This window comes from Drosophila elegans, unplaced genomic scaffold (genome assembly GCF_018152505.1).
Source record: "Drosophila elegans isolate 14027-0461.03 unplaced genomic scaffold, ASM1815250v1 contig_183, whole genome shotgun sequence".
NCBI lineage: Eukaryota > Metazoa > Arthropoda > Insecta > Diptera > Drosophilidae > Drosophila > Drosophila elegans.
The window spans coordinates 8,230,686-8,347,970 of record NW_024545550.1 but is presented as its reverse complement, the minus strand read 5'-3'; the positions used below and the strand labels follow the sequence as shown (position 1 = coordinate 8,347,970).

Below are 117,285 nucleotides of genomic sequence, written 5' to 3'. Positions count from 1 at the left end.
AGTAATAAAATCGTCTGATAGTTGGATTATAATCCTAATCTCAGTTAAAATGCCTTACTTCGGCCACTAGCATTGTTTTATAACTTTAAAAACATTTTATGGCAGCGCAGAAAAATATATAAAACTTAAAGTTCGTAACTAACGCTTTTGTGGTTTATGGTTCTAGTTGTGCAACTTCGATTGTGTTTTTCTGTGTGCACAGGCAAAGGCAGATGTAGAGGCAAACTTTTCAAGCGTCTAAGCCGATGGCATTGGGAAAACAGCATCGATGTCGCCCGGCACCACACAAACTATAAATTGGCTTAAGCCCCGGACCAGACAGTCGACCAGTTTGGAGCTTGGAGTTGGAGTTTGGAGTGTGTGCCCATTCTCGGTGCCCTCAAAAGTTCCCCAGGAAAAGTGGATGAGCGGGCTCCATGTTCAGGGGATGGCGGAGGAGTGGAGAAGGTGGCTACAACGTTTGACACTTTTGAACTTTGATGTACGGCACTCAATCTCTGGTGTTTCGATGCTGGCTGAAAAGTTTCTTTGCGGCCTGTCATGTCTTCCATTTGATTTGCAATGATTTTTGCTAATTTTCCATGGCATTCGCTTTGACAAGTTTTCAGCTTTAGGCTGGCCAAGATTCCCACGACATCTGCAGCTCGTTCGGCATCGGCATCGGCATCGGCATCATCATCGCAATCGACATTGGAAAATGTTTGCCCAATCCCAATGGAGAACCTGTTTTTCTTTTACCTTCTTTTTATTTTTGTTTGTGTCTGCATAGATTGCTTTTGGGGTTCGCTTTTTAAAGTGCCAGGCCAAACCCCATTATTATTATTGTGATTAGGATGAAAATTAGTTTTTTTGTCACGGCAACTTTATCGCTGAATCAGCTGCAGAAAAGTGAAAACTTTAACGACCAGTGAAAATCGTTGGCATTACTTCGCAAATTAAAGTTTTCAATGCACTGCGGAATAAGAGTTCTTAAAAAAAAATAAAAGAGGTTAAAAAAGTGCTTCAATTTTCATCAATTTCGCTTCGATTAAGGCATTAATCAAAACTCTACTCGAACGGAAAGTCAAAACGAAAATTTCCATTCATCATCGTCATCATTAGGGGCACAAAGTTGAATTCGTTCGCCAATTAAAAATTCACTCGCGGAATTTTCATTTTTATTTCCATTCCTGCACCCACTAACCTCTTTATGTTTGATATTCGTTTTAAATTAATATTAATTACGGTTCCGATTCCGTTTGCTTTGGCAGGCCATTGTGGTGGGCTTAACCCTCGCTGCCATTTTGCTTTATCCCGCCAACAAAACTGGCATCGGAATGGCTCGTTAGGGTTAAGGACTTCATCAAGATGAAATCCACTGCTTTCATTCAATTAATTGCAGCAGAAGCACTCCTTGTTTCAGCCTAAAAATCACTGAAAGAAATTTACCCCATTTCCCCCCAATATTCACACAATTAGATTCTAGTATATGAAAAATGTTTTTGTATTTTGGACAGTCATATTTATTTTTTATTTTTTTAACACAAAATCAGGGTCACGGAAAGCACCTAGAAATATCATTACTATTCCAGTAAAGGTTTTATCCGGTATAATTATTGATTTCTCAATTTTTATTTAATTTCTTTTATATTTTTGATTGAAAATAAAACTCGAACTCCATATTTTTGAGTTGTCTATTGACATAGACTAAGTGGAATACATTTAATTGTAACAACATTATGATCGTAACGTAACGTAATGGTTCCCTAATTTTGTAAATCTTTTTTTTTTCAATTTTAGTCATATCAGAATTTTGCAAGTGTACATAATGTGTTTTGTGCTTTTGTTTGTGCTGTGTAGTTGTTGGAGGCCAACATTTTGAAGTATTCCGGAAAACCAACAAGAACATGCACAACATGTACCCCCCTTTGCCTCCTTTGAATAATGAAAATTGAATTATATGCTTAATAAAGCCTTCTGCAGAAAGTTGCTCTACATCTCTACGTAAACTGGAGCCAAATGAGATGAGATTCGCACGATTTGCATTTCTACCGCCTTCTCATTTGGCAAACGTAATATTTCTGATTCATGGCTTTGTATTTACGAAGCCATGAATGTGTACTTTGCTTAAAGCAGCAATTAGCATTTTGTGGCTTGAAGGAAAAGGAGAGGTTCGTACAGAAAATTTGGTTTCCTGAGCAGCTGAATGCGTTCACTTAAGTTATTAAGTACAGCATAAATATATCTCTATTGACTAAGATTAATTGATTCATAAATAAATATATTAAGTAATTTTCACAACAAATCGATAACAACAGTTTGATCATTTCTGCGGAAGTCAATTTAATAAATAAATTAGAAAGCAATTGTAACTTACCCTAAGGCATCAAATCGAATAATGATAAAAATGTCTGTGGGGTCTCAATAAAAGTTAGCTGTTTGGTAATTATTCATTAAACAGCTTGAGTCTTTTCAGCACTGCCAAAAATTCACTAGTTTTCCATATATTTACATACACTCATTGAAGCTCTAATATACATACAATATATTGTTTACTTTTTAGTGTTAAAATTATTAAGCCGTCTGCAATTCATTGTGAATAAATTATGAATTTCGGGCATTGTAATATTAAACATTAAAATTTTCTGAATTTGCATTTAAGAAGTAATTTTTAATTGGAATTATTGTTTTTAGTTTATAATTTTTTCCTTTTATTCTGAAAGGAACTGAAAATTAAAATAAGTTCCATATTTTAATTGTTCTAGAGATTATTAAAATTTAGATTTTTTCTGATGACTGCCGCTGCTTTTGTTATTTGGACAACAAATATATTTTAAAAATTCGATAGATTTTTATTATATTGCTTTCATCAGATTATTTTCTTCATCAAGTGCTTCTCTAGCGTCCTTCTTCCAGTGCTTCTTCCAAGCCCGGGTGCTGTTTGAGAGCAGGTCGCAAAAAAGGCTCCACATCTCTACTCCACTCGATCGATTCCCCGGGAGGAGTATCCTTAGCCCGGTCTTCATTCGAAGTACCTTCCAATATATACGGAACTGCTTTTTCTAATGCAGTTCCAAGCATAGGCTGTATATCTCCCCACCAATCTGTCACGTATTGCCCCGAATAGTCCAGCGAAGCCGAGTCTTGATCATCATTGGTGCACTTTACCACCCTCTTGCAGCCTCCGTTGTTGCGTATGATTGAGCCCGCAACACATCCGCATCCCTTTAGGCAGAGATGCACACACCTGCCCATGGTTTCGGAGCAGCCCCTGCGGCAGTAGTCGTAGCAATCGTAGTAGACTTTACCTTCGCAGGTCCTGTAGGCGTGATCATGGTCAAAACCATTGGCTTCCAGCAGAATCTGACAGAAGAGAGCAGCCACTAAAATGCTAAACTTCATGCCGGCACTGCTGTAGAAAGTAAATGGATGGATGGGCGACACATTACCACATTAGTAAATTGGGTAATGCACCGAGTGGAACTAACTGATTGGCTTTTGGTCTTATTTCCAGACCATAAGAAAACGTATTGTATCATTTAGTCATTTTATAGCGCTGTGACAAAGAAGACAAGAGTGAGAAATTGATCTTCACAGCAATTTCATAGGTAAACAGTAAGGCCATATTTTTACAATTCCGCAAAACCAATCAATTCTTATACTTAAATTTAACATTAAAGTAACGTATTGATTTTTTGCTCACCCAGCTATATACAATTTATAACATACATGTTAACAAATTAAAGTCCCAAATCAGTGGTTATATATATTTATTTGATACTTTTTTAACATCTAGTAAACAGTTAACATTTCGACAGTATTCCTTGTAGAATAATCAGGAAATTCTTATCAGTTGTTGTATACTTTTTGTACGGTTGCATTTTGATCTCTTCAAAATCTCAGCTCATAGTTTAAGTTGGCACTTCAACTGTTTGCACAGATGCCTGCCATCTATGTTTTAGATACTCTCTAAGCAATGCATTCTTTTCTCCATAAATTGAGTAAATTGTTTGTTTCTGGGCAGGATTAAGACACTGTCCTTGTGAGAACAATCTTCAAAACCGTTTCACAGGTTTTTGTAAGGCACTTCTACTATACAGCAGTCTGCCTACTTTTGCATAATCCCTAAAGGTCCTCAATCCGGATGTACTGCAGCGGATAAGACGCTGCCTGCATCTGCTTGTGACTTTGCCAGTTTTATCTGCAACGGATCGCTTTCCTAATCCCTTGGCGGAGGTCCTCGTGGTCGGAGCACAGTCTCCAGAAGATTGGGACCCGGCTGATTCTTGGGCCTGGGCGTGGGCGTCAGGGAGCGGGTGTGTGGAGCCAGTTCCTCCTTTTTGTGAACAGCCGAGGTGGCGGCACGCCTGGCCCGAATCTTCTCCTCCATTTTGCTGGGCACCATGAAGCAGTTGGACTCCTTGTACACGGGCTTGCGACGATCGTTCCAGGGGAAGGTCCACTGAATGGGTGTGAAATCGCGACGCCAGGGCTTCCTGGGCTTGAACCAGCAATCGCAGGTCCAGTCCTCCTCGCCAGGCGCATCGTCATCGCTAAGGATTGGAAAAAGTTAAGACTCTAAGAGTAAAAACCTATTAAAACCAAAGCTTACCCCCTCACATAAACGCGAACGTAATGCGAGTTCTTGCGGAACATTTGCAGGGCTTCATTGAAGGTCATCTCCAAGGCAGGCACATCGTTGATCTGAGTGATCTCGTCGCCCACCCGCATTCCTCCCCTTTTGGCCAATCCGGTGGGGGAAACATTTAGTATAGTCAGCGGCTCGAACTGGTCAATGCCGCCGGACACCTCCATGCCCCACATCGCATCGTAGAAGCTCATGATCCGGCGATCCGTCTCCAAAGTGTACGTCATCTGCAGCTCGTACTCGACATTGTCGAACGCCTCCGAGTCGTACTTGGGCACCCTAATCTTTGAGTCGAACATTTTGGTTCTGGTTAACTCAACAGTGAGTGTGTATGGCCCTTCGGAAAGATGGATAGATGGCTAGATGAAACTGAATCCCAAGCCGGTAGAAGCAGACCGGAGGTACTTTATCGTCTGGCGTTGGCCGAGCTGCTCGCTAGCTTTTATAGCCGATAAATTGGCAGATAAATCGCATGCGGACAGGGACAATGTCAAGGGGTTTGACTAGTGGGTGTGCCAAGTACAGGGGGAACTACTTAAAACATCATTTAAGTTTGGGCAAACCCCCATGGAACTTGTGTGATTTCATCAAAAAAGTAAGGGCTCAACTAACCATTTTAACCTTCAGTTAAGGCTGGATATTTTTCCGCCAAACAATTAACCCTTTTGTTTTATATTAAAAAAAGAAAACAGTTTAAACTAAAATAAGATACTTTGTTGCAAGTTTTAACTAAGGCTTAGTTTATGCTGGAATAAGTCAGCTTAAACAATTGCCTAATAGTTAGATCTTCAATAATTAAGTTATTGATTTTACAGGACAATTTTAAATTTTTTTAATAAAGATTTTTAACCACTTTAGTCTATTTGTTTTCCTGTTGCTGACTCGCAAAATGAATCTATAATTCAATACACATTTACTTTCAACTTGATTGTCGTTCTTATTGAATTATTTATTTGTTTTGTCCCTTCAGAATCTCTTGTACCTATAAGTGTTACCCACTGTGTACTAAGGGGGAAATCAATGCAATTGATTTGCATTTAATTGTTGTCTATTTTTAGTGGCTGTGATTTTGGCTGACGGAAACAAAAGCGACCGACCGACCACGAGGAAGATCCCATGGCCGCTTTTGGCCATTGAAAGTGGAGCCGCCATGAGAGCCAAGGGAGCAGCCAAGCAGCTCCAAGTCCATTTCCAGTTCCTCCACACTCCGCTGGGCAAGTGCTAACCAGCTAACCACTTGGTCCGGGCGATTTGATTTCACTGACCTCAATTATGGCTACTGCCAACGAGATGGTCCGAGGTTGCAATGTCGGGAGACCTGCTGCTGGACTATTGAATTATTCATTTTCTACAACAGCAGCAGAAAAAAAAGCGAAGAGAAACCCGCCAACAACAGCCCATAAAATGGTATTGTCGGGGGAACAGTGGCCAAATAGCAAATGGCAAAAAGCAGCGACATCTTGCCTAATTACAGAAGGCATCCATACCTCCAAAGCTTATTTGTCTAGTCCAAAATCCATCCTCTCCAGAAGCATTTTGCAGCTTGTCGGAGCTTATGCAACGCCATTCTGCCCGGGGATTTGCATCACTGAGCGTGGCCAGCCTTTGTTGTCATGAAATTCCACAGCCACAATGGAAAGGATTTCGACCATGGAATTGAGGTAATTACTTAGCAGGTGCTGCTGGCAAGTTGAGCTTTTATTTTGGCCAGTCACTTAAACTTAGTCACGTTTTCAGGTAAGATTTTCCCCATACAATTGCTTTCACGTTCCTTGGCCTTATCAAAAAACTAAACAGTCACGAATATTTGCAAATTTTTCTATAAAAAGCAGCGAACATGTGCTGCGTTTCTAAAATAAGTAAAAATGCATATTTTTCTACGTTTGCGTAAGTTTCTGAAATTCTAAACAAATGATTATAATTTTACAGTACTATATTCTTTTAGTTATCTTTACTGCCATACTGGTTGTGTCGCTAGGTTCAAAAATTAATCGGATCTTATATATTAAAAAGCGGATCACAAGCTAATATGTATTTTGTTAAATAAAAACTTTTATTTTAAAAATTTGGTATTGTTTTTTTGATGTGTTGTTTGTATATCGTTAAAAAAAAAGAGTAGTAAATACAATTATTTTTTCGCTTTAAATTTCATTCATTGCGGTTATTACATATTTTAAATATGAAAATATTCAACATTTTAAGAATTATGTATTTGACTATTTTCGGAATATTTAATTTAGATTTTATAGTTAATATAAAATTAACATATAACATTATAAATTCAATAGTTAAGTTGTATTAATGTGCTGCAAATATTAATTTTTGTTTTGGGCTCAATTCACTGGCTTAAATTTAAATCGATGAAGTGCTGAAAAGATCAAACCTTGAGTTTCCGGTGCAGATGGATTGTTGAAGTAAATAACTTGTTAGATTCGTGAAAGTTCCATCCTCAAGATAAAGTAATAACATTTTTTTCTGTTTTCAGGAGTGTATTTTTTAGGAATTAATTTATTTTGTCGTTTGTTTTTATTATATTCTATACTATTTTTTTACGCTTTTTACCATAAAACCTCCTTTGGGTATACTCTTTTTGGGCACACCAATGCCGTTAATGAGGCGTGAGGATTTAACCCATATGATCCGTCATCAACGTATCTAAATATTAACCCATAAAACATATTTTAAGCCTAGACAGCAGACATATCTTAGGTTTTAAAAAAATTACCACTCAAAAGTGCTGTCACATGTCTCTTATATTTATCGATGAAAAAATTGGTTTTTACATTCACAAATGGAGTCTTAACGGTTAGCCTTTACCTTTTGAGCTTTTAAAATGGCAAACACTTCATTTGCATAATCTTGTTCAAATATGGCGTTACCATGTCGTACGATTCCTTTAAGCAGCTCAAGAGACATTTCTGGTTGGCAATACTCTTTTGCATGAATTGATAGCCCATCAGCGCCAGCTCAACAATATCGAGATCCTTTGTCTTTAAAGGAGTAAATTTAGCACAGATTGCGAGTTTTTTGAGACTTGGTATAGCCTTTGAGGCCAAGGATTTGCCAGCTTTGATTGCCACATCAGCGCAACTTTTAAGCTTTTCGAGATCGAATTTTTGTGCCACACTAAATGGCACCAGGGATGCCAGCAGCTTATAAAATTCGAAAAAATTACTAAGATGCAAATATCTTTTGGAACAATATTTCTTACAATCAAGCTGAAGGTGATGAATATGAGTTGACTGGACCTCATGGTTAGGAACTACGGCAAATATAAAAAAGAAATCTTTAAATAAATCGCCATTTATATAGTTTTCCACTAAATGGAATTAAATGGCTTAGCCACGTTTGTTTGTAATATGAAGAAAGTGTAACTGACTTAATTAGTATTTTAAAAACCATTACTTACAGTTGGGTACATATTTGTATGTACAGCTTAAGCAGTTCAACAGATTAACAACCTCCGAAATGTCTGTTTATCAATAAATCCGGAAGTCCAAAATTTTAAATTTTTAAGAATAAATATAGCACCTAGCTCTCAATATCGTATCACTTAAAATATTTAAGAGCTGTTAAAACAGAAACCATTGTGCATTCAGAAAAGTAAAAGCCATTTGATAATTTACAGATTTTATTTAAAGCCGTTTTATTTTATATTTCTTTAATAGTGATACGCCCTGGCATATATCAATTTGTTTTGGATTATACACACACATAGCATAGGTTTTCATTCCATTTCATTTCCATTAACTTGATCCGCATTGGTTCTGCTCTCTGGTCTTTAATCTGTAATTTGAAACGCTTGCCAGGCAATCATCTCGTACATACATTGATATATAGCCGATGTACATATTTAGATAGATTTTGAAATGTATTGTACCATATACGCATATATAAGTTGAGTTGTTTGCTCGTTAACTCGCATGGCTAATACATAGCTCTATATTTTTGTTGGTGTGCAATTCTTTGTTGGTAAATTCAAACTGGGCCAAAATAGGTTATTACATAGGTACCATATAATCATATAATCGTATGCTCGTATAATGATTATTGTTAATTACAATTCTCTAATATGTTACAATTCGAAATTAATTCAATAGTTTAACAAATGTTTACATTTTGCTACAATAAACTCAAACCCAAAACGCCGACTCAGAATGCGAATTATCTTTATCCAGCAACGATCTCTTAACGATCAGTGTCCATTTGCGGACACCGACGAAAGTGATCCCCTCAACAACTTTTGGGAGCTTCGGAACTTGTGATCCGGGCACAAGGGAAGCTCCAATTGATCCTTTAACCTGACCTAAGCTCGTGCGTCAACCGAAGGCAAAACGTAAGTTAAATTTTAAATATCTTTTGGCAAGCAAAGCAAAATTTCGGTTTAGTTTTCGTTTTGGGAAATGTACAGGTGGCCTTTGCGTACTAAGTTAAGACTCTTATTAAAACTACAATTGGTTGTTTCGTAACTTGTTGCTTGAAGCTTTAGCAGGTGGTTCCGAGTGGGAGCATTATAGAAGCGAAACTGTCCTTTTTTTGGGGGGTGTCTGTGGGGGAGAAGCCTTAAAAGCCGTCAACAGTTGACAATGTGGGGCAGCTGTTTTATAGCAGCGCCGATTTTCTGGTGTGTAAAATAGTTTCATTCGCATATATAGATCTAACAATAATCGTTACCTTCGTAGAGATTTCGCAATTTTGCTGAGCTTACACCTCACGACTCCTATATCCTATATACTGTACGGTCTTTCTTTAACACACACATATTTTTGGTATCATATTTATCTCTGGCGGTTGCCTGCTCTTCTTTTACTTTTAAGTTAAACAATACAAGATACAAGTACATGAAAATTTGTGTATAAACAGCAAATATATGGGGTTTTATACATAATTTGTTTATATATAGTTCCTCCTTTATATATATGTCTGTATTTTGCTTTAGTTTGCTCCTTTAAAATGCATATACGTGTGTGTTTGTTTGTTTGTTTGCATTACAAGCTTTACATAATTGTCGCATACTTGAGAAAATAATTCATACTCTAACTGATCAACATAATATCACGTGGGAACTCAAACTAAACGATCCATTAACTAATACCAAATATTTATACAATCGAATCAAACGAAAGCTATTTACAAAATTGTCCAAAAACTTAACCGAAAAGGGGTTCTACAAAAGTAGGCTATCGTATCTGACTGGAGCTGCTCTCTAGTGCCTACTCTTTTGGGCCGTGGCCAACTAATCACGAAATACATAATTTAATCCATAAACTGGTTGTTGAACTACTTAATAATTACGTACGCTTTGCATTTGGTTTCTCTCTGCCACATAATCAGTGGTCTTCTCATTCGATTTCGATTTGCTTCCTCAGCCTTGCCCTAGCAAAAATCTTCGATTTCCCACTTCTTCCGATGGAATCCTCCAGGCCATGTCACTCAGTTGCCAGCTGCTGCCCCTGCCCTGTTGGCCGTGATCTCCGCCTGACCAGTCGTCGCGCGATGTTCAGGCGCTGCAGCCAGCCATAGCCTGCGTCTCAGTAAACCAAAACGGACTCCATCGTGATCGTATCTCATTTGCTCGCACTGTTGGCACTCGCCGCACTGGTGGCCTGAATCTGCGAAGCTGTCTGGCTGGCCGGCTCCAAAGTTCGTCGCGCCAGGCGGGATCTATTGAGGGAAATGAATAGAATTCGTATTTGAGGCAGTCCATTCACAGTCTTCACTTACTTGATCTGCCCAGCCAGCAATGGATTGATGGCGTACAGCCAGTCGTGCACCTCCTTGTCGCCAAGGGTCTGCAGTAGATAGCCACGATGCTTGGTCACAACACTATTGGGAAATTAAAGTTGTTTAGGATTTAAAACATATTAAATTGCTTTTGTGTTTTTAAGGCTTTATAGTATTTTTTGCGGATTTTTCTCAAGAAAAACTACTTAACATTCTTAAACTATCAAATTTATTATCTAAAAGTACACTTTTAAAGTTAGATAGTCCCCTACGCAACGGATATTTTTCATTCAATGCTCACATAAGTATACTTCAATTTAGTTCGGCTTGAAAAATTTAGGACGTATTGTTTTATTTTAAAAATAATTTAATTTTAAAGTTACTAACACCTTAAAACATAGTTTTTCCACTTCAAAAAGCCTTCTCTTCTGGCATAAATAAATGTTTCCACTTGACAACGGTATTGAACCCACCTGAATGTGTTGGGTATCTTGACCATGGCCGCCTGGTCCTCGCTACACTCCACCTGAGCAGTGGCCAGATTGAGGACAGCCCGTTCAACGGGGTCCTTCTCCGATCGGTAGATAAACACATAGGGACGACGTACAATCTATTTTTGAAATATTTTAATAATAGAGCTATCTATATAGAAAACAACGGCAAGTGGAAACTTACCACCCAGCGCTTCTTCCAGCCGGAACCGCCATGCTCCAGGACATTCAATAGGCCCTTGCGGGCCACCACTGGACTCACGCGAATCTCCTCCAGCTCCGGCACATAGAGGCGCAGGGGCAGAGCCGGCTGAGTGGCCGGAGCAGGTGCCTCCCATCCATTGGGTGCATCAGCACGATCCGGCGAACATAATCTGGTGCAAGAAAAATAAAAGCAATTAGCCAAGGCCTCATTTCAGAGTTGGTTTAGGTTTAGGTTCTCTGGATAGAACATAAAATTACCTGCGTCGATTTACAAATTTGTTGTTTCTAATTGTGTAAAAGAAAACCAAAAGGAAAACAAATAAAATATTGGAAGTTTTGTTTTTGAGTATCTCGAGTTATTGGAAAAATGAGTGGTTGGGTTTTTTGTTAGTTATTGCACTGCAATGATCGAATGAACGGCAATTACTGGGAAACAGCTGGCAGCAGTAGCCATAAAAAGGTTTAAAACAAATGGGTATTATTTTTAAGAGCCTCAGTTGCATTTGGCTTTAAGAATGATTTGGTTTAAGCTTCTCTGTTTGCTGCTGTTGCCAGCGTTTTTAATAAGAACAGTGATGTCAACTGGCTTTGGAAATTACATTATCAACCATGAGGTGGACCCGGATCCGGATCGTGTCAAGTACATTTGGAATCCGTTTCCGGCCTTCTGCGGCGAGAATGCCACCATGATGAGGTGCGCTGGAGTCTGTCCCGAAACCTGTGCCTTCAAATCGCTCAAGTGCCATCGTTTCTGCGGTGTGAATTGCATATGCAAACCGGACTATGTCTTTGATGAAAAACTGCAGCTGTGTATCTTAAAATCTGACTGCGCCCAGGATATAAAACAGCAAGTTGTGCAAATTCATCGAGTTTTTCAATAGGGGCCATAATAAATTCATTCTTAATTTTGTAAAATTACTAATATTTGAATAAAACTTGAAGTTTTGATATTAACAACAGTTCTGAAACATTTTCTCCACAATGAGCTTTATTGAATTAAACTTCCAAAAGGATTTAAATGATTTAAAACAGGATGTTGTGTAAACTCATTGAGTGTTTTAATTCATATTTCCTTTACTTTAAGTTTTTTTTAAATTACTTATTGTTGAATAAGTAAGAACTAGTAGTTCTGATCATTTCAGAAGAGTGAAAGCAACTGGAATATCTTTATAAATGAGTTGACTGACCCAAGCAAATCGAAATTTCACAGCGATCTCAAAAGAAACCCTTTTGTGTTAAGGCATAACAATTTAAATTGCAGTCTCAATAAGATTGTCAACAATGTTATGCCTTAAGCTATTTGTTTCCTTACTAATCTTAGAAAGAAGTTTGGAAGGGGCAGCGGAAACCACCGAAGAGGAGGTGACCTGGCCCGAAGACGTTACAGAGGCCACCCTAGATATTGAGATTACCTGGCCGGATGAACTTCCAGTGACCGTAACAAATCCGCCCACATTTCGCACAGCTCGAACGATGGATCACTTGGATGCCTTGCGAGATGAAGACGAGTTCTTTGAAAAACCACATAAGAGGGATATTTTGGAGTTTGATAGCCTGGAGGTGGGACACCACATCATTCATCCGGTGGGCGAAATAATAGCACTAAAAAGGAAGCCACTTCCCGAGGAGAAGCTGATCAAGCAGCCCTTCTACTTCGGCTGCTGTCACAATTCCACCAATGTGGGATGTGCGGGCGTTTGTCCGGAGACCTGCGAGTACCGCTCCAAGTACTGTGTACCGCTCTGCGGACCGCCCTGCCGCTGCAAGCACGGATTTGTCTACAATATTGCCCGGCGGGCCTGCAACCTGCGCTCCGAATGCCCCAAAGGAATGGTGCAGAGCAAGAATGGGATCTACAGGGTGTTTTTGTGAGCTGTGTGTGGTGTAATGGGTGTGCTGAGGTGTCGTGCCAATTTTGTTTGTCTTAATAAACCAAGAAAGCCGGATGGATGCAAGCTAACTAAGATGCGGTGTAGATGTGCTCTGATGTCGTGCAAAATGAGAATTGGCTAGGCGACTACTCACTCCATGGAATTGCTGGAGATGCAGCTGACGGTCATGTCGGCACATCCCTCATCGCTGGGCGAGACATCCGATTGGGTCTGTGTGTCGTTGGTCTCGCTCTTGGTATAGCGTCCTTAAAAATGAAGTTAGAAATTAGCCACTAGTTGGCCCAAAATATTCAAACTTCAACCCACCCTGCACTAGCTTCAAGCACTTGAGCATGAGGTCCTGCTCCCGCTGGTTGTACTCCCGCTCTGGAATGATTTGCTGCGGATCCTTGACCGGCGTCTGCGGCGACTGTGGAATGACCATGTGCACGGGTGAGGTGGCTGCCCGGGCAGCCAGATTGCACACATCCTTCTCGGTTTTGGTGGTCGGATTCGGGTTGGTGTCCATGCCCAGACGTTCGCGCAGCAGCAGCAGATGCCGCATGCGACCCACCTCCTCCAGTCGCGTGAGTTTCTCCAGCTCCCACTGGTGGTCGAAGATCAGGGAGTCGCCCCTTGGCCGCCAGCCATGCAAGTTCTCCTCACCGCGCACATAAGTGGAGCTGGTGTCCAGCACTCTACGCTGACGCCTCTGAACACCTGTACCAAAAAAAAAAAAAACAAAAAAAGTAATGGCAATGGGGATTAGTGGGGGTCAGCTCCACGATTTTCGACAAGCAAGTGCAAGCGGACTGAGTACGAGTATACAACTACAATGAGAATTGCTACCTGGACTACCTGCTTCGGATGCTCTGCGCAGTGCCAGCTCGTAAACGCCGGTCAAACGATTGGCCTCCGGATTGCGGTACTGACCGGAGAACAGGTGCTTCAGGGAGCGCGGTCCGGTGCGAGCGTCACGTCCATAGATCACCATGCTTAGATCCTTGGTGATGATGGCCGGGCGAGCGCAGTTCTCCAGCTGCAAGAGTCGAAAAATATGATGTTTACAACGTAGAGATCTTGGAAACTACACAAACAAGAGGTGTAGGATTTGCAGGTTCTAGTTATGCCTACGCAGCGCAAGTTTATTTCAAAATTGAACTCCGCTCTAAGATATAGTCGATAACCGTTATTAGGCGGTATATGTTTAACCAGTCAATATCTATCGACACATCAAATTTTTCTTTTTAAGATATATTATGACGTCACGGCGTTCATATTTTCGAGAGAGAATAAGAACGCGGAAGCGAGCAAAAGATCTCTTAGTAGGTGTCTTTTCTCTGCAGGTGGCGCCACATAAGGTCTGATATTTTTCTGGATTAACTGAGTACCTAATAGTCGGGGAACTCGACCAGAGCCCTTCTTGATTTTAGGCAAACCCACCTCCAAATAAGCGCTGAGGGTGATGTAGATGGTCTCACCGCCCTGGGAGACGCGGTTGAGCAGTGCCGAGTTGTGCAGACTCGAGTCCCAGGCGGCCTCAAAGCGGTAGAAGGACCGATCATCTCCGGGCACCTCCAGCACTTCGCCGGGGAACAGACCCAGCGACAGCACGCAGGCGTCTTCGTCCTGCTCATCGGATGACTCCGGGGTGTTGCGAATACGTCCCACCACCAGCTCGTTGATGTCCTTCCACTTCACCTCCGCCGTGGGCTCATGAACGATGGTGATGCGAATGCGCCGCTGGATGCCCTGATGCAAGAGGAAGAGCCCGCGGCAAGGAAGATCATCGCTGTGCTCGACCACCTATTGGGAATAGCGAAATTGGCATTACTTACTGGAAAATCTGAATTTTTACAGCACAATACACTTACCGATGGCACATACTCTCCATTGGGAGCCAATTCACAGATCTCGAACCAAACCAGCACATCGTGCTTGGCCAAAACGGTGGACGTGGGCGCACAGGGCAGAGGTCCAAACTTGGGACTGCGCACCGGCTGGCTGATGGGTATGCTCGGTGGCAGCATGCGACGTGGTGGTGGCCGGGAAACGAATTCCTGCTTGGCATCCTTGTGCAATGGGTGCGTCTGATAGTGACCGAAGATCTTGAACATAATCGGCTGGGTCTTCAAATACTCGATAAAGGATTTGGTCACGGGTACAGTAATCTATAGAAAGTACAATGGAATATACATTTGAGATTGTTATGAAAAAAAAGAATTAATTATTTTTCTTACAAGATTTCTAAGTCTTAAATTTGATTATTTCACTTACGTTCTGCACATGGTAGAAGCCCAGAGGAGCGCCTGAAGCTGAGTTCTTGACCGGTTCGGTAGAAAAGGCCTCCTCATGTCGATGCAAGAAGCTGTAAAGGTAATCTTTTATAAACCACACAGTCAAAGGGAATTTTTTAAAAGATTACTTACTTGAACTGGCAGAAGATATCAGCGTATTCGGCGCCAATGCCAGTGGCCTGGAGTACGGTGACCCGGAAGGTGAACTCCTTGCCCACCTGCAGATGCTCGCCAGGCTCCTCGGCATTCTCATGGCACTCGGAAGCGGAATTGGAGTCAATGCCACGGCCAGAATCCACATCCTCAAGTTCTGCTCAGCGGGATATGAGTGAATATTCAACAAGAAAATCCAAAACGTATTTAAACTCACCCTCCAACTTGCTGTCTAGACCACCATTGTCGATATAACGCTGCACATCGTCCTTTTCATTGAGAGCCCGATACTTGGGCTTGGCATCATCCTCGTTGAAGACCAAACGAGCCGACTGCTTGACACCATTGTTAAAGTCAATGGACTCCTCATCCAGAACGGGCTGTACAGCAATCCTTAGATAGCCACGCACATCGCCGCGCTCGTTGACAATGGCCACTTTGTGCACCAGCGGCACGGGATAGAGCAGGTTGCTCAGGTAGATGAAGGAGCGACCCACCATCCGGAACCAGGGGAAGCGATCGTAGAAGGGATCCCCGCCCGTCAGGCTCTCCACATTGTAGTCCGGCGAAGTGGGACTCATCTCGGCCTCGTTGTGGTACATCTCACGCATCAACTCCAAACGTTGCCTAAAAAAACAGATTCCAAGAATTAGAAACATGAAATTGGTAATCTCTTTTTATGCTGGATAAATAATAATATAAATTTGCATAGGTATAGAGGTGCGGGAAGAGCGTCGGTCCAGATGGAAAGCCATGCAACTACAACTAAGGAGAGATTCTATACGTCTATATACAAATGAAAACCTGCGGTCAAAGCAAACCTAGAAGGTATCAGATTGGCCAATGTGAGGCGGCCCCGTTCGCTTTCGACTGGTGACTCCACTGGATCTGGATGTGGATCTGGATGCGGATCTTGGTGGCTGGGTGGTGGTGCAATCCATCCGCTCAGCGCCTCCATGCCGGACGTATCGAATAGCATGGACGATGGTGGGCTCTCGACATTGTATATCTGTCGCATCAGTTCGAGGCGATAGCTTGTTTGTGTACGAAAATGATTTTGGGATGGAATTTGTGGGTTCGGGTTTTGGGTTTCGGGATACGTAGTAAAAGAACCGAAAAAGTCAAAAATCAACATTTGTTTCCGAAAATAACCTAGCAAGCTTGAGTCTGAGCTTTGGCGAATTATGGCGATGAGAGACTTGAGGCGTAAATGGTGGCGGCGTGATCTTCGCTTCGTTAACAGCCAAAGTTACAAAATTAACCAACAAATTCTAGAGCGTTTGATACAAAACTAGAATCCATGAACTACAACCACCATGCACGTATTAAGAACAGAATAATCAAACTCAAATCAAAAGCCAGCTTTAAATTTAAGATCTCCAAACCAAAGTGCACAGAAGAATGAACGTGAGGGAGGAGCAGGAATTCGAATGCTTTATTGGATATAGAAGAACTTACCGGAGTTTCTCCAGCGACCAGTGATGAGTGGCTCCGTTCTTGGTGTCGGTCACCTCGACGGCCACCAAAGTTTTGGAGACTGGTGGTGCCCCAAACTCGTCCTCCTGATGCAAAGGAGCCACACTGGAGGCCAACTCAGGCGGCAGGGGGGAGTACAGGGTGTCGGTCAAAAGAGTAAATTGGAATTGCACCTAAAATATAAGTTTAAAATATTTAATTTAATATATATGTATATACAATTGCTTTCAAAACATTAGTAGTGATACAATGTAGAGCTCAAAACATTACTTTTTATACGCAAGGCAATTTTTCTACTAATTTATCGTATAATGTTTAAGTTTAGTCTTTCAATAAAATTGAAAGGTGTCAGAAATTCCTAAAACTTTATAAACGATAGTAAATTAAAACCATTTTTTTAATCACTAAACATTCATGTTCATGTAGACTTTGAATAGGAAACTTTTTAGTATTACCTTCTTGAAAATATAAAAAAGTTGCTTCAAAAGTGGCTTCTAAAATATTTTGGTTCGCGTCTTTCATGGACCAAAAAAACTGCTACTTTTTTACCATAAAATATTTTAAAATAGTAAAGTGCGGATTTTTATATTTTTAGGTTTACTCTATAGTATTTTTAAGCTTCTAAATATTTGCATTTGCCTTATCCATAATCCTAAAAACTACTATTATTTTGACCGCATCTGTAGAAATAATATTTATTAAGTGGACAGCTCTACCTTTTTCTTTAGCTCAACGGAAATGGCATTCGCTTCCTTGAGGAATATGGCATTGCCCCAGAGATCGTCTCGCAAGGAGGTGAACTGGTGGTAACGCCACTTGCGGAATGCCCAGGCAGCCAAGCCCGCCTCGCGAGCTGTCCAGCAGGACTCGTACATGGGATTGGCTAAGGATGGTGAAATGTTTAAAACTTTATATTCGCGATTAGCTGGACCTCCACTCACTGTAGACATCCTCCTCCTGGTGGAAATCCTCCGGCGAGTAGCTGCTGTACATCGACATGGTCATCGATTGCTCCTCCACCTGCTTCTGCAAGGCATCGATCCGAGCCTCGTAGGTCTTGCGCTGCTCCTCGAACTGCTGATCGGCCTGGAGCTTCTCCCGCTTGTACTGCTCCTCCAGGTTGTCCAGCCGCTTCTTCATCTCGGCCTTCAGATCGATGCCCTGCTTCTCGAGCAACTCGCACTGGGCAAAGTTCCAGTCCACCTGCTGGGTGTCCGACTTCTCCACCTCGTTCTCCGCCTCGTTCTCGGTCTCGATCTTCTCACGCAACTCGCGTGCCTGCTCCGGATTGGTGAAGCGGAACACATGATTCTTGCCCAGAATCACTCGAGATCCAGTCTTCAGCACCTCCGGCTCAACCAACTTGCGTCCATTCACATAGATTATGGCATCCTTGTGCGGCAGCAGGGTCACTGTGCTGTTTCGATTCTCGAAGGTGCAATGCTCCTTCAGGATGTGTGATCCGGAGAGCTGAATATCCTGCGGAACATTGGCCTCATGGGTTCCCAGTCGGGTTAGACCCTCCTTGATGTAATATAGCAAGCACTCGGAAAGATTAGGATCCTCGTTTAGATTGACCAGATGTGGGGTCTTCTTGGGCGAGAATACGCCCACTGTGATGCCATCCTCCTTGACGGCCACGCCCATTTCGGCAAAGACCGCCTCTCGCTGAACTCGAATCTCCTCTGTGCGCTTTAGTTTTTCCTCCCAGGTTTCGTTGAGTTCTGAGGGAATTTAATCATGATTAAAGAATGTTTGGATTAGGTCTAGTAAAAACATAAAGTTGCGTTGCTCAAGGTTTCGTTTTATCTTAGTGAACAACAAGAATTACATTGAGTTTTTTTTTCTTTGTTAAACAACATGACTTTTGTGACTAGAACACTAATTTATAAGTTTTAAGCTTGTAACGACACATGACCCCGTTCTAATAAGTACATAAATATATCTAACTACCAAAAATAAAATTTTTTTTTTTACAAATGTGCAGTGAGCACCCCTGACCTAAAGTGTTTAAGGTTACGCACTCACCTGCAATGAGTTTCTCGCTGGCCTGCAGCTGATCCACTGCCATCTCCGTGGTGGATCCATTGCGATTACGTGACTTGGAAGGCGACTTGATCACCGTGGACTTGGTGAGCTCATCCTCTGTAAAACCACAATAGGTATTAGAAAAATAAACCTTGATTTGTAGAGGTCACAAGCGCAGTGATAAGCGTGCTAAGGTTATAAGGGTATGAAATACATAAAGATATATAGGATATTAATGTTCATTTTATACGGAACGAAGCAAATGCCAATGGTTTATGGTTGTTGGGGGACTATTGCATTACTCTGGCATGTCCACTTTTTAGCCTTCAAAAAACAGTGCGGACTGCGAAGAGTTGGTGCCTGTCTTTCTTTTTGGACTTTGGCAACTCAAATAAACCATTAAACACTTTTATTTAAGTCTCTTTGGCGTATTTTAAAGCAACATAAAGAGGACTCGATTGTGATTATCGTATGGGATAAATAATTGGTTTATATTCGTCCTGAAGCGATTTGTATAGAAGCTTTGACGATACAGCACAATACAGACGCACACACCGAGAGCTATGTAAGATTATTGGCAGTGGTTAAACTACAATATCAGTGCGTTTCAAAACTATATACAAGAACTTCAAGAAAGACACAGAAAAGCTTTTCCTATTTACCATGGAAACATTAACCGTGAAAAAAAGCACTTGATATATATCAAGTGGCCTTAAGCTCTGAAACGCACTGTACATATTTATGCATATTTATTAAATAACAATTGTTGCATGTGAAGCCTTTGAGTTTTGTTTAGCGCTGGATTGCTGTTGGCTTTACTTACTATTCGCATCGCGCTTCTCACACACCACTTTGCCATCGGGTCCTAAACGAAATAGGTTTTGGTTTTGGTTTTGGATTTGGTCTGGTTTTCTAGCATAACTAGACTAGAACTAAGACTAACTTAGGCAGGGTTTTTTCGTGTTTTGTTATTCAAGTGTAGCGAGTTATTTTTGGATGTGTGGCTGGGTTTAATGTACTCTAGCTTAGTTGGGTAGGTATTTTAACTGAATCTAGATGGTTTAGACTACGCCATGACTTACCTTCTTGCACCTCAATGCCCTCGGCCTTGAGTAGATCCCTCAACTTCTGAATCTCTTCCTTAAGTTCGCGAATGAGCTTGGCATTGGCATCTTCGTTGACCACAGCCTTGCACACAATTTGCTTGGCACGATCCGCATAGCTATTTCAATAATATATAAATTAATTTTTTTTTTGTTTAACGAAACAAAGACTTACCGCAAAGTGCTGAGGGTTTCGTCGTAGTTAATATCTGCTGGTGAGATAGCTGCAATCATAGCTGTCTTGGAATTACCGCCCAAGTTTTCGCGGAGCAACCAAGTCAAGGCCGAATCACGATAGGGTATAAAGTCAGCCTTCTTGGTGTTCTTTTTCTTGGAAGCCTTTAAAAATAAATAAATCCGTTAGTAACAGAAAAGGGAAATATAGGAAAATATATAGGAAAACTTACAGACTGTTACGTAAAAGGGCAGCAGGAAAAAAGGATTAGTTTAGTGACATATTGCTTAATACCGAAAGAAAGTAGGGTAAAAACTTACCACCTCCGCTAGAGCTGAGATAACTTTGCCCAAAGTGGTCAGCGACTTGTTGATGTTGGCTCCCTCCTTCAAGCGTGTTCCCTTGGCTCCGGTGGAATCCGCTCGCTCCGAGCCAGCCAAGTCCACCAAGCTTATCTTGGAGACCTTCTCCGTGGTCAAATCGGTCATGGTATCATAACGACGTTGGGTGAAGAAGATGGTGAATACCGCATGTGAACGGGAACTCGTTTCGTTCATGTTGGTGGCAGCCACAGTTCTAAATATTGTTTAAACAATTGATTAATTAAAGAAAATACTGGTAATACTTGTTGTAATGTAACCCACCGAGCCTTGTTGCCTTCATCAATGAGATCGTGAATGTCCTGGTAATCGGTAACGGCCAATTTAGACAGATCCTCCACATAAGGACCCAGCAACGGATGCTCCCTCACACGAAGATTGCCCTTGTTCTTGGGGTTCAGCAGATCCCTAACTCGCTCGCAATAGATTTCCATGTAGGATACCTCAACCTATAAGTGTTATTAAATTAGAGTCTCAGCAAACTTTAGACTATTGTTTACAACCCACCGAATACTTGAGATCATCGGTCTCCGTGTCCTGAATGCGAGTGAAGAGATCCTTGCATATCATGGGTATTATGCCCTCCTGATGCTCCTCCTGCCTGCCCATCATGGTATACGATTTGCCAGCTCCAGTCTGGCCATAGGCAAAGATGCAGACATTGTAGCCATCGAAGGAGTGCTGCAGCATCTCCTCCCCAATGTCCTTGTAGACCATCGATTGTGTGGAGAAATCCGCATCGTGGTGCTTTAAAAATACATAATGTTAAACTTATTTCTTCTTATGTAACTTTGAGCTGAACTTACATCATGTGACCAGTAGGAGTAATCAAAGTTGAAGCGCTTTACTGAATCGCTTGTGTTGGGCGGCACCTTTGGATTGGTGATGGCTGAAAAAAAAATATTATTAAGTTCTGAGCACCCCTGATAATCTATAGATCTATAGATAGGACTCTTACCCGTTGTGGCTCCTGCCATCTCGATGATGCATTTCGACTCCCTGCTGATTTCGCGCGAGTTGAAGGGGCGCACTCGCACCGCCACCTTAACCGACGACATCTTGGCCTGCTGCTCAGTGGGTGTCCTGGTTTCCGGTTAACTGGAGTGGAAATTGAGGAAAGGGAACACTTTTTATAGACATTTTGCTATGCGAGTGGGCTGCAAATTGGCTCGAGACTCCCACTGCTAGAAACTGACATTTTATAATTGCCCCAACTTTATGGTTATGTACTCGTCGATTTGTTCTTGTGGTAGTTCGAAACTATGAGTCATGCCCCCCGGCAAGTCTCCAGGGAAATTTGAATTGAAGCCAGGGGTGGGGCTTAGAGTTGGTTTTTTTCATGTGGGTTCAGTCTTTAAGTTATACGACTGTAGTGGCTCATGTTCTATAAGGAATGCTATTTAATTGTGTATAGTAAGCAGTTTTCTTTAATTTTTGATCAAGGAATAAGCTCATTTAAACAATTTTAAATTCAAGAGTGTTTATTTTATTTTATTTATTTGTTTGTATTTATTATTCACCTTTTAAATCTTTAAATTACTAAATTGAAGTTTATTCACACAGGTTTGCATTAGTTTTCTGCCTTTTCCAAACTTTACTTTTATGGAAATAGTTTTGTATAACCCGCCACCCTCTTGAATTTCACAGACACCCATCCACTCTCACACTTGAAGTTAAGGGAAAAAATTCCACAATCCACAATGCTTCCAATAAAACGCAGACGAGTGTCGGCCAATACTCGAATGAGTCATCGAGCAAATACAAAAGGCAGAATAAAGAAAAACACTCACACCCCAGTATAAAAGGGGATGACTTAAAATCGAATTTATTATAGTAATACTACAATGTTTGAATACTGAAATGTGTTTAACAAAATGTATTTACCTTTAATTACGGTCAAACAATTGCTAGCTTATAGGGTAACAGAATCCTTTAAGTTCATTATAGCCCAAAAAGGCGAGTTGTTTTTGTAACACTTTTTTAAACGCACTTTATTACTATTTTTTATGAATTTCGCTTTGATCCAATTGTATTTTTTTAGCTGCCACTTTATATTTAATCTATTTATTTTCTTGTAGTTCTTTCACTTGACCAAGAAGGAAATTCTTTTACTCGCGTACACTAAAGTCCTGAAATATTGTGAAACCAAGTTTAGAAACTATTCCAACGATTTGGAAACCAATGCGCAGCTGTGAGAAATTCTCTCTTTCTCATCCTTTCTCTCTCTTTGTTTACCTGACAAAAATACTTTTGTTTATGTTTTTTTTGTTCTTTCAATTTCCTTTGACGAAACTGTCAAAGCAAATGTGCAACAGCCTGCAGTAAAAAGTCTACACGGGAAAATTTGCGCAGAAGCGCTAGACAGGAGAAATGTGGAGAGAAAGCTGAGAGAAATGGAGAGAGAGAGAGAGTGGGGCGAAAGTGAGATAGAATATGCAAAATATTTGTGTTATGTATTTATTTTATTTTTTATGATATGCAGACTGACGCAAGTTGAAGGCGCAAAAATTGATAAACGGAAAAATTAAGTAATTTAAAGCGGTATATATCCTTTGTCTGGCAGTCCTTTAATTTGATATCCTCCACTCAGCTTATATGGCTAGGCTCTTGAAAATTTATTCGTCATTTTGTGGACCCTCATTTGCTATTGAGCAACGAACGAAACATTCGAGGTCCTTCGCTTTACTTCGCTTTTATTGCCCTCTGCGTCATATTGAGGTCTTTTTATGGCTTCCTGCGGGGCAACACGGCGGGCACTTAATGCCATATGCAGGACCTCTAACCACAAGCACACACACACACACACACACACACACACGTTCGCGGGCATATCCTTCAGTGGGTTCTTCTTGACCTTTATTAATAAATTTTCAAGTTGCCTTTGCCATGGACACCGAGCCAGGAAATCTCTACACTCTACACACTAAGCACACTTTTCTGGAGGCCACTGTATACTAGATGATGGAAAAAAAAGGCGAATCGAAATTATGTAAAACGAAATTATGGGCTATGTTTCACGAGAATTTTGAAATGTTTTGGTCGAGCGAATTGATGAAATTTTGCAAATATTTTTTGAAGCATTTACCAATTGATTTTCCGTTTCGTTTCGTTTTATTTATTTTTATCGGGCTTTTCTCATACAACTTAAAGAACTCAAAATATTTTCTGTTTTAAAAACATTTGTGGTTGTTGCTGATAGTAGTCCGTTTGTTGTTGCTGCTGCATTTCTTGGTCTGGCTGTTCTTCTTGTGTGTAATTGAATACTAGTATGAAACTATCCAGCATGGATCGCTTGGAGGTGGTGGCAAAAATGATGGACAGCACCAGAATTGTTGTTAACAATAGGGCGAAAAACAAGAGGTAACCAAAAGCGCACATTCGCGTAGCTTCTTTTGGACTTAGTTAAAAGATTCTTGATTATATATATATAGGTTTCCATATATGTGTATATGTAGGGGTCTGGCTTTCTGTATAACAGCGAAAATTTCTGCACTCCTTTTTTGCGGGGAAAGTATTTTATTAATAATTTATAGCTTGCCACTTAAAACAAATTGTTTTATTTGGGACTTGTTAGTTGATTTACTTGGCTGCGCTTTGTGTGATTTTTTTTTTGGGCAACTATTCGTTGGGGAAAAACTCTGGGCTTTTCTGCACAAAATCGATGGCCAGCCAGCGGAGGGCCTTAGAAAATAAATTCGCGCACGATTCAAGACCAGAACGAACTGCACCCGTTAAGGGTAGACGACACAGTGAGCTCTGGGAAAGTTCAGAGGATACGTCCAGTACAGCCCTCCACGAGAACGCATGCGCCGAAATCCGGGGGAGAAACTGGAAGGGCAGGGGTTTTGTGGAGTGTATATTGTGTGTGTGGGCTGCGAGGTGTATATGGGTATTCGAAAAATTTCATAAATTTCATCTAAAGAGCTTGAGGGGTTCGAGCAAAGCCAAAACGCCCGCCTGTCTTTCATTTGGCATAAAGAATTTCATTACAAGCGCAAGGTGCTCACTTTCGTAGACAGCCACTGTGTGGCAACCCCTCATTTCCCAATGTTTGATCTTATTATGAGCTATTTCACTATCGCTGCCGGCACAGTGGCTATAGCTACCATAGCCATGTATATCCACCAGCAGATGACGTAAAACGGATTCTTTCAATCTATCGATTTCCCATCGCCACGAGACGACAAGCTTTGGCTTTTTATGTTACTCGGTAGTTTCATTTGTATACTTCTCCGGCGTAATTACATTGACATTGAAAACTGACGCCGACGCTGACAGGGAAATGAAAAGTTGGAGGAATAGGGGGAAGGATGTGGTTGATGGCTGAGACATGTTGAAGGGAAACAGGGTTTGGGGGTAGTCTTCAATTGTGTACCATGTTGTATATTTTAACCATACCTTTTCATACACTTTTTCAATAGAGTTGCCGCTTTAAGGTTAATGATTGGTTCTTGGAGTTAAAAACAAATTGAAATTCCATAGGATTTTAAATAAACGCGTAATATAAGAATGTTGTGTCTAAATTTGAAGTCAATCGTAGCGAAATTGTCGAAGATATGTTCTTATGTTCAAAACTTGAAAGAATTTTCCCCTAAACTACGTTTTCAAAGTCAGTGTCATCATAACTTCTACTGCAAAAAGATTTTTTATAAAAAAACAAAAGAAAAATTTAAATTTCGAAAAACGTATTGCCTGGGCAAAGCCATTGTCTAATAATATGATTTTGATTTTTGGAATTCAAATGATACAGAAACGAGTTATGATGGGCACCACAATTTAACTATGTTCCTATATTTATCTATTTTAACTATTTCAGACGAATTGCTGCCATAGAAGAAACAAAGTAAACCTATTAATAATGTCACTCATCTCAAACTAAAAGCTTAGATTTCGGCTAGCTAACAACTTACTCTACAATGACAACCAAATCAAAATTTGAGCCCAATGAATTGGACGCGGAGTTCGACAACTTTTGGCAAAGGGTTAGCTGTTATGCGGCCAACCAATTTCCCTTCGAGGAGCGTTGCGACTTCGTTAAGAAATCCGTGAACTGCAATTTGAGTACAAATGTTGTGCCCTACATGAGACTACTTGCTTGCAATCTAAAGTGTGTCAATAATTTCCAAGAAACGGTATTCATCACAATGTTCATGATGCTTTGTTTCGAGATACTGGTTTTTCTGATCTACACGATCAATGTTTAGTAAGTTAAAAATACATGACCGCATGTTCTTATATGACATAACTTTGATATGTTTGGTATCGAAAGTCGCAAAGTATATACGTTTTTCAATAATTGGTATAGAAGCTTTTAGATATATCCAGCGAGATCCTCAAATGTAGGAAAGATTTGCTGTTTTTATATACGAACTCTGTTTATTGTATTTCATTATAGTATGTGTTTTATAAGCTATTATGTATGATAGATAATTTTTTTCTAGACTTTTAAACCCTTAACGATCTCTGTATATTATGTTTGGAGCAGAATATTTTATATTTTCTACTCCGATTCTATATCCGATTTGATCTCCAATTATGTTATATTAATATTCAATATATACTTTAATTATGACTTTGAAATATCAGCTATAGTCCTGCTCTGAAGACCGTATCGCGGTTCCTCCATATGAACGAGCACTTGGCGGGCGTTACTCTACTGGCATTTGGAAACAGTTCCGCCGACCTATTCTCAAACTTGGCAAGCGTTAAGGAAAATGTGCCCGTGTTCGCCAACAGTTTGTCCTCGGCCCTGTTTGTGACCATGGTTTGCGGGGGATTGGTATGCTACATTAGCCCTTTCCAGATGAATGCCTACGAGACAATCCGCGACATTTTATTCTTGGTTTTGGGGATATTTTTAATGGATTATTTCATGACCGTCAAAACCATTTCGAGCGAAGTTAAATTTTCCAGTAAGCATTTATACATACTACTGGCTGTTCTGGTTGTTGATTACAACAAAAGGGATTACAGAAAAATAGTCCAGATAGATTCTTAGGATTATAAATAATTTAACTTTAGAAACAATTCAAAAAGAATGTTTTGAATATTTTTACGAATGTAAACCTTCTTAAAAGATTTTGGTGTGCAGAAAAATTACAACCAGGACACGACGCAAGTTATCTTTATCAAATTGTAATTGTCTACTAATCCCGCAAATATTTTTATAAAATTAGTTGTGGCCTTGGTCTACGTCATTTACATATTAGTGAACGTGGCAGATCTTTACTTATTGCGCAGGGGTTTGGACTGTAAGTTTTTTTACCCAGGACTTTTAATATGACATTTTAATTGTTATCTAAAGCGATCGGTAAACAAATCGATGAAGTATTGAAAGCAGGACAATCTCCGGAAAACTTCTCAAAACTGCGATATCTCGAAAGGAAGTATGAATATTATTCACAAGACACAAGGAAAGTAGAGGTTTATGAGAAAAACAGTAATGTGGCGAGCACCAGTATGCGGTTCACAACTATGCGAATGGTTCGAACATATCGAGTGAGTGTCAACCGAAATTTAACCAGATTAGCGAAGCACGACAGAACTCTGCCAAAGAACAGAGGAATATTCAAAGAATTTTTCCTCGGACTGAGGCCCATCAAGTGCGAAGATTGGCGGAAAGCCGAGCTTCTTAGTCGCGTGTTATTGCTGCTCAGAGCTCCAATCGTGGTCATCTGCGCTCTCTACATTCCACTGGTGGACTATCAAATGGAAAAACATGGCTGGAACAAGCTACTAAACAGCATCAATATGATAATAAATCCTGCCCTCTCTATATCGGTCTTAATGGGTGAGCTGGTTTTTTTTTTTTGTAATTTAATTTTTTTTTTTTTCGTAGTTTTAATATATATTTTGTAGTGGTTTCAAACCTCTAACTATTCAATTTTATTTTTTTTTTATTCAGCATTTATACACAGCAAGGAACACACTTTATGGTACATTGTCATAAAAGACCAATTGATTTATGGGGCTTACTCTCTTGTGATCACTGTGCCGATCGCCGTGTTCGTTTTGATTCAATCTCGGACAGATGTTCCACCATCTTATCACTGGGTGAGCCACAATCCAGGCATAACATGCATTTTAAGGCTAATAAACACCCTTTACATTTGCAGGCTTTTACGGTAATGAATCTGACTGGCTCCATGTTCATAATCTTTATCTGCGCCACGGAAATCGATACGTTATTTGAAGTAATTAGTAGTTTAATAGCAATAGATGACGATTTCATGGGAGCCACGGTTAAGGCTTTTACAGGGAACCTGGGCACGCTTTTTATCAACACCGCATTAGCTGCGCACGGCTATCCCAGGATGGCATATGCATCCTCCATTGGAGGACCTTTATTCAGTTGGTAAACCGTATTTGTTTGATTGGCGTATATTAATGGAATATCCCACAGCTATTATCGTAACCGCGAACACTGTGAATTACGTTAGGAACCTCGTAGGTTGCGAAAATATGCATCGGGATCAGATGGAGGAGTATGGCCATTTAGCTTTCGTTTTTCTCAGTATGGGCCTTTTTAGCATCCTGCTGTGGTCCACAACATTGGGATTTTTTGCCCGTCGCTCTGTGGGATTATATTCGATGGGTCTTTACATCATTTATATATTATTCTCGGTGTTAGTTCAACGGAAGGTCATTCATTCGTTTACCCCAAACAAACAACTTTCAGCAGCTTTTGGCGATATTTAGGTGATTAGCGCAGAGCTTATATATATCATGATCGAAATCATAAGTTTAAAACGTAAATTTGTAAAAATAAAATAAAAGCACGGGAAAGTTAAAGCGCACCTTGCTGGGACATACTGCACAAATGGACATTACTGCGCAGAATTTTCATGCGAGTGGGTGAAAATCGGGGGAACGAAAAGCACACACAGACTAAAACGAAACCAAATAATACCGAGCGTGTGTGGCTGAATAAAATGGGGGAGAGTGGGAAAAGCGGTCGTTGACGTTCATTGTTGGCTGCGCAATTCCTTTTTTGCACTGGCAGCTTTAAGGATTTTCCGCCAGTGAATGTCAATGACAGTTCATGAGTCAAAGAGTTTCAATTTTCCGCTGCTTCATGCTTAAAAGCAAGTTCGCTGACTCTTTGGCGAGGCTCAAGCAATTAAAATGTAACACTCTAGCAGACAACACTGCGAATGAGTCATCTTAAAAAGTATTCGCTTCAGGCTGGTCATGAAATTAAATTTAAATTCAATTTTCAAGTCTACAGCTTAAATGTCATTCATAGCTGGCGGAAAGAGAAAAACAAGCGCTCTTAGAATGGCAGACAAGTGTATATAACACCCCTCTTTATTCCCCTCGATTTTTAAAAGCCCCCAGGACAATTAAGTCTAAAATGTATGAGTGCTTGGCCCCTCCATGTAGACCAGAACATAAACAATTAATGCGATTTGGTTATTTTAGTCGTTGCAGCGAAGGCGTGGGGCTAAAAAAAATATGAAAATATAGAGGAAAATGTATGTGAAAGGGGTGGAGAAAGCCTGCCCCACGCAAAAAAGCACAAACGCAGTAAAACCACACCAACACACCCGCAAAGAGAAATGGCGGATGACTCATCCAAGGAAAATGTTCATGTTTGAGTGTGGAACCTGGCCACAGTCGCGTCCCAGCGAAGAGGCAATGCCAAGAACCACAGGACATAAGGAAGGAAGTAAGGAAGGAAGGAAGAGCGAGCCAAATGGTGAATCATCTTTCAAGAGGCAAACATTCCTGACTTCCACGCCAGGCCTGCTTTTCCACCCACTTCCCAAATATTTTTTCGGCTCTCATAATTTCAAGGTTTGTTTACTCAGTGTATCTGCTGCAGAGAGGAAAATTCCAAAAAGGAGTATTTTCCTATGACTAGACATCTGATTATATGCAAAAAAAAGAATATAAATTTATAATAAAAAACAATTTTTGTAGGATAAATTTTTTTTTACAATGAAAGGTCGCTGGGAATCGAACGTGAAAAATTATAAAACTAAATAAATAACTAAATTCCCAAACAACTTTTAAAGTAATTCCCACTGTGTACTATTTTTTTTGCCACGCAGCACAGTCCCAATGTTGGTGTGGAATGTTGTAACTTTCGGTGCCTAGTTGTCGCTCTATATGTGTACGATATATAATTTGTACACACGCGGCTGCCAGGACACGTTGATTAGCAAGTGATTTCCTTTTCGGTCAGTTTTTGTTGCCTACTTTTCTGAGGAGCTGACCGCACGTGATGAAGTAGACCGCAATGGGCGGCAACCACGCCCCAAATATTGGGGCAACTGCAATGGGGAACACTTAAAAGTGCAGTCCACAGGTAACATAAATCATTTCAGACAAACCACAAGCTTTTGCTCCTTTACCCTGGCAAATATAATTAATAATAAACAAGGGAAAGTTGTCAGAGCAGGAAGCCATTTCGCGACCAGGTGAGTTTTCCCCCACTCTAAACATTTTCCTTTTTAATGCTGTTCAGCGGAAATTTATGTTTATTGCTTCGCCCCCCCACTGGCCACTCTTGTCCTACGGTCTTGTTTTTTCCGGTTTAAGTATTTTCTTTTATTTATTCATGACACTTATGGGACGGTTCGTACACTGCGGTTATTGTTGGCTTTGCTCAAAAGGCACCAGCACCAGCGTTGGATCTAAAGCTGGTGTATCTATACTTCCCGAGGGGCAAGGACTGGAGCCCTGCCGGAGATTTACTCTATTATTAGAATAGCAAACAATCACAAGCAAACAATCTGCGTAATCCCTCTCCAATCCAATGCACACTTAATCTCTCAATCAAGCTGGTCACTATAATCGCACCACAGTGTCTGTTGTCATGACGCATGCTTTTACACAGCAACAAAAGTTAATTTTAATCCTAATATGGTAAGTACATTTGTTTCAGAATATTGCGTGACATTCATTTTTAAAAATTTTCTCTAATTTCTAGAATCAGTTGGTCAATAGTAATCCGTTGCTAAATAATAATGAGTAAGCTAGATTCTAAAACAATTTAAATAAAAGTTTACTATTATATTTTTTGTATTTTGAAGGTTTAAGCAACGGTTTTTATAAATTGGAGTATTGAGTCTTTTATCACCCATTTACAATTTATACAAAATCTGTTTAAGCATGAATCTACTAAAACATCAACATTTTACTGATATGTTATAAGCAATCACAAAGTTTCCAGACATTTGGTGGCGGATTGCGGTTTGAGATGAGGATATTCGAACTGCCATTTTTAGATTTACTCAATAAGATTTACTCACCTACGGATTTTAGAAATGATTTATTGTATATATCTCATATTATTCACAAACTATGACTTAAACACTGTTTAGTTTTTATTTTCGCTAAGCATGCAACAAAGTAATGCGCAAAAAAGTGCAAATTTAAAGGACACTACATCACCCACGCATCACAGACGGATTGTATATCCTCCCACGGAATATTGTCGCTTGATTGGGCTTGCATCGAGGCAATGGGTCAAAGGTCATCTAGGGATTTTTTTAGATGGAATATTATTCAATGATAATACTATAACTCTAATACTCATTCAAAGGAAAATCTATCGCCCACGCATCACAGACGTATGGGACATCTTATACATCCTCCCACAAAACTTTGTCGCTTGAATGGGGATGCCTCGAGGTGAGGGCTCAAAGGTCAGAGGTTGTCCGTCCGCAAACAATGATTTGAATCGGTAGACGACAAGCGGAGCTCCCCTGGCAACTCGGTTTCCACTCCTGACGTCAATTGGCGAGGCGATAACGTAAATGGGTCTGTTCTGAATAGTCGGGAAGTGTCCGGATGACAGGTTGCACCATATGCTCGGGGAAATTCGCAAACAACAGAGTCTAGAGGTTTTATTTATAGCTTGATAAGAAGGCGGACAGCTGCTGAAGGACCTGCTGAAGGATCCGCAACAGGACGAAAGACGGAATAGTTCCCGAAGGGAGATGCGTGCGCATTTCTAGGGCAACTGGCTGTGGAATATTGATTTTTCACACAATTTCCCGAATACAGTCAAGTGGAGTTTTTCATTAGTGAAAAACCAAATCAAACTTTGAACAAACATATATTTACTGGTGATATACATATAATCCAATTAGCTCATTAATAGTGTTAAATACTCACTTTGAAAAACAACTACTCCCTCGTCGTCGCTTTTAAAAGGTTTTTCGCACACACTCGAACACACAATCACAGTTATTTGTTTAATTAATATTGCACTTAAGTGAATTCGTCACCGAACAGGAAATTTCAATTGCTTTCCTTTGTCTCGTTTTTTTTTTTTTTGTTTCAAAAGTTCGGGCGTTTTTCGAGGATGGCCATTACGCGAACGGGCAACAAACGACTCTGCCAGCGGCTGGCACTTGCCATTTGTCCCACCATTCGGCTACGCGTGCTGGAAAATTGTTTGCAGCTGCGCAAAGCACGCAAGCTCGGGAAAACTCGGGAAAATGTTAATTTTCCTTTCCGCCCCCAATCCGCGGCAGGCTGGCTTTTGTTTTGTTTTTGTTTGCGCACAGCTGATCTGCTAGTGATGGCACTCCCGCAGACAAGTGTCAGTGTTGCAAAGCGCCTCCATGCACGCACGCAAGCGGCATTCGTCACTTAAGTATTTTGTAAAACGACTATAACAAAATAAATATTTCAATCAATTATTCGATCGCTCCTATTGCAGTTATACAATATCTTTGGGCCATTAAAAAAAAGAATTTATGTATATATGTACATACTTTATGGTGTTTACGAATAAGGGGCATAATAAATTTCCTCAACATAATTGAAATCATCAGAGGTTTTGGTACTAATTTATTAGCCGCAACTCAGACTACAATTTGGGATCTGCGAACCGCCGATGCTTATGGATTAGACATACATATTCGTTTGGTACTTGATTATTCAGCAGCTGAGCTTCTTGGCCTCCTGGAAGCGGCACGAGATGTCGTCCCAGTTGGCGATGTCCCAGATGGCCTCCACGTAAGAGGGTCGCACGTTCTTGTACTGCAGATAGTAGGCGTGCTCCCAGACGTCGATGCCGAAGAGGGGTATGAGCCCGGTGGAGGCCTCCAGGGGATCCTGGTTGGGCAAGGCGGCCAGCTGCAGTTTGCCCGATTTCTTGTTGTAGCCCAGCCAGCCCCAGCCGGATCCCTGTACGGCCACGGTCAGCGTGCTCAGCTCCTTCTTGAACTCCTCGAAGCTCTTCCACTGCCCCTCGATGGCCTTCTTCAGATCCTCGCTGGGCTGGCTCTTCTGCGGCGAGAGATTCTGCCAGAAGATGGTGTGGTTGATGTGGCCACCGCCATTGAATCGCAGGGCTGGAGCCAACTGGATCAGCTTGGTGGTGTCGCTCTTCGACTTGGCCTCCTCCAGCTGCTCCTCGGCGGCGTTCAGATTGTTGACGTAGGTCTGGTGATGCTTCTGGTGGTGCAGCTCCATGATCTCACGGCAGATGATGGGCTCCAAAGCGGCATAGTCGTAGGGCAGCTTGGGCAGAGTGTGCTTGCCACGCACCGCCAGGCTATAAGAATTTCAGATTGTCAAGATCAGGGTCGCCATTATAATTAGCAATTGTTGCTATTTATGTAATCCATACCGGCATCGATTTTCGCTCAATTCTTGCCACACTTACCTAGCTGATTGCGAAATTCTACGGGCCACAAACATTTCTGCTAATTATCAATCTGCGTATACTAAATACTTCTTATCTGTGTGTTCAAAAAAACCAAATAAAACAAGGCTTACGTTCTCGCTTTTTGCTTCTCCTTTTTGAACTTTTTTATTTTTCTAGTGGTGGGGGGCCAGCTAAAAATATCGATTGATCGCTATAAGTCAGTGATGTGAGTATAGCTATCTGTTTCAATTGTACTGTTTTTAAAAACTATTATGAAATAATTTTTTTTATTTTAATATATATATAATTTAACTTAAAACTTCAATATATTAAATTCCGTCAGAATTAACAGTTAGGTCATTTCTGGTTTTACTCTATATTATCAACCCTATTCTTCTTGAAGTCACAATTATTAAAAATATTTTGGCACATAGAAAAAATTTAAAAATATTTCTGAGCTTAAAAAATTTAAGATAACGGTTCGAAATGAATTTCCCAAAAATCTTCTACCCTTTTTGAGCTTTGCAAATATCGATATATCCCGTTTGAATGCCACCCAAGGTTATCGATGCTTTCCACCACTGTTTTGCAGCACTGCATTTAGGAGGCTGCAAATTTGAATTTAACAAAGAATTTTACGTCTTTTAAAAGTACCTTGTTCGACAGGCCACCTGAAACACAACAACATAACACACAGCATGTCGACATTTCAGATACCTTCACGAATTAAAATCGATATAACCGATAAGCGGGCACAGGAAATTCTGTTAAACTATCTACAAGCTCGTAAGTCTTCTACAAAAAAAAAAGTCTCAGAGAAGTCGAAGATAAGTTTCCTCCTCCAGCCTCTGAAGAAATGAGCAGTGAGGATGGGAGTTTCGCCCAACAGCCCGCCGTGGTTATGGACAACGGTTCGGGGATGTGCAAGGCCGGTTTCTCCACGGAGGATACTCCCCGGGTGGTTTTCCCCTCGATTGTGGGTAGACCTCGTCACCAGAACGTCCTGGTGGACTCACTGGTCGATGATAGCCTCATTGGCGAGGCGGCAGCTCGTAAGAGAGGAATGCTCACCCTAAGATATCCCATTGAGCACGGGGTGGTCAAGAACTGGGAGGACATGGAGAAGATTTGGAAGCACACCTATGAGATGCTAAGGGCGGATCCACTAGACCATCCGGTGCTCCTCACAGAGGCCCCCCTGAATCCGAAGAAAAACCGTGAGAAGATGACGGAGATTATGTTTGAAAACTTTCAGGTGCCATCACTTTACGTGGCCATTCAGGCCGTACTCTCCCTCTACGCCACTGGACGGACTGTGGGTGTGGTGGTGGACTCTGGCGATGGAGTGACCCACACGGTGCCCATCTACGAGGGTTACGCCCTGCCCCATGCGTGTGTTCGCGTGGACTTGGCTGGCCGGGATCTCACAGACTATCTGTGCACACTGCTCCTGGAAAGGGGTGTCAAAATGAGCACTTCTGGAGAGCGGGAAATCGTCCGGGAAATCAAAGAGAAGCTGTGCTACGTGTCCATGAATTATGCCCAGGACATGGAGCAGCCAAGAACACCGGAGGATGACCAAAGCCAACAAGAACGGGAGGATAGCTACACTGGTAAAAAAATAGTAAATCAAGTATTTTGAATCAAATTAAATATTTTTAGGCTTTTTATCTGTAACAGTTCTTAGTTATTTTTAATATGGAAATATTACATGTTGTTTAATATGTTTTTGACCATTTTCGAAATCGATTTACATATCTAAAAATTTAATTTGAATTTAAACTACATTAAACTTAAGCATAATGCATTTAAAATGATCTTAAAACATGTGTTTTCCACAATAACTTATATATTTTATTATAAACGGAAGAATATCTACAATAGTAAAAATATATTATCCTAAATATAAAAATATTACATTTTTATTTTACTATTTTTGGAATTGATTTTAATATCAGATAAATTTAATTGACTTTAAACCTCTACTTCAAATAATTTTAACTCTTTTGAAATCTTATTATTTTCCCATTTAATTCATAAATTTAGTTTAAATCATGCAATTTAATAGGCTTTGTATTTAATATTATGATTTTATGATTATGATTTATATATCAAATTTAGTATTTTGAGTTTTATAGCCAGATATTTATCCTTATTACCAGAGTTTGAGCTGCCCGATGGCCAAAAGATCGGTTTGGGTAACGAGCGATTCCGCTGTCCGGAGGCTCTCTTCCAGCCCAGTTTGCTGGGCCAGGAGGTGATGGGCATCCACGAGTCCACCTATCACTCGATCCTCAAGTGCGACTTGGACCTGCGAAAGGATATGTTCGCGAACATAGTGCTCTCCGGTGGCACGACCATGTTTCGCAACATTGAGCATCGATTCCTGCAGGATCTCACCAAAATGGCGCCCCCATCCATCAGAATTAAGATCAACGCCAGCCCGGAGCGCAGATTCTCCGTTTGGTCAGGTGGCTCCGTACTGGCCTCACTCACCAGTTTCCAAAATATGTGGATCGACAGCATGGAGTACGACGAAGTGGGTCCAACCATCGTCCATCGCAAGTGTTTTTAGGTGAACAAATAGGGCAAAGGATGTTAATTTATTATTTGAATGCTGTTCATAATAAGCAATAAAAATGTATATATTTTATATGATTAAAAAAGGTAAATAAATAAGTTCATTTCTGTTCATTTCTATATATATGGTAATCAAAAATATTATTTTATGATTTGAAAAAGTAATAAATTTAGTTTTTATATAATGTATAAGTGTTACGGCTTTGATATTTTGTTAATTGCTAAGTTGTGTATATTGTGGATTCATTTTCTTTAAGAAACGTTCACCGATATTTTTGTGCAAATCAAATTCTGTACATAATTTTGACCTTTATTATTTGTCAATCTATTAAAAGTTATAAGTTACTTGTTAGCAACCCAAAAAAAGTAGTTTAATTTGGACTAAAATTATTTTTTCAAGGCTTCTTAAATTATTAAGTGGAATTGCAGCTTTATGTCTTTTAAATCTTTATCGATCTACACTTAGCCTGCAACGGTGATCTTGCCAAATGCACTCTTAAAATATTCATATAAACGCAATCATTAGCATCATATTTCGCTGACAACTGCGGCGTTTTGATTCTAATTAATTGGGAATTTATTAAGCCAAATGACGCATACAAATACGTTTGCGATTGCCACATCTCGGCGAGAATCGAACACCACGCAGTAGGTAACCTTAACTTCCTTCCAGTTGCACGTGCACCGGGGCGACAACAAAAGCCAAGTTCCAAGTTCCAAGTTGCAAGCGTTCACCTTCACAGTCGTAATCATAATCGTCAAGCTCCATCATTTCGCAGTCAGCTGCACTTGTGGCTGGAGGCGCTTTTGTTTGAGCACTTCACTTCATTTCGATCACGGATCCACAGTAAAACTCAAAACTCAAACCTCAAAACTCGTTGGAGACAAACAGCACACGCGTGCTTGAAGAGAAGCAGCTGCAGCATCGGCAAAGCCAGAAAGACATGGTATTAGCATTAACATTAGCCTAAGCCTAAGCCCTTCTAAACGCATCCGATCTTGTGAAGATCATCTAATAAACGGAGCTGGGAGTCGCAGCTGCAGAGCAACAAAACTAGCACTAATTTCTATTTTCATCATTTATGTTCTACTTTTTGGCCCAATTTTTCCAAAAATTTATATACGGGAATGTATGACTCTCTTTTATAACGAAGTTAATATGTAAGGTTATCCTTCGTTAAACTCTTAATTAAAAACTCAGATACTATCCAAAGGTACATGTTTAGGTCCGATGTCCTTGTTAACTTTTCAACGCTCATTGTGGACTACTTGCTTGCCATGTTCCATTTTAATTTATGGGTACTTCAAATTATCAAATCTCAGTGAATAACCGAAGTTTATTTTCTTATTAAAAATATGTATTTTAATAATTTAATCGTGTCGTAAAATAAGTTTAAACCCTGTATCTCTTAATGTTCTTAAAATAGTTGATAAAGAGAATAAGGAGGAGCAAAACCACTGTGGGGAGATTTTTCTGCAGTTTAGGCCAATGAAACCAACTAGGGCTTCTCTCTTTTTGGCACATTTAGACCGATATACAAATCAGTATTTATAACCAAGAAATAAAGTATAAAAAACAAAGATGCATCTCATTTGAAGTGTAAAGTTCAATTAGACCCTGGCCCATTTTCAGTGGCAAATCATTAAGCGATCGGCCAGGTGAGGCTGGGTTTTGAGTGAGAATCGAGTTGACAGCCGTTTGAAAGGGTTTTTTTAAGTCAAATGGGTATCTGTGCCAAGTCGCTGGCTGCGGTGACTGTTTTGATTTCGATTTTACTTTTTTCTGTAGCAGAGTACTGACTCCAAGGTTGCGTAAATTCATCACTTCACTTCATCATCGCTCCTGGGGTCGAAGAGCTACTGCAATTTTGTAAATTGTTTCCACTTGGTTACCTCACGGCTAACGTGCTTTTTTCTATATCACTTTGGATGGGCCAGCTTTTTATTTATAGCATATACATATATTTTTTATTAAACACCCGAACACACATGAATTCAAATTCGTGAGGCTATAAATTAAAAAGGGACATGGAGCACAGCATGGTAAGTGGGTGGGTGGGGGCCAAAGATGGAGATGGAGTTGGAGGCATCATTGTGTCATGCCGCGAGTTGCAGATGCGGCTTCATGAGCTTGTAGTCTGATTTTGGCCGGGTTGAGATGTCGCTTGGTCGGCTGGGATTTGGATGATGTCGCCGCAGTCGCTAATTTCATATGCATGCAATGGAGCGTGGCCTAATGTGATGTTTTTTATTTTTTTTTTCGCCGCAGATGCATGTGCACGTTCGATGAGCCAGAGGTGATAGTTCCCAGGCCAAAAGGGCCTTCCCTTCTCCGGCAGTAACCCCACTTTAATAGTTCACTTTGGCCAGCAACTCCGAGCTACGTACTTTATTTATATTACCTGTTGCGTTTGCCCTCGTGTCATATCAAATTAAATGAGAACGGAAATTTATGCGAGCCCAACTGAGAAAACAAGGAGGCTTTGGTAAGAAAGCAAGTTGGTCCTTATATACCCTAACAATGATTGCGTGGAAAAGTTATAGGATGCATATAAGATTTTGTTAAGAAAATTCACACAAACCTGCCAAACCATCATTGAAATTTATTTCAAACTTAATATTAAATATTTTAAAAAAAAAACGTAATCTTCAAATAAACCAAAAATATATCTACAATAGAAAATCTTTAAAATCAAATCGAGTTGTTTTTAGTTTTAGGAGCGTTATACTGATTGATAGCAATGTTCTAAATGAGAATATTTTTATATAAAGTATATTTATTTACTAAAATAAAAAGTTAAAATGTAGTATCAATTAACAAAAATTTTTAGTTTCTTATGCCATTGAAATGGAAAACATATTCTAAAGGGTCTATAGTTTTGATACACCCTTATAAAGAGTATGGAGCATTTCGCATTGCGCAGCTGCCAACAATATTGTCAAATCGATGGCATGGTCCTAGCATCTTTCCTTTGGCTATCTGATAGTAAGCTGGAATCCTGCAACAATGAGCTCATTATCCAAACAGCAACCCAATGGACAGTACAACCTCCCGGCTGCGCTGGATTTGCGCCTGTGGCCTGGCCATCTCCGTGTATTCACTGTATGTGAAAAAGAAACTGGAGGAGGATGCGAACTACAGGCCCATATGCGATGTGAATGATAATATAAGCTGCTCCCTGGTATTTAAATCAGTGTAAGCTAGCTATAATTATTTCTCAAAATTCAAATTCTGAAAAATGCACTCTACAATTTTCAGCTATGGCAATGGCTTTGGTCTTTCTAAAATAACCAAACTAAATTATCCCAATGGAGTCATTGGATGTGTATTTTATGTCCTCTATTTTGTGAGCTGTAAGTAGATGTTTTTGGTATATAGATTTAGTTTAAATAAATTTCTTTGACAGCTTTTTTTAAACATCAATGGCTGTGCTTGGCCCAATTGTTATTATGCACTTTGACATTATTCCTCTGCGTTTATCTGGGATTCCTGCTGCTGTTTGTCTTCTACGACTGCTGTTTGGTGTGCTTGGCCATCTATTTAATACACACATGGCTCTTTCAGGAAGTCGTACGCCGCTATAGACGTCTCTATTTCTAAGATTTGTGTAATTTAAAGTCATGTTTAAATTATGAAGAAGATAAAAGCTTAAGATAAACAACTAACGAGAGAGTTATTTTAATTTGTCGACTTGTTTGACCCACACGTCTGGCTTTCAACAGGATGTTCAGGCGGCAACATCCAACTTCCAACTACCAACTCCCATGACCAAGCACGTAGTGGAGCAATTAATTCTGTACGTTCCCATTTGCGATCTGCGATCTGTGATCTGTCATCTGCGAATGGCGCTACTGGCAACCTAGTTAGCCAAGTTAACAAGGTGGGCGGACTGCGAAAACTCAGCGCAATTAATTTCCCATAAGTTCGGGAATCTCTTTGTGTGGGCTTGGGTTCCGTTTCGGATGGGCTGAATCAACTGAATCAATGAATGGGTACAAAAACAATGGGTATGCCAGATCAAAGTAAGGGCTTCAAGGTGGTATGATGTTTCTGTGCAGAAACTAATTAGTCAGACCCTTGAATTCTAAGAGATTATAACATAAGCTGAAGTGATGATTCACTTTGGATTCACTTCTTTTTTATTATCTAAAATCTATATCTTTACTTTACTATTTAAAATTAACATAAACCTATACCCTTTCTAAATATGAAAATTGATTTCTTTTGATGATGTTCATTGGCTTGCTGTTCTTTTATAGCAATTTAACATTATTTAATTTAAGAAATGAAACGTGTTTGTTGATTTGCGAATATCCAATTAATACTGGCACTATGTTTTTGTTCTGTTTAGTTAAAAATCAAATTGAATTGTCAGTTGGCTAGACCAGTGATTTCAATTTCAAGCATAATCAGAACAATAAGTCAAAAGATTTCCAGGGTATATATCATTTACCTACCCTTTTCCCTCAATTGATCCACTGATCTCCATTGCCATCGCCACAATCTCCGATGCGATGCGATGAAATCGACTCGACCCTTCTACACCCATCAGACGCATCTGCGGATCCTACTCCCAATTGGGGTCGCCGCTGGCACGATCTTCTTCAATATGTCGCTGGGCTTTTTACTATATTTTTTGTATATTTTTTTGTTCGCTCTGACAAGGCAAACAAATGCAGACTTCGGCGCTTGTCAACCACTCGCTTGGGATTGGGAGAGTGAGTGAGCCACGGCAGACGCCGCCAAAGCATTCACCCAGTGGAGTTCAAGTAGTGGAGTAGACCGAGTAGACTACTTTGGGCCAACGCAACAGCGGATCCAGAGTGTACCACCAACTCGTACCCAACTCGTACGCCGCGCCTCGAGAAGATGTGCGCCCGAGGTAGAAGAAGGCAAATCACCCTTCACGCCAAATCCAGTCTGTGGACTGTGGAGTGGAGTGGAGTAGAGTCGACTCAGTGATTGAGATTTTCTGTGGACGGCATAGAATCAGCTAGCAGCTTCTCCGAAGACGATCGTATGTGGCAGCTGTTTCGGTTGCCACACGCTCCACAAGCAAAACCCAACCAAAGCCACCTCCAACTCATAATCGAGTTCGTGTGTGTGCATCCTAGACTTTCAGTTTCAGTTTCTGTTTCAGTTTTTTTGTCGCTGGTTTTGCCCTTACCACATATAAATACGCCGTGTGGCAGCAGCCAGAGATCAGTCAGAATTCGGCGCTGCTTCCAAGCGCTAGCCTCATCTTAGACAGATTCGATCAGCAGTTGGCAGGCCGCAGCTCCAGTTGGATATGTTCAAGTTAGTCGGTGTGACGCTGCTCCTGGTGGTGGTGGTCCTTGGGCGACCGGAGCCACCAGTCAACTCGTATCTACCGCCATCCGATACCTATGGCGCACCGGGTCAAAGTGGTCCGGGTGGCAGGCCCTCGGATTCCTATGGAGCTCCTGGTGGCGGTGGCAGACCCTCGGACAGCTATGGAGCTCCAGGATTGGGTCAGGGTCAGGGACAAGGACAAGGTGGCTTTGGCGGCAAACCTTCGGACTCGTATGGTGCTCCTGGTGGCGGAAACGGTGGTGGAAATGGCAACGCAGGCGGTCGTCCTTCGAGTAGCTATGGAGCTCCTGGTCAGGGCCAAGGTGGCTTCGGCGGACGCCCCTCTGACTCTTATGGCGCTCCTGGCCAGGGACAGAAGCCGTCGGATTCGTATGGTGCTCCTGGTGGCGGCAACGGAAACGGAGGACGCCCCTCGAGCAGCTATGGCGCTCCTGGCCAAGGACAAGGCAACGGAAATGGCGGTCGTCCTTCGAGCAGTTATGGTGCTCCTGGTGGCGGAAACGGAGGTGGTCGTCCCTCGGACTCTTATGGCGCTCCTGGTCAGGGCCAAAACGGCGGTGGTCGTCCCTCGGACTCATACGGTGCTCCTGGTCAGGGCCAAAATGGCGGAGGTCGTCCTTCGAGCACTTATGGAGCTCCTGGAGCTCAGGGTCAAGGTGGATTTGGCGGACGTCCCTCGGATTCTTATGGTGCTCCTGGTCAGGGCCAAAACGGCAATGGCGGAGGTCGTCCTTCGAGCAGCTATGGAGCGCCAGGATCAGGACCTGGTGGCCGTCCCTCCGACTCCTACGGACCCCCAGCCTCGGGATCTGGAGCTGGTGGCGCTGGCGGTGCTGGCGGCAGTGGATCCGGACCTGGTGGCGCTGACTACGAGAACGATGTGAGTAGCTCTGGTTGTTATGGGTTATTGGATTATTGGGTTATTTGGCAACTGGAAAATGGGATCTGCTAGAGGGGATCACTTGGACCAAGGGGATAATATACCGCTCCAACGCCCACACCGCTGCACACTTGCCCACTTGCAAATCTTTGCTAGATTTCGTACTCGCTCACCCGCACTCAGCTTGCATCCCCACCAGAAATGCTCGAATTCTTGATCCTAGCCACTCTATCACTCTGTGTTTCTCTCTTTCTCCACACGCCCCAAATCCGCCCTCCGCTCTCCATTCTCCATGATCCGCTGTCCATGATCCATGCGTTTTTAGGAGCCCGCCAAGTACGAATTTAATTACCAGGTTGAGGACGCGCCCAGCGGACTCTCGTTCGGGCATTCAGAGATGCGCGACGGTGACTTCACCACCGGCCAGTACAATGTCCTGTTGCCCGACGGACGGAAGCAAGTAAGAGGCGGTGGCGACGGCGGCGGGCAACGGGAGTGGATCCACTGCTCCTCCTCTGCTAACTATTGGTCTCTTCTTCTCCTTCTCCTAGATCGTGGAGTACGAGGCCGACCAGCAGGGCTACAGACCGCAGATCCGCTACGAGGGAGATGGCAATGATGGCAGTGGAGCCAGCGGTCCTGGCGGACCCGGCGGCCAGAATCTCGGTCCCGATGGCTACTCCAACGGACGTCCTGCAAATGGCAATGGCAATGGAAATGGCGGTTACTCCGGAGGACGACCAGGTGGTCAGGATTTGGGTGCAGGTGGCTACTCTGGTGGTCGTCCAGGTGGTCAGGACTTAGGTGCTGGTGGCTACTCTGGTGGTCGTCCAGGTGGTCAGGACTTAGGTGCAGGTGGCTACTCCGGAGGACGACCAGGTGGTCAGGATTTGGGTGCAGGTGGCTACTCTAGTGGTCGTCCAGGTGGTCAGGACTTAGGTGCAGGTGGCTACTCTGGTGGTCGTCCAGGTGGTCAAGATTTGGGTGCAGGTGGCTACTCTGGTGGTCGTCCAGGTGGTCAGGACTTGGGTCGCGATGGTTACTCTGGAGGACGCCCAGGAGGTCAGGATCTGGGACCAGGTGGCTACTCCAATGGCAGACCAGGCGGCATTGGAGGCAATGGCAACGGCAACGGAAACGGTGGCTCCGAAGGCGGTCGTGTGATCATCGGTGGACGTGTGATTGGCGGCGGTGATCAGGGCGGCTTCTCTGGCGGACGTGCCGGCGGCCAGGATCTGGGCCGCGATGGCTACTCCGGCGGTCGTCCAGGCGGTCGACCCAATGGCCAAGACAACCAGGACGGCCAGGGATACTCGAGCGGCAGGCCGGGTGGACAGGCAGGAGGCAGGAATGGCTTTGGACCCGGCGGTCAGAATGGCGACAACGATGGCAGCGGTTATCGGTACTAGAAACGACTCCCCAGACACATTAAGCTAGATCCATCCCCCGAACTTATAGCAGTACCTAGTTGTAAGTCCTCTTAGAACTATGTCCATTGTCTGTCCCACATCCTTTGACATCTCCCTGTGCCCGCCCATTCTTCTTCTACTTCTCGCTGCCCATTCTGTCCATTTTCACTTCTCACATCCTCGTAGTCTTAAGTCCCTGTTGTTGTAAAAGCAAGCGCGAAAAATAACCCAAAAAAAGAACGAAATGATAAAGCTATTTCTGATGTAAGTAAAGAAATTAAATATATATTTTTATATAAAACTTCTGTTGGAATTTTATTATATTTACAAGATGTTTATATGGCAGATTAATAATTCTCAGTTTAAATAATTGATTTAATTAATTACGTCGAACTAACAGCGAAATGTAAGCCAAACGTCGAACTAACAGCGAAATGTTAGACAAACGTCGAACTAACAGAAGGACAGGGAGATGGATGGATACACATCGATAAGCACTGCTAAACATCGATAGGACCGATATTTTTAAAACATCGATGATATCGATGTTGGCTACGAGATGGTATTGATGTTTTTACATCTCTAGTCGGCGTCGCGCGCGGATCGTTTTTTGCTATTTGCTGCTCAATTTTCGCTGTTCTCGAGCAAATAAACAAACGCGCGGAGGAAGCCAATAAGTGTAGTGAATAGTAATTAAACGAGCGCGGCGTCGCGAATTTAATTCAATTTCAATTAGCCGGATTAAAATGCTCCAGTTGTTTTACGAAGTGAGTGGAAAGTGCTGGTTACGTGGGGCGGAGAAACTGAAAACTATAAATAACAATATGCAGCGCTATTAATACATATCTTTGTCCAATTGTCGCCCAAAACACAACCAAGTATCAAGTGCAATTTGTGTTCTTTTTTCGGACCGATTACGAAACTACACCAGAAGTGGGCGGAGGGTGGTGGGTGTTGCGTGGGAGGTACACTTTGCATACAATGAGCTTAGAACCTTAACGAAAGCAAATTGCGTGAGTGCCTGTGTATCTGTATCTGTGTTTATGTTCGGCTTCGCAGTTTTCCATTTCGTGTTCAATGCTATCGATTTGTTGCCCCTGCCGGTGGAATATGGTGGAATATATGGAATATATATGTCTCGAAATGTGAATCATCAGGGGGGTCGGTCAATAAATTCACTTAGCACTTCCTTTCGGCATTAGATCAGGTGATAAGCGGAGTGATAAGGAGATACACACAAACCCACCAGCAACGCCTCTCGAAGTTCAAGTGCCAGCTGCTGTTGGTCTACACAGCAGAAAACAATGTTCAATTTTGAAATCATAAGAAAAACACAGGGAAATCTTTTATTATTGGGTCTAAAAATGTATAATTTGTTTATTTATTTGTTGAAATGAATAATCAAAATTGTATAAATATACTGTACAGGGTTAAGAACTTAATTATTATGCGGTTTAATAAACCTTTATATATAAGATGATATATTTACCTATGTCGGTCATGTCTTGCAAGTCTTGTTTTCGATATTTTGATGTTTACCAGCTTATATTAATAAAAGCCTTAAAAGCGTTTATTGCAGTGTTTAATGTCAAAAACATATATTTATATCATATTTTTTTAATCAAAATAGATTAAATATTAAAATTAAATTCAATAGGCATCATTTTTTCCGATGATATTATTTTCAAGTTAGTTCAAATTTCTGAAATTTCTATATTCATTTCCACAATAATTTTTTGTACTGTACTTGGTTTTTTCCTGGACTGGCCCAACAGGATATGGGCGACAGATGTTTTTGCCTGGGTTACAGAGATGCTGAATCTCAAGGCTTCTTTGCCTCGCTTCGAATTTTGCCTTTGTTCGTGTTCCGTGGTCTTAAGTACAGCCACTCGAACCAGAAATTGGGTAAGTGGCTCACTTCTAGGCTCGATGCTCGATTCTCGATGCTCCAACTGGATGGATGCTCACCAAGTGACCCACTTTGGCGTTGGCTTACATGTGGTGTGGATCGCATGCTCATATAAGCACCTCATGGAACAAATACAAAACATGAGAATAGAAGGCGAAAGAAAAAACCCCAGCTCGAATGCTCGGCCTTCCTTCGCTTTGTTTTTTTACGTACCCTATAAGTGGGTATTATATGTATAGTATATTAGCTGCTAAAAGTATATTACATCTGAGCATTCTTATCTATCAGCACATCTTACATCGAGGATAAACATCTAGAACAGACATATTTTTCTCTTCTTGTCTTCAGATATCTACCTGTCTTTTCTGGAGAATTCAAAATCTTAATCCAAATGCCATCTGTTTGAAATTATGCACAAAACCTTTATTTTGGTTTTCGTTGTATATACAAATTCAGAACAGCCGGAAACGGATGACTATATCATTTGGCTACCATAAAAACAATTTACAGCTTGCTTTTATGTCAGTCTGTTTGATGTATTTAAGGATAATTGAAGGAAACTTGGGGTTGAATATTGGAAATTATAGTCCTGCTTATTAAAATCTTTACTGCTAGGCTTTTTAAGATATTAAAAATGGATTAATGCGTTTGAATGCGACTAAAAGTAGGTCAGCCAAGTCATTTCGACCATGTTATGTATAAATTTAAAACATCTTTGAAATTAAAAAAAAACATCTATATTAGGGTATCTGCGGCTGCGATCTTGAAAGTCAGGCTTTCTTGCTTTGTTGCTGCTTTGGCACTTTTCATTTGTAGTTTCTCTCTTGTTTTTAACCAGCGTAATTGCATGTATTTATTCTGGCATGCATGTGTAAGCAAATAGTGAGACGATTGCCTGATAACGCCCCTCGGTTTTTCAATGGGAGATTAGCTAAATGTTTTCCCACTTCGCACACACACACTCACACACAGAGAACGCCAAGTCGAAGGTTGATCGCATTAAATGCTAAATATTTAATTTTAATCTTAATCTTGGCAGGCGGTTATTGAACCTGGCAACAGAAAATTGTAAATGCGAAGATCACTGGCGACAGCCACTCGCCGTTGACCTTGTGTGTAACCATAATTTTTGTAAATATTTCGCCACATTTCCGAGTGGCAAAGAAAGCTGTTCCAGAGATCTTTAACCCCCCTTATTTCTAGAAGCCGAGGGTCAGTCCCAGTCAGCAAAAAGGTTGAACTGCAAATTCTCTTGATGGCCAGTCACTTGTCATCACATTGCGAATTCCAGAGCGACCCACAAGAAAAAGAATTTATCAATGGGAAACGCCAACACAAAACGAGAAGCGAGAATATAACGCCGAGTTTCCTCGAGATTGTGTAGAAAATGTGCGCGAGTATGTATTCTATTTTATTTAAATACAATTGTGCAGGCCTGATAAACAAAAAAACAGAGAAACGGAATCGCGAAGGCAAATGTGATTTCCTCGAACTGTGCAGCTGCTGTTGTTTGTTTTCTTTCAAGAAATTTATGTAAAAACAATAAACACACACTGGAATATCTGGGGGAGTAGCTTTAGTGGGTGGCGATTCGCCTCCACACAGACAGACACATTTCGATTTCGCCATATCCCTGACCACGAAAGCAACACCATTTCACATTCGACCATCGAAAAGTTTACGAAATTCGCATTAAAGGAGCACGCTGTCTGGCAGGAATTATTTGCATATGCCAAGAATTAAATTAAAACCCAGTGGGCAGAACTTTATGTGCCCTCACATGAGGCGAGTTAATTGCTTGGCATTAATTGCATTTGATATCTCCATAAAAAAGCTGCCCAAGCAAAAGGAAATCCAGAAGAAAAATGGCACAGATTGGCATGTATATCTACACTATATATAAATATATGAATGTACAGCGAAGAGTGATGTGTATATGGAATAGTTCAAATAGTCAATAAAGTCCATTTGCTCAAAAATCTTGAGGCAGTCGTCTGGCATTTTGGAATATAATTTGAGTTCGCCTTTTGTCTGGTCTGCATCTTTTTTTTTTGTTTTTTCCGCCCAAAATGTTTTCATTTCATCTATATCTCCCACATATAAATTGCTGTATATTTTTGTAAATGCGCTGTAATTCAATTGGGCTATGAGATAAATGAAATACCAACTGAGAGACACGAGTTTCACATGATTAGAATAGAATTTATCTGGCTGAATACCGAATTAAAAACAATAGATATCGCTCCCAGCCCCAGATATCAGCCTCTTCCGTTTTGGAACTAGTACTATGTATCTTATGGGTTTCGCCCACAAGTCTCTCGAGATAATTGCGCTGCTGTCGGATAATTCCATTTGCTCCGACAAAATGGCGCAAAATAATCGAAGAAAACCGCAGACAGAACCCCAATGACAATGTGTGCGGACGTCACTGCGTTTGATCAGCTTTTGCTTTGAAATGATTATAACTTAATTGAAATTAATTAGACGGGGTCAGCACAGTCGGTCTTAGAGAAATTTTATGTATATATGCAGTTGGGGGTAGTATATGGTAAATGGCTACTGCTTTTTATAAGTATATTCTGAAAAGCCGTATTTACTATACTCTTCATATGCTATATGCTTCATATGCTATATGCTTTATATGCTTCATCAAATGATGAAATTACAATTTGTCATCATCTTAAAGTTATTCACACTTTCTTAAAAGTAAGCCATTAATAAATTCGCGTAAACCTTGATACTTTTGTGAATGTATTTCTTATATCACCACTAGTAAATGTATGTTATGCTCTTAAGCAAATACATTTTCTTTTCTCGAAAGAGGAAAAGTTAGAAACTTATTGGGTTATTTTACTTTTCTTTGCTGTGCCGTAGTGTTCGGTATAGTAAATGCTTCATCATATGATTAAATCAAAATTTATCATCGCCTTAAATTTAATCAATTATTTTAACATATTTTGAAAGTAACCCCTAGTCTATAGCTTTATATTTTATGCCAACATCTCACCAATAGAAACTGTATGTAAAGTATTTCGTTTTCTCGAAAGGGGAACAATTCCGGAAGTATTGGGCTTTGTTAATTTCCTAGCTATGCCAAAGTTGACGGGTTCAGTGAACTAAGTCGAAAACCAATTTGGTTTCTGACCGGGTGACTTGTTTTCCAACCAAACTTTCCGCTGACCGCTGCAGCCCGATACTTTTTATCAGCGGCTTGGCTTGCACCCCCGAAAAACCATTTGACCACTCGAGAGCTGCCATAAAAGAGCAGGGAATGGTGACTCACATGGCCCGCTCCATTGGAAATCGAGCAGCGAAGCGTGCCAGAAGCTCTGCTCCGACTTGCCACCAGTTTTTTTTTCCATCTCTTTTTTTGTTTCGTTTTTTTTTTAATACCGTTCGTGCAACACAAAAGCCACAATGCAGAACTGAGGAAAACAAACTCGGTTTCAGTCAACAAAAAGTGTCTGCCCAGCGCGCGGAACACACAGAAAGCCGAAACTTTATCACGAAGTTAACTCGAGTCTCTCTACCATTGCAGTTTTGAAAAGCTGGTCGAAGTCCACAGACAGCCGGAGTTGGCTGCCATGATGCGATACTCGGAAATCTCACGCGACCTGGCCACGGATAATTTGCGCTACTCAGAGGTGACTATCTCAATAATTTCCTTGTCAAAGTACTTTTACGCTAAAGCCTATGGCTTCTTAATATTTCAGTTAAGCAGAAAACCCACCACGGACTATAATGGATACACGGGTCAGGCCTATGCCTCGACTCAATTCAAGCAGAGCTCACCTCCTCCTCCGTCGCAGCAGCAACAGCAGCAGCAGCCAACTCGGCTGTCCAAACAACGAAGTCCAAACACCAACGGAAATGCCCATACCATGGCCTGTTTGCGCCAGGAGAAGTCGCAAAAGGAGCACCACATGGAACCGCCCATGTCGCAACCGCAGACCAGCAAAACGCTGAACATCAAGAGCACTCGCCGCAAGAACTCCATCGGTTGTTTAAACAGTTTCTCCTCCTCGCCAGACTCACCGGGCTGCTACTATACCATAGCGTGAGTTATAAGTAATCACTAGGGTTACACTTTATCCCAAAAAGCTTTTTAATTTATAATTTTATTTAATAAAACTCTCTGTTATCTAGCTTACTTAAATATAAGTGGTAAATTTGGTAGTAAAGACAATTTATTTTACAGTTTAAACAAAGTGAGCAGATACATTTTTGAAGCTTATGACATTAAAAAAGTAGATACAATAATATAATGTTACATGCCTTGTATATGTGGTAAACTTAATAGTGATATTGATAACAATTACCTTTATACAACTTATACTATATATTTAACGTCATAAGCTTAAAACAGATATCTACATCTATTTATGATGCATCCTGCCTCGCTTACTTAAATATATCTAGTTAATTTGTTAGTAAATACAATTTATTTTTTCTTATCCGTTTGATACAAATTGAAGTGCATTTTAAAACTCACTCCTAATTACATTTTCTTGGGTTTTTTCAGAGCCTCGGCAGCACCGCCGTCCAAGTCGCAAAGTTTACCGGCCCACGCCTCCATCAAGCAGTTGGATGCGGTTATCATGAGCGCGTTACGTGTACCCGCCGATGTGTTGGCCAACCAGATAACGCTACTGGATTTTCCCGTCTTCGGCCACATCCAACCGGATGAGCTGAGCAGTTGCGCCTGGACGAAAAAGGACAAGCATGTCAACACACCCAATATTGTGGCATTTACCAAACGATTCAACCACACGAGCTTTTGGACAGTGCAGGAAATATTGAATGCCGAGCAGCCAAAGCAGAGAGCTGAGATAATGACGCACTTTATTAAGGTGAGAATAATTGAATAAACTAATGATTATGATAAACATAATAATCAAATCATTTGATTTTAGGTGGCCAAAAAGCTGCATGAGCTCAACAATCTGCACTCGCTGTTCGCCATTATTTCGGCCATGCAAAGCGCTAGCATTTATCGCCTGACAAAGACCTGGGCTTGCCTATCGAAAAAGGATCGTCAGTCCTTCGACCGACTCAGCGATATATTCAGCGACCAGGACAACTGGGCCAATCTGCGTTCGTACCTCGAGAGCCTCCGCCTGCCCTGCATCCCCTATCTGGGTCTCTTCCTCACCGATCTGATCTACATTGATTTGGCCCATCCGCACAAGGGCGGACTGGAACCGGAGCAGCGGAGAAATAAGATGAACAACATACTCCGTGTCATTTCAAACTATCAGCAGTCGGACTATAAGCATCTGCAGAAGCATGAGGCCACCCAGAAGTATCTGACATCCATAAGATACATTGAGGAGTTGCAGAACATATTCGAGGAGGACCAGTACAAGTAAGGGGCATAGTTTAGTATTGCATTGGAGATATTTGGAACACTTCTTCATAATCCCCCTTGTGTGGCGTGATAAATATATTTGAGCAGTATTTTATAATTAAGACTAACAGTCATACTTTGATGGACTAAGATCAAAATTATCTGTTCAATAATTAAATTTAGGATCCATACTTTATGAGAAACCTTATATTCTCGGTGTTCGCAATCTTTACAACCTCATGGAAATTCCTCCTAATGTAACGTCAACAAACGTATAGTTTATCAGTTCTAATATATTCTTAAACTAAATGTTAAAAATACAATTTATAAAACTCCTTTGATTCATCATTTAACCTCATGAAATTTACCTCTTATGTAACGTAATATAAATAATGTCATACAACAAAATCAGTTCTTACTCATTAATCAAATTTTAGAATTATACTTCATAAGAATCCCTGGATTCGTCATTTAACCTCATAAAAACAATCAATAAGACATTATTCAATTATATGACATAAATAAATAAGTTTCATCAATTTCAATAGTTTATTCAAATATTAAAAATATACTTTATAAGAAAACTCCTATAAAAAAAACTAAGCAGCTTTGTTAAGCCCAGGTTCTTTTCCTATGGTTTTTGTATCTCAAAACATTATCACTAACTATACTAATGTATTTTGTTTTACCTTACAGGCGATCTCTGAACCTGGAGCCTGCGTCGCCCTCTGGACCTAGTTCATCGTCCTGCAGCTCGAAGGAATCCTTCAACGTGGAGGCTGTTACTCCGGCCCTGGGCTGTCTGAATCTCTCGCCGGCCAAGACCATTGGCTCCATGCGCATGGCCAGCGGCACCAAGTTCGTGCCGGGTCACCGCAAGTGTCGCAGTCTGGGCACCAAGTGAGTAGAGTCATCCCCTGCTGCAGCAGCTGCTGCTGCTGCTGCCTTTTTGTTAACCACTTGTTTAACTCAACCCACCTCCAATCACTGCGCAATAATTGGACATGTGTACACATCGGGTCCTTCTTATTAATCTGTTTAAACCTCGTCTCGTTTGATTCTCTATCTCTCACTCGAATCGCTTTGATTTTGGCTTATGCTTTCGTTTTCTGTGTGTGTGTGTTATCGTTAATTGTCCACATTCGCCACTGCCACTGCCCAAAATGAATGAAGATTTCGCAGCAGCAGCCTGCCGCGAAACTTTGCCGAGAAGTGTCAATGTTGCATCGTGATGATTGCGCCGGGCATTGGCACCATCTCCAACAAGCGTTGCACATGCCGTCGGTGAGTCCAGAACAGAGTCCTGTAGCTAGGCCATATCCTGTGTAATGCCAGCCTGTAACCGATACTGATCCTGATCCTGATCCTGATACTGATCCTGATCCGATGCCTTATCGTCATTGTACCATTTGAAGTGTTCAGTTTTGGCCTCCTAATTTTATTCTTTTGCACGGACCCGAGTTGGAATTGCTTCGTATGAAATACACAAAAGACACACGCCTTCACACTTTACCATTCCTTTGATGGGATCTCATCTTCACTTCTTATAATCAGCACACATCCTGTCCTCTTACATATACAAAAGGCAATGTCGTATTTATTTTAAACATGTAATCTTTGAGGAACTATTGAACATAGCAATATTAATGACATTAACATATTGAATTGAATTATATATATTTGTAGCTCCATTTTAATAATAATATAAAACTTTCATGGGAAATATGAAATTTATGAATTTAAAGAAAAATATTTTATTTCCAAGCTTCAATTAAATTTGTAACTAAGAATGTCTTACAGATCATATACAACTATTATGAAATAAACCTGTACTAGCTTCAATTAAATTTGTAACTGAGAATAACACATTCAACTAATATGAGTAAAACACAATATATACACATAAATTTGTAAATTTAACGAAAAAGAAGAAGAAAATGCTTTCCAGTATTAGCCTCAATTAAATTTGTAACTGAGAATTACCTACAGATCACTTGTTGCATTTATTAAACGACTAAACCATTTATAAACACAAATCGCAGTTCATTCTTGTTTGCCTTTTTGCAATTTCATTTGTTCTCATTTGTTTGAACAGCATGAATGTGGATGCCTTACCCAAAAAAAACAGTTGACTTAACCGGTTTTGTGTCCTTGCAGCATCTTTGGCAAGATTGCGCTTCACAACCACGGCGATGGGCATCCGCACCACCTGCATCTGGAACTGGATCCCAGTCAAGGGCAGCCTCGTCACCACCTTCTCGATGATTCGGTTTTGGAGCACAGCGACGCCCTATCCCAAGCTGATCTAACATCACTGGAGAGCGCCGAGGGAATAATGTGTGACTTCACTGGCAGTGATTGCGATTTGATGTCGCCGGAGGCAGCGGCCGCCATGCATGGATGTGTGCGTCGAAAAACGGTCCAGAAGGAGGGAAGGAAGCCGGCGGTGGCCTCGTGGCAGCGCTACTGGCTGCAGATCTGGGAGAACTCGCTGCTCTACTTCCCACCCAAGTCCTTCAAGGGCAGTGAGCGGAGCGACTTCAAGCGGGAGCCGTGCAAAGTGTGTCCCCTGGACGGATGGTATGCCCATGTCAGCGATAATACCAAGCACAAGAACACCTTCGAGCTGTGCCACCGAACCCTGGGCACCGTCTATCGCTTCCGGACGGACAGTCCGCAGATGACACACCTCTGGTCGAACGCCATTTGCAAGCTGGCCAACATGCGAGTACCCAAACCTCTGCCCACCAACCTTATGTCCTTTGAATGAGCTGGGCCCTGAAAAAAAAAAAAAAAAAAAAAAAAACAAAGAAACCCAGGAACTCAAATATATATATTGTACTCATCGTAGCCTAGTGGACTACCTAGTTTAGTTAGCCTAATCCCTTGAAACGTGCACAGCCAAAAAGAAAAAAAACCACACCCACCAAACCACTCACTCACTCCCTGAAACGAGGCAACACCACAGAACATTCCCACAACCACAACGAACGAACAAATTGAAGCCTGCATCTAGATGAATCGATTTCAAAATGGTATTTCAAAAGACTGACACCGAGTAGGAGAATCCGAGGAGAAAGTAAAGGAGATGGAGAAGTTCCAGCAGAGAAGCCACACACAATCACTCAACAACAACAGACTAAACCGACAACGCAGGGCAATTAGAATCCCAAATATGTAACGGCCCTGTTCTCAAAGTCCAATTTTATGCGGAATTGGGAAACTGGCACGTCAACGAATAAACATTTTTTGCCAGCTTCTTTGCAATGATTTAGAAGCTCTAAGCGAGTTATTTTCAATTCCCAATCCACTTAATGTTGGCAACAGGGCTGTCTATTATTAATATTGTGCTGTCCCTTTTGCTGTATTTTGTATTTGTAAAATTTAATATTAAGGAAATTACTTTGACATTTACTCAACTTAATTTCGCGCTAATCGTGCCATATTAGTTCTAAATTTTGTGTTCACACAACGATTGTTGGCAAGCAAACGAACTCGATTTGCCCAACTCACCTAACTTTGTAACAAAGAATCAAAAAAATCAAACGAACTTTCTACGCGTAACTAAGGGCTTTAATATTGTAACGCTATCACTACCACTACCACATGATCAACATCAGTTAATCTGTATATCTGCCTTAAGTTGATGCACTCTAAAAACAAACAGAGCTATATAGCAAACATAAGTATATTTCGTAAGATGCATGCCTCAATTGTAAAAAAACGAAAGTAATATGTTAGTGTTTCTGTTTCTGTTTTTTTTGTTTGTCTGTTGAGACGGCCTCATGAATTGTAACTCCTAAGCTTTGTCACACACATACAGATTATCATTTGCAGCGTTTTTACATTAGTTTAAGAAAGAAATGCAACAACAAAAATAAACCACAAAACGAAAAGAAAGAAAGAAATGTGTGCGTTATATAAGGCATCTAGGGCTATTTACAATCAAATCAGATCGTGCAAAGTGCGGGAATTTGCAATTCACTCGCACAGACGCACTGAATCCCAATTAGGGAGCTCGATTTGCCGCCAAACTGGAGGCCTTTAAAACGTGAAGATTGGTTAACAGTGCGTCCAGTCAATTGCGAAACATGAAAGCGGCGAAAAGTGGCGACAGGATGGCGTATCCATGGATTAATATTAAACCCCTGCTGATGTGGCTGCTAGCCTTAGCGTTCGTTTTCTTCAACTGCTGTCTGGGCGGCAAGACGACCACCTTGTGAGAGGATTCCGCAACCACTAGGCTACACTTTCACTAATCCATCCTCCTTTCGCCAGTGTTAGCCACACAGACACTCTGGATCCGCAGGCCGATGGCTTCTGGGCCAACAAGACCACGTGGAACGCTCGGTGGGTGAAGTACTGGCGGGCCAAGAAGATTTACGAGCCGGTGTGGAAGAAGGTCTGGACACCCACCATCCACAACGAGTGGGTGCCCCTGCCCAATGCCCCCAACGAGTGGGAGGTGGAGAAGGGCCACTCGTACAAATGACACTGAGACTGAATTTAGTTTTTAGTTATTTATCTTTTATTTTGTATTCACTGGTAATTGTAATTAAAGTCTAGAGATAATTTAAAGTGACGCCAAGGCAAATGGAAGTGGATGGATGGCCTTATGAGCTAGCGACTGGTTACTACGACTATTTACAAGGAGCTTGGAACCGGGCGTTTGTGATGCAACCTGTTGCAATGGCCTCCTACGCGCCGGGAAACTTGAATGACTGCGAGGTGGCTGCCACGGAGGCGGCTGGAGCGGCTACAGGTGACTTGGCCGCCTCCAGGGACTTGGCCTGGAAGTCGGCGCTGGCCACTGGCTGCAGCAAAGTGGGCTTGCCGGCGGCATTGGTGTCATCTCGTTTCCACACCACCTTATCCTTGCCATCGGCCGACGTGGTAGCCGTGACACCCGTATCTTTGCGATCCCAATCAAAGCCATGCTCGTGATGATGATGATCGTGGTGGTGATCGGGTGAGGGAAACCATTCGGAAATGACCACTGGCTTCCAGATCTTCTTCCAGCCGGGAACCCAGATCTCCTTCCAGCCGGGCACCCAAATCTGTTTCCATGCCTCCTTCCATTCCTGGAAAATTTTAGATAATTTATTTAATTTAATTACTCTTTAAGTAATTGTATTATTTAAGCATACCAATTTATCGGTCCAGATTTCCTTCTTGGCTGGCTTCCAGTACTGCTTCCAGCCCTCCTTCCACTCCAGTTTCTTGTCGGGCACCCAGATTTGCTTCTTGGCTGGCTTCCAGATTTTCTTCCAGTGCGACTTCCAGACCACTTTCTATAGGTTTATGTTTTAGAGTGTTTAGGAGGTATATAATCACATAAAGGCTTATGTATAACTGACCTTCTTCCACAAATCGTGACTGGTGTACTCCCAACCTTCGTGATCTTTGCCAAGATATTTCTCGCCAGGAATGCCAACCTAAAAATTAAGAAGATTTTTAAATTTATTCATTTATAAATATATAAGGTGTTCGTTTTTACCTTGACTAATTCTGGTGTCCAAATCTGCTTGTAATCGGGTACTTGAATGTCCTTCCAGGCGGGCACTAAAATCTCTTTCCAGTGTGGCACCTTAAATATTGTCAAAGATCTTAAGCACACTTCCAAAGAGCAATGGCTTTATAACTTACCCAAATCTGCTTCCAGGCGGGAACCTGTATCTCCTTCCAGCCAGGCACTTTAACCCAATGGGGCTTCCATATCTTTAAAATAAGTAGTTAATTGAATATTGTATATATAACTTTGTTTAATGATATCATAACCATGTTTTGAGTAAACTTAATCTAATACCAGTGTATTTATTAATTGCTTTGAGTGAGCAATTGAACTTAAAAATGTAGTTCATTGAATTAATTTATATAATTTCTTTTATAATTATTGTTTATAGTTTCCCATAGCTCACCTTCTTCCACGAGGGATTCCAGATCTGCTTCTTGGCCGGATTCCAGATCTTCTTCCAGCCCTCCTTCCAGGTGACCTTCTTCTTCCAGTACCCGGGGTCATGGTGCTCGTGATGGTGTTCGTGGTGCTCTACAATGTGCTCGTGATGGTGATCGTGATCGTGGATCAGGCCATCGGTCAGTCCCAATCCCAGTCCCAAATCGATCCTCTGCTGGGCGACGCTCTTGCTGTCCACCTGGGAAGCGGCAGGCTGCTGATCCACCACAGCCTTGGATTGACTGCCTCCGATGGCCCAGCAGAGCACACCGAGCAGACCCAACTAAAAAAAGGCAGGGAAAAGTTGATGAAATTACCATCAAGCATCGAAACGATATAAATGATAAAGCAAGTAAAATTAAACATCCAAAGTATGTAGTTTAAAAGGTTTCATCATCAAAGACAGAAAAGATAGATGTACTTTGTTTTAATCAAACAAATCCAAAAGATACAAATCAAAAGACTCAGACAACAAACTCGGGGCATGAAGAAAGCTCGAACAAATTGAATTCGCAACGACCATGTTAATGAATTCCATATTCTCCAAAGAAAGGTGAGTGACTGAAAACGAGTTTTAAGTGGGTCACAGTCTGGCATTGTTTTGGGAGACCTACAGAGAAATGTTGCATAACGATAGCGCCTCTGATGTTTATGATTTTATACAATGCCTGACCTGGGTCAAGTTGGCCAGTTGATGACAAATTATGCCAGGCCAAAGACTTTTTGGGTCTGGCCCCTCTTTATTTGGTCAATTTGTATTATTATGTAAATAGGTTTTTGTATTGTTAAGATAAATATGGAACTTGCTGGATAAATGACGCAAGCCCTCTGCATTTGGAGAATCCAACAAGGTCAGAGCAAAACGCCTTCGTGATTTCGCAAAATTAGCCCGATTCGTGGGTACAATTTCAAAAGCCCACAACCTAATCCCAATCACTTGGCGCATAAATGTCAACGAGGTACGGCCTGGGCCGATTATGAAATGAAAATTAGCGCCAGCAAAAATTATCTCATCGGATAGTGCTAATTGTAGCAGATCGATCGTGTCAGCTTCCTCGCCCAAGTGGGCAGTGAAAGCTACTCAGCCGACTGGTTTCGCCTGCAGTTGGATCATCGGTCGTGAGGGAAAAGAGTTTGCGACTCCACTCCGCAGTGCACCTTACCGATATATACGATATATAGCTATCCCCTCGCTAATGAAACGATCGCGATTTTAATTGTTGACAATGCGGCGCAAGTCGGAAGGGAATCCAACGGGCGGGCAGTCATGGGTCTTTTAAAGCCAATGAAAAATGCATGGATCGTGCTATTGACAAACGCAGAGCGACAGGAAGAAAGTGTTTTCATGGGCCCCTTAAAAATTATTTTAAAACATGTTGGTTGCAAAGGAAATAATAGAAAAACATACTTAATTAAATTGATTACTCAGAAATGATCACATCATTGAAAATAATCGTATAAAAAAATATTAAAAATATATTTAAAACATGTTTATTTTAAAATAATTAATTTAAATATCGTACACTCTATGTTTATAACTGAAAAATGATTAATTGAAAAACCATATCATTCGAAATCGAGGCAAATAATAAGTTTGAAGATTTGTAATCAAATAAATTTTGATATTTAGTTTTTTTTTTTTAATTGTAATATTCTAAGCTTGCAATCCTTATTAACAAATTGTTAAACTGTTCCTAATAAGTGTTTGTTGAAAAAAAATACACATTAAATTAAGTTTATTACTCAATAATGATTTATGAAAATAATCATATCATTAAAACTAATTGAATCAAAAAATAACTTTGAGGATTTCTAATAAAACATAATCTAATTTTTTTGTTCGTTTTTTTTATTATACTATTCTAAGTTGGTAATAAATGTTTGTTTTTTTTTTGTTGAAAAATGATTCGATTTCACTACTCTCAAGGCTAATGCTTTACTTCTTTTTGCATTAATATTAATAAATATTATAATATTAATATTAATATAATTGAATAAACATATGTATTTTCAAAAGAATACTGTCGACATGAATACTGAATATCATGCAATAAAATAACGCCTTTCAATCCAAGCTTAAACCAAGGTTTTGCAATTTCCTAGCAGAGATTCACTGAAGCGCAAATCCCTAAAACTTATTGCTGAAGAAACTTTGCAGCTTATGCAAATATAACCAAAATGATTGCCGACTTTGGGCTGAGTAACCATTAGTTCCACTTGTGCAGCCAACACCCGCAGCAACCCCAATTCCATGTTAATTTGCATTTCGCGACACTTTTTCACTATTCGTTGCTTGTAATTACCACAAAATGCCGCTGGATCCTCATGGCTCCCGATTACAGCTGGTGAAAAACGCTTAACTTAAGACACTATCTGAGAATTCACTTTTTGGCGGTCTCTTTAAAATATAACACTTTTTCCACTGGGGAATGGGCGGCTGTTACCACCACTTTGGCCACTTTCGGGGAATCGACTGTCGCGCTGAAGACCGGGCACCTACGGTTAAATACACGTTGCGCAGGTGCAGCCGGCGAAATGAGAGCTCTGCTTCGCCCAACTTTTTCTCTGTCTCCGGTGAAAATGAGAGTTAAAACTTGGCCAGACCTTGAATTTTGATAACGGTTTCGTGTGTAAACAATGACGAAGCTTTTGCTGGCAAAGCTTTAAGCCGGCTTTGCCTCTCTTTTTTTGGTTTAAGCCACTCTTTTGGCCATTTTTGAAAACCTCTTTTCTTTGGGCCTGGAGACGTGACTTGCTCTAAATGTTGTAATCGCCGCCGAAAGCTTATGGCCATAAATGTTATAAATCTCAATAAAGAAAAAAGAGTTCAAAATCAACGACTACATTTAGGCAATGCAAATTAATGGCACGCAATGGGAAATCAACGAAACAAACAAACCAAAAAGAAATATCCAAGCCTATTGCGTTTGTCTTCGGTTTTTTGTGATTATTGTTTTTTTTTTGGGAATTCTTATTGTTCAATCGTCCAGAAATCGAAGGTCGTCACGTCTGTGTTTTCATATACCCAGTGGTGTCGCATTAATTAGATGGTTTTTAATGTAATTTATTGGCCATCGAGGTCCAAACTCGGTTAAGGGCAATGCTCGTGGACGTGTCTATGGCTCAGATCCCCATTAAATTATTGCATTTCTGCATGTGCAAGCCAGCAATGTGGCAAGACATTTTAAAGACAATAGCCAGCATTGCTCGTTGCTCATTTTCCGTTTCATTTCCTGCCACATTTTCAATGGGATCCGCAAAACGAAGACATGCGGAATACCGCTCTTTAAATGGCTCGATTCATTTGGCCAAAAGCAAGTTAATTGCATGTTGATTTAATTTCGATTGAATGAGCAGCGGATAGGATAGCTCACCTGTTGGCCAGCATTATGGAGTTCCATGTGCGTGTATGTGGTACCTGGTCTGGTTCCGTTTCACTAAGTGGGAAGTAATCAGTTGCATAACATGTTTGAATTTATAAGCACCAAAGTATAGTATGTCAGAGTTCTCCTTAATGTTTCTTTCAGGACTTTCACCGCATTTTGAAAGCCTTTCTCCCTTAATCGCCAACCATCACCATCATTTTACGCCACTGACAGCTAGTTCCACCCTCTGTACAAGGAAGTGCCAAACATGATTCACACACAACCAAAAACAGCCAAGCTGAAATCATATTAATATTCATCAATTTGAGATACATAGTCCAGAGTCCCCTTTCAGGAAGTGGAGCCGTAAAACTGGACTGAAATGCGTAACAACTTGCCCATGGCCATGCGTTCGGCTTAGACCAAGTCCTCCTGTGCCTCCACCTCCTTTTACCAACTATAAACTGCATACTACAGACGGTGTTGAACCACTTTTACTTTCCCCCGCTCCGTTTGGCTAACAGCGTGATGTGGAGTTTTATTTATTTATTTATGCCTTTCATGATTATTCATCTTATCGTCGGCGGTAATCGGTCAATATATGCGGAGCTGTAAGGGTATGATGTTATTGCTTGCACAGAGAAAAACAATATTAAAAAAACTTTTTGAAACAATTCATTCTTATTAACCTACACTTGTTACCAAGTCAAAAAACGGAAAATCTTAAACAGATTAAAACTTAGTTATTTAGTTTCTCAATATTTTTAATTTTAACAATTGATATTTAAAAACAGTAATGTTTAGCTTTCTCATACTATGAATATTTTATTTCAAATTGGATTCTGATTGAAAGAAAAGTTTATGATTTGTTAAATTAAAAATAATTCTTTTTTTTTCTCACTGGGTATTATTTAATTAAGCTATAATTTTGGTAGACATTTCGGAATATTTTTTCTTGCTGTGCCGCACCATTTGCAATGGGTTCCGGCATGAAAATTAGAGCAACATTTGGCATGCATTTCCTACCTCTCGCGGCACTGCGATTTGGCTGATTTGAATTGCCAAAACGATTGCCAAGCGATCGCAGATTGTCAGCCAGGTTGGAAGTGGGAGTGGGTGTGGGTGTGGGCAAGGGGGCGTGTCTGCCTATACGCCCACACTGTCACATCGCGCAGGCAATCACACTTGATCGCACCACACATGCCAATGAACTGACACCTTTTTTTTTATTTTGGTGGTCCTCTTACTTCCGATCGAGTTCGGCTTCCTGCTTGTCCACCAAAAACTAAGCAAATTCCGCCAAGGAAGCTGGACGAACTGCTTCGACAAAATGCGTGTGTGCATGGCCAAGAGATGTGGCTGTCACCGCTCTTGTTTCTGGCCATAAATGGCGAAATCGGACCGCCAGTTTGGGCGCTTTGATTGAAAACGATTTCCCACTTGCAACAGTTTCCGCACAAGCCCTGGATAAGTAAATTCTGGGAAATCATATACACATATAACACGGCCCATTTTTCCCCTTCAAGGTTAGCTGCAATATGTTGACACCATTTCGGGCCAAAACAAAAGACTTAAGGCACGAACCTGGCATGCAATGCATGCCCATAACAAAGCAAACTGCATGAATTATGTCTTTTTTATGGCTCAGTGCCATCGGCGGCGCTTCGATGTGTCATTTGCATACATAAGCAATTGATTGCCTATCAATTTCGTCGGCCTTTCAATTCAGCGATCACATAATGAGACGCACTGGCGCCTTGGGTCCCTTGGACATAAGCAAATTGCGGAAATGCAGGCGATAAAACTGGTTCACATGGAGTTCACTGACCCAGCTAAGAGTAAAAGTAAATTTTATATGAGTATAGTTAATGCTTTATTTTATTTTGTCATAAATCTTCATTTAACAAAAAAACTGAAAAACATTAAGTTTGTTAGAAAATAGATAAACCAAATTTTAATAAGCTAATTTTAAATGGAAGTGAAATATATTTTACTAGCAAAGCTTAAGCAATGTAAATAATTTAATCTGAATCTAGTTTTATTTTCTCATTAAATTTTTTTTAATATCGTTTTAAAATCTTTATCTCTTATCAAAGTTGAAATAAAATTGTATCTGAAAAATTGCAGCATTCAATTTTGATATTGCCTACTTTTTAAAAATTTTCAATCTTTTACTTTGGCTTATGATATAAATTGAAATTGATATAAGAAAAAATTTATTTGGATATATGAACCAAGTTCAGATATAAAGAAAATATTTACCAAGTTAAGATCATTTTTGATTTTCCCACTTCCTTACAATTTCTGAAAACAAAGGATGTTTAAAATGTACATCAATAGTAAAATTTATAGCAATTATATTGTAGAGTGTGACAGAGTATATAGTGATATTTAACTCAATGAAAAGTCGATTAAATAAAAACTTGAATAGTGTTTTAGGTCAGGAAATATTTTTAGGATCCCCCGTCAAGTCGCATTCTTCAAACAAAGCCCGGCTAATTGCGAATATTTGCGGTATTAGCTGCTAACAATATGGACCAACGGAGATGGCGAGTGCCAGTAGCTGATTTACTTCACTCGGTCAGCTGCAGTCACGCTCGCCAATTGACTGGGACATGCAAACGAATTGAAACGACCGGCCGAAGCAACGCCGATTGCATAATTGTACAACTTTCTGGCGTTGGCGGTGGCGTTACAGTCTGCAGAGCTCAAAACTCCGCACACCACATGTGCCAATCAATTTCGTTTCCGTTCATCTGGCCGGCTTTCCAGTTTTTCATCTAACGACATACTATATGAAAATTCACTTGTCTGTGGAAGGTTCAAAGAGGCGTCTGTGTCTCCGGAAAATCCGGTTGAGCTTTCCTTGTTGCATCACAGCGTTCCATTTATCAATTGCAAATAATTGAAAATAAATAGAGTAGTCTGAGTTAGTCTAAAATGATAAATATTGAACTATCGACATTGTGGAAGTTGTATTTTAGTAAATTTTAATAAAATAGTTAGCATCAAGACCGCTTTTAAACGTTAACCTTAAAGGTATAATACAAAATTTTTATTTTAAACATTCACCTTAAAAAGTAAACCAACATATTTCTCTTTAATTAATTGTCTTAATTTAAATGTTTGAATTTTGGTTTACTTTTTGCTTACACCAATTTACGTATTTAATTTCTACATGTAATGTAATGTAACATCACCTGCCATCGCAAGTCATTCCAAATTATTTATGTTTGCACGCAATCCTTTTACAGAGAACTTTAACTATATTGTAATTTAAATTTAAATATACTTTTTAAAAAAGAATATATATTTTATGTAGAATATCTGATTAACCTCATTGAAAGAAAAATAGAAAACAGCATTATTGATTTGACAAACATTTTACATAACTTTTACATTAAAATAAATTAAAACCTAGAGGTCGCTAAGTCAAAGCTCTCTTACATTTTTTAATAGGTGTCGCCACTGAAAAACATTTCTTTTTAATTTCAAATAAAAATTAAGTTTTCTAGACAAAATATATTTTTAAAAATATTCTTATAAAAATACTTCTCTTTCCTGCAAGTAACAAAATATGGAACCAACAAGATATAAGATATGTTTCTCCTTACAAAATAAATTGTTTCTTTGAAATTATACTTAAAAATAGTTGTCTTTCCTGCAAGCAACGAAATATGGCTATTAAAATTAAATGAGGCTATAGTGGATTGGTGGGAGAAAGGAGGTGGAGCCCCCTTTTGGGCATGGGCATTTGGATTGGGTGTGTCCTGTCTAGTGTCGCCGCACTGGAGCGGAAAGTTCAACAGGCTGCCCCAGTAAATCAACAAAAAACAAAACCGCAAACTGCCGATAAGCGCCGCAACATAAAGGGGTAGCGTTGGCCACCCGGACCAAGTAAACGCCCCAAGCTAACCACAAAGTCAGCAGAGCACTACCCATAACAACCCACAGTGGACAGGAAACCAACTGACCCGCATTGAAGCAACTTTCCGCGACACACCAGCAAAACAAACAAATGGCTCACATTAAAATGAACGGCAGCGGAAATATTAGCGAAAATGTTGAAAATTTGTGTATGTCAGAGGTTGTGGGGATAGTGGGGCTTGTATTGGGTTTGAGATTGGGGTGCTGTTGTTGGTGTTGTTGGTGGTTGGGAAAACCAGAAGGAGGGGACACTTAACAGGCTTCGTTTGTTGCTATTTGGCCGGGACAAACAAGGGAAGTTGGGGGTCCTTGGGGGCCTGCAGCCCAAAATGGATATGCGTTGACAACTGGCAGTCGACGTTGTTTTTCGTTACTTTCATATCCTAGCTGTAAGCTGGTAAGCAGAGTCCTGGCCAATATGCACCCTGAACATGCAAAGCGAGGCGAAGGCACGCACTGAAAAACAAAACATGTGTAAAATCAACCATTTAATATTATATTTAAATCGGTTCCAACCTATTAAAAATAGGTAATTGCCACGGAAACAGTAGTTAACCCATAAAATGTTTAAGCACACAGAAAAATAGTAATTGTCTTATAAGGTTATTCTTATACTGTTAAAATAGTAGTTTTCTTCGTTTTATATTAAAAATTTTTTTTTTTTGTAAATTAATTTATACGGATGATATTTATAGACACCTACAATTTAAAGCAGTACTATTTAAAACCACAAACTAAATGAAAAAGAGAAATAGGTTTTCAACTATTTTATTGTTATTGTTTGTTGTTACACTATTCAAAGAAAAAACAAAACATTTTTTTCTATTATTTTTGTTGTTTGTAAAAAATTTTAATGGACCAAAATATAGAACAAAGCAATTCTTTCAATTTTTGCAAATAGTAAAGTTACAAATTAAATATGTTCGTTTTGCACATATTTTTTTCTCTGTGCACGATTAGGGGCGGGTTCTAGTCAGCCTGCTATAACTGAAAAACTGTGTTCCAAATTAGCTACCCAGTGGTGTTATTTTTTTTGCCTGACGAGGGGTATAAAACTATGTCAACGTTTTGGGTTCGGGTTTGAGTTTTTCGGAGGGTGAGCTTGAAGCAGAAGCGGGAGCTAGTCAGATCGTTTAAATAAAACGGTTGGCATGGCATGCAATTTGACTGAATATCGTAGTCATGACATGGGCAAATCTACTTTCATAGCTTTATCAATCGAAAAATGGCAGATGGAATCAGCTTGTTAAGCCATTTAAATAGAACTTACTGCTAAAATTAGGCTAGGAAATATCAGATAAATTAAGACACTTTGCAATTTGTTGTTATTTGGATTAGAAGTAATTGACAACTTTTCTGTCTGTTTTAGAAGTCATTTTGTTTTACACTTTATTCAAGAAAAAAGGAAATTTTTTTATATGTTTTTTTTTTAATTAGATTTTTATTAAGGCTTAAAATTTTATAAGTAACATCAAGAAAAGTCACCAACACAAGGAGCCTAAATCTTGGTTTTTTTAATAACAGCTTTTTGATTTATAATAAAACAATTTTTGAGGGCAAATGCCTATACAATGGCATAAAAAATGGGGGAACTGTGTGGCATCTGTTTGCTCTGTGGAATAAGTGGCAAAAGGGGCTTCGGCAACTCCATTTGCAGGTTTTTGAGCCCGGCTCGGTTTGTTGATTTTTCCCTGTTTTGTTTTATTTTGTTTCATTTGCTCGTGCCGCATTTGGGTCTAGGGTAGTTAAAGTTTATCTACACTCATTTGCCGTGTTTGTGTTTTTCTACCCATAAACCTACTTTACGGTCTGGAAAAAAATTAAAATACTGTTTGCCGTCTTTTGTTTGTCGCCTTCGTATTTTATTTAATTCCAGTTCATTCAGTTAGTTATTTATTGATTCAGTCAGCTGCTTTAAATCTTTAAATAGCTTTTCTCACTCAAATAGGTCATTAAGAAATACGCAAAACTGTGGATCACAACATATTTAAGGAAACGCACGCACACTTGAACTATAAATGCTTGCCCACAGTATTCACATAAATCAGTTGACATTTTTAATGACAAATTTTTGTTGCTGCCTTTGGTTTTCCGACAACTTTCCTCAAGGGGAAATGGGCAACGGAATGCGAAGGTTGCAAAAAATAAAACAAAAATGTATTTCATAAAAAATGTTTCGAGTCTTAACTTAATTGCGGCTGAATCATCTGAAAACTCTTTATCTTATGGCCCATGCCATTGGAAAACCAACTAGATGTGGTACTAAATCTTAACCCTGCCATGCCTGATTACATTTTCAGCTGTTCGCCGCGTAATTGATGGATCCCTTCGAGGGCGGATCCAGGAGTATGTGCTTGTATAGAGCCATTCAAATACCGCCCACACACCACAGGCAAATATCCGTCGTCTTGGCCATTGCTGTCTATTTTTGAAACAACAAACAAATTATGAGATCGAGAACGAGAATGAGAGTGAAAATGGGCGACAGAGATTCAGAATCAGATTCAGGCGGCGCACACGTTTCCCATAGACAGGGCCATATATCGTACTATCTATAGATTGCCTAAGTATTTTGTGATTTTTCTTAATCATCATAAATTCGTGTTGCCTTCACCGCGTCAAACAGCAGCACAAAAAGCAGCGACACGAAGAGAGCGAAAGACATTTGGCAGTTGGACAAGAACTTTCCCGGCGACGGAAACATCAATAAATTAGAAATGTTTAGCTCAACTTTTGGTGGGGTTGAAGGGGTGTTGAGGGGGCGGTGTCTGTGGGGGCCACAACTTATTGTCTGCGCCTTGTCCGATTTTGTGTGTGGCAAAGGAATTCGTGTGTGTCACACTCGATTTTCATAGGCCATAAGTTGCAACATTTAATGGCCTCCATTGAGGTGGTTTCAGTTAACTTCGGGGGTGTAAAGGTCCAGAGGGTTGAATCCCAGGATGCTGCGCAGTCGCGAGCCAAAAATCACAGCAAGGGATGCGGTTATGTTGGAAAATGGTTTTCCAAATACCAGCCATTTTGTTTTCGGTTTGCTCAACCATTCCAACTCTGATTTAAAAAAAAGTTAGATGTTTCTTTGGTTTGCCGTTAAATTGTATTTTATGGTATAAAATACTAAAAAAAAAAATGATTTGCTTTAAACAAAAAGAACAATTCATTTGCTCAAATAATTAAAATTGACGTTAAATTTTATTAAACCTTGTCTAAGGTATTGATTTTATATTTAAATGTATTTTGCAAACAAAAGGAATAATTATAATTTCATGGGACGAAAAAACTATTGTTTTAAACAGAATCAACTCCACTGCTAACCTTTTTTAAAGTATAGAAAGTCTTAGGTCCGCTCAATATACGTATATATATTTGCCTTCTCTTTTAATTTCTGTCAGGCAAGTATACGCCATACAGTTATATAAATAAAATATATTTTTAAAACAAAAATACCAATTTAATTAAAAAATATTTTTTTTAACAGGAAAAAAAGCAATAACCTTAGATATAATTTACTCTAATTGTCAACCCTTTTGATGGTGAAATGATATTGTTCTTACGTTGAATAACTATCTATTTACCATCGCTGCTTCCGTGCACATGTGGGTCAACTTCGCGCCTGTAATTTCATATTCAGCTGAACTCTGTCGACCAAGAACGTCATCGTCGCCCACTGGCCCAGCACCACCCACCACCCACCACCCATTACCAGCCAGCACCACCCGCTGCCAATTAACGTAATTAAATGATGCGTAGGGAGTCAACAGTTGGAGTACTCTGAATTACAGACACATACACGCCCAGGTCCTTGCCACCATGTCATGGTGGGTATCTTATCCTTCTGCTTAATTAATTTGGGACATGGAATAAAAAAGTATAGTTGTATAGTTGCACTCGCCGGCGTTTAATGTTTCAATTGGGAGTTGGAACCGGGATCGGAATTCGGAGAGACTTCCATCGATAATTGGAACCCAACGAAGCCACACAACGGAATCGGAAAACCCACAAAAAAATGTATTTATTTAGTGGAAAAAATAAGAAAACGTCAATCTTCACAGGACATGGCCTGTCAGCATAAGTGAAAAATCCTGCGAGTTGGATGAGAAATCACCCAACACTTTCTTCGTAATTTCCCCAAGGAACTCGTGTAGCGGGAATATCCATTTACTGACCCACATTTTTTGGCCACATTTGGCACGCCCGCACGAAAAGCCAAAGCCAAAGCCAACGCAAATTATGCTAATCATGGGCCACTCGGCATCATCTCTCTTACTTTTGGCCACCGTTAATGACCGCTATTTGCTAGCAAACTCTTTATGGAGTAGTAACACCAGCCTATAATTCTTTTGTGTGCTCTGGCCTTAATTAAACTAATTACGACAACTTAACAGTCAAAATGAAGGGGAACGTAATCTAAACTTGGTTAGTCTTGATAGTTTTACTTAGCCATGATTCATTGTGGAATTTTACTTTAATAATGGTCTAAGTCCTTATAATATATTACTACTCAGAATTATTGTGACAAAAGAAAAGAACATTTTTACATGATCTAAAATATTCTAGTTCTTATTTAATCTCACCATTTTTTATATATATTTTCAAATTATAAATATGTTGTAAATATGATTGTCTTTCAATAAAGAAGATAATATACATTGCTCATCGTTTAATGCTTATCGTTTTTTGAAAGAATAATACTGTAAACTTAATATTTTTTTGTTTGGTGCCTAAGTTGTTTAAACTTTTCTAAATAATTACATTAAATTGTCTTCGTTATTTGTGACAGAACTCACAAGTTACAATTTTACCTTAAAGCCATTCCAAATACCAATTTTCTTTAACATTTGTCACAGAACTCAGAAGTTATGATTTGTTTTAAGAACATGCATATTAATTGAGCATAATACATATTAATTCCAAACAGTAAACCCGAAATTGACTTTCAATTACGAATCCTCGCCGTTGCAAATTGATTTGCATAAATATATTGGCAGCCAAAATCATTGCCTACTTTCAGGCAATCCACATCCGCAGGGTCAACAACTCCTGTCAAGGCTAAAGCAAAATTGTTAACAGAGAAAAGGAGGTACTACACAAGCCAAGATATGCAAAACAAAACGCGCGCGACAAACGAAATAAATTCAAATGCGTTTTGGGCGGCTCTTAAACGTATGCCAGCCCCGAAAATTAATTACAGGCAATAAGGTAATTCCAGCCAAGAGCGCTGTGCTTTTTGTGGCCCAAAGAAGGCCCAGTGTTGCCAAAAACCACTGTTAAATAGAGGAAACGACAGCGGCGACGCAGCGCCAAAGGAAATATAAATGCGACATACTTTCGGGGCCCCAGGTAAAACAATTGCGTGTAACTGGGCGATTAACATGATATGCGGAAATTTTTCCGTATTGCAAATGCAAATAAATGTTGGCAAAAGGCAAAGGGCGGAGGGAGTCCTTTGAAAAAGTGTCTGCGCAGGCGTCGAAACCGCCCCATGGAAAGTACCCACATACCATCGCAGTCGTCATCGTTTTTGCCCCGGACTGCTGGCGAATAAAACTATATTGCATGCGGAACTTGAACGAGTCCTTAGTCCTGAGTCCTTGGGCCTGATAGAAAAAGACTTCGTGCCCGGACAGTTGGCAGGATGTCAGTCAGTCGCCGCAGATCCTCCTGGCTGAAATGAACTCAGAATGGCAGTGTGAATTACTCTAGAACAGCGAGTACCAGCTGAACTTGAAACGGAAAATCAGGAAAACAAAAAAAACTTTTTAAAACTAAAAAACACGAGTATCCATCCTGACAAATTCCAAGCAAATTGCTGCCAAATTATGTCACCCCACGAAGCCCGAGAGCAGACACATTTTTCAAGAGATTTTTCTAGCAAACACTGTGTGTGTGCAAATCCCTCCTGTGACAATCAAAATCGCTGGCAAATAAACTAAAATCAAACTAAAATAACACAAAACAAACGACAAATACCAGCAACTAATCTACGCTAATAAATTGTCAACCAAAATAATTTCAACAATAACCAAAACGTTCAGCACTCAGAGACAAAGATGAAAAAGTTTTTTTTTGAGACGATTTAGTCTCAAATAGTTTTGTCTGTTTTCTGCCTTCGAGGCCGCAAAGAATTCCAGAGGTGAGTAAATTTTATAATATAAATAAATTTGACACATTCATGTTTCACTTTTAATTTCCCTCAACTATTAAAGCCGCCATGTGGGCGTTATGCGTGTGTGGGTGTGGTATTTCTCTTGTTGCATTCTTTTCCTACACTTTTCATGATTTTAAAAGGTATGATGAGGGCAGTAGAAAGCTAAATAATAATATTTCATTAAAAAACACAAACAAAACATTTTTAAGCTTTAACTTCAATCTACTCTTGACTTAAATAAATATCAATCTTAAAAATAAATAAATATTTTTATTTAAAACGTGCTCATTAAAGGTTTATCTAAATAGAAACCAATGTATATATAATTTTAAAAAATTTATTAAATAAATGTCAACAAAAAAAAAGAAAACAAAACAATTTGCTTGTTTAAGCTTTAAAAGATTTCAAACTTATTTATATATACATAGATACATATATCTGTCTATTGAGGGGTATTTAAAAAACTGGTCTTCTTCCCAGAAAAATGTAGTTTTCATTTCATAAACAGTAAAAACATTTATTATCAAGTCCCAAAGTTTTATGTCTGCGCGTATTTATAGACCCCACTAAAACAACAGAAAAACGAACTGTTTGTGGTTTGTAAAACATGCAATCAGGTGTGGGGAAATTGGCTATTTGATAGCGTTCATCAAAGAATTGTGCAATTTTATGAATCGTATAAAATTAATTACTCTGGGGACATCAATTTATTATACGAGTGGCGTTTTCAACATCACCCATATCTCTATCTCTATATTTATCTATATTTATCTGTGGTCCATGACTAAATCAATATCATATCGGGAAAACATAATCTCATTAGTGTTATCTCTGCTAGCATCTCTATTTGCTCTTACAGCTTCAACAGCTGTTAGGAAAACCAATCGAACTAAAATGCCAACCGGTTTAGTTTGAGACACCTATTGAAGTCAGGTGTTTGTGTCAAGAATGCATGGACACAGAAATATTTTTACATAAAACGCAAATCAAGAGCTATAATCGAATAAAATAAAACAGAAATCAGAAATCAAAAATAACCAAATGAAATGGAAAAAGAAACACTAATGTCAATAAATTAAGTCAACAAAAGTGACCAACGAAAGCGGACCGCTATAAAAGACCACGAATATGGAAGGGGGAAACCGAACCCTAGCTGATCTTTAAATCAGAACGGGTTTTGTTTCTGTTTCTATTGCTATTTGTATTTGTATTTCCTTCGCCTAACAAAGAAAATTAAACCTCAATTTGGATTCAAACGGTTCGAATTCAGATTTTGTGCTCAATGTATCTGGTATCTGTATCTCGTGGCTTTTCGGTGTTTCTTTCATTTACATTTTGTGGTCTGTGGCACCCATACCGTCCCCTTCCCCTTCTTTACCCCCTGGCTCACCTGTATCAAAAGCTGTTTCTCTAATTTATTCTAATTGCCTCGACACCGTCCAGATACGGATTCAGATACTTGGCAAGAAGCAGCTGCAACAGTAGCTTGTGGATTGCTCGAAGCTTGTGGATTGGTAGTGGGTAAAAAGTCTACCACCTGATTGCTAATTTGTCACATTCGAAATGCAAGTGCTGGCAGTGCCACCTGTTAGTTTTCAGCGGGTTAAATCGAACTAGATTATTAATTGTTTAATCTTAAAATAGATCTATTTACTTTGATACAATTAAAATAAAAAAGTTGACATGCAACTTATTATTACTACTTAATTGCATGTCAGTGAATCAAAATGCATGTAATTTCTTTCGTATCATGAAAGTGCACTTAAGACCATGTTTTATATTGTCACATCGATTTCATGTCATGAACTCTGTTTTGGTAACGCCATTTTCTTAAAAATTTCAATACTTTAAAGTTTGTTGATTCCTCAATTACCATCCAAAAAATATATAATTTTAAAGGCTTCCCATTTCCTCACGTAAAGAGGACAAAATTCTCTAACAACTATTTAGGTTCCAATTTAAATAGCTTACGTTTAGATATTTCGTATATTTTAATTGATGTCGAGTACAATTTATGGACATTTTTTTGGTCATTTGTAGTAAGTTATTTATTGGATATTTATGGATATATCGTGCTGAAGAGCACGTGCTGTGGCCGATTCAAAGAGCCAAGAGTATTTTATGAGCCCAGCCGATACGTACAGCTGACCCTGTCTCTTTGTTTGCCATTGTTAAAGAGCTAAAAATTATGTGTCTATGCTGAGTAAATTATTATGACTTTCACGCCCCGGGCTCCACAAAAAAGGATGGGCGAAGGGGGCTCGAAAACATTTACAACGTCATACGTAAATGATTAATAACTTGCACGGTCATAATTCTTTTGCCTCATGGATACGGACAAAAAACAAACACTGAGAGACACCCAGTTACTAGTCAACTAGTAAGTATTTTCATAACATTTATTCTACTGTTTATTGTTCTTGTTTTTATTGGTGGCAAACGCAGCCAAGAAGCCAATGAACCGCACAACCGTTTGACGGCTGCACTTATTGTTAGCAGTTGAGATGAGGGCGTGAGGTAATCACGAAAATTGATATACTTTATGGTATATTAAAATATTACAATATACCATATCTGTATTACTTTCATTGATATAAAATAACTAAATTACAATCACAAGAACGTTTCCTTTCTTAGTAAGAAAATACAAACTTAGAACAACTACTATTAATATTAAATCTTCGTTACTTTTATCAAAATAAAATGATTGAATTAAAAGAAGTTTTTCTTTTTCTCGAAAATACAAAGAGGAAGAAAGAAGATACATTAGTTTAAAGTATTCAATTAATATATCATACCTTCATTACTTTACAAGAAGGTTTTAAATAAGAAATATACCAAATTTGAAGAAAAAATATACATACATATGTCATAAAAGTAAAGTTTTCATTATTTTAAATATCGCAACTTAAGGCAATCATTTAGAAATGCTGACAATTTATATCCTTATAAAGGTTCTTTGGTTTTTAACAAAAGATATATATAATAGCGAGAAACTAATGCCCCAACTCACGAATACATCTCTGGCCAAAAGCCTCAGCTGCAGATACATTTTGAGTTGCAGATACACATGTATCTATAACTGTCAATTGTTGTTATTATTGGCCCACTGTTCTCTGTCATCGATGGGCACGAGTATCTGTATCCGGGGCGCGGAGTATCTGTGCGCTTGTTGTGATTGTGAAAGTGAAAACCCACAAGTACCCAACCTCAGGGGCCCCAAGAAGCCCAGAAGCAAAGTTAATACGAGTTGGAGCCACATAATTGAGTTAGCCAAATGCCACATATTTTCGAAAGTTGACTCGACCAGCGGCGGCGGCGGTGGCGGCGGAGCTATAATGACGATCCCATTAAAGCATTAACTATTCATTTCATATTCCAATTGGATCATATGACAATTTGTGACAATCGGCTTAATCAATTCAGACAATTAGCACAGCGCACACAACACACAATCGCCGCGGAACTTTCTTCTCGGCCAAACAGATTCGGTCAGATACATTTGGGGCTGTCATGTTCCCAATCGTTTTGACCGGAGCAAATCCAATTCGAAATGGGGCTCAATGCAATTCAATTCAATTCGATTCAATTCAATTTCGCTTTATTAACCAGCAAGTTCAGCAGCCGCTTTGCATACGCAATTCTTCACTCTTCACCTACAGTCAAATGCAATTTGGTGACCGTGTTTTATGGCCCTGCAATTGCATTGAATTGAATCTTAATTATGGTTCGCCAGAATAGCCAAAGCCCCAATAAAAAAAGGGCCCACAAAAACTTTGGACAAACGGGCTTAGAATTGATTACGCATTCAGCTCATTTACCATAAATCCAGAGGGCGCCCCCCACCCCCATCCCTCTGGTTGTTTATGTAAAACGCGTAGATTTGTATTCACAAACTGACCAAATGGGCCTGCATACGCAATTTATAACGCACACTCACGCGGTGTGGAATTGAAATTTGTCTCAGTCCAGGTCCCCAGGTTCCCCGGGTTCCAGGTCTCCGTCCTCGGTTCTCGGCCCCCAACTCCTCGGTCCCCAAACACCCCGGTGCTTCTTGGTTTTCAATCGACTAAAAGCTATGAAACCAAAATACCGCAATGAATCGATGAGTAGTCGGGTTGGGGAATAGTGAACCAATGAAACCTCTATTTGTAATTGTTTCATCAACTGTCTTAAATTTTGTTACTTAACTTTTAAATTATTTTTTTCTATACCTTCCAAATCAAATGGAGTTTTAGGATTAACTAAGATTTTCTGCTCCTCCTTAGTTCTATCATTTTCCATAGATCAGTATCTAATACAAAATACGTAAACAATTTTTTTTTATTTTATAAATATATATATATATTAATTGGAATAAGCTTCTTATGAAAATAAAAGGATTAAATAAAAAATTAAACGTTACTTTTTAGCTCTTAAAGTTTCCCTAGATCAGTCAATCATTAATAACAAAAACCCATATGCCCGACCCGACGAGCACGTAGGGTACTCTACCATTTCGTATGCAGAGTTTTGAAATGTATTTTAAAATACTGGGCCGCCAAATAATTGATATGCCAACAGAAACGGAGAGAGAAACGGCGCATAGTTCACTGTTCATTGAAATGTTAAATGGTTTCGCCGTTGAGCAGTGCATTAAGGCACATGGTCGTTGCATCGAATTAGGCAAACATCGAGTGCAAAGGTTTTCCTCAAGCTCTCTGAACTCCACCCGAAAATGTGGCGTTGAGTTTCCGCTGAGTTTCCCCCACACTCCACCCCGATTTCGCCAGAATGTTATTCATACATTTTTGTTAGTTTGCCAACAGAAAAAGTAAGGGAAAAGTGAAAAGGGAAGGAGAAGAAGAAGCCAAAGACGAAAAGTCGTTGGAAACGAGTCACATTTCAAAATTGACACTTCAAACGCAACGTTGCCAAGTTTTCTTTATTTTTTTTTTTTTGGTCTAGGGTATGTCAGCTATGCCAACTGCATAGATATTTAAATTTTTTCCCATTTCGTTTTATTTTCGTTTTTTAGTTTAGTTTTCGGTTTTCCGTTCTGGGGAGGACAGCATCGAAAAAGACCCAAAACAATTAACGAGCAGATAAGCGGCGAAAGAGCCATTTGCCGTTGTCCCCATCGAACTACTTAAATGCTTTAGTTTCTTCAAGAAAATCACAGAGTACCGTGATGGTGGATGGGGGAGGGGAAGAGTATAAGGGGGGTGGGGGTATAGCCAGTTCAATGACCAACTCTTGGGTCGCTTTCAGCTTTCATCAATGGTTGCGCTACATTGGCCACAAGGCAGCGACAGCGACAGCGACGCGACGCTCTGATAGATACAGATACATGCCCATCAGCCTCAGTTTCTGATACAGATACAGATTCAGATTCAGCTGCTGCCGTTTTTCTATGGCTGCAGGAGAAAAATGTCACACGCAGTCGCCACATTTAGTTCAATTGCATTACAAAAGATACAGATACACAGATTGAGATACATTTATAAAAAGACAGACCCATACACTCTGCACTCTCTACTGGCTGGCCAAAGCAAATCAAACCAAACTAAACCAAACCGAAAAAAAACATTGCTATTCAACGGCAACAGCTATTTCAACTGTTGACATTCTATTGAAAAGTATTTCGGAAATTGTAACGCCGAAATGTATCTGCTCTCTCGCATCTGCATCTCGGTTTAGCATCTCGCGTTTAGCATCTCGCATATTTGCAAAAGTGGCGACGACGACGGCGTCATCGTCATCGACAACAACACAAGACAACACAACACAACACTCGTCGCACAATGGCGACGGAGAAAATACCTTTCGACTTGAATCACTCACGCGGTCCGACTTCTTTCTATCTTGTCACCGGCCATGCCGAGATAGAGATACTTTTGCCCCTCCGACACCGCCACCTTGACGACTTGACTTCTTGGCAATCTTCTTGGACAGCCCAGCGTCTTTAGTGACTCACGTCCAACGCCCAGAATAAATACAGCGATCTTTAGCTTTTAGTTCCCCCCATTTAGAGGAGGGATTACTGAAAAGAGCTAAGTGCAATCAGCAATTAGTCATCAGGAGAACTTATAGATTTTCTAGAACTGTTTGCTTACAAATTTTAAATTTAAATTTTTTGTTTGGGAAAAACAATACAACTCATGGTAACTTAATCATCAATTTAGAATCTTTTATACTTCTAGACTGTCAAATGATTTTTGGCAAACAGTTTAATTGATTGCGCAGTGTATAATATCAAAGCTACAAATTTTGTTAATACACTATATAGGACTGCATATTGTTGTTGTTTGTAAAATCAGTATGTCACACTTTAACGCTGATTTTTTCTCTGCATGGGGGAGCTTTGGACTTAGCTTGTTTTGGTTTCTGCTCCACTTACAAAAAACATAAGCCAGCCCCATAAATATGCGACCTTTGCCGACCTTTGCCAGACAACTGGCGCAGTGAAACTACAGTGCAAATGCGAAATACAAACAACAGCCATGACATCTGAAGTAGGGAGTACGAGTATCGAGTACTGAGTACTGAGTTCTAGGGAACTGGAACTGGGGCCTATCAATAATTTTCTTGCAGGAGGAGGGGTGATCGTGCATATGTTACATATGCAACATTTAATTTGAATTTGTCTCTCCGTCGTGTCCGCAGCGGAAGTTGTGGCAAAAGTTCAGTCGAATGCATATGATATATGGTGTGCAACGGAAAAGTGAAATAAAACCAAATGGAATGCTTATGAAATGTTTTGAAAAAACGGCAACGGCAACTGCAACTGTGGCAATTCAGCAGCATGAATTGGCACAATTCACAGCTAATCCATTCAGCTGGGGGCCCGAAGAGCAATGTCCTGTCTCCAGGCCAGTCTCTTCCGGTTCTCTAGGCCGGGCCAAACACCTGCGAGCCGGGTCCAGTGCCAGTCCCCCACAAAACCCCAGAAAACCCCTCCTCACTCCAAACCGATCCAATCCCGTCCAGTCTTGGCCGGTTCCCAGTGGCCGTTTCATTTGATTGTGAGCCCGTCAGGCGTGTATTAATTTCTGCATGTGCGCAAATACAGGGCAATATCGATAAACCAATTTTCATCAGATTTTTATAGATCTGACATCATTTATTAAAAATGTTAAATAATAACTTGCTGAAATTAAGTAGAAAATTCCACATGCTGGGAATTTTTTGGAACCAGCCAAGAAATTTCCAAAAAAATATTACATTTTTTCTTTGAAAAAACATTTTTTTTATATACGTTAAAAAAATTTGTAATTTTATATTCACCTAAACATGGCCCAAATAATTTTTATATTGTGTATTTTTCCTAATATATGGTTCATATTTCAATACACCTAAATTAAGGAATTTTTTTCAGGGTGAAAATACATAGTATTTTAAATTAAATTAAATAATACATTTTTAACCCTTACTACTGAGGTATAACCGTATCTCTGAGTGCATTCGTTGGTATTTGTGCAACAAGTTGCTGTTGCTGTGTTTTTTTTCATTTTCCTTTAATATGCAGATTGTGTCGCGCTGACTTTAATACTTTGCAACGTCGTCGATCATTTCGCTGGGATGCGAGTGTGAGTGCAAGATGAGGAAAAGGAGAAACAGGCATGTTGAACAAGCGTTGTCGCCCGTCTTGTAAAACCTGCAACACATGCAACATGCAACTTGCAACAGCAGCAATGCAAGTATTTTGGGGGAGGGGCAGCAGGGTAGGGGGGAGTGAGTGGAGGAGCCAGCCAGGAGAACGATGAAACGGGGTTTCCTTCCACACCGAAGCGCGCACAAATTTCCGCGGCCACAATTTTAATTAAAATTTTCAAAAATGTTAAGGAAGGCCTACAACGAAGTTTTAATGCACTTTTTGGCAGCAAATTGGATTGGATTCTATTAAAAAATTTAAGGGCATGAAGCTGATTCGACTAATTTCTGGATTTTATAGAATTTTAGTTTTGTCTGGCAACAAACAAAAATACATTAATGCAACTAAGAAATGCTTCTAGCCTACTAGCGAGGGAAGCTTTTGGTGAAAAATGTTGGTTTGCATATATTATTTTTTGAATAAATATGGAGTCAAAGCACTTTAATAAGAATATAAAATAGCATTACGAAAGAGCGAGGAAACAATAAAATAAACATATCCAACAATATCAAAGCGTTGTCATCGCTTTGCCTTTTTAAGGTGCTGACTTGGTTGTCAAAGGTAGTCTTTAACGAGGAGTCAAAAAAGATGCTCATCTTTTGGGTGCCATCGATACGATTGGCCAAGTTCCCATCACTGGACATCCCGTTGCTTATTAATTCGCGTGTGTTTTTTTTGTGTCTTTTTGTGGCGAGTTTGAGTTACGCTTTACAGGATTTTACAGATTGCCAACATTAATTTTCATACATTGAGGGGCACATAAGTGTTGGGGGTCTATCCAGGCCACCAAAACAACGTACCCCTGCCCCTGCCCCAGTCCCTGCCACCAAATTTTGCAGTCTTGCCTTTATTTTTTTTCGCCCCAACTCATCCGAGGCATTTGGGAATTATGTACGGGGCGTGGCCAGAAAAAGAGGAACATGTGCAGTTATGTCAGTGCAAATCTTGTACTCGAGTGCCCCATATCGGGGGTTTGGGGTTTTGAGTCCCCAAAAGCCGGCGACCCCAAACGAAGAAAATGTCGACCGCTCTTTACATAATTGAAGAGGTAACAAGAAATCCGTAAAGTTGGGGAAAAAAAAATAAAAATATCAAAAACAGAAAAGCAGAGAACCCAAATGAGAAAATCGTTTAAAAATGCAAATGGCCCGCACAACGTTGGTTGGCAGCGATGTATTCAAATCAGTCCATCGGTCGCCTTGGTTTTGTGGTTGTCGTTTCCTGGCGCTGCATTTGTCAAACGCCGCGGAATTAATGAACCGCAACAGCACCGCCGATTTGTATCTAATGGATACCAAATAACCCAACACAACAACCACTAAGCAGCCCAGGCAATTCAGCAATTCAACTGCTAGCCAACCGAACACCACAATCACAAATTGTTGCCCACAGAACAGTTTTCGCCCTACCACGTGTGAAATATTTTCACATGGCACTTCATTTATTTACTCCGGCACTGTGCCAAAATTAAATACTTTTAAATTGAAAAGAAAATTATTCTGTTGTTCTTAGACCCGTTTTCTCGACCGCACATTAAGTTCGGATTAAAACTGATAAAAAACAACTTACAAACTTTATAAAAAATTACAAGATTTAGTTACGGGTTTAAAATTTTTTTTTTTTTTTTTAAAATTTTTGTAACCTTGCAGAGCGTATTATAATTTCAGTCTGAAGTTTGCAATGCAGTGAAGGAGACATTTCCGACCCTATAAAGTATATATATTATTAATTAGTTTAACTAGACGAGTTACTTTTAATATTTAAAAAAAAAACATTTTTTTCTTTAGTTTTTAGACAAAATTCCTTACCTTAGACCATATTTTTTGCCATGTTTCCAGGTGTTGGGGCAGTCTGGTCACCTTTTGCTCTCGTTGGAGGACTCGACCATAAATTTTCTTTATTTTCCTGTTCTGTGCCATTCGAAACGTTCATTAGTTCCGCACTCCCCTCGTTGTCAATTTGTTTGGCGATACTTGACAGGCGGCGTCCCGTGCCTCCAATAATTTTTGGTCTTAGCCTGGGCCACCAGAGGTTTACTTGGTTTTGGTTTTGGGAATGGGAATGGGTCTGAGTCTGGTTGATTGCTATCGATTCATTTCTCATACGCGTAGGCATGTCAAGAATTTATGCAATTTTCCACCTCTAATTTATATTCCCTTGTCGTCGGTGGCACTGAAAATGGGCTAGGTGGGCTCTACGGCGAAATATCGTTTATGCCATGGATTCGACGTGATCGCGTTAATCGAAAGCGCATGAACTCCAGGGAGCTGACCACGTGTCGCCTGTCAATCATTTGAACAAGTTGATATTGATACGGAGCAGGGGTATGCTACAGCTATCAATGGTGTCTATCTTTGGCTCTATTAGATAACCCCAATGGCTCTCGGTTAAGTCGGTTTAAAGCTGCCTTATTTATCAACCAAACGCGCACACACAATGGCCGCTGCAGCAATCAATTTCGAAACTGTCACTTTGACACTTGAATTCTGTTCTGTTTCTCTGGCTCAACTCCCAACTCCTATTCCCATTCGCCTCCACTCTTTATCGCTGTGCCAAATGCCGCAGACAACACGTCTGTAGCCTATTTATCATACACTGAAAATAGGAATTTCATTTGGCTCATAAAAAATTTTAGTTTCGGAAAAGACTTGCACTATTCGTCATTTAGGCCGTTTATGTTTAGTCATCTATAATAAATTGCATCGAGTGATAGTAAAAGCCTATATACTATAATATTTATATTTAATTCAGTTATTGTTCATTCGATTTTTCATAAAATTCATAAAGTATAGCAGTATATATATTTTTTTATTATTATTTGATTTCGTACACTTATTATTATAATTATTAAAATCCAATCAGTAACACAAACAAAACAAATAAAATCTCTTAGTTTTTTTGCTGCTTAATCACGATAAGTCATTAGGTCTTTCCAAATGTGTCATTGAAATCTAGAAGAATCTGTGAAAAAAGGCAATATAAATAATATAAATGGTTTTATTATTTAAATTAAACCAATAAAATCTTTAGGCTTATGGATCCTAACAATGACTTAATTCAGATCATATGAATATTTCTTTCGGTGTTCTAGATGTCTTACTGAATGAGTGGGTAAACATCGAGTGTTATGTATTTATCATAAATGGCATTTTATCGTTTTTCAGGCTCCCAGTCGTCTTCCTCTTGCGTTTTGTCTTCCTCGCAGTTTGTGGCAAATATTTGTTCATTTGTTTGTTTGTTTGTTGCTTGGAATAATGGTGTGGCACATGTTGGACGGTAGGGGATAGGGGATAGCAGAGTAGGAACCATAAGAAGTGGGAGTAGGGTATTTGTGTACACTTTGTAGGTGTCGTACGAGTTGTCACCTCTCGATGGCAGTTGTAGTTGGTGTATGGCTGAGACAAAAAGCCAACTTTGGTAGCCGACAGGCCCTGTCACATTATTCCAAAAGTTGTCAAAAACCAAAAACAACTAAAATAACATGGAAAATGGAATGGAGAATGGAGTGTGGTGGTAGCACCTTCGGTGACACCTTTTGACACTTGTCCAAAGTGCATCAAACTGCCAAGATACAGGAAATGGGTGGCCCGCCGGCAATGGATTCTCCGTAAATATTTGTGCACTGCTCCGAGCGAAGTGTTTCCGAATCAGCTATGTAATATATGATATTCTATGGCAATATCAGCAGTCGATCTCTGAGAAGTTTGTTTGCTTAAAGATATGAACTCGGCGTTTAAACAAGCTTATGGTTGTTAAGAATAGACTTCTGACAAATACTATGGAATTGTGTGGAAATAGTGATAATTTTAGTTTGGCATTTCTAATAATAATATATGCTGTAATGCCAAATATTTATCTTAAAAGCTAATACTCATAACTTAATAACTAAACTGACAGGTTATTCAATTTAATCCAGTTGCACTTTTTTGATATAGAGCTGATTTGTTTAAAGCTTTATCCAGATGACATAACTAGATTTGGCAAAACTATAGCCTTAGGTCTAAAGAAATAATAATAGTTACTTCCCTTTAAAAAAATGGGGGTTTACTATTGACTAACAATTTTTGACAATTTGCGAGGTGGTCAAAATTTCAAGATTGCTGGTAACATTATTCTAAAGAAAAGTCCCCTTGTAAATGACTAACTGCTTTATTAGTAGTCTCTTATCTGTTACCAAATTGTGCTTTTAGCAGATGCCAAGCGATTTAATCTGAAAGGGCTTTATCAATTGACTTATACGTAAATTCGGAAAAAGGCGATAGTTGATAGTATGATAAGGTACAAAGCAACTGATATAAAACGGCGCCTCTTGGCCAATTGATTTCTCAGTCAGAAAGGTTCCACAAAATGAAACCCATTTACTTCGTACTCTGCGTGTTTTCGCTGTGCCTTGTTTATTTGGCCAGTGCCGAAATAGGCGAAACTGGGGAGATCGAGAGGTTCAAGAAGTACTCCGCATCCTGCAAGGAAATAAACCCCAAAAAGAGTGGTGTTCAAAAGATCAAAGTGGGCAACGATATAATCGAGGTGTATTGTGATTCGACCATTGCTGGAAGAGGTTGGCTGGTAGTCCAGCGAAGAGTCAGTGTCGAGACGAACTTCTTCCGCAATTGGACCTCCTATGAGGCTGGTTTCGGTGACCTCAAGGGAAACTTCTTCATCGGTCTAAACAATCTGAACAAGATTACGGCCCTCAACCCTCAGGAGCTGTACATCCAATTGGTGGACTTCAGTGGAGAGGAGCGCTATTCCCACTACAACCTGTTTAACGTCGGCAATGTGTACAGTAACTACTCGCTGACACAGCTTGGCCTCTACAGTGGATCCGCCGGAGATAGTCTGAAGTACCATCTCAACCAGCCCTTCAGCACTTTTGATAGGGATCACGACAATAGCACCACCAATTGCGCCGCCAGGTTCAAGGGAGCTTGGTGGTACAAAGATTGCCTTTCCAGGTAAGTTAATGCTTTAACTTGGGTGTATAAATCCCATACTTATCCATTTTTCCCTGCAGCAATCTGAATGGTGCCTATCTGGGTGGTAATTACACCGATCCCGATCTCCTGGGCTCTGGAATCACTTGGGGCGAGTGGAAGGGCTTCTCGTACAGCTACAAGACTGTTACCATTATGGTGCGCCCTAGATAAACCTTAGGTCCATATATAAACTTCATCGAAAATTGTGAGATACTATTTACAATTTATTAAAAGATTAGCAAAAAAAAATAAAAATGGTTTTATTTATTTTTTATTAAGCAGTATTGATCAATGAAATAAACCTCTCTTGTGTTTGAGTTTCAATAGAGGAAGAAATATTTTAAAATAATTTGCTTACACTGTTCAATGGACAAAATTGTATGTATTTGTTGACCTGAGATCATCAAATTGATACTTGCAATTTTGTTTCTTTATGCTTATATAAAATCATTCAAAACCCAGATTTTTATAAGTACCAAATCCAAGTTCAGCTCTTCAAATATTGTATCTCACAAATTATTTATTAAAATATATGCAAAAATTTAATAAAGTTTTTAATTATTAGCATGTATCCCTAAAAAAAACCTTTTGTGTAAAGGTGTAAATCTGAAATTTTGAGGAATATTTAAAAAGAACTCCCGGCCTATTCAAAATCATATATCATATAGTAATAAGGGTGTAACTTTGAAACATTAATAAATATTTGAAAAGAAATCTCTGCTTATTTGAAATCATATAGGCAGTGGGCAAGCCCCTTAAGCTTGTCCGACGATTTAATTACAATAGGGAAGGAATATTATTGCTTACAAAAACCAAATCATATATCGCTGATAAGAGTCTTTTTCCCCGCATTTGTTTCGCCGTTCAAGTTCAAGTTCTCATGTTCTGTTTGCAGATATCATATTGTGGTTTATGAGAAACATTTGTCGGGCAGCCCAGTTCCTGTCCCCAAGCCCAGTCCCCTTTTCCACAATTCTGATTCTGATTCTGATTCTGGCTGGGCTGGGAGTATTGTATATCCGCTTGTGTATCCAATAACCGCATATAGCAGCGTAGCCCCGAAATGCTTTTGTTATTTATTATCGGGCCTCTGGAGACACTGGTGCACGGATAATGATGATGACTCAATTGACGGACAATGGACAACTTTCAAGTGAAGGAATTAAAGGCGAAATATCATATCAAGTTCTGTCCATTCATGCTGGGCCTGGGGATATGGAGAATCAGCTGATCTCGGCAGTTTCTCCACTCACGGCGTGGAGTATGACAAATGTATAAGTGTATCGCATATCGGTTCCATGGTCATTGTGTGTGCCCCCCGATAGCCGTACACCCAAAAAAACAACGGAATGTAAAGTTTTCGTAAGTGTGTCTGGAAAATAAACTACAGATAATATTCAAGTATAAGTAATTGAATCAAAAGATTAAAGATTCTATACTAAAAAGGCTAAAACTGAGACCTAATTTTTAAGCCATATAAGTTTTGGATTTTGATACTTTCGTGGCATAAATTTAACACTTATCTTATTGTGACATTATTCAGTTTAATATTCATGTAACAATAGTTTAGTTTCAATAACTTTTTTTTTGTGTATTTGGAGATATGCCAAATACCACACTGTTATGTCTGAGAATGTTGGTGGGAACCAACCTTGGTGTCGGGACTTTATTTTAATTTAATTCTTTTTCATTTTGCTGCGGAAGTATCGATGCGTTATTGGAGCCTCCAGGGTTCAGTTTCCTTCAGGAATTTTCCTCGGAATTATTCACAGTCTTGACGATTAAGGCTACAGCGGGCTTAGGCCTTCCGTTATAGACCAAGCCCAGCTAATTCCATCCAATCGCCGTGACTAGGCTGTCTTTTGTGTTTGTGACATTTGCATCTGCCACACAAGCGTGGAATCGCCATCGCACAGACGAGTATAGAAACACACTCACTGGGGGATTGTTGGAAAAAATTCCCATTAACTAAATAAAATTATGATAGATGGAATATACGGCTGACGGGCATTAATTGCATACTCACGCAAAACAAGTTTCCCAGATATCTGCCCGTCCCGGCAAAATCATTAAGCAAATTAAATTTGCATCTCAGAAAGTATTTGTATAAGGCAGAGGAGCAAGTGCTGCCAGCAGCAGAAGACGAGGTGTCTTGAGATTTATTTAGGGGGGTGAGTCAGTACGGTGGAAATTTCTTTAAAGGATTAACCATGAAATTTGTTTATTTTATGATTTTTATTTAATATTATTTTTATGATGCAATGTTAAGAGACATAATATTAAAATTGCAATAGCAACAAATATGACAAAAAAAATCTTAATGCTTAATAAGTTTGCTTGAGAAAATATAAATTTAAACAGTTTCTCTTTATTACCCTTTTTATTATCACTGATATCATGTGCTGATCAAAAAAATACTAAACAATGGTATTATTGATTTTCGTTATACTATAAATTTGCCCTTTAGATTAAGTTTTGAGGTATTACAATGATTTACTATAATGGACTAGTGATTAAGAAATATAAAAGCAATTTTCTTTTGAAAAAATACATTTAAATTTTCTCAATATCTACTAATTAAGGAAAGCCATATTTCAAATTTGTTTCATCCCAAAACGTATATTCCGGTTAAAAAGTTTTTAAATTGGCTATTGGGCTAATGACTAAGTGATAATTAAAATTATTTTTAAGTCCTCGTAAAACCATTTTAATTGTGTTTAAGTGAAATAATATTTGCCAATTGCCAGCTTGAATCACCCTTTTTCGCTGGCAGAGCAAGTGAAGGTCGCAGCAGCCGGACATCAGGGGCAGCAAAAGCAACAGCAAAAGCAACAGCAAAGCCAAAAGCACAAGCACGCATTTCGAAATGTGCGAGTGTCGGACGCAATTGAAATGCTTTTCAGCAAAAGCAAATCGAACTGCTCTGAAATGCTTTTATAATGAGTTAATAAGCGCTGCCCGCGAGCACCTGTTGCCATCGAAAGCCAACGACGACGACGAGTGCAAACTGCCAAGTAATTAAGAGATTTACCGGCCAGCCTGGCCCAGATGCACTCAGCTTTTATTCTCCGACTTTGCTGGTTTTGTTTTTCTAATCGTTTTCTTTTTTTTTTATTTTTTTTTTGCCATTTTAATTGCTAATCAAAACGATTTGTAATTCTGCGTTGTCTATGTAATTTATTGACCATTACACAGTGCCGCGATTTGCGCTACGCTCGGCGCATACTCAAAAGCAGCAGCCCCCTTTGATCTACGCCTCTTTTGGGGGTGGGAATGGAGGGGGGATGGTTGTTGAGCTGAGGTGGCGCCAAATGTCGCCACCGCATGTTTTCAAAATGAATTTCCGCCAAAGTGCAGCGCAAAGTGCGGATTCTGAGGTGAGGTATGTTTTTTCGCTTAGTGGCCTGTAAGTATGTATAATTGATCGATGGCATTAGCTGAACGTATTCCTACTTTGATTTGACATTGATTACCTACAAAGTGAAGCTAAGTAAGTTGACAGTGACGGAAGAATTAAATTTGATTCTGATTAGATTTATTCTATTACTATTTGATTTACAAAAATGATTTGATTTAAATATTGCATATGCCTTAAGAATTTTATTATTAAACAAATAGGATTTTTCATCTAAATATTAATAACATTTTGTTGGTCTAATCAATTTTTTGTTAGATTTCTTTAAAAGTAATGGAAACTATATTATTTTATTGTAATCTTATTTAAATTATAATCCTATTACTTTTATGCATTCTTAATTTTTGTTTTTATTACAAGTTGTTTGACGGAAATTATCAAAAACCTTGTCATCATAATTTGAGTTTATTCTTCACTACTTTGTATGTTATTAAAAAAAACTTCTAGTCCAGATCGCAGAGTCTTTTAATAAATGATCCAAAAAAGTTTACAAAGACAGCGGGAATTTGTTTGCTGTCGAAAATATTACAGTTTTAATTTGTAAGTTTTTTCGCACGTCCAAACAAAAAGTGCCAAAAATATAATCAAAATGAAAATAAATCTGCTCACGGCATCGAAACAGGAAAATTGGACATGGATGCACGGATACACACGGCATCGGATACAGATACGCGTACATTTACAGATACAGATACAAATACCGAACACAGACAGTGATGTTGGCAGATACTTTTTAGCCACTTTGACTAAAGCAATAACATTAGCGCTCGGCTGGCGCAACTATTTTTGGCCAAAAAAATACAAATTGAAAATGTTTTTGATTTTTGTTTCTGTTTTATTTTGGAAAAAAAATGCTTTCGCAAAAAGGGGCGAAAAAACTGAAAGTGCAGAGCATAAAATTTTGAACTTGGCACGAGGGAGAACAACAGAGAAGTGGATGGGATGGCATTTTTTGGGTGCACCCAGATATCTCGTTAGGATTCGGATCCATCTGTGACTGCGAGTATCTGCATCTGCGAGTACGCATATCTGCGTTTGTCTGTAGTAAGTGCGGTTATAGTACGGTCAATGCACAGCGACGTAGACGGCCAGACAAGTATTTGTTTGCTTTTTGTTGGCTTTGTCATCGGTGGGGTGGGTGGGTTGTTTGTTGAACGAGGGGGTGGTTCAGGGGGGAGGGATAGAGGGTGTTGGTCTGACCACGTCACCCAGCCGGGCCTCATCTTCAACGTCGTCGTCGTTGTAGTCGTCGTCACCCATATGGCAAACTATTTTTAAATATGTTTTAATTATTTGCTGGCATATTCCTTAAAGCGTTGACTAGTCGTCGTCTCCGTCTGCTGACTGGCCCCGCCCCCCAGCTCCTCCCCGCCCCCGGGCCACTGCCCCCCTCACCCAGCATCCCAAAAATCCCGGGGTGTGCCACACATGCAACTACTTTCGAGGTTCTCTCCGCTAGACTTTGGTTTGCTCCAAATTTTTTTATGTTCCTTTTCCTTGTAGCACCCTTTTAAATGTTATGGCCAATTTCTGGTCCTCATAATTAAGCATTGTTATTAACCTGAAAATTTATATTTATATAAAGGTACTTGAAAAAAATTATTCGTTTGTTTTCTTATTTAAAAGTTATAACATAAAATCAGCTTGAAATTAGTAAAATAAAAATTTAAATCTTAAAAAAAATAAAATAAAAAGCACCTCTTAAGTTCTAATTTTAAGATAAGCTACTATTAACCAAATAATTATATTCAATTTCCCAATCATTTTAATTATGTTTCAGGCTGTTCTCAAGTCGAAACTATTTGAATGGGATTTTTTTATCAATTATACCTAAATAAGTAGGTGAGTAAAATTCTATAAATATAAAACGTTATTTCTAAAAAACTTAAGAAACCCATTGAAGCCTAACGTTTAAACTGCTTCCTTAAACTTTAAATTTTTTTGTGAAACCTTAGAGTATTTATAATTCGTTTTTCTGTTAATTTTTTTAGCCACTCTTTGCAGCGTACATTAAGTGTGAAGTTTTTCGCCAATAGAAATATTATTGTCGCGTCGCGCATAATGTGTCGCAGCTTGCATGTAATTTTCTAGATCTTGCAGCCGCCTCGGCTGACATACTCGCGCACCAAATAACAAAAAATAAATAAAAATGCCTGAAAAAGACAAAAAAGGGAACAAAGCACTCAAAAGAAATAATAAGCTCTTCTATTGCAGTTTTTCTTATACTTATTCTTATTCTTAATAGGATACTAAAACCATTTATGCTTTTTTTCTTATTTTCCTTGAAAATATTAAAAGCAAAACAAATAAGTAACTGAAAAGTGTGCTGGCCAACTTCGGCCAAGTGAATTTCAACTAATTTCTATTTTGTTTTCATTTTTTTTCTTTCGTGTTCTTATAGAGTGGGCCGCACCCATCGATGCCAACCCCTCGATCCGTTTGGCTATCGAACTGTAGAGCAAGTCAAACATGGAACAATCGGTCAGCGACAATGAAAATGCCAAGTGCGAGTACGAGTACGAGTAGCTTTTTGCCGCCGCTGCGGCTTTCGAACAATATTTTTAGTTGTACTTTTCATTTTCTATTTATTTAACTGCCAGCAGTGGCAGCAGACTTGAGTCTTGAGTCGGCCAACAAACCGCATGCACGCTCGCTTTACAGGCTTCTTTTTACCACGGAAAAACTAAGGGGACTTTGGGGGGCAATAGGTTTTTCCAGACGAGACGAGACGAGACGAGACGGGACGCCAATGAAGCGAGAAAAATTACTGTTTGTAAAGTGAGTTTGTCAACATGAGGCGTGTGCATCGCAGAACCAGACAAAAGCCAGATACAGATACAGATACAGATATACAGATACAAACAAGTATCATTAACGCAATGCCCAAACCGTTAGAGAGGCATGCATTCGAGCTGGAGTTGGTTTGGTGGCATCTTTACCTGGAAGCCGACTCCAAAAAGTCCATAACTCCAAGTATTTTTCTGCAGAAGTTTAGGTTCGTTTGGTTCGCTGCAGCTCTGCAGATCAAGAGGGGAGCAAAAGTGGGGGACATGGGCAATGTAATTGAATACCTGGCATACTCATCTATTCTCCACTTGAACCATGTTTACATTGGCATGCCCATACCCTCGCTGGGATTATGCATGTTTGTCGGCACTTGATGAGCATTTTGTTGGCCAAGACTATGAATTAGCTAAGATTTTTATGTGGTTGTGGCTACCTAAAGAGCAGAAAAATTAGCAAGCGTGTTAAGATTTGAAAATTCTACTTGAAAATCAAATGCAATTATATCCGGAATCTTTTTGTTTCAGAAGAAACCTTTTTCTAGTTACCTTTATTAAAAAATAAAATCAATAATCACTGGGGACTAATTACCTATTAAAAATATATTTTAGTAATGTCTTTAAGACGTTAAAAATACCAAAGAAATGTATACAAGTGCCTGCTGATTAAAAGTGTTTAATCATTCTTGCACTAATTCCCTAAAAGTCAATAATACCTGGAAACAATTTGCCTTTAAGTAATATATCTTAGTTAATAAATTTAGTTAAGGGTGGTAATTTAAAATATTTGAGTTTCCAATTACAAGCATAAATTATATTTATTAGGGCATACATTATTCGGACCTCGGTGGTTCCTAGTTCCTAGTTCTTTTTAAGTTTTGTTTGACTAGGCGTACGCTTATGGCTTGTTGTCCTGGCTGAAAATGGCACTGGACCCAACATAGATGGAGGCCCAGTAGAAGGTCCAAGCCAAGGCTACTGGACAAGGTCTGCAGCGTTGTCAGCAATTACTCATTTATGGCTTGTCCCGGCATTTCTCGCTCTCGGCTTCTGTGTGAGCTGGTATCTGTGTTTACTGCCTTCCACAGCTCAAGGCACTGAAAAAGAGTAAAATTCAATTAGTATTCCCTAAATTCCTTAAGGGAATTTGATTTTACTTTGATAGAAGTCGTTGAGCCTATATATAATATTTAAACATAATAATAAAATGAAAAAAAAAAAAAAAAAAAATATGTCTTTCACAGTATAAGTTAAAAATTTAGTACGTCAATTTTAATTATTTATTTGATATCTTATTATTTAATGGGCTAGTCACGAACAGTTACAAAAGTTTTATCACATAATTAAAACAAAAGAAAATAGAAAAGGAACAAAATAGAAAACAAATGTTCAGGGAATAATAGAGTTAATTGACAATTTTTAAGCGTCTTAATAATCTATTGATAATTAAATTAATTTCTCTCAATTTTATTGAATCTCATTCAATTGAAGGTGTGCCAATATTTTACTTTTACCGAAAAGCAATTATAATTTTTTGTATTACCGATTGTTCATAATGAGAAAATATCAAAAAATATATATTATATATTTTTTTTTCTCTGCACCTATTGATTTATGCATTCGACTTGTACTTGGTTCTGTGAGCTGCATTTTTTTATTATTGGATGGCCGAGGATCCTCGCCGGTTATTGCCTTCTGCCTCTTGCTGCTTCTATTTATAAAGATTACGTGTAATTAAAATCGGTTCCCCAGCATCCTCTGCTGCCCATCTCGTTACGCTTGTCAACCGACCGTTACTTGCGAAAAAAAGAGACAAAACAAAGCTGAAGTTGAAGTTGAAGTTGAAGTTGTCGGGGAGAATCTGGTTCCAACAACTTGACTGGGTGGCGCAGCAGGTTGACTTCTAGATCGAGATTCTCTGTGACATCATATAATTGGAGCGCTTTTCTTATAGGAATATTGATTGCATTATAATGGGCAAGAAATGTGACCAGTGAAGCTTCTAACCGAATAACTGTGTTTGACAGGAGACTTTCAAGTGATGGGGTTATATTCATGAAACCACCCAGAACATTATAATAAATAAAGAGCTCTGTATTTTATGAATTTGGGGAGTTTTCTTTTTTTTAAGACTCAAAAGTAATTAGATTGTATTAAGGAAGCCACCCAGAATATTATAATAAACAGAAAACTAGATGACATGTATTAAAGATGACAATTTTTTCAAAATACACTAGAACGTCAACCAGAAAGTCAAATAAAAATGAATTTTGGTATTCTACGGGTCTAAAAAGTACGTTTTAAATTGTTTTCCCATCGTAAAAATATATTTTTGGTTTATTTATTACACAAGTGTCAAATTCTCCTTATCCTCTCAAAAGTCAAACCCATTCGATGCGTTTGGTCGGGATCCATTGGAAATAAGGCCTGCGGAACTGTTCGTTCCACTCCATTGAAAAGCAAAACTGTTCTCCCGATTCGGGCTAATCAGGGCCATTAGATTGCCCATTATCTCGGCAGTCGATAGCGACTGGCAGGGATCGAAGGTTCTCAAGGGGGGGAGGGTGGTAGGCGAGCGTGACCTTTGACATACACCGTACACCGCGCTCTCGGCAACAGTCCTCCTCTGAAGCGATAAGCAAATTGAATTCTGAAGACGTGTAATCACATTTCAAAATTCTATTTTAATAGGGCATTAAAAATAAATTGTCGTGCCCGATTCCGATTTCGACCCCGATGCCGTCGGAGGATTATCAGTGCCGAGTGGTCGACATGACCTCGACGTGAGTGTTATCGAGAGCCCCCAAATACTCCCAATGCAAGTTGGTGTTATTTTTCATCCGACAGAATCGGAATCTTAATGTGCCATTTGACACAGTTGGACAGTTGGACAGGCACTGGCTCACTTATGCAACCGAATGTCCAACGCTATCAGCCATTTCCACACAGTGAAGCTTCTAATCTCTGACACCCTCCGATCCACCTCCCCATGCCCCTTTCCCATCCCCATTGCCATCCAATAATGGGCATGTTTTGAGCGCATGAAATAAGATGAAGTCTATATTCTTGAACCCCAATGAACTTTGGGCTAGAAAATGCAACTAATTTACGTACTAGAAACATTTTTCATTTATATTCTAACTAAAATGATTTCTGATAGTTTTCAGTCAATTAAGTCCGACCCAAAGAAAGGCAACTATTTTCGGGTTATTCAGGGATTTCATTTAATTACTTAGAGTATATTTTGGTTTGAGAAATCACATGATTTGGGAGCCATTGGTCAAGTAATGAGTTCTGGAAACTTTGACTAAATAAAATGTTTTCCGAGAACTGGTATTTAAGCTCGAATTAAAATGAATATTCAAGTTTTTCCAATTCGATCTTTAAGCATAATACACAATATAAATCAAACTCTGGTGATATTGGCACACTTGAATTTATTTTTTAAATAACAATAATGTATTCATGTACCCACTGATTTAGTTATAATTTTTTCTTATAGTTTTTGCTTTTCATTTTTCTTATAGTTTTCAGTAACATTAAATAATTGCTTCAGTTAAATTATATTGCTTTTTATTTTTCGACTTTGATAATGTATACAATTTTTTTGGCGTTTCATTTAACTTTTATTTTTAAGACTCTGACATTTTGTCGAGGAGACAGTATGAACCAAGAATCGCCGGCGTCGAAGACGTTCCCGTCGCTCTTAAATGGCGCTCCCAAAACTATTTTTGCCCTCCGTTCAGCAGTCCGTCCGTCTGTTTGTTTGTCCGCGAGTGTCTCCCGTGTCCGTCCGTTCATCAGTCCGTCCGTATTCGTTTGTGTCCGCCTCTGTCTAGCCGTCAGTTTGCGGTGCGCTTTTAGTTTTAGCATTTACTTCTAGCATAGCTGGCATTTTTGTAGCAATTCGTGTCTATATGGCTTGTTTCCCCATCGTGCTTCTCCTTTTTTCGCATTCTATATTGTATTCGGTGCTCTCTTTGTTTTGGGTCCGGGTCTGTAAATGCCGCGTGCTCATCACTCGCAGACACTTTAGAATGCAGCGAGTATCTGTGAGATGCGAGATAGATGGATGGATAGATAGGCGGAGCACACGGATCTTGAGAGGAGGAACGCGGGGGAGTACGAAAGGTTTTTGGGGTTGGCTAACCAGATTTCACAGGGATACTAAGCTAGGGCACTTTTCATTTATATTTTATTTAATATTTAAATCTACATATGTCTTAAAATAAATATTTTTAACGCTTTTTACTCAATTTTTAATTTTTTTTCAAATCACAAGATCTTATTGGATGTTCAGATGGTTCTATGTATATCTGACCCTCAAACAACTAAATACTTTATATATAACAATTGTTATCGCCTTTTCACTGCTTTAAATTTTTTTTTTTTTTTTTTTTTTTTTGGTATTGTTGCCAATTGCAAAGGTCTAACAATTAAATGTTTATTATAAAATAGTTTATGTTTAATCTTCCCACCTGTACCATCTTCATTTATCGCCCCATCGCAAAAACTCTTGTTTTTTAACCTGTGTTCAAACCGATAGAACAATTCCAAGAAAACGCGTATTGTCTTTGAGTAAAGAGAATATAGTATTGATAAATTTTTACAAAAAACAGACAGCTTTGGGCTAAAAATCAACAACTTATCGAATGAAATCGGCAGCGAATAAAATCCATTTTTCCAACTTGCTTAATGCTAATACGAAGATTTCTCGCCATACTCCTGCTGCTCCATCGCCTTCTGTTTCACTGCACCTATGGCCACGTCCTGGCCAAGGCAAGTGGTATTGTACCCCATCTATAACTTCTTCAACCTGTTCTTTGGCCTTCCAATCACAGAGGCACGGTCACCTGCACAAACGAATGGTTAATCCACGAGAGCTCCTCAATGATTTTGCAGCTATCCAGGGAGCAGGAACCGCAATCGTTGCTGAAAGATCGCCTGCTTCCCTGTTCGACGTTGGGGGATCAGGAGCGGGAGCGGGAACAGGAGCGGGAGCGGGAACAGAAGCTAGAAGTGGCACTGGAACCGGCGTGGGAACTGATTCTGGAGCCAAGCACAACACGCAAAACAACTGCGAAGGTGGTGGGTCAGGAGGCAACGGAATTAATGCCAAGTGTAATGTTAATTCCATCTTTACGCCCGGTGATCCCAAACAAAAGTCCTCTGCGATAGCCATTAAGGCTGCCAATGATGCCAAGGCGGCCAGTGAGGCGCAATCGGCCGCCGGCCAGGCTGCAGCCCACCACATCAAGCTGGAGCTGGCCGAGAAGGCCTTCCAGTCGGCCAAGGCCGCCGAGGCAGCCCTGATGGGCAAACAGATGATGGTGGATCAGCTGGAGCAGGAGATGCAGGAGGCCACGGCCGTCGTGGAAGAGGAGACTAAGTCCATTCACCACACGGAGGCCAATATGAATGCCGCTGTGGAGGCGGCTCGAGCGGCCACCCAGCAATTCGAGGCCATCAGCGAACTGCAGAGGACTGCTCGTGAATCGTTGGCCAATGTCCAGGCGGTGGCCCTAGGATCGCAGCAGGAATTGGCCGCCAAGACGCAGCTCCTCGAGGCAGCCCGCAATCGTATGGGTGTGCTCCAGAAACAGCTGGTCAGTGCCCACGATGACTACGAGAAGACCAAGCAGGCGGCCTACAAGGCAGCCTGTGCGGCTGTGGAGGCCAAACAAAGGGCTGGCAGTAGTCTGTCCCATTATTATATTTTGTAAATGAATTATAATATTTTAGAATTCATGATTTTTGTGATCTGCCTTTCCAAAATATATATTCAGTAATGAATAAATAATGTGAATAATGTGATCTGCCTTTCCAAAATATATTTCCAGTAATGAAACCAAAGTTTTATTGGCCAATTCATAAACCTTAATTGAATAATAAATATTTTTAACGCTTTTTGGCTTACAGTACTTTGTCCCATTATTACATTTTGGATTTAATGGTCTCTTTAAAAGCACACTTTTCGAGCCTATTAGGGCCTTCACAAGCAAGCCAAAGTTCGACTTCCCCATTAATGAAAAGTAATACCCTTTAGTACGGTACCAAGGTGTATAGATTTGACTTACCCGATAAATAAACATATTTATATTGAAGCAGTAAATAACGAATTCTGATTACTCTCAACGAGATTTAGCAGGTGTGCAATGGGATTGGGTGTCACGCTATGGGTTCTATAAATGGGATCATTCAGGCAGCTTATTCCACAAAGCGATTCCATTACTCCAACCGAGATGAAGTACCTTCTGGTAGGAATTGCTTGGGTGGCCAGTTGCACCTTCTCGTTTGCCCTAGTGCAGCCTCATAAACTGGCTAAAGGAGGTATTCAATCCAATATTCCCCCAACCAATTGATAACTCTCAAATTCCTTTCAGAGAACGGCTGCATAAGTAAATCAGGTGCGAATATGGCTGTGGGCGACATTGAGCAGGATGTCCAGACATGCGGAATTGTGACTTGTGAAAATATAGAAGGAAACGGTTATAACTACTAGTAAGTTCAGTCGACAAAATTAAACATATATAGCCATCCATAGTTGTGAGAAAATATTCACTCAATAGCTCATTCAGTTTCATCACAGATCTTAAAAATAGGTATTGATCAGTTTTAAAGCTATTTGAAGAAATTAAGCTCATTTAGCTCCCATAGGAGCAATCGGAGAAAGAAAATAATAACATAGCTGTTTTTCAATTTTTTTGTTAGTTTTTTGATTTGTAGTAATGGTTTATCTTATTTCAGAACTACGGTTCAAAATTTGTTCAAAATGGGACGTCAATATCTAATAGCTCCCATGAAAACATTTCGTTTACTAAAAAGCTTTTAAAGACATCGCCGATGTTTTTTAACTTCTGAATCCCTTAAGCTGTCAGATACCTTTAAAAAGTTTTTATTTAAGTTTCTATAAATATAAGAAATAAATTGTTATTGATCATTAACACTTGACTGCAGTGACTTTAAATGCACATACATCCTTTATCCTTTGATATTTCTGAATCCCTTCAGCTGTCAAATACCTGTACAGTTTGCGGAGTGTGCTGAATCTGCTGTATTGACGCACGTCGATTTCCCGGATTGCTGCTGGATGTGTGCAGCTTGGACGGCCTGCGATGATGAGACAAGTGGTGGGGTTCCCGAGCAACCAGGAGGAAGTGATGAAGTTGCTCCAGAAGGAGGGGCAGAAGGTGGAGCAGAAGGGGGAGCAGAAGGTGGAGCAGAAGGGGGAGCAGAAGGGGGAGCAGAGGGGGGAGCAGAAGGAGGAGCAGAACGCAAAGGCAAAGACGATGCTCCTGGAGAATTGGCAACCCTAGAAGAACCCTCAGTTCGAATGCGTTCTGAGACTATTGATCCAGTAAACCCTGAAGCCGAGCGCCCCAAAGAGCGATCCCAAGGAAAAAAGAACTCGAAGAAAGGCACTACCAAGCCAGATGGATCAACTTTACCCGATGGAAATGGGAACATAAAGTTTGGCGGTGGCTCACCAATTTCCAAGTTCGGTGAAGACAGCATGTAAACTAGGTGTCAGATTTATACTTATTATTTAATATCCATGAATTTTATTAATTTTAAGCCCCGAAGTTGTTCGCATACAGTCATAAATAAAAGACACGACAATGTGCACTTCATTTGTCTGCTCGCAAAACTGACCCACATATACACACATCAGATCGGGAGTGATATCTTTGCGAGCATATTTCTGGTTTTCATACGATTCTGGTTCCCCCCTTTCTGGATTTTTTTTTGGTTTTTTTAATTAGCCGCCGCTGGCGTACAAATCTGCTCGAAAAACAGGAAAAGGGTTTCGGACGCGGGTCCTTCAACCCGAGTGAAAAAATTTCAAAAAAATTATAAGGCAAAGAAAACGGAATACAAGAAAAATCGAAAACCAGATCTCTTCGCGAGTATGGGTATGGAATGGACATGGGATTGGACTTGGAATTGAGAACTTGAGCAAGCAGGTAGGGCTCGTTCCCTTCGGGAAAAACCAGAATAACCCCAAACAAAAAATGAAATGAAGCACTGAAATCCCGAAAGCTTTTTCGGCCAGACAATTTGTGTGAGTGCGGCTGCAGTTGACACTGAAAGACCCCTACGGTGCGGGCAATATGCACATAATTACTATATACATCCCTACATCCTAAGGCGCTTTTGATTTTGATCCTGACAGCAAACTGAACCCATTTCGACATCCCGAAAAACAACAGTCAACCTTGAAACAACTGTTATTTTTTACTGACGTGTAGTAACGCACTATATTTTTTTTAGTTATTGAATAGAATTAAACATATAATCAAAATAATTAAATGATTACATAATTATTGTTACCATAATAATATAAATAACTTACAAATATAAATACTACATGTGTGTATATTTTATTTGAATAGAAAATGATTAGTTAATTGTTTTGCTCTAGGTTGGAAAAAATACAAATAAAATATAATAAAAACGAAGTATCAACTTAACTAACTGAGTCTCCGTTTTCAGTGTAGGGTGCCGCAGCGCTGCTCTTATTAATTGAGTGAACATGTCCATTTTAGGACAAAACGTCAGAAGTAAGGGGAAAGCTAAAAAGAAGTTACAATATGTGTGTGCAAAGAAAACAAAATATATAAGAAATGAAGACAAGCCAGATTAAAAAAAAATAATATCCACCGAAAATGACATTCGAATTACGTCTTTTCCAGGAGCAACGTAACCTGACGTAAGAGGAAAAAACGTAAGGGTTACAAAAACCATGCGGTTGCAACATGTTCGGTGCAAGCGAGATGCCAACAGGATTAGGCGCAACAGGCTGGCGAGCTGTGGGCGGAAGCGAGATGGCTCTACCAACCAACGAGGGCTAATAGAAATGCGACAACAAATATCAAGAACCGGGGCGTGTGAGAGTGAACGGGAGAGCGAGAGACGGGGGAACAGCTGTGTGCGACGCAACACGTTGGACGTCGCGCTGCCAACGTTTCGACGTAAAGCGCTAAACCTAAACGACATCTTCTATATAGTTCGCTAAATCTGAACGTTAGTACACAAGTCTCCGGGCAGAGGTTCGCTCTCATCCCGAATAACAGCGCTCTGTTAGCGGCGTCGAACATCTAGCATAGCGTCGGCAGAATTCCGGGCAGAGCGAAAACGAAGACATAGTTTCCCCAAATCTGAACGTTATTATGAATACAGTTGATCGTGGGCCTCGTGTGCCAATGGACGTAAGGTCCAGGAAAATAGAAACAAAAAGTAGAAATAAAAACACACAAAGAAAATAGAAACCAGTAAACAGCCCAAATAAACCACAAAAAAACCTGAACCCTTGAGGAAATCAAAAGTCAAGAGGAGCGGACAAGTGCAACGCCCAAAACTCGGTCAAGTGTTAAGAGAAATTCCAAATAAGTTCTTCTAATGAATTCTAATTCGTGACGAGTGTGTGTGTGCGGATCGGGAGCCAACCGATATTTTTAACACCTTCTACCGGGTTTTACGCGTGTTTCACACATTTCCAGCACCGACGGATCCGGCGATCCAATCATTCACCCAACTCTCAGAAAAAAAATAGAAGAAAGAAATAAACGCGCGAATTAAAGCCCGGCTGCCAGAACTTTTACACGTGTTTCGATCGCTTACTCACTTATTCAACAGTATGCCCAAAAATTAAAGGCAATTAAGCAAATTTACCACGATTGATTAACATTAAAATTAGGCAATGCCAAACGAAATGTGTTAATAAAAGCCGCAGCCAAAAAAGAACACAAAGAATTCCTGTAATCGTTGATTTTGTAATCACAAAGGGCCCAAGGAAAATCCAAGCCGCCAAGGTAACAGGTGGCAGCTTAACTTAATCAAAGAAAAAGCTTGAAGGAAAAAATTGTAAATGGGTAAATTATTAAACTGTTCTTAACTCAGAAATCTAACCAAAAAAAATCTGTAAACATATTCTTATCTTAAAAGAATAGAATTGTTAAGTCTTTGTTTTCATTTTTTTTAAACTATAGATTGATACATATTAATTTTTAAAAGACACGATAACTGTTTTAAGCTGATCGCTTAATTTTGTATATGTATTAAAAGTTTCGAGTAATGTACCGGAACAACGTGGAAATTGGTAATCCCGCCAAATTCGTCTATTTAATTTTAGGTATAGAAGAAAAAAGAAATTTTGAGTTCATGGAAAGTTTTAATTAAATTGTTAAATGGTTCGAAGTTAATTTCTGACACAGTATAAAAATTAGATAAAAGCTCGTGGTTTTTAGCAATGATAAACCTCCAAAAATTCTTTCATTGCAAATACATTTTATCTTATAGAGGTAAAACTATAGTAAGCAGGATTTTCTAAACATATAACATTACACTATTGTATATCGCTTGAATATCAAATTATTAAAATAAAAAGATAATATGGTCAGAAATTAAAAAATCTAAAATCATTTGTAAGATTTTCAAGCCCCTCTTTTTTATACGTAGCTCAGTTTCAATTTGATTAATCAATGAAAGCCACTAAAAGTAAAAAGAGGCGGGAAATCAAAGCAGTGGGTGGTGAAAGGGGCGGTTAGCGGAGGGGGCGTGGCGGCTAATTGATAGGAGAAAGAGCGGCGACAGCGACGCCAAGAAACCGTTACAATGTATGCGACAAAGGAATGTGTCACAGTTAAAAATCAAATCACACGTATACGTATACGTAATGAGAAAAGCAGCAACGCAACAACCTCGCGGTCTTTGCAACATGTTTGAAGCAGCGCTGCCTACGTCGCTGCTAGCTGAAGATCGCGGCTAGAGATGGTCGCGTGCCACTGTACGATTCATTTCAACTTGTTATCTCCTTCACTTAGTTACAAACATCTGACCTCAAATTAAAAGCCTTTCCTTTTTACATTGAATGCTTTATAGACTTTAACAAAATCTTGTTAAAATATAAAAAAATAATATAATTTAAATAAAACAATTTAATTTTAGATTTCTCTTTTGAAAAGAATCTTGACTACATTTCACTATACAAAAAAGGATGACACTCACGAACCCGAAAATGATTAAATTGAGACACACGTGGTCACGCGTGTCTTCGTGTCACGCTCGAAAAAACGCTTCCATCTCTAACCGCGGGCAGCTCAGCCGACGGCAAAACACAACTCGCCGGCGTCGCAGCTTTCAATTCTTTTTTGGTGCTCGATCGTGACGGTTTGTTCGCTCTGCTCTGCTCTGCTCTCTTCGGTTGCATGTGTGTGTGCGGGCGTTATTGTGCATGTTTCCGGTGGCCGAAAAAATAAAATAAAATAAAATAAAAAATCAAGAATAACAACGGCCACACGATACACAGTGTCGCAGTGTGTGTATGTGTGTGCATCTCGCGTAACAATAATAATTGCATTTATCGGATGGCGCCAGCTTCAATTCAATTATAAATAACATGTACAACTTTATTACGTTTTTTCCTGCGTCAAAGTAGGCGTTATATACGCCCCGGACAATCACGCGCGCCGGTTCAAAGTTAAAGTTTATTGGGTAACACACACACACACTTAAATCATCTAATGGAGCCTGGCTTTGTTTTTGTTTTTTTGTCATCCCACTTGAAAACAGAGAAAAAAAATCAATACTCGTTATGGGATTAAATTTACAAAGCGGGAAAGAGAACGTCAACCAAAAAACACAAAAAAAACATGTAAATCAACTCGCAACGAATTTCTTATCGCCAAGGGGCCAATGTTCCAAGGTTTTCTTTTGGAACTTTGAGCTTCCTCTGCAAGTGGAGATTATAAAACTGTAAAAATAAGGAAAACCTATACAAATGGGATACCCTAAACTTGCTAATTAGCAAGGACATCTGTTCACATCTTACCGGGCAGCATTAGATCCTTTTGATAACTCTAATACTGTCAGGTAAAGATGTCGTCCGTGTCCTTAACCTTCAGTACGAACAGACCAAAAACCAAAACCAAACAAATCATAAAAATTGCAGGAAAAACAAGTTTTTCAATTGTGCCTCGGATCGGGGAAAAAAGATCGGAAGGATGGGATGAGCGCTGAAAAGGAGTGGATAATGCGGAGACAAGCGGCAGAAAATTGGTCATAAATTCTTATTTTTTGCAGCGGCAGAACGACGCGTTTTGGGATGACATCAGTTGAAAATATAAAAACGAGAGGCGGCGAGATCGTTCCCAATTCCCATTTCACCATTCCCGGACCCCGGCGGAGTCTGCAGGTAACCACTATAATGGCTATGGGTATAGTGTACATATAGAGAAAGACTGAGAGAACGTATAAAAAAACATATTTTATGGTTCCGCTCGCCGCCGCGGCGGCTGCTGCTCGCCAGTTTCTTAATTTCATCGCAGCAGCAGTATTTAGTGACAAAAAGCGTCTTCTTTTATGATACCTCTCCGTAAATCTCCCCCTCTATATCCACAAATTTACGATTATAGTCAACTAGGCAAGGCAGCAGGTTGAGTTAAGTTTCATTTCGTTTCGCCTTTTTTTTCCCCTCTTTCGGGGCCGTTAAATGCTCATAATTTGAAATTAGAGAAATATGAAATAAGAAATAAGAAACCGCAGCCAAAAGCTTGCCATAATCAAACAATTAAATGCTTATAAATCGCCGAAACGTGATCGGGGAAAACGCAGCTCAGTTAATATGATTTATACGAGGACATGTGCTTGCGGTTAGAGTAATTGGTCGGAACTGCAAATTGTATTCAAGAAAATTATCGCACCTGATGGACATTAACTATAAGATTTAATTAAGAGGCAAGACCACAGAAGGCTAAGGCTTATTAATGAAATAAACTAGCCAACTAGAATTAAGATGAATTAAGTTTTTGAATGTATACGTTTTAATGAACACGACTACTTAAAGTGTTTTCTCTTATTGATTTATTAGTTGTGTCATATTTCACAGATAATAATATTTTTTACTTAACAGTCTTATAGTTAAAAAAGAGTGAGAAATTAAAAACAATCGTCGAAGAGTAATCATCATACACCAATATTTTCATAAAGCATTTGCTGTATTTCCTTACAACTTAAATTGCATTCACAAAATCATCCTTATCTCTTAAATCATTTAGTTTAGCCTTCCCTATTTCATCCTCTTATGTCATTCACTCAGTTTCTTGCATTCAAAGTTATTGATAAGACTCCACTAGACCTAGACATGATAACAGCCTGCAAGCTGATCCCCCCTAGAGATTGTACTAAAGGCCTCAAATTTATCTTTATCTCTCTTTTTTCGTGACAGCATCAATCCGTTGAGTCTGTAATAACAGACAAAACAAATACAAATTCCAGCGAGTGCCACCTGGCAAACAAGCGACTTAATTGTCAAGAGTGTCCAGAGTCACAGGCAAGCCTATATTTATACGATTATATATGATATGTGGTTAAGGCCCACACACGAGAGACTCTGTTTATATAGAGACCAGAAAACAGAGAACAGAGAACAGCGACCAGAGACCAGACCTCCACCGACAACAGAGAGATATATGACGCAAGGCCCAAGACTCGAAGGAATATAGGGATCGTAAAAGCGTTTACAGGGCTTTTAAATTTTACAGTTTCTTGCCCCAGTGGGTATAGTTTCTGGTTTCCAGGCCGCCGATGGGGTGGCGGGGGGTTAATCTAATCAGGAAAACGAAAAATGCGTTTGTCGCGGTCTAGCCTGGTCTAAACGATCCCCAAAGGGCGGAACGACCAACGTAACCAGAACGAATATAACACCTGTTAATGAACTCAGCACTGACTCTAATGAAATGTGTATATATGTACCTCCTGCTTGAACCTCCCAACTCCTTTCCTCTTGTGTTGTTGCCCTGGTTGTGAAGTGTCGTAAAAGTGTAAGCCCATTCTGACTGTTTCAATGGAAGGCTGCATAAATCAATTAAATCCACGGGATTCAAAAGCCCTCCCTTGAATAATGCATAACTAGTTGATCCACTGAGTAATATATTCCACATTAGAGTTCGTAGTAATACGACCCAAGGTAGTGAATCACACATATCAAAGAGCATTGTCTGTTTAGAGCCACTGAATGGGTGTTATTTTAAAATGTTATAAATAAAACTATATGGCATATCCAGCCACAGAAGAAATTTATTTCATAATTCCATAGAAAAATCCAACGGTCAAATAAACTAATAAAAACTGCACAGTCAGCAATCGTGTGACAATTTCACAAGCAACAACTAATTGCTGCCTAGTGTTAGAATGTGTGTGTGTGTTGGCCAATCTACAATTTAAATCGGCCAATAGAAGGTCCAGTTTTGATAGGGAAGCACTTCACAATGGCTGTGCCGATGGCGCAAGTGTTAATCGCAATAGCGACGAGAACACTTGATATCCACATGGATCCACTCTAAACGATAATGTCGCGTTCACACCACACGGTCCCAGAACACCCCCCACTTGAGCTGCGCAAAAAAAAAAACAATAACGATCGATTGAAAGTCAGACATAGCAAAGCCAAGCTAGACAATCGATTCTGTCAGTGGCCAGGGGCTAAAATGTTGAAATTAATTTCATATGGCCGCATATCTCACCGCCGACATCTGATTTGTGTTGGCCAGGTGTGTGTTGGGCTCGGCCCATTGATATTTCGTTTCTAATTATTTGTAACTGATTGAAAAACTAATCAACGCTGACCAATAAAAGTTTACACGAATAGGATGGGGCTCTAAACTTACCGACTTTACTTTACTAATCAGCTTTAGCCCATAAAATTCTCCAAAGGCTTGTGGGAAAGGGCGTTGAGCAAGGTTTCTTTGCTCAGTTCCAACTGCTTTCAGAAATCGGAAGAAGAAAAGTCCTAAGCGTCATCGAATCTAAGTACTTCATATGGTATATGGAGAGCTACTATATCTAATCAAACGTCAAGCCGGGTGTATCTAATCAAGTGCGGGAGGAGAGTATCTAATCGTCTAGGAGATACTATAAGTGGACAGCCAGCATTATATATACATGGATTTTTTTTTTTTTTACCGGGGATTAGGTTATTCTTAAGGAAAAAAACTATTTTATATAAAGGTGATATTGTTTTGGTGGGATCTTTAAGTTAAAGTAAATAAAAGTAAACTTTGGTATACAAAAATATTTTATAAGCATAAATTAAAGTTCTATAAATCAATTTTCAAGAAAAATTATTATTGTAGTCCCAATTTCACATTTAAATCTGTAAATAAAACTACTTTATATGCACATACCAATTTCTGTGTTTGTCTTTCAATCATCAATACCTTCCACAGCAACAGGGAAAGGGAATGGAAAAAAAAAGATTGTGCTTGGCCACTGGAAATGGGCTCAAATCAAAATATTGAGCATGATTTATAAATTACGGGCTGTAGCATAATACGCCTTGACATGATAATAAAAGCGATTCGAATGGGGAACATAATGACAGCAAAGAGACGATGAACTGCAGCGATAAAGGGGTATAGGCTTAAGAAGGGGGCAACGAATGGGCGTAAATCAATTAACAGCTAACAAAGCAATCAAGCTGTATTAATAATATCGAAGAGGCAGTTTCATAAATGACTTGTGCAAAGTCATGCCCTGTCACTCCTTGAATTGATTGTGTCAAAGCCAATAGGGAACTCCCGAAAATGCATTCGATAGTCCAATTGAACATAATTATTTCTCACTCTTCAGATGCTGGATGTCTCCAACTAATGAACTTACCATGTTGGTAGAAGATTGTTGCTCGAAGATTGGTAACTGGAGTGCCGCTGAAAATCAACTCTTGTTCGGCTCTTTCAACTCCGGATTTTTACTCTTCTCTGTGCATTAATTAGTTATACACTAATTTCCAATTCCGATTTCAGTCATGCAAATGTTAATTGACCACTTAAGTTAAAACTTCATAATGATCGTTAATAATACCGAATGGGGCAGCAGCAGCGAAGAAGCGTGGCTACGGTAACTGTGGCCGAAAGAACAGGTTCAAAACCCTAACTAGCCAAGTCCAAAACTCGTAAAAGATATGCAACCAATACCAATGCCAATACCCACAAGTGGCAGCGATATTAAAACCTTTTGCGACTCCGCTGACGATGCGATCTTGTGAAACCCGAACCCAAACCCCTTTCGAAGCCACGGGCTCTTAACTGTGCATTAATGATCTTCTCAGCCAGCTCATTTATATACTTTAACCAGCGACAAGTCGGAATCTCTGGGCTTAAATAATTTGTTACTTTGGTGTAAGAAATAACACAAGTTGGCAAAGCTGTGTGCTTAAGGACTTGCTTGAGTTTTTAGATCATGCTGCATGCAATATAAATTATTTGTCTTCGAGGTGGCAATTCTAAAAAACATGCTCAAATTAAACTAGGAATTATAAAGTTTATCTAAGTTATTTTTTGTAAACAATTTTTCAGGCTTTTAAAAGCAGTTGAAAAACATGAATTTTTTGTATACATCATGTATGTAAGTTATCTTCTTTACAGTAGTTTTTTCGTATTTAATAAGTCTTATTTTTGGTCCCTGCTATTAACTATAATGACTAATGAGCTATATTTTATTACTTGCGTTTCGCATTTAATTTGGAATACTCAATTGAATTCCCAACAGTTATCTAAATTGATCAAGAAGTGGAACTCGAAGTGCAAGCTCATGGCTCATAATCAAGGGCATGAAGGCTATTTCCTGCTGGCCCAACTTGATTGCACTGATTGCCGGCACCGACAGGTAAATCCGAAAAGAAGGAGAGTCCAGAGACTCCAGAGACTCCAGACGGGTGACTCGTGCCGCAGAAACAATGCCTCAAGGAGCGGTCTCCCAGTGTCTAGTTGCCAGTTTTGCTGCAGCTAGCGCAACTAACTCAGCGCCCCTTGGCCACAGGTAATTGAACGCTGGCCCCCCTCCACCAAATTCACCTGAGCTACTGTTTCCATCCCATGGCACGCCTGCTCTTTAGCGAAGGTCTACAGTGCACAGAAAAAAAATTCCCACCTCCTAATTTACAGTCTTTTCTTATGATTAACGTTACGTTACTTCTTTATATAACCACAAAGATCCTAATCAATAAAAAGTTTATTATATCTGCGTATAAAAGTTTAACAAACATTTTCTTTGGAAAAATTAAAAAAAATTTTTACTGGGTGGAAATGCAGTTGAAAGTTGAAACCTAACATTCCTAACTTATGTTTCTTATTATTTTTATTAACGATAAAATGTTTTATTTCATCTTATATCAATAAACATTTTTTTAACCTAAACCTGAACTGAAAAGAGCTTCTGTTACTTATAAAAACAATGATGTCAATCGATAAATGGTTTTATGTAATCTTATATCAACGTTCAATAAACATTTTTTAATAACACAACCGTTAAATGGAAATAATAAAAGTTTAATGTGTGGAATTGCAGTTGAAAGCTAACAATAAAATGCTTAATGTAATTGTATATAAATTTGTAATAAACACTTTTCAACGACAAAATCTTAAAATGGAAAAGAAAATAGTTTACTGTGTGAAATTGCAGTTGAAAGTGGAGTTTTAACTGGAATGGGAATGTGCATCGGTTCGCTGATTCAGCATCGTTGGGGTGCATCAAATTAGCATTGTTCCCAGAGCCACTGAGCTTTTACGTCTGGCAGGAAACTCTGGGGAAGTGACCGTACTTAAACGCGAGAATAGCTCGAATTTTGTTAGCGACATCTGAAAAAAATTACGATTTTACAGTTTCAGGTTCTATAATACTATACTATATAACACCACATATATAATTAGTATAGAAATTTAAATATAAAAATTATTTATTTATTATTAGTTGGTTTTTTTTTGGTGTTACTTGCACTATAGGATCATCAATAATGATCAAAAGCCACTTTGGGGCCTTGATACTTACAGACCTGTTATATATTAATGGGGATTGGGTTAAAGAAATAATTGAAAATAAAATAATTAATTGAAAACATTTTATTTCAAAGTCAACCTTGAGTTCGCTGGTTCATCAGCCAAATTAAGGCCGTAAAACTAAGTAAATTAATATGGATTGAAATAACTTTGTAATCCACATTTAATATGGATTATCCCAAATAGACAGGTTGGAAAGAACCGAACTGGATTATCCAATTATCCAATGGAGGTATGGTTAAAGTTCGAAATGCGATTATTGTGGAATACATATTTCACAGAGTCGAGCATTAATAACCCGGCCTGCAATTTGCATTCGTTATCCAATGCACAAGTGGATATATTTATGGATTGGGGCCATACTAGCGCCACCTGGCGTGGCTAATCGGCCCTGTCCGTTCGGTCTGGTAATTAAAAAAGTTGACTTTTTCAGCTCCAGTTTTCCGCCCCGCCACCCTCCCCCCCAGCTGGTATCTCTCGAGCTAATGGAATAATTAGCCTTAACGTGGTTAAACTAATTTTTATCTCGGCCTGACACAAGCTGATGGCTACGGGCACTCCATTTCAGCGAAAATATGTCGGCTAGTTTTCCCGATTTGTTGGCTGGCAAGCTCACTGAGCAATTAGCAGCGGCGAAAATGATCTGGAGGCTGGTCCAAAAGCATGGTCATGAATATGCAATATGAACAACTGCTTTATAAGCGAACTCTACGCCCCTTACTATACTACGTATGTATATATATAGCAACATATGCAGCGATATGGCGTCTGGGCATATGGGTAAAAGTACATGCGAAACTACTATTGTGTAGCTGCAAACTCAGACGCCTAACAGCCACCAACTGTGGCTATGTACGTATTCGTTTAACACGTAAAAAATTATATAAATTTGCATAGAAATTGCAATGAACCTTAACTCGAATGTGGAAGAACATCTAAGCAACAGGTTAATGGTAACACTGGCCAGCCAGTAATTTAAAATTGATGGCCAAGCATCAGAAAATATATACAAAATAAATATATATAAATAAAGTATAAAAATATATATAATCTAATAAGTAATACAAAAATTATATTTATTTTAACAACATGAATATGATTTACATTGATTACATATTATTAATTGTCAAAAAAAAGTCCAAAAGTAGTACAAATTTTGAAAACTACAATGTGTGATTCGTAAATTTAGAGTTTTAATTCTTATAGGTCGACATTTCTTAATAATTAACTTATCAAAATTATTTTATATGTCATTTTATATCCTTTATTTTTTTAATTACCAAACAAGTCCACAGAAATTAACAATTATATTATTCCTAAATTAAGAGTTGTAATACTTCAAGAGAGACATTTGTGAATAAAAAATGTATCACTTCTGCGCTTCTAAAATATTAATATTCCCTGCAGTTTAGTGTATCCATTAAGTAGTAGTCGCTCAAGCAGTTGTTGTAGTTATTAGCATGCTAGTTGTTGTTGGCAACAGCAGACTTTTGAACCCACTGACTCTTAACGCATACAAACCCAATGCCAGTGTATTTAAAATGGCAAATAAAGCGAGTGAAATTAAACAAAAATTTGCTCACTTACTCCGGGCGGCTACTGTTGGCCAGTGTATATGCATTATGGCCCAAACAACCAAATTGTTTTATTTTTTTTTTTTATATATATTTTGTATTTTTCGCCTTTTATTTATAGCCCAGAATTCTGTAGCAAGTTTGCCGCCGCAAGTCCAAGTTGTACAGGGGAATTCGAAGTCGCAGCCAGGGCAACCGAGCAACAGAGTTATTAATGCTTGGAATTTTCATAATCGAAACGAGTTTTTTCGAGCGGCGTCGGCAGTCAGGCAAGGAAGCACGCGCGTCTTGGCCAGACTCGCAACCTGGCTCTCTACTGCCTTTAATAACTAACGCCTCTCCCCTCGCAATGGCCTTTAAAATGCACTGGGGATTGGGCAGGGGGGCAGAGGGGCGGGGCAGGCTGTGGAGTTATGGCCATGGTAAGACACAAGCACACGCCTTGCGCGAACAGGTGAAGCGTTTAACTGTGCGACTGGGACTCCATGTAGTATGACTTTGGCTGGGATTTAGCTTTAGCCGTGGTGGCTCCTACTCCTCGGCCAGCACAGAGAAAAACGCACAAATTAGCCATAAATTAAGAACTTTAACAGGTCAAAGTAATGAAAATGTAATGGGTTTTCTAACGCATGTCATTGATATCTTACAGTTCTCATTTCGGTCAAACAAAAACATGCATTGTTTAAACATATAAATAATGATAGTTTTTATTTACATTTATAAGGTAAGAAAATAAAAAATTAGATCAACTATTCGTGTTCATTAAATTAAGTTATATTAATTATATGAAAATTTAATGCCAATTGTTTTGTTTTTAGTAATCAAACTGTGATGTTCATAATTAACAATAAGTAATTATATAATTTGGCTATTGTTTTCTTCTAAACACAAATTTTTAGGTTTTCAACGCTGTAGAATGCAGTTTTTATATTTTTTCCCGAAACAAAATGCATTGTTTGAAACATATTGTATATATTAAGAATATTTTTTCTGTGCATTAACACAAACTTCCCAATCTGGTCTTTGATTTGCCTAAGTGCTGTTTGGTTGGATTTTGTCCACCTGAACAAACTGCTAATGCATAGCCAAAAACTGATCACTAATTTGGTGAATTAAACAATGACCAATTTTCTTTTCGATTATTTTCCTATAAGTCAAAAAGTAGACTTCCATCGATATGAAATTTGATTTTCCAGCTTAACAACTTTATACGTGTTATCTAACATCAGAAATACCTTAGATATTATATTTCATTTGGTTGTCTGATTATAATCGCAGTTGTCTTTACTATTTATGCCACTCTTGCATCATGGTAATAAAATAATAATAAAAAACACAAAAACTTAGTTTCTGACTAACACATTTCTGGTTGGTATTAGTTGTGATAAATAACAAATGGTGGAAGAAAGCAAGACTCCAAGATCCGCTCCAGAAATAGCATTTACTTATGCAAATGCTGGACTGTGGACAATTGCTCTGCGGCGAGTCCATTGCATGCGAAGCAAACTATATAATACCATTGCAATCGCATCGCCAGTGGCATTGCAGGTAGCCCAATGAATGAACAACCTGCTCCAGAATGGACAAGACAACCTGCGGCAGAGGCAAGGCTGTAATTTGCTTAAAAGCAGCGAACAAATAAAGGGTTTCCATGGCCACCCGACCCAGAGACAGACGGAGATAATGAATGGCAGGAGGGTCCGGAGGAGGGACTTTGGATCTGGATCTGGATCTTCATCTGTGAGGGTTCTCGGTTGTCTTCCTATGACGCTGGACGACAGCTGCCGCGGATGGACACGAACAGTTCATGTCAGTCTGGGACAAGACTCATCATATATTATATACATACCTATGAGTTCTTTTAATTAGGTGTATGCGGGTATTCTGCTTTCAGTTCTTCAAAATTAAATTGAATTGTTAAACCAAATACAATTTTATTACATTATTAAGCAAAATGCAGACAAATAAGAATTTAAAAAGATTTCTTTTTTTATGGAAGAAAATATATATTAATTACCATTAATTACCATTAAGCCACAGCAGTGTTCAATCAATGATACTTTTCTTAAACTTGTTCAATTCTTATGAAAATTTAAACATTTAGGAAGTAACGTATGACTTCACTTATTTATTCAGTTATAATGGCGACTAAATCCAATTAATTTGTTATACAGAAACATGCTAAAAAAATTTCAATATCAGCAAAACCACTTAAGTTTATGCGATAGTAAAATTTTTATAATTTGTTTATAACGAAATACTTTTGTTTGGATATTTTTTTTTGGCCATTCATTTAATATTGAAACCAGTATATTTCTTACAATAAAATGTCATCTGATTTTTTGTTAATTTAATTAGCTTTTGTTTTGTTGATATGATAAGTAAAGAATTAATTTTATATAGTTACAGATTTCCCTTCCTGCTTTAATCAGCTCCTATTTTGTAAACTTCTCATTGAAGTTGATAACTTTCTATGTTATTTAGACATCCCTTGGCACCAGAGACCGTTAACACTGCCCAGAAAAACTGCGATCCCTTGAAGTTTGAAACGAAAAAAAGCTGATAACGGTTTCCGCAGAAATTGGAAATCAATTGGGACCCACAGCGGTTGCCCAAGAAACTTTGAACAGAAATCCATTTAAATGTCGAAGTGCCGCGCGAGAGCGAAAGCGAGGGGTACTCGATCAGTTGGCAAGAGGGGGGTTTGATAAATTGCTGATAAATGCCCAAAGGCTGCCAAGCGCGACGTCGATAAAACAAATGAAGAAAACCCAAACGGCGCTACACACAGAACCTAACCGAACTGAACTGAACTGAGCTGTATGAGTGGAAAAATGGACGAGAAGAGAGGTTTGGTAATTCCGTTTGGCTTATCGCAAATACGCGGCGAATGAGCCAGGAATTTATTCATAAGCATAAATATTCCCGGGACCCGGGACCCGGCATTTGGCACTCGGGAAACAGGTCCGAGACTCCAAGTTCATTTGAACTCCAGTTCACGCAACAATCTTGCGCCGGGGAAACCAGAGGAGATGGAAATGGAGATTGTTTAAGTATTTATTAAATTGCGGCCGGCTCTCCCAAGTGGCCGGCAGACGATGGCCAATCTGCACGATAATCATGGGGTGTGAAAAATTTATGGAAGCCGCCGCCGCGCACGCGCAAAAATGAAAAGCCCAGCGAAAATCCAGAAAAAGCTTAAACCGAAGCGCCGCAGAATCTGACAGCATAATGAATATATATGAATCTGCATAAGGGTGGGATGAAAAAAGAACAAGCAGTTGGGATTTGGTCTTCTCTCTAATATAATATATATATTTTTCAGAAAATCATCTTTAAGTTTTGTTATATAAATATATGGCTCTTGGCCAAAAGATTTGTTTTAATTAAAACATTACATAGTTCAGCAGAATCTAACAGCATAATTAATATAACGAAACAAAATAACATCAAATTATAAAATATATCGGTTTTTTACTTTTCTATTTAAATGGAAATAAATCTAAGAGAAAGGTTAACATATTATATGTGAAATGAGAAACGCAAAAAGGTTCTGAATAAAAGGCAACAACGCTTTTATGTTTAAGTTAAACTTGATGTAAACATTGCGAACCACCCTAATGAATCTGCATATTTATATTAGAACAAGTAAAGCTCTCGAAACTTTTGATTTGTGCTCGGGAAGATCGATCGACGGATGGATGGATGGATCGGCAACGGCTTGAGTCATCAAACTGGCTAAGTGCCCCAGCTGGGCTGTCAGCTCTGCTGGTCTTTTGGCATCGGTTTTGACCAGGTCGAGCAGATTTATGGCCTGTTAAAACGTCCGCCGCCAAGTGCCAGGCAATTGGTTAAAAGCTACAAGCGCCCGAGATGCAACACGTCCGATAACAAAGACCGAAACAAACAGAACTGAACAATTCAGACAAAAGGGACAACAAAACCGCACGAGGAACGCGCTACATGTCCAAAAAAGGATTCGCAAGGAGCCGATTCGGAGTTCATAAATAAAAGATGGCAAAAGCCTCGAAAAGGGATGAAACAATGGACCACAAGACCCTTTGAATCGGAATCCCCAGACTGCATTCGCAACTCAAGTCGTGACTTATTTAGGACAAATTGTTTGATTTACGTTTCCCACTAAAAACACAAATGTGAGTGCGCTTAAATGGGTAAAGGTGAACAGGTAGATTAGCCGAGGGTAGAATGGATGTATGGGTTTGGGCAAGACAAATGAAGAATTAATCGACAAGAGAGTTGGAAAACCTTTAGAAGAAGTATAAAGAACACAACTGTAAATAATGAAATTATAGCGGTTAAAAGCAGGAAGAAAATATGTAAATAGATATTAATTCAATTTGGGATAAGCTACACTCAGTTGATACTCATAAAGATGTAAGCAAATGTAAAAATGTCGAAAAATATTTATATTTATATTTAACAGGACAACCAGGAAGAAAATTTTACTTTTATTGTTATTACATTTAAAGAATTTTGTACTAACGGTCGATATAACAAATCCTAAAAATCAATTTGGACAGCCAGTAAGTAAATATAATAATTTCAAGTGTGTCTTGAAAATATAGACAGTAGTAAAATATAAGAATTAATTTAATATTTATTCGAATATATATTAGTGAGTGGACATAGCCACGACATCTGTCGTGGCCTCAGACAGTTTCTCACGCAATGAGGAGAGTTATGCACCCCGACCCAAAACCAATACGAGTCCTCATATAGTACACACATCGCCGATAACTGGGCGATGAGCTGGGATGAGGATGAGGGGCATGCAGACTGGTCGGAGTAATTTGACACCTTTTGAGACATCGCCTAGGACAAGTGTCTAAGTGGAAGATTAGGGCCTGGAAAAAGAGACGCATGAGGCAGGACACGCTTGAATTGAGGATGGGAGGGGGGAGGTAACCAGTTGGAGAATCGGGCAGAAGAAGGTCGTTGGTCCGCATCGCAGTCGATACTATCATCGATGATCTGGGCTCTGGACTTTGGGACTGGGGACTTGCTTATTTACGAGTCGCTCGGTGGGTCTGAGTCCCATAAGCCAATGATGCTTCATCTAGCTATTTTGAATATTTAATTCCGTGACACTCTGGCGGTCCTTCAAACCGAAAACTCCCCCCTCTTGGCTTGGATATTCTCTTCTTTTTTTTTTTTTTGCTGCTCCGGGCATAATTAAAATTTATGGCCAGTGCGCTGCGAGTCAATTCATTAGTCGCCCTCTAGACGGGGTCTAATTAAAAAGTTTCATAAATTCCCAAACTCTAGCCACCTGTTGATCGTCTATTAGGCGTTAGTGTGTGTGACCAATTCTTTGAACTATAAAGTGTTTTGAGTAGGGTCAAAGTTGATCAAGCAGGCCAAATTGCAGGTCGAATGGGGTTAATGGTTAATAGATACAGACAGATTTTCACTAAGTTAAAACATCTTAGTGTAATACTTGAGTCAAGAGAATTGTTGTATAGTTTTACTTTAAGAAGTGGAAAAAACTTTGATTGAAAAATAAATATATCATTTTAAAGGAAACTGTATAATTCATCCTAGTAAAAATAGGTTAATTCTGTCTTAAATTCAATTAAGTTGTAGCTTAGTTTTACTTTAATAAGTGCTTAAAATCAAACTATATTGTTTTTTTGAATAATACAACAAAAATAAGTCATATTTGCTTATTATCTGATGTACACTTTTAAAGGAAACTGTATAATTTATCCTAGTAAAAACAGGTTAATTCTGTCCTCAAAATCCTGTTTCTCCCCACACTCGTTATTGGATTTTAATGAGGAAAATACAAATTATGATGGGGCTGGCGGGCGAGGGAAGCCAAGGAAAGAAGTGGTATGTCAAGTGGCAAGTGCAACATGTCCCCCCCCCACAAAACCCCCTTGGTAGCCCCAGTCACCAGTCCCCAAGTCATTAGCATGCGAAAGGCAGCCACAGAAAGATCCAACGAGAAGACACCACTAACCAGTTGACAGTTGTCAAATCCACTTACGCTCTTCATGGTAAACAGTTTCTGACGAGCGACGAGCCTGCTGAAGGATTTATTTAAGTGCAGACAGACTAACAGACTAATAAGTGCGGCTCTCCCTGCGCAGCGCACATATTCATAAAGTCTGACTGACGACAAAAGTCTGACAAAAAAAAAATAGGGGGGATTGGCTGCTTTTACTACCTGTTTACCTGTTCTTACCTGCTCTTTTGTCAGTCTAAGTTTTATTTAAATCTTTAACGGACAACGCATGACCGGCAAAGTTTCCGTTTTGATTTCGGCTTATTGCCACGAACGGAAGATTTTGTTTGCTTGGTTAGGCTTAGAGAAATATATAAATATATATATATATATATGATTTATTTAATAATTGGAATTGGCCAATCAATGAGCCAGGATATTATATTGCGGCAGCCAGTCTTTATACAGAATAAAGGAGAAATAACCAGGAGTTTTATTTACGTCCTATGGCATTGAGAAAGGCAGGCTAATCGAGCAGGTTCATTCGGAGCCAAGTTAACCCAATGAAACAGAACAGAACAAAACTAAAACAGACCCAAGCCAACTGTTCCAACAGCGATTAAACAAATGAGTTGGCTCCTTCGTTTGTTCGCAACCAGATGTTTTTTTGGCTGGTTTGTCAGTGGGTTCGGAGCCAAGTGGATATTAGTTGGTAGTGCCTTGTCTCAGGGTCTAGCGTAATATTTGCTCGCAAACAAAAAGCGAACAGAACAATCGAAATACTCGAAAGCTCCCCGAAAAAGCAACAGAGACTCGTGACTTGACAAGGCCAAGAAGCTGAAATGGAGGGGAAAGGCGATGGATTTGGATGGATGATGAATGGCGAGAGCAACAATTGTGCAACAATTTCCACACCATCAGCGGGAAATCCATCAGGTTGGGGATACTTTTTTCTACACAGACAAAAACAAGTGAGAAAATTATTCAAGATAATTTAAGAAGCCAAAACATACCGAAAGGTACAAAGACTTTTTGAACCAAAGTTTGTTTTCAATAAAGAATTTAAAGGTTAAGACCCAGGGAAAAATAACAAGATTTAAGGTGATTTAGAAAGTCACCCAACTTTGCCAAAAAGTTTCATAAAAAAAAGCATGTTACAGTTTGTTAATTAAACATTTTGAAAAATCAGTCGCTTTGAGCGTTTTGGAAATTTTCTGTGTGTTGTTTCTTTTCCATTTTTAATACGATCACCTCCTGTTTGGCATTTGACAATTGATGGGCCGCACATTTGTCTTTCACTTGTCGCCTTGCCGTCTTGTCTTGCACCTTCATCAGCCATCTCTTTCATTGTGCGACTACCCCTCTCTCTCTCTTGCCGTCGTCTTCTTTCCCTTTCTCGCGGGATCTTTTGAAGTGAACCCGTTTTGACAAATGTGTGTCATTGCTGGGCCATCAAAAGACACGATCGTTGGAGTCTTTTGCTCTCCGAATTCGATTTTGTTTGGCAAGGTAAGGTGTATTTTTGGGCCATTAATGCTGCCGCAAACGGTAAAACCGAATCAAGTGACTGGCAATCTGAAGATGATCGTCGTCATCATCGAGATCAACAAAAAAGCATTCGAATTCGATGCCAAAGTAACTTTCAATGAATGGAAATTCATTGAGTGAGTGGATTTTTGGGTACAAAAGATACCAGCCATCCACTTCTATGGAACTTAAAGATGTTTTCTAAATTAGTTTGTATATAGGTTTGGAGAAAAGACTTTGATCTGTTGTATCTTAACACCGCTGACAGTTCCTTTTTTTTTGGTCTATTGATCCAAATTTCCGCGTGGATTCTATACAATTTTTTTTTGGGACACATCTCTGTGACACATTTGTCGCATTTCTCGAAAATGGAAAACGCTCTATTGAAGCCATTACGTAAATGATTCCAATAAACAGTCCGGGGCATGATTTTTTGGTGACCAAAATGCGACAGGCAACAAGCTCTAAATGAATGTGTGGGGATTTCTAACAACTCTCATTGTGGCGACAGCGATGAAATTCTTTAAAATGCCATCGCATTTTGAAATTCTTTTCCAAAAAAACGCACACGAAAGAAACCATGGCGGCGACAAAGATATTCAAATTATACTCTAATGTTCAGCGGGTGAACTTACTTTATCATAGGGTTAAAACGACAAGATTGATAGCCTGACTTTGTATTTGTGTCTTATTTAACTTTATTACTTATACACTTTTTTGCATTTTGGTTTGCTTATTGCTAAAAATAAAAATCTACTGATTATAAAATCAACCAAATAATATTTTAAAAAAAGTAATTATGCATAAAATTGGTGTCTATCAAAAAGGGTAATTTACAGTCCAGAATTGCACTTATTAAAAACCTAAAATTCATGAACAACAAATAATGGTTTACTATTTTAACTGTTAGAATAATACTCAAAGGTCCAACATATAAATACATAGTTATTTTACTATTTAAATTATTTTATTAATTTAATCTCAATAATTATAACATTATTTAATTTAATTTAATTATAATACTGTTCAACGGCCCAAATAAAACGAAATAAATTACTCTTATGTGATTACCAAAGGTTAAAAATCTTCTATTTTGTGTTAACTTTAGAAATGTTTTTTTTTTCTGTGTGTTTTTTTCTGTTGCTACATTTTAAAAAAATTTGTGATAAGCTCATTTGAGGGTATTTCTCTATCGACTTTATGATTTACTCCTGCTTCTAAACGTGTCTCGAAATTAGGAGGAGAATTTCCCAACATTCGGTTTTGCATTATTTCAGAGGCCATCAGCGGCGACACGGCGGCCGAAAAGATCGCCACAATTTTCATTTAATTTTCGGTTGGGAGATGTTCTCCGAACCACAGCCCCCGTATTAACCACTAGCATCCCATCCCCCGATTTCACGGAGTAGTTGCGTAGGTGTCCGGCTTGTCCGTCTTGTTCGTCTTGTACGTCCGGGTGTGTCAACTGCTGCTGAAAGATTTTCGTGTCGTTGTTTCCATCCCGCCTGCCAGCAGACGACAGACATGAATTCTTTCGACAAGAAAACATATTTCGAAAACTTTTCTCCGTTCTTTTAATTTTTATTTTT

At 39.4% G+C, this 117,285-nt stretch overlaps 18 protein-coding genes and 4 long non-coding RNA genes across 40 annotated transcripts; 14 read left to right on the top strand and 8 right to left on the bottom strand.

The window, feature by feature from the left end:
• Positions 1–2,467: 2,467 nt before the first annotated feature.
• On the bottom strand, positions 2,468–3,381 carry LOC108144267. Its single transcript, XM_017268952.2, has one exon. It carries the CDS (start codon positions 3,379–3,381, stop codon positions 2,878–2,880), a length of 504 nt encoding a protein of 167 aa, XP_017124441.1. The 3' UTR covers positions 2,468–2,877.
• A 158-nt stretch (positions 3,382–3,539) lies between these two features.
• On the top strand, positions 3,540–6,686 carry LOC108144182. Its single transcript, XR_001774349.1, has 4 exons — positions 3,540–3,587; positions 5,686–6,288; positions 6,365–6,514; positions 6,573–6,686. It is a non-coding gene; the product is annotated as an uncharacterized LOC108144182 (long non-coding RNA).
• Positions 3,733–5,026, bottom strand: LOC108144181. The gene is made up of 2 exons (XM_017268845.1): positions 4,592–5,026; positions 3,733–4,532 (listed from the first exon to the last, which is right to left on the bottom strand). The coding sequence occupies exons 1-2, from the start codon at positions 4,924–4,926 to the stop codon at positions 4,199–4,201; spliced, it is 669 nt and encodes a 222-aa protein (XP_017124334.1). The 5' UTR covers positions 4,927–5,026; the 3' UTR covers positions 3,733–4,198.
• Positions 6,687–7,362: 676 nt separating the features above from the next.
• LOC108144358 lies at positions 7,363–7,912 on the bottom strand. The gene is made up of 2 exons (XM_017269121.1): positions 7,839–7,912; positions 7,363–7,779 (listed from the first exon to the last, which is right to left on the bottom strand). Exons 1-2 carry the CDS (start codon positions 7,878–7,880, stop codon positions 7,456–7,458), a joined length of 366 nt encoding a protein of 121 aa, XP_017124610.1. The 5' UTR covers positions 7,881–7,912; the 3' UTR covers positions 7,363–7,455.
• A 336-nt stretch (positions 7,913–8,248) lies between these two features.
• On the bottom strand, positions 8,249–31,983 carry LOC108144354 (kinesin-like protein unc-104). 13 transcript variants are annotated; one of them, XM_017269103.2, is made up of 28 exons: positions 31,654–31,983; positions 21,488–21,627; positions 21,336–21,418; positions 21,037–21,276; positions 20,794–20,978; positions 20,470–20,725; positions 20,382–20,384; positions 20,150–20,313; positions 19,954–20,093; positions 19,695–19,736; positions 18,872–18,988; positions 17,785–18,567; positions 17,560–17,726; positions 16,826–17,016; positions 16,189–16,401; positions 15,585–15,994; positions 15,347–15,524; positions 15,195–15,285; positions 14,792–15,088; positions 14,361–14,723; positions 13,767–13,956; positions 13,245–13,637; positions 13,072–13,183; positions 11,305–11,331; positions 11,027–11,216; positions 10,825–10,961; positions 10,352–10,453; positions 8,249–10,291 (listed from the first exon to the last, which is right to left on the bottom strand). In XM_017269103.2, exons 2-28 carry the CDS (start codon positions 21,585–21,587, stop codon positions 10,195–10,197), a joined length of 5,271 nt encoding a protein of 1,756 aa, XP_017124592.1. In that variant the 5' UTR covers positions 21,588–21,627; positions 31,654–31,983; the 3' UTR covers positions 8,249–10,194. The 13 variants fall into 13 exon arrangements, with proteins under 13 accessions (XP_017124592.1, XP_017124595.1, XP_017124594.1 ...); XM_017269106.2 differs by having other exon boundaries at positions 13,776–13,956; XM_017269105.2 differs by lacking the exon at positions 20,382–20,384.
• Positions 11,562–12,000, top strand: LOC108144359 (accessory gland protein Acp62F). The gene has a single exon (XM_017269122.2). The coding sequence runs from the start codon at positions 11,562–11,564 to the stop codon at positions 11,925–11,927; it is 366 nt and encodes a 121-aa protein (XP_017124611.1). The 3' UTR covers positions 11,928–12,000.
• LOC108144357 lies at positions 12,328–12,941 on the top strand. The gene has a single exon (XM_017269120.2). The coding sequence runs from the start codon at positions 12,328–12,330 to the stop codon at positions 12,916–12,918; it is 591 nt and encodes a 196-aa protein (XP_017124609.1). The 3' UTR covers positions 12,919–12,941.
• Positions 22,414–24,290, bottom strand: LOC108144360. The gene is made up of 2 exons (XM_017269123.2): positions 23,615–24,290; positions 22,414–22,658 (listed from the first exon to the last, which is right to left on the bottom strand). Exon 1 carries the CDS (start codon positions 23,905–23,907, stop codon positions 23,683–23,685), a length of 225 nt encoding a protein of 74 aa, XP_017124612.1. The 5' UTR covers positions 23,908–24,290; the 3' UTR covers positions 22,414–22,658; positions 23,615–23,682.
• LOC108144356 (mitochondrial sodium/calcium exchanger protein) lies at positions 24,833–31,193 on the top strand. 3 transcript variants are annotated; one of them, XM_017269118.2, is made up of 7 exons: positions 24,833–25,732; positions 26,116–26,441; positions 26,706–26,780; positions 26,834–27,319; positions 27,434–27,582; positions 27,645–27,879; positions 27,932–31,193. In XM_017269118.2, exons 1-7 carry the CDS (start codon positions 25,446–25,448, stop codon positions 28,225–28,227), a joined length of 1,854 nt encoding a protein of 617 aa, XP_017124607.1. In that variant the 5' UTR covers positions 24,833–25,445; the 3' UTR covers positions 28,228–31,193. The 3 variants fall into 3 exon arrangements, with proteins under 3 accessions (XP_017124607.1, XP_017124606.1, XP_041563575.1); XM_017269117.2 differs by lacking the exon at positions 26,116–26,441 and having other exon boundaries at positions 25,624–25,732; XM_041707641.1 differs by lacking the exons at positions 26,116–26,441; positions 26,706–26,780 and having other exon boundaries at positions 25,644–25,732.
• A 322-nt stretch (positions 31,984–32,305) lies between the features above and the next one.
• On the bottom strand, positions 32,306–33,330 carry LOC108144901 (superoxide dismutase [Mn], mitochondrial). Of its 2 annotated transcripts, none has more exons than XM_017270062.2 (3): positions 33,268–33,330; positions 33,155–33,215; positions 32,306–33,043 (listed from the first exon to the last, which is right to left on the bottom strand). In XM_017270062.2, exons 2-3 carry the CDS (start codon positions 33,187–33,189, stop codon positions 32,425–32,427), a joined length of 654 nt encoding a protein of 217 aa, XP_017125551.1. In that variant the 5' UTR covers positions 33,190–33,215; positions 33,268–33,330; the 3' UTR covers positions 32,306–32,424. The 2 variants fall into 2 exon arrangements, with proteins under 2 accessions (XP_017125551.1, XP_017125552.1); XM_017270063.2 differs by having other exon boundaries at positions 33,155–33,206; positions 33,268–33,318.
• Positions 33,331–33,800: 470 nt separating this feature from the next.
• LOC108144651 (actin-like protein 53D) lies at positions 33,801–35,812 on the top strand. The gene is made up of 3 exons (XM_017269696.2): positions 33,801–33,922; positions 33,982–34,749; positions 35,299–35,812. Exons 1-3 carry the CDS (start codon positions 33,835–33,837, stop codon positions 35,709–35,711), a joined length of 1,269 nt encoding a protein of 422 aa, XP_017125185.1. The 5' UTR covers positions 33,801–33,834; the 3' UTR covers positions 35,712–35,812.
• Positions 35,813–38,407: 2,595 nt separating this feature from the next.
• Positions 38,408–39,382, top strand: LOC108144275 (vitamin K epoxide reductase complex subunit 1). The gene is made up of 3 exons (XM_041707465.1): positions 38,408–38,912; positions 38,976–39,070; positions 39,124–39,382. Exons 1-3 carry the CDS (start codon positions 38,752–38,754, stop codon positions 39,315–39,317), a joined length of 450 nt encoding a protein of 149 aa, XP_041563399.1. The 5' UTR covers positions 38,408–38,751; the 3' UTR covers positions 39,318–39,382.
• Positions 39,383–40,010: 628 nt separating this feature from the next.
• On the top strand, positions 40,011–43,593 carry LOC108144919 (pro-resilin). 2 transcript variants are annotated; one of them, XM_017270083.2, is made up of 3 exons: positions 40,011–41,931; positions 42,257–42,391; positions 42,483–43,593. In XM_017270083.2, the coding sequence occupies exons 1-3, from the start codon at positions 41,008–41,010 to the stop codon at positions 43,338–43,340; spliced, it is 1,917 nt and encodes a 638-aa protein (XP_017125572.2). In that variant the 5' UTR covers positions 40,011–41,007; the 3' UTR covers positions 43,341–43,593. The 2 variants fall into 2 exon arrangements, with proteins under 2 accessions (XP_017125572.2, XP_017125573.2); XM_017270084.2 differs by lacking the exon at positions 42,257–42,391 and having other exon boundaries at positions 40,017–41,931.
• Positions 43,594–43,918: 325 nt separating this feature from the next.
• LOC108144655 (ras-specific guanine nucleotide-releasing factor RalGPS1) lies at positions 43,919–54,500 on the top strand. 2 transcript variants are annotated; one of them, XM_017269699.2, is made up of 8 exons: positions 43,919–44,107; positions 48,788–48,893; positions 48,963–49,306; positions 49,772–50,099; positions 50,163–50,614; positions 51,293–51,496; positions 51,770–51,880; positions 52,754–54,500. In XM_017269699.2, the coding sequence occupies exons 2-8, from the start codon at positions 48,834–48,836 to the stop codon at positions 53,364–53,366; spliced, it is 2,112 nt and encodes a 703-aa protein (XP_017125188.1). In that variant the 5' UTR covers positions 43,919–44,107; positions 48,788–48,833; the 3' UTR covers positions 53,367–54,500. The 2 variants fall into 2 exon arrangements, with proteins under 2 accessions (XP_017125188.1, XP_017125189.1); XM_017269700.2 differs by lacking the exon at positions 51,770–51,880.
• Positions 54,501–54,580: 80 nt separating this feature from the next.
• Positions 54,581–55,107, top strand: LOC108144657. Its single transcript, XM_017269703.2, has 2 exons — positions 54,581–54,815; positions 54,875–55,107. The coding sequence occupies exons 1-2, from the start codon at positions 54,688–54,690 to the stop codon at positions 55,086–55,088; spliced, it is 342 nt and encodes a 113-aa protein (XP_017125192.1). The 5' UTR covers positions 54,581–54,687; the 3' UTR covers positions 55,089–55,107.
• LOC108144656 lies at positions 55,102–59,040 on the bottom strand. The gene is made up of 7 exons (XM_017269701.1): positions 58,853–59,040; positions 56,515–56,832; positions 56,243–56,314; positions 56,094–56,183; positions 55,954–56,031; positions 55,744–55,887; positions 55,102–55,677 (listed from the first exon to the last, which is right to left on the bottom strand). The coding sequence occupies exons 1-7, from the start codon at positions 58,874–58,876 to the stop codon at positions 55,294–55,296; spliced, it is 1,110 nt and encodes a 369-aa protein (XP_017125190.1). The 5' UTR covers positions 58,877–59,040; the 3' UTR covers positions 55,102–55,293.
• A 10,330-nt stretch (positions 59,041–69,370) lies between these two features.
• Positions 69,371–89,998, top strand: LOC108144343. The gene is made up of 3 exons (XR_001774357.2): positions 69,371–69,974; positions 87,794–87,855; positions 88,415–89,998. It is a non-coding gene; the product is annotated as an uncharacterized LOC108144343 (long non-coding RNA).
• Positions 81,934–83,312, top strand: LOC108144341 (ficolin-2). The gene is made up of 2 exons (XM_017269065.2): positions 81,934–82,577; positions 82,637–83,312. The coding sequence occupies exons 1-2, from the start codon at positions 81,970–81,972 to the stop codon at positions 82,767–82,769; spliced, it is 741 nt and encodes a 246-aa protein (XP_017124554.1). The 5' UTR covers positions 81,934–81,969; the 3' UTR covers positions 82,770–83,312.
• On the bottom strand, positions 89,786–91,238 carry LOC108144342. Its single transcript, XR_001774356.2, has 3 exons — positions 91,145–91,238; positions 90,401–90,592; positions 89,786–89,893 (listed from the first exon to the last, which is right to left on the bottom strand). It is a non-coding gene; the product is annotated as an uncharacterized LOC108144342 (long non-coding RNA).
• A 176-nt stretch (positions 91,239–91,414) lies between these two features.
• LOC108144339 (dynein assembly factor 3, axonemal homolog) lies at positions 91,415–94,714 on the top strand. 2 transcript variants are annotated; one of them, XM_017269062.2, is made up of 2 exons: positions 91,415–91,579; positions 91,644–94,714. In XM_017269062.2, exon 2 carries the CDS (start codon positions 93,449–93,451, stop codon positions 94,517–94,519), a length of 1,071 nt encoding a protein of 356 aa, XP_017124551.1. In that variant the 5' UTR covers positions 91,415–91,579; positions 91,644–93,448; the 3' UTR covers positions 94,520–94,714. The 2 variants fall into 2 exon arrangements, with proteins under 2 accessions (XP_017124551.1, XP_017124552.1); XM_017269063.2 differs by having other exon boundaries at positions 91,508–93,575; positions 93,638–94,714.
• Positions 94,715–94,810: 96 nt separating this feature from the next.
• Positions 94,811–96,448, top strand: LOC108144340. The gene is made up of 3 exons (XM_017269064.1): positions 94,811–95,126; positions 95,180–95,297; positions 95,808–96,448. The coding sequence occupies exons 1-3, from the start codon at positions 94,985–94,987 to the stop codon at positions 96,313–96,315; spliced, it is 768 nt and encodes a 255-aa protein (XP_017124553.1). The 5' UTR covers positions 94,811–94,984; the 3' UTR covers positions 96,316–96,448.
• A 665-nt stretch (positions 96,449–97,113) lies between these two features.
• Positions 97,114–105,824, top strand: LOC121466804. Its single transcript, XR_005976987.1, has 2 exons — positions 97,114–97,357; positions 97,490–105,824. It is a non-coding gene; the product is annotated as an uncharacterized LOC121466804 (long non-coding RNA).
• Positions 105,825–117,285: the final 11,461 nt, after the last annotated feature.

What these genes read in the sequence shown, in the direction of transcription:
- LOC108144267 (XM_017268952.2), bottom strand. Translation starts at nt 3,381, where the DNA reads ATGAAGTTTAGCATTTTAGTGGCTGCTCTCTTCTGTCAGATTCTGCTG.
- LOC108144181 (XM_017268845.1), bottom strand. Translation starts at nt 4,926, where the DNA reads ATGTTCGACTCAAAGATTAGGGTGCCCAAGTACGACTCGGAGGCGTTC. An exon ending in GTTCGCGTTTATGTGAGGGG is followed by an intron (nt 4,533 to 4,591) that starts GTAAGCTTTGGT and finishes TCCAATCCTTAG; the next exon opens with CGATGACGATGCGCCTGGCG.
- LOC108144358 (XM_017269121.1), bottom strand. Translation starts at nt 7,880, where the DNA reads ATGAGGTCCAGTCAACTCATATTCATCACCTTCAGCTTGATT. An exon ending in TCATCACCTTCAGCTTGATT is followed by an intron (nt 7,780 to 7,838) that starts GTAAGAAATATT and finishes GAATTTTATAAG; the next exon opens with CTGCTGGCATCCCTGGTGCC.
- LOC108144359 (XM_017269122.2), top strand. Translation starts at nt 11,562, where the DNA reads ATGATTTGGTTTAAGCTTCTCTGTTTGCTGCTGTTGCCAGCGTTTTTA.
- LOC108144357 (XM_017269120.2), top strand. Translation starts at nt 12,328, where the DNA reads ATGTTATGCCTTAAGCTATTTGTTTCCTTACTAATCTTAGAAAGAAGT.
- LOC108144354 (XM_017269103.2), bottom strand. Translation starts at nt 21,587, where the DNA reads ATGTCGTCGGTTAAGGTGGCGGTGCGAGTGCGCCCCTTCAACTCGCGC. An exon ending in GATGGCAGGAGCCACAACGG is followed by an intron (nt 21,419 to 21,487) that starts GTAAGAGTCCTA and finishes TTTTTTTTTCAG; the next exon opens with CCATCACCAATCCAAAGGTG. An exon ending in CCGTTGAGCTAAAGAAAAAG is followed by an intron (nt 17,017 to 17,559) that starts GTAGAGCTGTCC and finishes CTTATATTTTAG; the next exon opens with GTGCAATTCCAATTTACTCT.
- LOC108144360 (XM_017269123.2), bottom strand. Translation starts at nt 23,907, where the DNA reads ATGTGCGCTTTTGGTTACCTCTTGTTTTTCGCCCTATTGTTAACAACA.
- LOC108144356 (XM_017269118.2), top strand. Translation starts at nt 25,446, where the DNA reads ATGACAACCAAATCAAAATTTGAGCCCAATGAATTGGACGCGGAGTTC. An exon ending in CTCTATATCGGTCTTAATGG is followed by an intron (nt 27,320 to 27,433) that starts GTGAGCTGGTTT and finishes TTTTTTATTCAG; the next exon opens with CATTTATACACAGCAAGGAA. An exon ending in CATTGGAGGACCTTTATTCA is followed by an intron (nt 27,880 to 27,931) that starts GTTGGTAAACCG and finishes AATATCCCACAG; the next exon opens with CTATTATCGTAACCGCGAAC.
- LOC108144901 (XM_017270062.2), bottom strand. Translation starts at nt 33,189, where the DNA reads ATGTTTGTGGCCCGTAGAATTTCGCAATCAGCTAG. An exon ending in AGAATTTCGCAATCAGCTAG is followed by an intron (nt 33,044 to 33,154) that starts GTAAGTGTGGCA and finishes AAATTCTTATAG; the next exon opens with CCTGGCGGTGCGTGGCAAGC.
- LOC108144651 (XM_017269696.2), top strand. Translation starts at nt 33,835, where the DNA reads ATGTCGACATTTCAGATACCTTCACGAATTAAAATCGATATAACCGAT. An exon ending in GTTAAACTATCTACAAGCTC is followed by an intron (nt 33,923 to 33,981) that starts GTAAGTCTTCTA and finishes TTCCTCCTCCAG; the next exon opens with CCTCTGAAGAAATGAGCAGT. An exon ending in ACGGGAGGATAGCTACACTG is followed by an intron (nt 34,750 to 35,298) that starts GTAAAAAAATAG and finishes CCTTATTACCAG; the next exon opens with AGTTTGAGCTGCCCGATGGC.
- LOC108144275 (XM_041707465.1), top strand. Translation starts at nt 38,752, where the DNA reads ATGGACAGTACAACCTCCCGGCTGCGCTGGATTTGCGCCTGTGGCCTG. An exon ending in TCCCTGGTATTTAAATCAGT is followed by an intron (nt 38,913 to 38,975) that starts GTAAGCTAGCTA and finishes TACAATTTTCAG; the next exon opens with CTATGGCAATGGCTTTGGTC. An exon ending in TGTCCTCTATTTTGTGAGCT is followed by an intron (nt 39,071 to 39,123) that starts GTAAGTAGATGT and finishes TTTCTTTGACAG; the next exon opens with CTTTTTTTAAACATCAATGG.
- LOC108144919 (XM_017270083.2), top strand. Translation starts at nt 41,008, where the DNA reads ATGTTCAAGTTAGTCGGTGTGACGCTGCTCCTGGTGGTGGTGGTCCTT. An exon ending in GCGCTGACTACGAGAACGAT is followed by an intron (nt 41,932 to 42,256) that starts GTGAGTAGCTCT and finishes ATGCGTTTTTAG; the next exon opens with GAGCCCGCCAAGTACGAATT. An exon ending in TGCCCGACGGACGGAAGCAA is followed by an intron (nt 42,392 to 42,482) that starts GTAAGAGGCGGT and finishes TCCTTCTCCTAG; the next exon opens with ATCGTGGAGTACGAGGCCGA.
- LOC108144655 (XM_017269699.2), top strand. Translation starts at nt 48,834, where the DNA reads ATGATGCGATACTCGGAAATCTCACGCGACCTGGCCACGGATAATTTG. An exon ending in ATAATTTGCGCTACTCAGAG is followed by an intron (nt 48,894 to 48,962) that starts GTGACTATCTCA and finishes TTAATATTTCAG; the next exon opens with TTAAGCAGAAAACCCACCAC. An exon ending in TTCGAGGAGGACCAGTACAA is followed by an intron (nt 50,615 to 51,292) that starts GTAAGGGGCATA and finishes TTTACCTTACAG; the next exon opens with GCGATCTCTGAACCTGGAGC.
- LOC108144657 (XM_017269703.2), top strand. Translation starts at nt 54,688, where the DNA reads ATGAAAGCGGCGAAAAGTGGCGACAGGATGGCGTATCCATGGATTAAT. An exon ending in GGCGGCAAGACGACCACCTT is followed by an intron (nt 54,816 to 54,874) that starts GTGAGAGGATTC and finishes TCCTTTCGCCAG; the next exon opens with TGTTAGCCACACAGACACTC.
- LOC108144656 (XM_017269701.1), bottom strand. Translation starts at nt 58,876, where the DNA reads ATGAGGATCCAGCGGCATTTTGTG. An exon ending in GTCACGATTTGTGGAAGAAG is followed by an intron (nt 55,888 to 55,953) that starts GTCAGTTATACA and finishes ATAAACCTATAG; the next exon opens with AAAGTGGTCTGGAAGTCGCA. An exon ending in AAATCTGGACCGATAAATTG is followed by an intron (nt 55,678 to 55,743) that starts GTATGCTTAAAT and finishes AAAATTTTCCAG; the next exon opens with GAATGGAAGGAGGCATGGAA.
- LOC108144341 (XM_017269065.2), top strand. Translation starts at nt 81,970, where the DNA reads ATGAAACCCATTTACTTCGTACTCTGCGTGTTTTCGCTGTGCCTTGTT. An exon ending in TACAAAGATTGCCTTTCCAG is followed by an intron (nt 82,578 to 82,636) that starts GTAAGTTAATGC and finishes TTTTCCCTGCAG; the next exon opens with CAATCTGAATGGTGCCTATC.
- LOC108144339 (XM_017269062.2), top strand. Translation starts at nt 93,449, where the DNA reads ATGAAATCGGCAGCGAATAAAATCCATTTTTCCAACTTGCTTAATGCT.
- LOC108144340 (XM_017269064.1), top strand. Translation starts at nt 94,985, where the DNA reads ATGGGATCATTCAGGCAGCTTATTCCACAAAGCGATTCCATTACTCCA. An exon ending in TCATAAACTGGCTAAAGGAG is followed by an intron (nt 95,127 to 95,179) that starts GTATTCAATCCA and finishes AATTCCTTTCAG; the next exon opens with AGAACGGCTGCATAAGTAAA. An exon ending in GGAAACGGTTATAACTACTA is followed by an intron (nt 95,298 to 95,807) that starts GTAAGTTCAGTC and finishes GAATCCCTTCAG; the next exon opens with CTGTCAAATACCTGTACAGT.